Genomic DNA, 123,673 nt, shown 5'->3' on the forward strand with positions numbered 1-123,673 from the left:
AACCCCGAAAAGTCAAGATGATTTCCAGGAGCTTTGAGGTTTTTGACACACATTTTCATAAAGAGTATTGGGCAGAAACTCATTAGAAACAGCGCATAACCAGCTGATGGAGGGCCCGCTCCGAAGAAGGAGAGAATGGGAACACGAATTGAAGGGCCTTAATCGTCATGCATTCAAACGGTCTTGTTTAGATGTATTTCTTCGTTAACAAATATACAGAAAGAAATTGGGACAAAAATCAAGCCTGTCATTCAATGCAACTACATTGAAATCTATTCACCGGTTGCTGCCTTCTTTTAGTGAAACGGTAATAGCGCAATCAGTGGAACACAGGTAGTTTGTTTTCTTTTGCACTCTGTTTCGTTCCTGTTGCCCATACGTCTATAGCAGCTACCAAAAAAAAACAAAAAAAAAACACACCATCCTCTTTAATGATGGCCAACATCAAATAGGACAGCTGTTAGATGTTCACATTTGCGATAAAATAGGATGAAATAAATAATCATAATAAAAAAAAGAAAACAATATTAAAGAGAGAAAATTACCAACCAGGTTGAACAGATATCGAACAGATGATGTTCAATGGATATGGAGTGGGTCGGCTACCCGTCTGCTGTTCCGGGCGGACTCTTTTACGTGAATACAAACCTCAACTCTTCAACCCTTTTTTTTTTTTTTTTTTTTTTTTTTGTTCCAGTGATACACCCCCCTCTTTCTCATCCTACTCTTCTCCGCCCCATTCAAACAAAAAATATACTTCACCGCCAGTATCACACACACACACACAGAAGGTTTAGCTATTGAAATCGTGCCAGATTGCCAGTAGCACCTGACAAATATCAGGAACAGAAAAGGAAGAGAATGAGAGTCGTCCCCCCTCTTTCTCATCCCATTATGATTGCGACCTCTTAGGCTCTTACCGACCTTGCAATTTGCCACGCTTCCATTTTATTCCGGCCATTATGTGTAGATAAATATGAACGGGTAACACACTGAATAGGGAAAAAAAAAAAAAAAAAGACCCGACCAGTGCAATCAGCGGAGCTTCTTTTTCTTTCTTCCAAAATGACTCGCTAAATAGGAAGCAATTCGGGTGATAGCAGAACTTGAAGAAGAGCCACAGAACCCAGGAAAAAAAAAAAAAAAAGAAAAAAAAAAGCCTCTAAAACCCCCCGTCATTAAGATGATGATACAGATGGAGGTGGGACACAACTATTTAACCACCTTTACACGCGGACACCCAAAGCGGGAGATTATAAACGATAATGAACCGTGGCCACACATCGTGTATAGAAGAAGAAAAAAAAAGGGAGTTTGAAGGACTTTTAGGAAATTACATAACAGCTGTTAAGACCGTAAGATACTGACACGAAAAGCAAAAAGAAATGAAAATACAGTGTATAATCATTGCCACCCTTGACAAAACGGAACGAGCAAAACAGCCGAAAAAGGTTTCGCTCGACATAATAAAAGCGTAGAACGAAACGACATTTTACTGTTCCCCAGTCGACTTCTGCTTCGTTACAGGTGAATAAATGGCCGCTCTTACAGGTAGCCCCTATTAACTCACGCTGCGCTTAAGCGTCGGACCTTGATTGGTTCGACTTTTTGTGTGTGTGTGTGTGTGTGTGTGTGTGTGTAACGGAACTGGGTCGGAATCAAGCGACCCCCACAATTTCAAACAGCCCAAGTCTGACGCCAGCTAGCGACGATATGTATAAGAAGACAACAACAATAAAAAAATACAGACGTGTTTCTGAAGAGCCCACAGGATAAGTCCGGGGAAAATTCATTTTTCGACAACAACAACAACAACAACAACAAAAAAAAAATGATAGCCTCATTATCTAGCAGGCGGGCGGGCCAGCAGTCATTATAATCAAAAGAGCGCGCGAGAGAGAGAGAGAAGCTGTAAGTGCTGGAAACAACAGCAACACGAACTTTGAAGAGACAACGGCCACAAAAAGAAAAATATATATTTATATGTAGAATATGAAAAGGAAGCAAAGAAATGTTTGAAACTTAACCCCCCCCCCCCTTCAGAAAACAACACAAAAAACAAAAAAAAAGAGGCCATTATTGTTCATGAGCACAACAACAGCGCCGTCTAAACAACAGGTGCTGTGGCGCATCAGGCATCAGGCATCACAACAATTCCAAAGATGATGCGCCCGAAAAAAATGAAAAAAAAAAAAAAGATCTTACAAGGGGCTTGTGTTCCATTATTGGCGGCCAGGTCAGCCCGGCCACTATTCATTTCTTTTTTGTGTTTAATTTTTATTTTGCTTGTTGTAGCTGTTTGGTTAAACTATATATATATATATATATATATATTTTTGTAGGCTTTAATCACAATGGTTTTCTACCTTAATGCCTTTGAAGGGCACCGACACGAAACAACAACAAAAAACACACACCTACGAACAAAATCGTAATAAAAGACAAAAAAAAAAAAAAAAAGAAAACTGATGAAAAGGAAAAGAAAAACAATGATGGAAGGGCGAAAGACAAAGGAAACGCATAATAAATAAAGCGAGGCTGGATCGCGTATGCGAATCACACAGGTGCCTATGCGAAACGCATTACCATAATAACAAACGATCGGCGAAACCGCCTATTGCGGCTGTTCAGCGAGAAGCGCAAAACTTTGCCGTGTTGAATGGCGAAACAGAGTAAAAAAAAAATCTGTTAAATACCTGTAATTAGACTAACACGAAATGGCTCACAGCTATGAGCTTCCAATGGCATACACGAAAAAAACAAAAAAAACAATCAGTTAGACTTGTGGGAAGAAAACCAAAAAGACCTTTGGGCTGATCTTTAAAAAAAAAAAAAAAACGATCTCCGGAAACATCAGGCTGTAACAGCCGGTCTATGCTGGGCTCTATTTTGCTCATATCATCTGTACACCCAGGGCTGTATACGACGTACAAAATATTCAATTCGCTTTGTTTTGTTTTTTTTTGTTTTTTTTTTGTTTTTCTCTCGCTATCTGTTCCATGCGAAACAATCGTGACAGCAACAGTTGCGTGTCCTGCTCATTAAAATATTCTTCTTCTTTTTTCAGGCCGTCTATCGCAGTTTTACGTATGTTAAAATAAACGAGGGCCACCAAAAAATTCGGGTTTGGGAATATCAAAAAGATTATTGTAAAAAAAAAAAAAAAATAATGAATTCTCTCGATTGTGACTCACATTGAAAATGATATAGACTATGCAGGTTTGGCTATTGTGCTCATTACTTATAAAATACCGCGGGACACATTAATTATTGACCAGGAAGTCGAACGTAGAAGTAAGAACGCCACGCTCTATGCAAAGCCTTGTCGAAATATACTGCAGCTATTTTATTTTTTTTTTTTCTTTCTATTTCAATTGGGCGCACGAGAGGAAAATCAATTTACGCCAGATTGGCGTGGTACGACCAAGGGCTGTAATCAAAAGAAATTCATTCGGATAAAAAATTTAAAAAAAAAAAAGGGGAAGGGGGGGGGGGGTTGGGCTGAGATGGGCAATCGTCATCTTCCAAGACCAACAACAACAAAAAAGAAGAAAAGGGCCCGTGAAAATGAGTGAAACAACATGGAATCAAGATGATGGTAGCGGCGAGTCACGAAAAACGATTCCGAAATGGCGGTGTTGTTCTCGTTATTATCATGGTCGTGTTGGTAGTTGGCGAAGGCAGCAAAAAGAACGCAGGCAACCAATAAACCGCCGCCGCCATTCGAGAAAAAAAAAAACACAAAAAAAAACGAGAGACCCGGATGAAAAGGGATCCCGCGGCCATCCGTAGCACTTACCTCTACGCGTGTATTGTTCTTTTTTTTTTCTTTTCTTTTCTCCTTTGTTGTCCCTCCCATAACTCAACGGGCAAATAAGACGGGCGGCCACCTCGAAGAAAACAAAAAAAAAAAAAAAAAAGTGAATTGAATTGAACCCGCCGGTTCACCTGTTCGGCCCATGACAGCTGTGTGTTAATTGGGATCGTCGTTCCTCTCTTTCAACATTACCTTTCGTGTTCCCCCCCCCTCCACTCTCGCACTTCCACCGGTTCCATACAGCTCTCCGGTAATTGAAAAAGAAAAAGAGATAATAATAATAAATAAATGAAAAAGGAAGAAACACAAGCCACTCAAAATAAAAATAAATAGCAAATAAAAAAAAAAAAAAAAAAAAAAGGAAACCTTCAGAAAAAAAAATTGGAGAACCACCACGTAGGTAATGAATTTCGCCCTCGTTAAAAGACAGGGGGCTTTAACGAATTGCGGTTTGCTCTATTTACGACGTGGGCTGCGGAGACGTAAGGCTCTCGAACTCACTCTGGCATCCACACCCGTTCGAGAGACCATGTGAGCTTCCGTTTTCCTCGCCTCTGTGGGAAAATTCATTAACCAAAAGTTCGAGACTCACACATTGCGGCTGAAGCTCAAAATTTTAGAAACAAAAGAAAAAAAGAAAAAGGAAATTCGAACAACATTTCAAAACGAAATCAAAACACCTGGGAAAACTTCTGTTGCTTCCATGTACGCCTAGAGGATGGACGCCTTTTCTACGTCCCACGTTTGCCTAGTTATCAGAGTATTAACGTCATTGACTTTTGATTGTTGGCATCGTTCCTCCTCTACTTGCATTTGGAGCTTCGTTTCAGGGCTAAACAACAATATCTTAAACGAGACACGATCCGTCATCATCAGCCCGCCATTTAAAAAAAAAATAAATAAATAAATAAAAAATAAAAATGAAAAAAAAAAAAAAAAAAAAAAAAAATCGTTGTAAACAACGTACACTCGGTTTTTGTTAACCAACTACCCCCCTGAAGAATTTCAATTTGAAAAATGAACTTTGAGAATACGTTGTGCTCGTGCAGAAGAGAAATGGTGCCGTGCGTGTATGTGCCACCAGAACAGCACAGGTCGCAGGAAAAGACCGCAACCTGGGCAGAAATCTTCAGTTGTGATGGATGCTCGCTGTTCGGGATCAAAACGCAATTTTTTTTTTTTTTTTTAGTTTGGCGTGAGAGAGGGAAGAGAAAGGGTATCTTTTTCTCAACCTATCCAATCTCGCTCTTTCTTTCTTTTTTTTTTTTCATTTTTGGCATTTGAATTGCGCAAGGGATTTTCTTTTGGTAACGCAGAAGACGTTGATGGACAGCGAAATTCCGCCTGTCTTGCCATTCATTCAGGGTCGTCTTTTTTCTTTTCAGACATTAGCCACGGCTGCCAATGGCAAAAAGCGCAGAGAAATGGTGGGAACAAAAATTCAGAATGCAACGTAAAAAACGCAAAATAGAAAGGACAATGACAATTTCTCTAGCAGTTCTACCTCCATTTTGTTTTTTTGTTTTTTTGTTTTAAGTTCTATTCCGCTTGAGGAGAACTTTGCGTTTCAGGAATGTCACAACAGCTACCACACGATTTGTAAAAAGGCTATTCCATCAATGCCAATATATCGAGCGTGTCATTTTCCTTACCCAAAACTGTTTATTATCCCCGTACAATTGAGAGGTGTTAGACTGTTACAGGCCCAAAGAAGACGCAAGTCAAGTGTAACACAATTGCTGTCCAATTTTTTGTTTTTCCTCTTGCGGTCTCGTTTGATTCGATTGGGAGCCCTGCCCGTATAAAAAAACAAAAAAACAGGCTATATACGAAACAAACATAAGAAACATAAAAAAAAACGTAAAGACACAGTACGTGCACACGAGAGTTTTTTTTTGTGTGTGTGTGTGTGTGATTGAGAAAGCGCTCTGTAACAACGTATGATAATAATATTCAATCACTGAACGAAAAGGTGGCGGCTGTCCTTTGTCCAGACATGCACACATTATTTCCGAACATTTTATCTCGATATGGAGAGAGTGGATTTAATAGGAAAATCATGGGAATAAAGACAGACAAATCATTTCCGCCAAACAGGTTGACGAGATGCGATCAGAGTTCTCACCAGAACCAATCCAATTACCGGAGTTACGGAGCGCATATAAAAAAAAAAAAAAAAGGGAAGAACAAAAAAAAAAAAAAAAAAAAAACCAAGTAAAAACAAAAGAAAAACGAAACACGCTGATCCATTTCAAGTGAAAATACGACGAGTAAAATTTTATATATTTTTTTCCTTTACTTTGAACGCTTTAAAATGCTTTCAGCAAGTTTGCGTTTAACAGAGCATTGTGTGCAGACAGCCATCCACGGTGACCTGGAATGCTTATAGTTTTCCCGAGTTCTTTAACAAGAAAACTCGTTAAAAACAAAGCACTATCTTATCAGCTAAAAAAAAATCCTCCCCTCTACGGAAACATGGCGATAAAGCCAGAGCCCTTGTCTTCGGAGAGTTACACTCTCGCCCCGTGGAATCAACAGACGATACCGTTTGTTGGTTCGAAAAAAAAAAAAAGAAAAAAAGAGGGCCATCAAGGACAACTGAGACACTTCGTCACTTGAAGGCTACGATCAAGTTCGAAACCCCGGCCACAAAATTGAATTTTCTTCGCGTTTTAGTTTCTACCCGAGTTGTAAATTCTTTTCCTCCGGGTGACATCATCCAATCAAACGTTCAGTAGACAAATTCGAATTCGAAATTGAATTGACTTTGTTTTTTTTTGCATTTTGAAAATGAAGTTTAACGTCGGAACTGTTTAAATTCTAGTTCGTGTATTGTTTAGCGATGAAAAAAAAAAAATCAAATTAACTGAATGCAAATAAAATTATGCATTCGTAAGAAAAAGAATCAGCGTCTGCATGCCAGTCACGTTCATTGTCGTCCTCGAATCTCGCCATTTTTCGCATCTCCCACATATCCTGCATTTTTCGGGCAAGTATACGAACACGCCATAATAAATTGTCACGTATTGTTACAGTACGTGCACGTCTTATCCGCCTCTTCAAACAAAAACATGTTCCTTTTTTTTTATTTCGTACAGAGTTGGCCATGACTTGCGATTGAAATGTGAGAATTTGCGGCCTCATTTGAATTTCGAATCACGAAACGCAACCGTGTACCTTAACACAAGTGCCATTGCTTTTTGCGTAAACACGATAGCTCGCTTTTCAATTGACCTTTCTATAGTTAATATTAAAATTTTTTCGTTTAGATTTTTAATCAAGGACGCCCACCACAGGCAAAATTCCCGCGATTGATAATTTTGGGCATCGTTTGTTGAATACTTCGTTTTTCATTTGACTCTTGAACTGCACAGATGTGAAAGCAAAGAGCAGACGTATACATAAAAACACATACACACACACACACACAAACACAAGAAACGTCTGCATTTTTAATGCCGAACAATGACTTATACGGCCATCTTTTGGAACACTTTTTCTGTTGGAATAGTCGACGGTGGTCTCACCCGAAACAATAGACTGTGTTCCGTGACGGCTGCTGCTACATTTGTTGTTTGGCCCGAGTTCCATGTCGTCAAATAGGTCATTTTAAGAATTCCAATCAGACTATCGTAAATGGGAATTTATTGCGCCATTTAAAAGCTCTGTGTGTAAGAGATAATTTCTCGTGAATACAACACATCCATGACCAAATTTAGCCAAACTTTTATTTTGCATAAAAAAACAAAACAAAAAAAAAACAACACAGAAATTACCCCGAGAAGAAAGGAATGACTAACGAGCACTTTCTCTGGCCCGCTCTAGCGCTATTTATAAACAAAGCAAAACGAACAATAGAGCTGGTTAACTATATATATATTTTTTTTTTTTACTTTTCTTTTCTTCATCTTCCCCCTTTTTTCTTTCTTTTTCAAAAGTGAGCATTCCTGATGATCGCCTTCGTCGCCTGTATCCTTCCACCGCAGCGCGCAGAGGTACAGCACAGAGTTAACATAACCATCCTCTCTGCGCAGCAGGGACGCTACTTTTCTCCACCCACAAAGGTGAGCTCCAAGAAACGCGTTTCGCATTTGGACTGTCTCCCACACAAGATGTTACAAGCGGGAGATGGTGGGGGGGGGGGGGGGTTCCGCCGGTCGCTACAGGCCATTGGCCACCCCTCACTGGAATTACCTGACAGTCATCCGCGTGATGCGCACCGCTTGAAAGATTCTTCTTTTCTCTTTTCACCCTGTGCTCCTTGGTGGTCATCGTCATGGGTACAAGATGAGTGGGGGGGAGGGGGCATCAAAATATGTTCTTCTTTTTTTTTTTTTCGTGTTGGAAGAATGAGTCCTATCTGCGACCCCCGAGTGAAGTCGACCTCTCCGAACCCTCTGCACAGTATGTACATGCATACATCGATCTCATGTGCATAATATTTGAATGAAAGGCGATGATCTTTGGATTTTTTTTTTTTTTTTTGGTAATTCTTAACTTTGTTTAGGATTTTCTATTTTTCTTTTTTTTTTTTTGCTGACTTCGTCAAGGTGTTACAGGCACCTGAGACCCACGATGAATAATTTATCCGGCCACCCATTCCAGAGTTTCCAGGCTGCTCTTGGCTGTGGGCGACTGGGCGCTCGTCGTTGCTCTCGTCTTCCCCTCTTGTTTCGACTGTTTGGTATTTTATTTTATTTTTTCTTCTCCTTCTCTCTCTTTTTTGTTTTTTTGTAATAATAATGACCGCGTAGCGGCGCCCCGAGGTTCTTTTTTTTTCAGTTCTTTTTGTTTTGTCTTGAACTTGATGGGTGGAGGAGGGCACCCAAGCCTTGTTTCGCTTCTTTTCTGTTGTAAAAAAAAAAAAAAAAAAAATGGAAAAGAAGAGAAAAAAAAAACTCCACTCTGTTGGATATAAGGCTGAAGAACCCGGTGATTATCCAGCAACTGCCCATTTCGTTAGCGAGTTGAAAAAAGAAACGAAGAGAGGCCCTGGTCTGGCGTCATCTCATTACCTGGTCTGCGCACGTCCTCACGGACCAACCTTGGCCAAGGGTGGGCTACTTCGTTTCTTTTCTCTTCCTCACTATGGAGGAACCGGCTTTGGTATAATTCTACATCAACAACAAGTTTCACTCCAGAGACCAGCCATATACCTGTCGTTTTTTACTAAGAATCCATTTTGTCTTTTTCTTATTTTTTTTTCTTTTTGTAATCAACCAGACAAGCGCAACGTACACATACTCCACACACAAAGACAAGCACATGCGCTTAAGAAAACGATGTATATACAGTATATTTTGAGAACATATGCACGCACCTGCTATTCGGCTGTTTAGATTAGAGTTGCGTTTGAATTTGTACTAACAAAGGAAAAATCATGCGGAGCACTGAAAACAACATATCTTCGAGCGTTGTTCACACGCTTTACAGGCCTTCAGTTTTTCTATACGTGATGAATTATGAACGAACCACAATCGACATGAATGCGCGCTGCAGTTCCTTAGCTTCTCCGTCTATTTTTCTGACCAGTAGCTCACCTGTAATTTAAGGGATTCGTGTGAGATTGGGGCGGTGAGAACACGTCGGTTGGAAAATTCCGTAGGAAAAAAAAAAACAAAATATATTCTAATTATAAAAGATAAAAGAAAAAAAAGAAGAACCGCTCCTTGGCTTAACTCCGGTTGCAATCCTATACCCGCAAATATGGCCCTTTATTTATTTTTTTTTTTTTTTACGCGAACAGAAAACCATATTAGCTTGTTTTAGAATCTTTTTTTTGGCCACGGATCTGCTGTGATGTGAATGCAAAAAGGTAACAGACCAACGGTTCTGAATATGTATCATCCGAACTGCGCTGAATGCCAGCTACCTTGGCATTCACCAAGAAAAACGAGTCGACATCGTGTTGTTTCTTTCGTTCTTCTTTTCCTTTTTTTTTTTTTTTTTTTTTTTTACAGTGAACAGAAAGCTATTTCAAGACAGCAAGCTGAAGAATGAGGAGACGTGGACGGCTGTAGACTTCCATTACGGAGAATTTCCTTTTAGCGTCGAGCGATTGACGGATGATGGAAGTTAGGACCTTACGCGGTCGTTCAAGTTCCACTGGACCGAGCCAGGGTGCCTATCAACGTCAATATCTATTCCATGCCACGTTTCCCTAGTTCTATACCTCCAATGGAGAAACATTGATACAAGTAAAAATTAAAATACAGAAACACAGGGGAAAAAAAAGCAAACGAAAGAAACCCAATGGGAAGAACGTACAGAAACAGATTTATTTATTTTTATTTATATATTTAGGAAGAAAAAAAAAAAAAAGTCAAAATGCCTAAGCGTCGTAGAGTTGAATAAGAAAAAGAGAGAGAGAGAGAGAAGGTGGGAGGGCGAGGAGCATAGCTGAGCCACCCGCGGCGGCCCTCCCAACAAGCCGCCTCAAACAACCCTTACATGGCGTGTGTTTATGGCACCACCGAAGACGAAGGAAGAGGCAAAAAGAGAGAGAGTTTGAAAGTTTCCTCTTCTTATTCTCGTGTTGCTTTTTTTTTTTTGTTTTTGTTCCTTTTTATTTCTTTAAAAAATAATATCGCCGGGCGATTCAATTCTTTCTTGACTGTAGTTCACGTTTATCCGTAGCTAAAAAGAAAGCCAACTCTTCCGTGCCATTTCGAGAAGAGTGAATCAAAAAATTGTTGAAAATTAATTTAAAAAAAAAACAAAAAAAAGAAAAAATCCGATCGACGACATGCTATGGAGCACGATTGGCGTCTGGAACACACCGAGATATGATCAAAAAACCTAATGGAATTACAAAACGGGAAGAAAGAGGCAATCCTTTGCTAGCGTGACTTGTCGAAGAATGCAATCTCGTTTATACCTCGCCTATTCTCTCCCCAAAGGAAAAAACGCCATATAGCTAAAAATTGTTTTGTTTTGTTTTGTAACCCAAATAGAAAATCAATTACTTTTCGTGCTCATTTAGGGCCCACGGTATTTTTTTTTTTTTTTTTTTTTTTTTTTTTTTCGTTTTAACGAGGATGCTGAGCGTGTCTGTATATATAAGTAATGTGCGCACCCATGAGCCGAGCGTATGGGTAAAACTATGTGAAGTATATAACCCCGGCGGTGACCTCTGCCGATCCATACATAACAAACGCTGAAGGCCGAGCCCAATTTGAAATGTTAACGAAGGGCACCTCGGTGAAAAGAAGGACCTATCAAAAGGGCATTTAAATAACAGACTAAAGGGAGAGAGCAACACAACAAGGTAGTATCATGACTATCTGGAAGAAGAGCACTGCCTCCTCTTCGTCTTCCTCCTAGGAACGGTGATGATGATGGAGGATACACGAGTGGGAGGTTGATGGAATAGCAGCACTCCAGCAGCAAAACGAGAAGAAGAAGAAGAATAAAAAAAAAAAGGGCAGGTAAAGGAGAAACGAGGGAGAGATAGAGAGACGAAGAGAAGGGGGGTTCCGAAAAAATGAGTTTCCAATGGCAGTCCGGCTGCCATCATCAGGTAACGAAAAAGGGGAAAAGTGAAAAAAAAAAACAGAAAAGAAAAAAAAAAGGCCTCACAAACCTCTTCAAGGTCTGCGTGCAATGCACCTCGAGACATTCCCAAACGAGTGAGGAATCTTCTCCATGTTCCTCAACAATGCCCCCTTAAAAGATATTTAAATGTTTTATTTCTATTCTTTATTTTTTCATTTTCTTTCTCGTTTTTTTTTTGTTCTCTTCTCTCTCTCTCTCTCTTTTAGAGCAAAAGATGAGAAGGAAGAGACTTGGGTGCCCAGTCTTCAAGAAAGACAGACAAATTACCTCTCATCAACATGCAAAATATTCCACCTTTGCCGGGCTCCAGATGATCCGAGCACCATCATCATCATCATCACGTATCTACGTGTGTATACGTTTGCGTGTTGGCAGACGCACAAAAGAGCCACACACAGACACACTAACGCAAGACACACTCGCACACACAGACACACACACACACACACACACACACACATACAAAAAAAAAAGGAACAGAGGTATAATTACGGCTAATCGCTCTACCCCCTCTTATCTTTGATACGGACTCGGCCGGTAATGGTGAAAAGTCGTGAGTTCAAAAGTGACGAATCACCCTCGAAAAGCCAGAGCTTTATTACGAGAGATAATGGATGAGATTGCCTGCGATTTTTCATTTCTGTATACCTTCTTACTTTTCTTCTTCTTTTCTTCTTCCTCTTCCTTTTTTTGTTCTTTCGTTGACCAATTGATTCAATTAAAGCGCAGCAACAATACCATTCCATCTATAAACGGAGAAAGAGTTTTCCAAACAAAGAAAGGGACGGGGGAGGCATAACGAAGCAGAAGTGGAGCTTCGAGGTCGGCGTTCCTCTTTTTTTTTTTTTGAAAAAAGATAGGCATTTGTCATCATTATTTGGCTAGAAAAAAATTAATGTAACCAAGACAATGTTAAGCGAAGAGCGAAGCGAGACGAATAAACAGCTACAATCATGTAGATGGCTTCCAGCTGGCTGTGTTCGCGCTAATTCGATTATAAGGGGGGATACACAACCCACCTGACAGCTATTTGAAGAAGTGAAGTTCATCACCTAAAACTTTATTTCCTGGGACAAAACTGCAGTCCTGGAGAACGTTGCGAATGAAACAAATGCGGCAGTTGACCCGTCGAAAATAAAACAGTGCATTAAAATCGTTTTGTAGTTGTATTTTTTTTTTTTTTTTTTTTAAGTTAAAGTATAACCTCTAATTATCTTCTGTTGGCATTTACAAACCTTTGTAACAGAAAAACTCTTTTGCTTGGTAGATTTTTGTCGGCAGGTGAACAAGCTACAAAGATTGCTGCGCGGCAGGTGTGAAACTGATGCATTTACGTGGATCCACCCTCGTAAAAAGAAAAGGAAAAATGTTATTAATCAAGTGACGGCCATTTATAAGAGGGAGAGGCAAAAGGAGCAAAAGGTTCCCCCAAAAAATGCCCACTAATTTCGACACGAATTAATTGGAGGGCAGAGTGTTTTAGGTCGGTTGATAAATGGGACATGTTCCTTTAAGGTGCGTGTATGTTTTGTTTTTTTTTCAAAAACGGAATTTTGTTTTTTTGTTCTTGCCACAAAGCATCCAGTGAACGTCCTGAACAAAAGTTAGTTAAAAATTATTGAATAATTCTCCATTCTTAAGGTTTTTCACCTTACGATGGGGAAAGCATTAAATAAAATGCCGATTGAACATGAACTTTCGACTAGTTATGTGATATGTTTCGGAAGAGATGTGAAACATGCAAATGGCATTTCCGTTTGCAACCACCATTTTTTTTTTTTTACATTCCCAAGTCGGTGGCGAATAGGAGAAAAGGCAAAACGCGAGGGAAGGTCGTCTACTCTTATGCACAAAACACAAGAGGCATTCCTGCATTGTCAAGTAGGCAGACCTCTCTTCCTAAATAGAATCAAATTTTCAGTTGGTTAAAGCCTCGTAAAAAGATATTACAACAGTTTTCTTTCTTTCTTATGTATATTCCAATTCTTGGGGTGCCCCTCTTCTTCCAGCCCTGTCGACGTTTGACGATAAAAACTCGTCGCACATAATGCCCACTTTTGACTTCGCCTCCTTCAAGAGGATAGGGACGAGCAGGCAAACGGAGCCAAAAAATCTCTTCACATCAATGAGCGCGATCCTCGAGTTCATCGATGCTTATCTAAATCAACCTTTGGAATGATAATAAGCGCACTATTTTGCGTGTTGTTTTTATCTTGTTTGGCTGTAGGACGCTAACGCTTTCAATCGATTGAATGTGTGCCGTTGTGCGTTTAAAAAAAAAGAAAAACGAGAGAAAAGGGTAGCGACAGGAAGAAAAAAGAAAACGAGAGGGTACTAGGGTTCTAGCAACCGGAGACGCGCGGATAGCGTCCATTGTTCCGAGCCCGGCGACGAACGACATGATGGCGGCTCACAAAAGCTCCATTATAATAACAATAAAAAAACATGAAACAAAAGGAGTTTTGAAGAGCTGTAGGGGAGGGTTAGACTCTTCCATCCGATTATTATGTGAATGTACGCCACCCCTCCAGCCCCCTTCTGTTCCTGGACGGCTTTTGAAAAGACACTGGATAGGTCGGTTGTCGTCATCGTGAGCGCGTACAACAGCTTTTCTTTATTCCGATGAGAAGAAGGGAAAAAAAAAAAAGAAGAAGAATATTTATAAGAGAAGAGGGAGCTACTTATTTCACCGGCCGGATCGAATATCCCATCCCCCCTTCACCCTCGATTGCCGCATCTCCGATGGGAAGCTCCCCATCATTCTTGCGTACGCTTTGTATGGCTCACGTAAGAGAATTTTGACGAAGAAGTCCTACATAGATTTGAAAATTTCCCTTTGGAGTTTTGAATAGCACAACAATAGACCAAGATACGAATAAAATGGATTGATGTAGTTCTCTTTGAATTCCGAAAGCCCTTTGGTCCTCTTTGAGCCCATATTCACTTGATGCAGAAGATGAACAGGAAGGACCTCTTTTTACCAAAGTGAAAACCCAATTTGAAATAAGAAGAAAAAAAAATGGGCTCATAATAAATATAAGGAATGACGATTAAAGTACGTACAGGATATTTGGCTCGACCAATGTCGGGTACGAAATAGCCTGCGATTATCATTCCACACTCCTTCAATTATTCCTCAGAGGAAAGCAGTTTCAACTCATATTTTTCGAACTTGTCGAACGCTCGTCTCTGTCGAACTTGCAATTTATGTCAAAGCAAACATTAAAATTAATGAAACCTTAAATGTATCCACGAACAGCGTGTTTCCAAAGTCCTGTCCTATGCCTAAATAGGTTAGTTTACCTGACTAGTTCACCTGCCTACCAGTCTTATTCAACCTTACCCTTGGCACTCACCAACACACACACAAAAGGTAAATAACCGGAAGCTTGTTAATCCTTAAAGTTGTGGTCAATTATCTGCTTAACAAAAGATGCGCTGCACAAATAGCTGCACATCAGGATAAGCTAAAGAAGAATGAAGGTGATAGAAGGGCAGAATCCATTGACAAACTAACAGAGCAGATGTCCTACCATGAATCAATAGGCTATCTTCTTATTGTGCTCATTGCTGTTGTTGTTGTAGAAGACGAGCCAGTGTTGAATGCTGATCTATTGTTTCATTCAATGCTCGACAAAAGAAAGGGAAACGTACTCAATCCTCTCGTCCATCACAAACAACACCTTTAAAAATACATCCATATACAGAAGGAGAGAAAAAAAAGGATACAACAAGAAGAAACTAACAGAAAAAACACAAAACAAAACACAAACAACAAAAAAAATAACAAACAAGTTTATTCTTCGATTCTTATGATGGGAAGATGTACTTTTTTTTTCTCACACGACGACTAAGAATAGAGAAATTGCAAGCCTGAGTCCGAAAAGTATCCCTGCTGTTCGGATTTATCCAACCCGAGTTTGTGTTTGTCACATGGTTTGCGATAACGGCGCGCTGGCGTGGAGAAATAGAAATTAATTAGGCTGCGACTCCCTACCGGAGCTTTACATTAACATGTTACTATACGCGTACGAGTCCATCTTTTTTTTTTTGGCAACAATGACAACAACAACAACAGCAACAACAATAGGAACAGTAGTGAAACAGCAACAGCATTCACCCGTTATTCCCCGCACAAGTGGAAAGGCGTCGCCACGATGTCGAGTTGTAACAAAAACACTCTGATAGATATTATTTTTTTTTTTTCAGAAAAATACATGCAAGTGCAGAGTACGTTTTTTTTTACTGTATTGAAACAGTCGCGTTGTTACGCTCAGCTTTACAAACAACCTAACGGGTGTTGGGTGAATCGTCAAAAAAACGTGGAAAGAGGTAGACGAAGGCAGTGCGCGTTGCGCATTCCACGAGAGACAAACAATGGATCGCTTGATTAGGCCCTCAAGCGCAGAAAGAGACGCTAGAAAAAAAAATCGATTCGATTCGATGTGGTTTGGGAGACGCAAAAAAAAAAAAAATTAAGTGGAAAAAAAAGAACAATCAATGTTGTTGATGGAACTTTTTTTTTCATAACACATTTCCCCGCTTTCCGTTACATCTTCATCGCGCCCAAAAATGAACAGCCAAATAACACCTGTTGAATGCTGCAACAAACACGTCCGCGTTGTTGTGTGGGATATTTTTAAGATGACAATTCAAGATGCCGCGCCCCGTCGATTCAGTTAGGGAGTGGGCTGCCTCGCTGAATCGGCGCTAATTATTTGACTCTCGCTCCAAAAGATCGTGACTGGCAAACTCCGTACAGCGGTCATTTAGTGTGCTGCGTCGAAGATGTTTTCTTCCTGTAAAAATTACTTCACTCTGGGTTCAACGAAACACGAGAAAATTCTCAGAAATCACTCACGTACTATTTAACTTTGTCCGAACATCCATAGTGTACCAAGTACGTCTTTAGTGCGCCACCTTGTACAATTTCAGCTTTAACTGTCGCTTTTGGGGAAGATCCTCTTAACATGATTGACGACAATACAAAGGAAAATAAAATAAAATCACCACATCGTTATATGGTGAAGTCAAAAACTGAATTATTAGCAAATGCTGCACACGACAAATGCGGACCAAAGGTATTTCTAGAAGATCCAGTAGGTCGCTCGACAAAGCTGTTTGCAGTTCGGAAAATAGGTCATGACATTCTTCAAGTAGTTCTGTGAAAAACACCTCCGTGCAGAGCTTACACATCAGTGTCGTCAAAGAGTCAGATGATTTATCGCGCTGACTGCGCTATTTCACTCCCCCTTACAGTTCTTTACTTTTTTTTCCATTTTTTTTTTAAACCAGACATAGGTTAAGTGAAATAGTAACAGCGTAACGGCTCTCTTCCCCTATCTATCCCCTCTACCTAGAAATCTATTTCGCATCAGCAACAATCTATGTAATCATTGGAGTGCGAATGACGCCCACCGAATTGTTGCGACCGCATACCTGCTTCCCATTCACTCGTAACACATTCCAGCGGCCATCCGATACGAGTTGGCATAGGATTCCATTATCCGTATCGTCTCCATCGATAATTCAAAAAGAAATTATTATTGCAAAGCCTCTTACCTGAAAGGCCGTCTTTCATTTAGATCACACTGAAGTTCAGTTTGCCTTGTGAGCAGTCATGTCTATTGGTTGAGGGAAATTATGATTCCAAATCATCTTCCACGCCATCTAGTGCAGAACTCTCAAATGCATTTTTTGGTTCGTTGCGTTACTCGATATATATATATCCTTAGATTGGAGAAAACATGCTGAGGCATTCCGGAGTTTACATAACATTCTGTATTTAAAAATAATAAATTGATTATAATTGTGATCAGCCCGGTGTAGCAGTTGCAGCTTTCGTTCGTTTCGTGTACAGTACGCCAGCCATAAAGAAGTTTGGGCCGCCATGAAAACCATGCGACCGGACGCAGGAATCAATTTCGCGATTTTTGAAAAACACTGCCTAAACTACTTGTCCCCCGCAAGTAGTTAAGGCAGTCGTGGCGCAAACAGGTCGTTATTTCGTTAGCAAACTGGACGTATTAAAAAATAGGGTTCATTATTTATTTCACTGTTAATCTAAATTTCTCGCGGAAATTCCAAAAAAGCCCTTTTCTTTGCATTTTATTTTTTCGGCTAACCGATTTTTTATTTAACGTATCCCAAAGTCGGTAAAGTAAAATTATCACGCCCGCCCCCATCTATGGTTGTTCATCATATTTCACTAAAACTAACTGGATGGAAGTGAGGTTCAAAAATTGACGATCAATATATTATGAGTGATGTGGTTAAATTACAAAGGGGTGGTAACTCAGTGGTAGAGTGCTCGCTTTGCATGCGAGAAGTCCAGAGTTCAATCCTCTGCCACTCCATTTTGACATATATATTATAATACTTTTAACGTAAAATTAATTGCACCACAAACTTTACGGCCCTCTAACGTCAAATAAGTTTAATGTACCACAAACTGAGCTAAAACACAGTAAAGGACATCGACAGTAGAACACTTCCTTGTTTCTCAGTCATGGAACGGCCACTGCGAGAACGTACGTGATGTGAAGTGATGAACTCTTATGAATGCTTGCAACACTTCCCCCGTAAACGCAACAATTTCACTGCGATTTTCAAAGGTTTTTACCTAGAATTAACCTACCAGAGCTCATTCTTCTACGAAATTTCAAATTCGATTGAAGCAAAGTTTCTCGTTTGGCAATCGAACCAACCTGAGAGGTGTGTGCATAGATTTTGTTTTCTTCTGACGCCGGCGCTTTTTTTTTTCTATGAACACACTGTTATCGTATATGACCTTGCCACTCTTTTTGAAAGGGTTATGACGAAAATTGCAACTCTTTCATTTTCCTTACTGACTATCCCGCCCGCAAGTTCGCAAGGCACCGATAAAGAGCAACCGAGGCACCAAACGCGAATTGATTTGGAACGGTAAAACCCATTAGTTGAGAGCAGATTGTGTTGTAGCTTCAAAAGGACTCTTTGTCGGACGCTTTTTGCCGGAAGCTTCGCCTTCTGTCTCGTTTTATTCTAAATTTTTTTTATTATGCCGCAATTCAAGCGACTAGGATTCATCCTGCGTATCGTGGCTCATTGGACTTATTCTCGTTTCCACCTTCGCCATGGCATTATTAGTTTCAACCGATGCAAAAATAATTGACTATTTTCTTATATGCGTAGTGTGAGATTTTAAGACGATTCGGTTTTCGCATTCGTAATGCTAAAATGATTCTAACAATGTCAATGTGAAAACAATCTTCGACTGTAAGATAGTATTGCAATTTATGATCAAATTACCAAAACAATGGTTTATTAGTGCAGTTATCTTTTATTTAATTATTGAACATCGAAATTATTTATTTTATTCACTTTGTATTTTCTTTAATGACTCTTGCTGCCTTGCCCAGTCAAGTTACACTGTTTTAATCTCTATTAGCCTTCCCTTGTTTTCCTTACGAGATCCGGCAGTTGACAGATGAGATACAATTTGTAATCAAACCGATTCAGATAATCAAAATCGTAAACGTGCCAGCATCCTTGAACAGTTTGTCCTTCACGGAAGTCTTTGACGATCAAAAAAAGACGATCTCTGATACAACCTGTGTTCTTGGTGGCGTCTCTTTCCTGCCGGTCAGCCTCGCGAATCATTTCGTTATAGTATTCGATTGGCCCACAGAAATTTTCGTACTCACTCGTATTGTTGGCATTCCGGTCGATATACGTTCGAATCTGTAGGTCTTCAATGTCCAGTAGGGTTTTTGTATCATCGGCCCAGTGAACTTCGGTTGGATTCTCGGATGAAACATTAAAATAGCCACCGCTCCAGATAAGTGTTCGTCTTTGTGGGTCCCCATTGTCTTCTCCGAATATCTCAAAGGTATGACGCTCCACGATTTTGTTGATCTCAGTATCACGAGCTAACGTAACAGGGGACAGCATTTGAGCTCCAGGAGCGAAGTTTTGACAGGTCTCAACGGCAACTCGATAGGAACCTCGGCCGGAAAAAATAGCAAATTCGTTTGCCAATACTTCGTTATTTGCCTCCTGCCGAAAATCTCCCATGACCTTACGTTCAAACCTAAAAGGAAGGCTGGTTGTTGAAATTTGGCAAACAAAGTTGAATTCGAGATGTTCGGTTTCGTAAATCAGTGAGCTATATAGTTGCCAGCAGCCGTTTTTAGGTGACCGATAGTCTTTGACTACGTAAATCAGAGGATTAGTGATTGCGCCTTTCTCCTTTAGTTCAGCCATTGAAATTCGAAGAATTTTGCTTGCCTGACTGGGATTGCAGAAATTTTGGTGCCATTCGGATACACTGGTATCATCTATCCAGCGCATTCGATTTATTCCGTCAAGCTCCAAGTCTATGTATCCACCAGTCCATAATTGCTTTCTGAATCCAGTGAAGATATTATCGTCGTCAGCAAATAACTGGTCATACAGGCCCTCGATACGCTTGTCAAACAATTTTTCCTGTTTTTCAGACTGTATGGTCGTCAGATTGCCACCTCCACCAGGCAGAGATGCACACACCTGCTGAGCTTTCGAAAAGGACATTCGGTTGGCATAGAAATAATATCTATAGTTGGGTGAAATTTGCAGGTCTTCTGCTAAGAAAGTATGACCCACTGTACGGTTTGCAATGCAACGCAGAGGCACCGTGTTATGGCTCGATGTTGTTTCTAGTTCTTTTCCCACTGTAGAATCATTGAAGAAGAAAACTCCGATAACAATGAGTGCAATCAGGACCAGCACGCTGCAAAATACGCCGATAGTTATTCTCCGATTCCATTCAGGATGATTCCTCAGACGAGAGCGATGATGGACTCCATCCTGATACACATAGCTTTTACTTGGACGATGTGTAGGCTTACTGAGAATTATTTCTTCGACCATTCTGTTCAGGAGTGGTGTGCAGTGTTAGCAATGAATAGGAAATGCCTCATATATGTCGAAATGAATGTCCGAGTGCGTAATAATTTCAGAATTTTTCAGGCTTTTTTCATTTGAGAAAACCAACCAACTAAAAAGCTGATGTCTTCGTTAAAATCAATATTGACAACAGATTATAACCCTCGAAGTTCATTCACTATAAATGGCTTTCGAATATTCATAAGAAACATATGGTTTTGGTTGTTGACAACTGCTAGCGAAACATTTCATCATTGCTAGAAAAAAGCGGGGATTTTCCTGGTCCCACAAGAGTAAAAACCCGCAAAGGATACACACGTAAAATAACATACTGCATGAAATTTACAATTGCCTTAGAATGCAACTACTTCTGTGAAATTACTAGTTATTACTTCAACCGAAAATTTTGTTAAGCCATTAATTAACTGTAGCTCAATACGTCTTACGTATCCAATCAAGTCAAGTTGCTCAGCAGCGCCTCTAGCAAGAGCAATGGGAAACTCAGGCTATAGCGGGATTTTAAACAAGAAAATGTAAACGTACATGTTATTTGAAGTTTAACTGCGAGATCGTCTAACAAAAAAATTGATGAAATCAGACGGAGAAATTATAACATTTCATGTAGGTACTTAATAGTGAGCAGTTACCAATTAAATTTGGACGTGGATGCAGTCAGAAGAAAAACATCAAGACCACGTTATGTTAAATGACAATTTATTGTACGATCTCATTCGAGTTTGTTCCGCGCGGGACACGATCCATCTCATTTTGACTTCTTCCGGCCCTTCCTGAAATAAAGTGACTGGGTTTAGGCCAAAATCATCATGTTACAACATTTTTCAGAATAAAGATGTCTGTAGGGGGTAAAGGGAGAGCAGATGTTGGCGAAATGTTCTTCTGGGAGTACTGCACGAAACACGCCATTAGATAATAGCTAAAGAATTCACGAAAAGTTACAGGCTAGTCTAAATCAATTTACCGGTCGTGTTAATTGATTAGGGTAAAAAAAATTACGAGATAGAGAAGAGATGTCGTAGGGGATAGTAACACTGAGGCAAAGCATCGTCGTTGAGCAACACACAAGATAAATGTGACAAGCGCGTACACGTAATAGAAATGGTTTTTAAATCAAAATATGAACGTTGGTCATCACTTCTAAACCAGAAACACTGCAATTAAAATCGTACACTATTATTACGAAAGAAAAGCTACGTGACATCCACTTGAAATAGAAATGACGCGGTCGGGTTAGCTTTCGATATTGTCGCTAACAATTGCACCAGAAAATGATTCTGGTATACGTTTCATTTCCTTTCGTTTTCAACTGTCTCATCCAACACACGTACACACAAAAAAATAAACAAAAATGAAAGGAAAGAAAAAAGAAAAACGAGATTACGAAGTGGTGCAAGGTCAGAAGTCCAATAATAGCGACAATGTTTGGAAAATGACGAGACAAACAGAGGAAGAAATTGAAAAAAAAATGAGACTGGAGAGCACTGACGCGTTAAAGTTGGCAATGTACAAAGGGGCGAGGGATGTGTACACTGGCACATTTGAATGGAGAGGCAGTGGCTTATGAAATACATGGAAATGATAAGGGATAGATGACTACACTCTCTTATACTAATGCACTTTTCGGTAGTTTGGCCAATCCGATGTGCCTGCAGCAGACTTGTCTTTTTAGTTCATCAATATTTTGTAACTTTTTCTTACTAATTGGTAACTTAAAAATTGCAGATACCTCTTTCAAGGATGGAGCCTACAACACAGATGGCCATATGGTTCATAAATAATTGGCCAAGGCGTCGTACAGGAAGGCATACTGCATTGGGTACTCCACCATACGAGCCCTTTGCGAGCGCAGTTTTCTGACTGTACTGAAAACATCGACGTATTCTTCTGTTTTAGCTTGTTCGATCAGAATGCATAAGGCGGCCATAATTGAGCTACGAACGCTGCCAGTGCTGCAATGGATGCAGGCCGATCCGGGCTGGAGTTGTCGTGCACGGGCAGCAATGGCTTCGGACGCAACAGTTACAAAATGGCAGATCTGCTGGGGTGGCGGAACTGAGTCATCTTCCACACCGTTCGTACAGTGTCCCCAGCCGATGTACTGAATTTGCGTTGTCCGGATCTCTTCGCGAGTCTTGGTACTACGAATAACAAAGTCACGCTGGATATAGCCCGGCAATGTGACTGTTGAAACGTGTTTGACAACGATATGATCGTGAGTGGCTTCTTGATCATCATCAGGCCAATATTGTGGGCAGCAGGAAGTATCTGACGCATCCCCCATTTCTGACAGCATGACTATGACTACAATATTGTGCTCCAGCACCATTCTCCAGAAATCGCGCTGGGTCGATTCCATTGGATCTTGTGTCAGAATGAAACACTCAGAGTTGTCGTACCCTTCAACGAACGAGGCGTTAATATAAGTCGAGTAATCTCTTCCTGCTACTGGCGTTAAGATGACACGATTTCGATCAAAAGGAATGGCTGTTTCATAGCGATTCTTGATTCGGTTTTCTTCTGATGACGCTACACTCATCGGTTTTCGATCATCGAATGGCTGTTCAAGCCTATCAAACTCCTCTTCGAGTAGGGATTTAGTTCGGCCTTCCGTTTTCATTCGCAAGTTAATCAGCGTATTCTGGTATAAGATACAGAAATCGTTTATAAGCTACAACTTGATTAAATGGTGCGAAGACATACCTGAAAACTTGCTACGGCAATCTCCGTATTCCCAAATTGCACCCATTCCATGAGCGTCCGGTATACAAAAATGTATTGCCGAAGCGATTGGACCAAAAAATTACGCTGATGACGGAGATCGCACACCGTGTTCAATACAGAAATAGCGCCTTCTTCCTCGATCTGCTGAATCAAATGATCGATGGCCACTAAAGTACCCGTTCGACCTACGCCGGCGCTACAATGGATTAAGATGGGTCCACGGTCAGTGCTGTAATCTTCATTCAAGCGGCGGAGAAAGCGTAGAATTCCAGTGGCATGCTCTGGTGCCTGGAAATCCTTCCAGACTAGGTAATGGTATTGGAAAACAGGGCGAACTTCGCGTTCCATAATGCCCAATTCAGGATCAGTTGGAGTGCCAGCTTTGGGTCGTGAAACCTGATAGAAAAATTATCGATTAGAACAATCCGTACGCATATGGCAAGTTAGAAAATGACAAACCTGAAGCTCTCTCACAACGTATTCTGAATAGCGTTTTTCTTTGACATGGATCACACGGATATCGCCGAAAGTCTTGTCCCCTCTAGGACTTTTAAGTGTACCGATCACCGTTTGTTGTTGGATGTCGACCGTGCTGCCATTAGACGGCGAGTGCGTGGTGCCGCCATTCGATTGCGTTTCAGCCACTGGATCAACATAAAGCGGTTCGGGAGTAGAGGCATTTCTTGATGGGTCAGGATCTGGCCAATACTGAAAGCACTTTGTTTTATTGTACTCTTCTACGTTGGTAAGCATGACGATAATTTCTACACGTTGTTCCCATGCCATGCGCCAGAAGTCAAACACGGTTCCTTCCATTGGACCTTGTGCACAAACAAACTTCTTTCGCTCTTTGTAACCCATGACGAAGTTTGCGTTAATATATTCGGACTGCGAATCTCCGTTAATGGTGTTCAACTTTACTCGTGTCTGGTCATATGCTAGTATTTTAAAAATAGTTAAAAAGTTAGAGCTTTCCGTTCAGCAGAATTCATGTGATCGACAAATATATGCAGTGCTTACCTTTGATATCAGGATAGCGATTTTTGGGCATGTTCTCTCTAGTATCTGAAGCTCGAGTAGTCCGATCAACGAAACGCTCGGGTAAAAGTTCGTATTCGTGTTGAAACCCGTAATCAGCATTCTGGTGGCGCTCAATAAATGCTTGAAGTATTTCTTGTTTCGGTATAGGGGCGGCGGAAGTGCTCGGTGGTGATACGAGTAAATGGCGGCCATCCCGGAACCGACTCCATAAATGACGGCACGAGCTACTCAATGACATTTCTACTCCTTCGCTTTGAGCGACATGTTTGGAGTAACGACGCAAGAAGAAGAGACTGCTGACAATCAACAACAAGACAAATGCCAGCCCGCACAAAATTCCCAACGCAACCATAAGCACAACAGAGCGGTCGGCTGCTTGGTAAGACGGGATCGGTTTCGGCGTCATGGGTGCCGCATACTGGCTGTAGACGCTTTCAACCTGTCCACGAATATTCGGGGAAAATAGCTGCAAAAATTTCAAATAGCCTAACGTTAGCGCACGTTGATATTGTAATGGCAAAAAATTTGCGTACCCGAACAAACAAGGTATAGTTGCTCTCTGGAACCAAGACTCCATCGTCGGACAGCACCTCAAGGTTGATCATATTAGAAGGCGAATCTCGGGATGAGCTCCTTTCAACACGATCCAATTTGTCTTCGTCATCTAGTTCTTCTAATTGGATGTCTGCTTCAGAAATCTTCGGCCATTGAATGACAGAGCATGATTTGCACGGTGGATTCCTTTTATCGATGCGACTGCCATCACCCAAAGAAACATGGTCAGATGGAAGCCGATCGTAATCAAACAGTTCGGCTATATATGCTCCAGCTCCCTGCCTATGAACTTCTTCGTATGTCGATAGCGGCAGAAGATGCGGCTCTGGCAGCGAAGTAAGTAGCTTGCCCTCCAACATTTTAACTAGCACAACAGAGTAGCAGCAAATGGGGCCTTTTCTCTGTGATATCTTGGGAAGGCTAGTCCGTAAACCCCACCTCTCAGCCCTTTGGTACCGCGTCAACGAAAGCCCACCAAAGTTTTCTTTATCAGGTATGGAAGGTGGCATTTGGCACGTGGCGTGTGATGCCTCCCCATGTTGTACTCTTGTTTCAGCTTTTACTTGGACACTGAAGTTTGTATTAGGTGGAATGTCATCAAAGAGTGCAGTAAATTTCGTGCCATCCACGTTCTGAGTCATGGGACCAAAGTCGTCCCGTTGCTGTTGATTTAGCTCGTTCAAGTAGTGTGCAACTCCGCGTAAACTTACCTGAAAAAAAAATACGACTTCTCGTTAGCGTGAAAAAAAACTAGTTATATCCACTTTAGACGAACAGACCGAAAAACGGATAATTTGTCCATTTGGGTGCGCTGGAGCTTCCCAAGTGACGGTAACGAAGTATCGATTTCCATTTCGGTCACACAACATCTTCACGTTACGGGGTGGCGAAGGCTCCCCATCGATAGTATTGCCCTTGACGGGCACAGAGAAGTTTCCACAATGACCAGTGTACCGATGACATGCTTTGACCTTGAATAAGTACATGGTAGCCGGTTTCAGATTTGTGAAGAGATGGACTGGCGAACCATCTGCTGCTGGTATTCGAATGATTGTCTCTTTGCCTCCTTCAGTATCTTTGTAGGATGACACATAATGTCCGATGAGATGGCGAATTTCCTCTGGTGGTGCAGTCCAACCGAGAGTGAACGAATTCGATGTTGAGCCTTTAATGTCAACAACGGGGATGTACTCGGCTTCTGCGGATAGGGTCCTAACCGCCTCTTTATATTTATCAGGATGACTTCTACCCATCACGTTTTCTGCTTCGATTTGGATACGGTACGCTACGTCGGGCTCGAGATCACTGATTACCAGACTTGTTGCCGATACGTTTGGCGCAACACGACTATACTGCCAGTTGTTTTCGCCTTCCTTCATATATTTGATATGATAACTTCGTATCGGAAGATTTCCGTTGTTTAGAGTCCAATTAAGGTAGATGCTACCATTGCCTACTCCTAAAGCAAAATCGATTTCCACTTCAGGCTTAGTTTGGACGAAAAGAGGTACGGGCTTGCTTTCCATTCCGGCTTTGTTGGTAGCATGGCATACGTAAGTGCCATTATCAGAACGCCCGACATTGTCAAATTCTATCTTGGATGACACCGACGTTCCCTCTTGCAGGTGGGTTACAGTAAGTTTCTGCGAACTTGATTTAATTTCAACTCCATTGAAAGTCCACGATATGTTGGGTGCCGGATATCCATTAGCCGAGCAATATAAAGAAGCAAACGAGCTAACGTTCACCGTTGCATCTTTTGTCAGATTGATCTTCGGAATAACTGGAAAGAGTATTTGGGCACTTTTTTCAGATTTTTGCACACCATTCTGGTCTCTCTCAATTGAAACCCTGCATGTTAAGTTTCCAAAATTGGAGATGTCACAGGGCAACATCAAGTAATATATGGCAGATCCATTAAAGTCTTCAGTTGATTTCCAACGTTCTTCATTCACTTCTTTTCCATTGAGTAACCAAGTTGCTTTGATTCCACTTGTTTCATGGTGTTGGGCAAATTTAGCTTCACATGTCACAGTTAGTGGGCAATCACTGGAAAATTTGAGGTTTTCCACGATCAAGCAGTCTGCAGGAAAAAAAAATTTATCTATTATATCTAATGAAAAGAGGTTGGAAAGGAACTCACCTGCGGAACAAATAATTCCAGCAATGACTATGAAAACGACAGAACAGGAAAGCCATTTTGAGATTTCTGAATGTTTATTTAGTGTCAGAAAAGATGATTTCATTCTAGTCTTGATTTTTCCCATATTTTCAGCAGCTTCAATCAGCTAGGTAGCTGACCAAGTCACTCCTGCATAGCAACAACAAAATCAATGGTCAGAATCACATAAAAACTATCAAAAATTTACACTATGATTGATCAAGAAGAAACAATAGACATCAATTTTACTTTTTCACCGGCTTTCCAGTTCTAAGCCGACTATGTACAAGTTGAGTTCAGGTGGATTCAAGACTATAGAGGACAAGCTAAGCAGCTAATGTCATTAAAGAGCGGCGGAACAAATAAGAATGGGAGGCAAATCAGAGAACAACTTACGTGACAATATTTAGTACTTCAAATGCGGGCACAATCATCAAATGTCAAAACTGTTTCATTTGATGCTGACGATTATCACACAATTCTTGCTAGAGGGAGAAGCAAAAACGCAAAAAAACGAAATAAATTGAGGACGCCATGGCAAGAGTTAGCCACCTAGCGATCAAACACGAAAGGCTGTTTCTGCCAAATTCCAGCCGGCTTTTTTCAGCAACCGCCACTGTTGTGTGTTTATTAATACAATGTAATACATTCCTTATTTGCATTTACTGCGACGCAGTTGCTACATCTTGGGCGATATTATTCGGCATCCCACTCGTCCAGATGGATGTTTAAAGACCTTGGACCTTGAATGGCCATTGTGTTTATGTCTCTACCTTTTTTCCGCTATTAGGCCGTCCACACTGCCATATTGGCATGTTTGCGTCTTCATGCACGTAAAACAAATCGTCACAAAAATCACATAAATTTTTTCCCGACACACTGGGAAAATCTGCGTTTGAGTGTTATTAAACCAAACCGTAAGCTCCACACCGAATACAAAATGCAAGTTTGCAAGAAAAGTATAGATTCGTCGTTTCAGCATCACGGAAAGATGACAAGAATCTGTGATTCGAAATTTCTTCTACCTGAGAATGACAAAATTTTATCTGCGTTCTTAACAACATCTACAACCATTTCACGCATTTTACTGATGAGGTCATAATTCTGATAATATAGTCTGTAAACATTTTATGAAAAAAAAAAGAGGTAAATTCTCAAACAGTATAACAAATCCTCGGGTAGTTATGTAAAAGCTAATGATGGGAGCGCCTTCACAGTTTAATCACGAATTGCGTGGTTGCAGTCTAGTAGAGGATAATGACATAGAATTATTCCACGATCACCGGATCATTTTACAACGATTTCAAGAAGACATGTAGCTATAGAAAGTCTGGCGGGAAGACAATTTATGAAGATTGCTTAATGTTTCTGAAACCGCAGCTTGATGTTGGATCTCTTTAAGTTAACGCATGTTTTCTCAATTGAATAGCTCGTCTGAGAGACCGATGCGCTATACTGTCATTTGTATACATTCGCACTGTGATGAGTGTGATCCTTCAACATCCCCAGCAGCGGGCTGTAACTGTGTTCGGAACTAGAAAGGCACATGGCTGCCACCCTTCTTCCCGTCATTTTGCAGATTGAACAAACAAAATTCGAAGACGGAAACCACAGCCCGCATGGCCTCTGATGTTTATCAAGAAACGTGTAGCCTGCGTCCAATCTGTGAATGTTTACGCAATTTGTCTCGAAATGGTGTGTAAATAGAACGGATGTTGGTACAGAGTCATAATACCATGTGTCTGAAGGCTGGCTTGGTGTCAATTTCATAAAGTTACTTTGACTTTTGTTCGGTGAAAGCTTTTACCCCTGTTACCAAACAATTTATTATTTTATTACAAATAAATAATTTAATAAATAACTAAATAATTTAGGGTCTGTTGATTATACATCATAGATGGTCATCCTTTAACGAAGTTCTCTTATATTTCGAAACTACAAATTATTTTCTAGCTGTAAAAAGTACGTTAGATGCCCCATATTTAGTTAACTCAGCAGTAACGTGCCACTATGGTGCTACATTTTATGCAAATTAAAACTCCGGACGCATGGCAAAAGAGGACAATTGTGAGAACTTTCATGATAAAGTGGGTGAAAGTAGAAAAATAATAATAAAAAACTGTATCTTATTATTACGAAACAACACCACGACATCCGTCCAAGAATGTTGGAGCGCAAGTTTTAAAAGTACGCTCCTACTTTCCGCCTTGATGACGTTGCCAATCGTAAATAGAAAATGAATCACAGGAACATGAACAATTTTATTCGTGAGAGTAGCAAAACAGGTAGGCGCGGGATACAAGTTATTTGTTTCTGAAGCAGAAAATTGCGCCACGCCCCGGAAACAAGAAGGCGGTTAACCTTGTGATATTTGATTGTCCTTGGACTATCCCGAAGGGCTTATTCAACATGAGCTTATAAGGTACAGTATGAGTTACAACACCTGTTGCAGTCACATATCTTAGTTATCAGAATATGCGTCTCTTCCAGAGCTTGTCGACACATTGAAATAAACCATCATTGCCTTTGTAAAGTCTGATAAAAAAAGAATGTTATATTGCAATCCCAAAAACCATGTAGAATGTAGCCTTTGGTATTATCTTGAGTATGTTGAGGCAACACAGCAATATTTGGGAACCATTGCTGTGTTTTTCTTTATTAGTGTTTGCCCATCATATCGTACTGGATATTGCCTAACGGATCATCCCTGTCGGAAATGTTCAGCGCTGGATGAGTGAAGGGGATGAGGGATCGGGTCCGGTTAAAGGTAATTTGGAGACTAAACGGAGAAAACAGCGAAACGAGGAAAACGTAAAATCATTCTACATATCAACGAAAAATAAACCAGATTTACTTGGTACAATGCAAGAGTTCCATTTCATCTAGATGATCTTCTACTCGATCTTCAACGGGTAGCAACCTCCAATTGCTCGACAAAGAAGACGGTGTAAAATCAAAAATCTCCGACCACCGATTGGCGATTGTCGAATTCAGTCTGGCATTAGCAAAGTCATCTTTTGGGATAACAAGTTGAATGGATTTAGTTTATGAACAAAAACCCATAAAGTAATAGGTGAGAGGTTGGCAACTGATTGAATCTTGTGTAACCTGTCAGAAATAATTTTGAATCTAAGCCACAACCTGTGAGAATCTTAAGCCAAATTAAGAATTCTAGGCCAAAATTTATTGTGAATCTAAGCCAAAATTTGGAAACCCGTACACTTTGCTAGGGAATTGCCAACCCCTCGGTAATCAAGCTTTCGGATTACCACGCTGCCCTGGATAATCGAGCGAAATGCATTGAAACTTCATCGCGTAAGACACCTCGATGCTTGGTTGACTGCTACAAAAAATATAGCAGGTTATTTCATTACAATCTCTTGTTCGAAATTGTCCGCAAGACGTCACGACGAAACACTGACTGCAACTCCGTAAGAAAACGCTGTAATATAAACCAAAAAAATTGCATTATGTTGGTCCTCATATTTGATTCACTGAAAACAATTTATGATAGATGAATACCTGCCTCTGACTGGCCCCAGAATAATTTTGCAATCCATGCAATCATCGATAAAGATGCTATCGAACGTCCCTGTGACAAGAATTAAGCATCGCCTACATCCGTCGATCGTAAATTGCTGTCCTTGGATGACGATGGTTCGATAAATGAATTGACCGTTCATATTTTCTAATTGAAATTGGTCCGCATCAATTTCTATTTTTTTATCCCTGTGTTTTGAAACAAACATTCATGTAGTGGCCATGGAAATACAATAAAAATTCTAACATCAAATATGTTCAAACATAGTCTAGAAAACCAAACTAACCAAGAATAAACGGGCGGATGAATCGGAATCGCATTACTATGACGTATTGGGATCGTTACGTTATTGGCATAATCGTTACACTGACTGCTGATCCAGTTTTGAATTAAGTTGAACACGTTACCCATAATATAGCGTTGATTTGCAAACTACAAAACCAGAACGCCGTCCAAAACGAACGGATGTCATTGTGTTGAAGAAGCCGTTGTCGTTGCCTAGCTACCCGAATTCCCACCCCACCTATCGACCCATAACGCAGCTAGTGGTACACAATTTGAAGCAACCTTTATTTCGAATTTCACATAAACTAATTCACAAAACATAGCCTTATAATTGATTGGAAATGTGGGAACTGTAATCTAAGCACCAGAACGAAAGACTTTACCTAAATGAAAAAAAAAACCTTTTCTTTTGCTTTAATTTTTACAATGCGAATGCTCGAATCAAGAGAAGTGAGAACAAAGAATTAAAATAGAATGAAACACCAATGCGTTGGGCACCACTAGGAAGCGGCGTCGTAGCGCTTGTAGTCCTAGGCACTGTAGTAGGTGTCGTCGTGGTGGTGCGGGTGGTCTGCATGGATGTAGAAGATGTTGGCATAGTAGACGTTACTGTGCTGGTTCTTGTGGTGGTAACAGTTGATGGAACAGTAGTAGTTGTAATCGGTGGGGGCTCCGACCCAGTTAGATAAACCATGGGTGCAGCATAAGATTCAAATCCCTAAATCAGCAAATGATAGAAAATATGTCAGACTTGCATTGCTAAACATTTGCTGTAAAATGCTTGATATTTATATTCTGTGCATACCGTTGTACTTCTCGAACTGATTGTGAAATAAATCGTAGGAGGGGAAGGTCCAACTCGGGGCATTCTGACGGTCACCGTTTGTGCCTCGTATGGCGTTACAGGTGTTAACGTTCCGCCAATGATGTCACTAGCCATGATCACTACAGCTGACGTAGGGATAGTTCCTTTATCGTCGATGATGTCACTAGGATAACTGCTATAAGCCAGTCTGTACGACGCAACGGAGTCTGTCAAGTAATTACGCGTGTTAAAGTCGTTCGTTACAATGTAGAGATAAAACGAACTCGCATACCATTTTTGCCGTAGCTATTTTGAGGAGCGGTCCAGTGGAACGTAACCTGATCATTAACCGGGTTGCTGTAATCGATCCTAAAATCCATAATTCGAAGTGGTTTCTCCTACAAGTAGACGGTCATAAGAAGTTTCGCTTACAACGAAACTACAAAACAAAATTTTACCTCGTAAAAATTTGCTGCCTGTACTTGAAGTTTTGCAACATAGGGATACCAACGCTGGAAGGAGGTTGAAGAACCTCCTTCATTGAACGACGGATCTTCAGCTGTTTAGACGAAAATTATATTGGTAGAATGTTAATGTGAAAATCAAATTTGATATAAAATAGCTACTTTGATCGATGGGCATGGAGCGACTCGATGAATATTTAAATGGCGCAAGTGGATTGGTTCTACGATAACCATCCAATCGAACAGAAATGCGGTAGTCGCCGTTGGACGGAGTAGTTGGAGGTCTATAGAATCCTGAATAGATGCCGTCTTTCTCAAGCAAATCGGGATCTGATTTAAGAAAAACAAAACAATTCACGTAAATCGAGAAATCGTGTCTTCTACGAGATCACAACGACGTACAAAGACCGTCGTCACGTAACGAGATGTTATCTGTGTTTCCAGTTGGTCCGTGAATCATGGCAACGGCAGACCTTAGTGCGCGGGAAACCGTGAAGCCTTTACGAACTGAAGCGTAGACCAGAAAAGAAGTTTCTTCGTTAACAGCAGCCATGTTAAGAAGACCTTTAAAGTTGACGATACAAAAAATAATGAAAAAATTTGATTTTAAGTTGTTGAAACGACAAAGACAAAGTCATACCGCTATTTCCGTTGGTGTACACTTCAACCTCGACAACTCGATTTTTGGGTTGGCCTCCTCCGCCAATATAAACGGGAACAGTGTTACCTAGAACTTCAATAGCCTCCACATAGCCTGCCATGTCAGTACCTAACGTGTGGACCGAATATGTGGCAGTCACAGCATTTGATACCTACTCAGAACAGAAGAATCTTTAGCATTTTTTTTTTCATTTGGATTGTACTTTGAAAAAGTTTCATTACCGGTGTTAGACGAAATGTGTGAACTTTGTATTTTCTATCCCAACTCAAATATAGTTGCGAGTGTTCTGATGATGACAACGTATAGGTCATACCATTCGTGTTGTTAACATAGATTTCGTAGTCACCAGTTCGTGAAACGGGTACGAAAAAATGCAACTCTATCACGCTAGGCATGAAGTCCACAGTGTAAAATCCCCGGAAAGGTGTTGAAGCAAGAGTCGTGAACTGATCACGCACAAGCTGTAAAAATAAGAACAGATGCATATCAGTGAGGGTATATATCATAATAAGCTGTTGATTTTCATTTTACTTGAATTCTTCGGTTTTGATACCGTGATTCCTGGACGAGTTCAAGAGCCTTATTTATTACGCTTGAGAAAACGGTTTGATAGTTTGTGGAATCGGCAGGAAAATGGGTTCCACCGGACATTAACGTGCTCCTGCTGAGCACATTGTTGCTGCCGAATTCGAACGTTACAAGGCGTGCACTTCGCGAATTTAGTAAATGAGTAGCCTCGCATTCCACGTTCATTTGTTGTACTCCGGTGATGTCGTTCAGTTTAACCAACAGAGCGATTGACCCCGACAGATGAGTGAACTCGGTCAAAATGTCCCCAACGTCCAGAATGGCTTTCTCTAATAACAACCCTTGCCCAGCCGATCGAGTCAATCCGTTCAGCTTATTCACCAAAATTGGCTCGTTTGTAGACACCTACATGTTTTACAGTGCAATAAATAAAATATGTAACTCAATGTTAATTTTTCAGCCTTACCAATACGGGAGATTGTATTTCAGTTAGATATCCACCTAAACGACCATTCGAGGTAACGACAGACCCGCCCATAGTTGCGATGCCTACAAAAGATCTGGGACTGTTCGCGGCTAGTTGTGGAATCATCCTTTGGGCTATTTCTGTCTTAATGTAATTAAACACAGTCTAAAGTAAAACAGATTCACGTTAGGGTGGCCTATTCCACTTATTCTTCCGTTAATAAAATACATTATCGGGTAAAGTGTGATTAGACGCGTCCAGGACTATGTAAATTGCTTGCGATGCACGGACTAGATAATTGAACTGCGGTGTCGTGGTCGTGGTGTTAGCCAGAGGACTCAGGTTGTTGAAATCGGGATTCTTTTTAATGACCGTTTTGGTACTCCGATTGCGACACCAGTAGTTTTGCTTGTTCGGAGCTGCTCGGTCATGATTTTTTTCGTCGGAAAACTTGGAGACCTAAGGAATAAAAAAAATATTATGAGACGAATAAGAAAATGAAAAGATTTTCTTATACCGTAGGTAAAAATGGCATAAACATCAAGGACGATGACGGTCCTGTTGTTGCAGTCATATCGGGGATGAATCTGCAACTGAGATCACCTGTCTCGGTTGGGGTATTGGGATAAGTGCAACTTCCTCCCATCCTACACGCCAACGTGCAACCCGTCAATTATTCTATGTTCTTTGAGATTCAATTATTTTGATGACGGTGACTCACGAATTCTGGTAAGAGCCTTCTATCTTGCTGTCGTTGGACCCTGTCAGCTGCCATTCGCCTCGAGGATTTAAGAAAGTGTACGGGAATTTGGCACCTAGGTCGATATACGTCTCCGGAATACCATGCTCATCATGAACTCCGTATCGGTAATGGGCGAATTCGTGAAGTATTACCTTAGCTATTGTAAAATTCATAATAAAATCAAAAGAACACGAATGTTACACTGTTCGTAACAATCTAAATCGGCTAATACATGTCAACATACTGTATCTTACCGCCTAGAAAACGAGAATGTATGTTTAAACATAACAACCTTGAGTTGTTTTAATCCTAAAAGATTTACAGTCGTCTCCAAACGCCACCAATTATATAGCTTACCTTTATCGCCATACTTGGCGACAGTTGCACCATTGACGTCGAGGAAAAACTGGGGCGGTGCAATGATGTATTCACCTGGCTGGCCGCACATTTTAGAACTGTAGGACCGCGCTGATTCGATCAGAGATTCAGGATCATTTGAATTTTTGGTGGTCTCAATTCGCATATCAGCGTTCAAGTAATTGTGCCTTTAACGTTCCAATATTAAAATATAGTTCTAATCACTCCATTCAAATTAATAAAACATTTTTTTTTACTTGGATGTCGGCGTGACGCCACTAAGGATACTGATCCATGAACTTGGCACTAAAATGTTGACTTTTTGTAAGTAGAGTATGTTATCGGTTGCGTCAAAAAGCATTTTAGACGTAGATGTCAACGTCGCCTGTTTTGATCAGAAAAAAAATTAAACAGCTGTTTAGTATATACTCATCTAATTTAGAGTTCAAAACAGCAAAATCACTCTGAGCGCGTTAAGGAAGGGAAGCCGTTGATCGTCTGCGATATCCATTGCATCCTCGGAGATTGCAACAGTGAATTCGTAACCGTGTCCGTCCAAGCTGATGGCTGCGCTCGATCCCAACAAGATCCCCAAAACGAAAAATGCGAAAGCCAATCGAATGGCTGTTAACGACATGGTGTTCTGCGGTAAAAATTTACAGACAAAAAGTATCCGACACAATAAGGTCTATTTCGTACTGTCACCGAGAATAAACTAAAATGATTTCAGTTCACTTTGTGGCTTTTACATTTAAGGTTGGCTGTAAAAAAAAATGTCCTCGTTTGACCACCTCCTACGGCAGCAAGATAAGGTAGAAGAAAGCTTTTCTCTATCAAACTCCTGTGGATAGACGGCTAAGCTTTGTCTCAAAGTGTTTGACTTATATTGTTTAACCTCATGAAATAATCAAGAGGGCTAGTTTGAAATAGATATGCCAAAAGCGTTGAAAGAACATCCCTATTACCAAACTTAAAGGTCTTAAGCTTATTTGTGTTCTTTTTGACCCGTTTTAGTCGGATGACGCACTACAAGGCGTTTTGCAATAGCCTTTTTTTTCACTTTAAGGATATAAGCCTGTCATAAATCCCACAATCCAAAATCCGCATTCGCAGGGTAAATAAGATTTGTTTGGTACTTTATCATGAACTGACAAGACATGCAGACGCAGGCATAAACAGAATTTGCGTAGTCGTCTGATGCCGCCGATGTTTGCAATCACCGAGATATGTTCTGATCCAATTTAAAAAACTAACATGTGAGTGAACGAATCTTCATTTTCTATGTGGTAAAAGGATAGATTGTTACGATGGCGTTTCTGTGTTGAAACTTTGCCATGCTTGACTCACTCATATTATCTCGACAGCAGGATTAAGTGTTGACTTGTGAAAACGAAGGCTTATTCTTTTGCTTCATACGTCACTTCGTGTCGACCACCTGCTGATAAGTTGACTCATTTGTATTTTAGTTTTGTGGCATCCATTGTGAAAGAAGGATGACGCAAGCGCTGGAAGACTTAGGGTCCAATAAAAGAAAAAGAACCGTGAAACAGTGCAATATTACAGTGCATATGTGCAAGGCTGCCGTGAGTCTTACTTGCCACCAGCTGCACATTATCACACACACATACGTTGAGCAGCTCTCACCTGTTGTGTCCTTGGAAATTATGAAAAAAAGAAAAATACCCGAGTGTTGTTATCATTATGTGTAGAAGCCAGACGGTTTGTCATCACTCTGTCACAGAAAATTATATTCTTTTGTCGGCGTTATGTTCTTTACGGCTCCATGTTTTAATCTGCTGCAATGATATCGAAACGCTTCCTACGACATCTCAACTGGTTTCGTATGCCCGGCATTTTCTAACAACGTAAAGTATAATAAAAATGAAACTATTACCGCGTAAGATGGTGTATTGTTGAGTACGTTCATTTGACACTCATCGACTCGAGAGAGAAAATGAAAAAAAAAAAATACCATATCGGCCAAGCCCATCCGGCTTTCTTTCCTCCACTTTCCCGTCAGTACGACGTTACAAAAGATGATGAGAAAAATGAACCGTATTTTGCAAACGAGTTTTCAAAAACAATGAAAGGAGAGGGGAGTGGGAGAGACGGAGCAGGCATTCAGGGAAGAGGCATACATTCAACATTATTCAAAATGATGTTTCCAAAATGCACCCCATATCTGAAAAAAGAAGTTCGAAATTCTTTTTGTTTTTCTTCGAACAAGGATGAATTAACTTTAACAGCGCTTTTTTTCTTTTTTCTCTCCTCTTTCAATCAATTAAAAACAAATCGCCTAACTATCACAGCAATGAACCCTCCGATAGTTTGAGCTGGTGTTGTTTTTCTGGGATATAAGAACAGATTAGTTTCCCCTTACTATGAATTACAAAAAAAGGATTTGGCGTTTAGAAACAATTATCCATAATTTCAACTAAGCCTTCGGTACTAACACAATAGAAAGACAAAATTCTAGAAGAGATGATACAAGAAGACAAATGAACGCGTTTCCGCAGCATCGGATCGCGATGGCACTTCTTAATAATAAGTCGTTCAACAATTGGCAACGTAATGGTTTTTTTCTTTTTTTTTTGTTTCAGAATCATGGGGAAGATCCCTCAGGTATTTCCTCTTGATTGGAACATCCGCACTCTCTCTGGCGCACAATAACGCTAAACTTATAGAAATGCGTCAGACTCTCCTACCTAATACAGGTGAAAGATTGAACCGTCAAGTCAAGGCACGTCAATGTACAACGTAACACACTAAACAAGATACATTTTAAACAATCGTCCCCCACGCCAAAGCAAGAATTGAAAATTAAAAAAAGAAAAACTGATCATTTTAAAACAACAAAATGCAGGCAAACGAGGAGATAAAACTAACGTAAGTTATACGCTATTATCAACGAAAAAAAGCAACAACGGGGGGAAAAAAATGAAATCATCTAGCATTAGCTAGAATCCATTACGTGATCCAACGTAAACAGTTCCTGAAAAAAAATTAAAAAGAAAGTTTGGATTTGAAACTAAAAAATATGGCCATAATTACAAACGAATTGTTGTAATTTACCATAGTAAAAGAACATAAAAGATTAGGTTGAATCAAAGACAACGCAAAAGAAGGTATGGAAGACCGCAGGACTTTGTTGTTGATAAGGCTATGGCAATAAAAGAAAAAAAAACCCGGTTCAATCCCCCCCCCCCTTCCCTTTCTGAGCGAGCGAATCCAATTTAAAGTAAAACAACCAACTAAACAACCATTAAAAAATAGAGTAGGATACGACGATCTGATAAATCAAGATTCCGACGGGGAAGATGAAACGGACCGTGTCCTTGCGGAAGTTGGCTCTTCATTTTTATCGCCCATTTCAGCTTCTTCGTATCCTTCTTCTTCTTCCTTTTTTACAACAGGTTTCGATTTCTCGTCCGTATCCTCCTGATCAGCACGATTCGTATCGTCTTTCGGCTCCTCTTTAACCTTCTCTCGCTCTTTCCGATGGTTACTGAGGTGTATATGAGGTCCCGGAGTAAAAAGCGGTGAGCGCAACGGATTGGAGAAGGAGAGCGGCGCCGTGAAAGGGAAAGCCGGAACGGGAAAGGTAAAATGAGAAGGCGAAAGGGACGGGAGAGCGGACGAACTAGGAAAGGCACTGAGCAACGGGGCCGAAGATGGAGGCCCATCGCTTCCGCTCTCTCCACTCACGCTGCCGGACGAACCTTTGCTGTTGATGGGATAACGAGGGCTACTGGCTACCGCTAACGGGCTGAGCGAGCTCCAAAAATGTAGTTGAGCTGTATTGAGGGCGTGACTGTGCGGATGTGGTAGCGGAGTGGCTAATGGAATAAACGGAGAAGGGTAGTTTGGGAAGAGACTAGGCGACGGAAGAGGAGCGGGAAAATTGCTAAAGAACGGCGTCTGAAGCGAGGGTGAATGAGGAGGTTTGCTCATTGTGGCGTGATTGTGCGAAGAGACTGATGGGGATGAAGAAGGAGCAGGTGAATTTAAGGTAGACGGTGATAACGAAGAACACGGTGAGGAGCTCAGTGGACTGGAAACGGGCGGCATATTTCCACCTCGGTAGTGTGAAAGAGACGAATCAGGAAGAACTAATGGCCGCGGTTTAGGTCTAGCTTTTGGCCGAGATAATCGATTGCCAACGAAATCGTTGCTCGCCTCCTTGTACAAGAAATAAACAATAAAAACCATTTTAGCTAACGACATAACTAATCTAAACAGCAACCTTTACCGAATGGTTGTTGAGGCGACTCTGTGAAGCAGTAGCAGTAGTTTTCATGCTTAAATCAGTAGCTTCAGTTTGCTCGCTTTTGACCCGTTTCATCCGATCTAGCTCTAGATTTTCCGCATCATTGGCTGTACGCTTGGCCTTCTTCTCGTCGGCCGTGTCGGCACTTAAATTGAGCGGCACAGTCGTATCCCTGTCAGTTCTGTCGTTAGAGTTCTGTCCCCCGTCCGGGAACGCTGTTTGTTCAAAAATCAATAACAATATATAGTGGAACAAATAGAAATTGCCCGTTTAGCATACGAACCAGAACTGATGGCACTACTCTGACGAGCAGATGTTAAATCTTCACTAATTCTCTTGGCCGAATCTTTGACATCACATGGTTTGGTGTCTGACAATTTGGAACTTAGATTGAGTCCATAATCAGGTGGTAGTGTATAGGCAGGTAAGGATGGGTTAACGACGTGAACACTGTTGTTGTTATTGAACTGTAGAGGCGTTGTTGTGGATATGGGTCGGACCAACCCGGGAACCTCCCCGCTCGGAGCGTACGCTACCAGAATAATAATATGTACATTTTCGGTTCAAGAAATGTAGCAGTAATATGATCGCATTACCTAATCTAGCAATGGATTGCATTCCCATTCCATTGAGATAGTACCCCGGTAGGCCGATTGCCTGTGGGTTGGATGAGCACACTTTCTCGGCAAGTTGTTTGTTGTTTTCACGGATGGCAGCAGCGTTTTCTTCTTCTTCTTGCTTCTCAGATTTCATGATCATTCGATTCGCCAATGAGGGCGATGAATATGATAACTTATCCGCTTTCATCACTTCCGGATATGACACGAATCTAATTGTAAAAAAGAAAGAATTAAATTTACGCTAGTAGTCAAGTGGCATGTTTTACAATGAGGTTAGTGACACTTATTTCCTGTTGACACTTCAGAATGCACAGCTTCTCTAGATTCAATTCCAATCGTGTCACAACAAACCCACACCTAAAAATACCAAAATAATTTTCGAAAATTACCTGTAGACAAATTTCTGCCCCATGACTTTCCTGATGATGTTTTTGTCATAATAATATCGAAGGGCTCTGCTTAATTTGTCGTAATTCATGTTGGCTTTGTTTTTACGCTGTCCCCACAAACGCGCAACAGCTTCGGCGTCGAGAAGTTTGAATTCGCCTTCTTCCCCAGTCCATGATATGAGATGGGCATGCTGAGATCCACCCAGCAACAACTCGAGAAGAAACTGCCATAAAGTCACATTCGAGTCTGAGGCAATTGCACCACTTCCACTGCCAAGCGGATTCAGACCGCTACTTTGGCTCATTGCATTTGAAGCACCTGGAAAACCTGGAAACAATAGCACTCTATTAACACTGTTTGCAATAATATTCGTCAAGTACCACTTAGAGATCAATAATCCTCAAAACCAAACTTCACCTGATGCCTGATTGAAAGTATTGATACAACATTGCAGACAACACACACACATGTGCAACGAAAAGCTAAACGGGACTAAGCAGAAAGATGAGATGGACAAATTCTCAGATAGAGAGAGGAAGACAGAAGGAGAGAGAGGAAAGGACTGGCTGGATCCTGAATAAAGCTAAAACCTTTCAAGTGCCTGCAGCCATCAATAAGTTTCATTTAAAGACCCATTTGATCCCATGACTGCAGTAATTGGCTCAATAGGTCCCTTCCTGTTGAAAGGAATCACACAGGAAAGCCCAGCAGTTGAAAGATAAATAAAAAGATCCAGTCTTGGATAGAATATTTGGAATAAGAGAACTGATCTTCAACTATGTCTAGTTTCCTGTCCACATACCTAATAAGGCCTCACCAGCTGCAACATCTTCATCTTCAGCCTCTTCAACTCTCATCTCAGCACCTAGGATAATCGACACGGTGCCTAAATTCAGCCCGTTTGGGACAACAAGCAGTTTTTCTTATAATAGTAGGCGGTGGAAAACAGATTCAAGTGAGGCACAAACGAATAAAGAAGCACACAAGCTCATCACTCATGGCAACAATAATGCTGTGATGAGGATCGAAACACACACAAAGTAGACGAACTCCTTTTAAAAGGCTTTTAATGAATACAACGAAACATTCCAAATGATGAAGACTCACTGAAATCCCTTTCGGACGTAATATTTACAATTTTTTTATGAGCGGAAAAAGTAAAGAAAACGACATCGAGTTGAAGAACGACACCTGCTTTTCAGGCTGAAGGCTTTCAGTCCTCAACCAAAACGCTGAGCACAGCAGTGACACCTATGAGTCACAAATAGAACCAAAGAAGAAAAAAAACGCCAAGAAGGAAATGCAGAATCCAGCATTACATGGTACACTGACAATCGCTTTACAAACATTAGAGAAAAATAAAATAGAAAATAAAATAGAAAATAAAACAATGAAAAAATAATAACAAGTAAAAATATATATATATATGTACATAGAGGCTTGTAGTCGCTTTTAGTACATAGCTAGGGCTCAAAGTTTTTAATATATGCACAAATTCAAAACACTTACATTTTCCCGTTTTACACAGTTCGGTTCTTACCCGCGTATTTCCTGAAAGGTGAAAGCTTCCTAATCAACAGGTTTCAGTGTTAGCCGCTTTAAAGGCAGGCACACGTAAAGCAATGCACGTCCTTGCCTTTTGTAGAACACCGTTAGACACGCAGAGCTTCAGCAGCAAGTAGGGAAATAGAATAAATATGGATCACGGTTACTGCCATGACGAATAAGTCTGAACTTGCGCAGATGTTATCAAATGACCAGAACATATAGATATTATGTAAATAAAAGCTGTTTTTGAGAGAAAAGTGCCCTGTTGATGTCGAGTGACACGAAGCCTATGTCACATGTAGTATCATTTGTGTTCAACATCACGAAAATCAATATCAGTCAGGTTACAGCAAAGCCTGTGCGGCGCGTGCCTGTGATATCTCCCTAGAATCCCATCAAAGCATTATGCTAGTACTATCCCACGCATTATGCCATCACAAAACTTTACCAAACTCCGTTTATTGAACCAAGTGATTAAACATGAATTAGCAAATTGTAAGCTATAAGGCGATATTGATTGATGCCCTTATGGCAATGGCCGGTTGCACGTACTACTTACTACTGGACTGCAATTGATAGAAACGGGTAGAAACCACGGGATGAAGGATGAAAGCTCTTAATATTCGATAGTCACACATTTCGTCTTTAGATATTCGTTCAAGGCTTCCTCACCTGTGCCAGAAAGAGAGGGAAAACCAAAAGCGCATTATCAGCATATACTGACTTTAGTAATACTTGTTTGCATCGTAATACCCAAGTCTTTTCCAAATCCAGATTGTTTGAAACCGCCGAATGGGGCTGCCACGTCTGTTTTGTTGTAAGTATTGACGAACACGGTACCTGCCTGCAGCTTTTCCGTGACGTACAGGGCTTTACTTAGATCTCGAGTGATTACTCCGGAAGCTAAGCCATACTCGGAAGCATTGGCGCGACGCAAAACACCATCCACGTCGCTATGAAAAATCAAAAAAAAAATCAAGTACTATGCAACTAAAACTGCTATTCGGCAAAAAAAAAATGAGTACCCGCTCTCGAATGGAGAGATGATCATTACAGGTCCAAATGATTCCTCTTTGGCAACGTACATATGATCTTGCACGTCAGTGAAAACAGTTGGGAGAAAGAAAAAACCCGGTCGATCTGCGCGTTTGCCTCCAGTGACTAATGTCGCTCCTTCTTTCACACCGATATCGCAATACTCGATCAATTTGTCCAAATGCGCTTTGTGATTCTGCGGGCCATGTTGCGTTCCACGATCCAATGGATCACCGATAGACTGTCATGAAGCAAGGAGTCATATGAGATCGTACTTGTTTCGTTGAATTTGTTATATCAGTTGGCTACAGACCATTTTGCCTATCTCAATCAGAACTCGTTTAACAAACTCATCATGGATGGGCTTTTCGACAAACAAGCGGCCTGCTGCAATACAATTTTCACCTTTGTTGAAAAATACGCTGCTCATGCCCTAAAAAAAAACATTACGAATATTTTCAACATTTTCTTCTTTTGTTTCTGTGTAAGCCAACTTTACCAAACGAACAGCTCGATCGATGTCACAATCGGAGAAAATGATGAACGGGGATTTGCCACCCAATTCTAACGAAGTCTTTTTTAAATTGGAATCGGCACAGGCTCGCATCACAATTTTGCCCGTTTCCGTGCTTCCCGTGAAACCCAGTTTACGCACAACTGGATGTTCAGCAAGCGCTTGTCCGATAATACTTCCTGAAGACAAAAACGAATTCAATCTACGAGTTAATAATATTGCTAAATAGTGTGATTCACCTTTCCCTGTAACAATGTTGATAACACCGGGAGGGATTCCAGCTCTTACAGACAATTCGGCAAACTTTAAAGCTGTTAGAGGACAAACTTCGGCCGGCTTATGGACGACTGTATTTCCAGCTGCCAAGCATGCTGCCATTTTCCAAGATAACATCATTAGGGGGTAGCTAAAAGTAGTAGAGCTTATTATTACTGTTATCATAATGCGGTTCAGTTTTACTCACTTCCAAGGCGTGACCAAACCACAAACACTAAAAATGAAATAAGGAAAGAACTTTGTAAGTGACAATCGTCTTTAACTTGTACGATCAAAAGAAACAAACCCGACAGGCTCTCGTCTGGTGAACGTAAAATTCTTGTTAGGACGCGCGTTGTTTACTGGGATAGTAGAACCATGAATTTTATCGCACCAACCTAACATTTTTGAATTATTATATGCACATTTTTTTTTCTTCTTAATACAAATAAATGTATATTTAGTTAATTACCTGCGAAGTAGCGCCATGTATCGATGGACATACCGACATGGGTTTTTAAAGCTAACGTGTACACGGCTCCCGAATCAATTGATTCAATTGTGGCAAGTTCTTCTTTGTGCTCTTCCATCAGGTCGGCCAATCTAGAATCATTTTTCTTTCATCAGCTTTCTGTAAAGGTAATTCTCAATCAATATATTTACTTAAAAAGAAGACGCCCACGATCCCTGGCGTTCATTTTTCCCCATTCGCCCTCTTCGAATGCTAGACGAGCAGCTTCGACAGCTTGCTGGACATCTTCGATACCACCACTAGATACCTGAAAGGTGTCACAAACATCAGCTCATAGCTACGTTAATGAGCATAAGAATAGAGAAATTTCCTACTTGGCAAATGACGGACTCGTCCGTCGGATTAATGATCGCAGTTGTTTTTCCGCTAGCGGCATCCATGAATTTCCCGTTAATAAATTGCTGATGAGGAAATCGAATTTCCCTATTATTAACTGTCATGACAATCGCATCGTATTCGACTTTCCCCGAACCATCGGATCCATCTCCTCGGAGTTTGGAGATAACACACTGGATAAGCTCGTTAAATTTCGTGGCCATAAAAACATCTTCATTTTGCAAAGTGACACCAATTTTATCCTTCAGCTCTTCGACTAGACGTACGACATCCATGGAACCGGCTCCAGCACCGAAGAAGTCGGTATCATCGCTCACGTCAGCGCTTAAAATGCTTTTCCACACTTGGCGGATAATCTCCTGTTTGGCTTTTTCATCTTCTGTCAGCTCCACAGCCGCTGAAGAGGAACTTTCAGCTTGGCGGCCATAATTGGCGGCCTTCATCACTTTTCCTTCCGCACTTATACGTTGCACGTTTACCTAAATGTCGAATGAAAACAAGTTCTAGGTTACAATTCATTTTCAATATTCTTATCTGTATTTACCCATTTGCCGTCTTGGCCTGGTATAAGAAATCCATTCTCCCATTGTATGCCAGGTTTATCGTTTCCTTGAAAATAAACTGCTTTCCCAGTGGGTACTGAAGGTTCTTTAAACAGTTGGGATCCGTAAAGACGAATCTCGTGCCAGACCGTCGATTCTGTTGGTTCCTCCAAAGAGACGCAAGTCCAAGCACCTGGTGAACTGTCCAAACCACGGATAAAATTGTGCAACTGTTGACCACTTAGCCGCCATTGCACCTGCAAGCCAGAATGTAATCGTCAGAAAAGAATGTTAACTTTCTTCATTTTGATATACGCAGGTGAGCTGCTTACCTGTTGAAGATCTTTCTTGTTAAGCGCAGGGTCATACGTCGCCCCTTCGACAGGCTGCTGAAGTACTGGCGCCGTACCCAACGCGATCAATTCAACGGCATCAACCTGTTTGATTGATATACGTAAGTAAATTACTAGTTAATACCATAAAATTCGTTTTGCTTTTCCAATTGTTGCAAGAAATTCTCTGAGGTCAAATTTAGCCTTCTGGTTATCGATTTTGTATAGTAAGAAAGAAAACTCCACAATATCCGTTTGACATTTCAGGGGAAACGCATTCGTTAAGAACTCTATTAATTCTTTCTTAGTAGTCTTTGTAGTCTGTCATGCACAGAATGGAGAAGTTTCCTGGTCATTACGGAGAAGTTACTTTCCAATCGTGCACTGCAGAGTGTACTGTATGACCAACAACGAGGGGATGACTTTTTTTTTACGGAAAAATATAATGGAACTTATAATCCTTTGCCAAAAATAAAAAGATAAGTAAACAACCGAAAAAGAAAAAGAACTAAAGAACTAAAAAATAGATAAAATTAGAACAAACGTCTTTGAGGTCATTGTTCTGAGTTTAAGTTCAACAACCTATCACCAAGGAAGTTTCAATTTTACCGTAGCTTTGATTCCTTCCGGATACATGAATCTCTTGTATAACGAATCCAAGGTATCGTCCTCGAGGACATCGCATTCCCTTTGAAGCAAAACTGGTCCCGTATCAAGTCCCTTTAAAGGAACGAAATAAAAACAAAGCAATTATTGTTGTTTCTTCCGACCAACTGATTTAAAGGATTTTACATCATCAGCCCAGAAAATAGACAGCCCTGCTTTGGCATCTCCCTCAATCAGGGTCCTGTAAAAATAAACATTTTGTAAAAATATCAAACAGTAAAAGTTAAATAAATAATAAACAGATGAGTGAAGGGACATGGCTCACCAAGCAATTGCGTTAGCACCGCGATGACGCGGAAGGATGGAAGGGTGATAAACGATACTCTTGAGTTGCGGAAAGTCAATTACTTCCATCGGAATGAATTGTGAGCAAAATGGAAGAACATTCAGATTGGCCCCGACCGATTTGTATTGTTCCAGCACCTCTGGAATGATTTGGCCTTTTTGTCTCCAAGCCTTGAACTTGAAAGTAGGCACAGCATCTTGACTAGCAATCGTCGCTGCAAAAATCCAATATTTGTGAAAAATTAGTTAAAATTTCATACTGCTAGATAAACCATGCATAGGGTAGCAAAAGCATAATGCATTTTAGAACCCCAGAAAAAAGCTAAAAATATAAACCTCCCCGACGGGGAATTGAACCCCGGTCTCCCGCGTGACAGGCGGGGATACTGACCACTATACTATCGAGGACTTACAATATAGTTCTGAGACAATCAACAAGAAGTACTAAATAAAGAAACAGATACACAATTTTTGTTTGAATAACAACAGTTTGAATCATTATTCTTTTTTTTTTTCAAATAGAGAAAATCCTATTATGTGTTTTCATCACTGCATCTGTCCCTACTTTAAGATAACGTATCGAAACAGTTACGTATATTACCCAGAGGATCCTCTTTGCTTCCCTGATCAGGGATGGTGAAAACGCCGACTATGTGATGTCCATTACTTTTGATTGCTTTGTAAACTTCGACAGCGAAGAGACTCTGGCCGATGATGGCAACACGTAAGGTTTCTTTTCCCTAAGAGGTAAAAGAACAGGAAGGGAACAGCAAGCGTTAAAAAAAGAACAGTGCAAGTTCATACCGGTATATACTAGATATTCCTGGTTTGGAGTTTCATCCCTTCAGGCTTTACCCTCGTTTTCCCCCTCAAGAATATGGCTGAACCCTCTAGCCGAAGCTAAAAACTCTCAAACCGGACCAGTGCCGGACGACTTATTTTTTTTTTTTTGTAACCGATAAAACATTCCCGTAGATAATGGAAGGTAAAATATTATTAGTCTCTCATTCAAAAAAATATTTAAGTATATTGAATGTGTGCGAAGAATTCCGCATCCAATGAAAACGCGATAGAGATGATTCAACGCCCCATTGGAAATGATTCACCTAACTCCCCGATATAGATTAGCATTAACTATACAAGCAAGTGGTTAAATAGCTACGTGTTTGGCCGGCAGTAGATCCGTTCCTCTGCTACTGCGCAATTGGCTAGTTTTCAATTTCCCTAGTAACAGGAATACTTAGCACGAAAAGTTATGTACTTACAGGTTTGTTGTCGCTCATGGTAGAAACGTGACAGCTATTGGTTTCTTTAGTTGAGAAAACGTAGAGTAAAATGATTAGAATTTACGTGAGTTTTTCTCCAGGAGGCTTGGCAGAAACCGATGAACCGCTTCACGATATCTGTGCTATCTCTATAGGTCCCGGGTACACGGGTGCAGGCACATGTCAAGTCAGGAAAAAAAAAGAAAAGAAAAACGCTTTTACAATAACACGCTTTTCGCCATCTAACGGTAGCAGAAAAAGCTGTTACATTTTTTTCCCAATTTTAGTCAACGAAAAGTTGCATTAGTTTCACAAACGTACTGACATGAAAAATTTATCAGTTGTGATTTTACGGAAATGCACAGATGGTCGCGGCGTTATTTTTTAAATAAGAAGTTTTCCTCAACCAGGATGGGGGATGAATTTAACCACGTGCGCAGCATATTATTTGTTGTCAGAAAACGCGGAAAGTCAGCAACGTCAAACACGTTTTTTGACCATTGTTTAAAAACGAAAACAGGTTCTGACGAGCCTTTTTCCCCCCAAACTCCTCTAAGGACCTACATAACTTGAAAAAAATATATTATAATAGACTCCAGAAGCCCACATATGGAACCTGACGTCTAATGGCTTGGAGTAGGTTAGTTCGATGTCGGGGATTCCTCAAGCTGTAAAGTCCATAACCCTAAAATAGGTCAGACATTCAGTAAGCCTCAGCTTTTTAGGTAAAAAGAAACATATTTGGAATCAAAACTAAAACCGAAAGAAAAATCGCATATGTAAACAAAGAGCGAAAGCCTGAGGCACCTCTGCCTGAAGATTCACTATAAACTCTGCATGAGGTAGCTGTCTTCGTTACCTACATATAACTCCACCTGAAACGAGGAGAACTACCTGAATTAGCATTGCATGTAAGGGTCTCCCTAGTCCCCACAGGCAAGGGCATACGTAGGACTAAACCAAAACTTTGCGTTAAAAATTTTGTAGGTCAACTATCAAAGAAAATCGCGTTTCTCGGCTACTAATTTTGATTTATAAATTTCAGACAACGTATTTCATGTCTCCAATGTGAAATTTTTAACGTAATCAGTTTCTTGTAGAATGTGGAGCTAAGTGGCTTTGGGTTTTCGTAAAATCAGGCTGAACGTTGCCCGGAAGTTGCTTTCTGTTTATACCCATTGAAAATGCGTCCTCACGTTAAACCAATGACCGCTGTTTGAATATTCTGTTACACGAAATGTCTATGAAGCTCCATGGTTGTTTTTGTACAATAAATTTAATGCTTCGTGATAAACGGCCCAAGCTACAAAAATGATGTACTGAAACGCAATTTCACAGGCACATGGCGAAAAAAGGGAAAACGAAAAAGTAAAAATAGGCAATCACATTTTTTGCGTAACAAAAAGAATCAAGAAAGATCTCAAGGGCGTTACATCCTTTTCGGGAGGCGAATTGAAGAAAAAAAAATTATGATCGCTAAAGTTCGCACGTGAATTGTAGACAAGGCCACGCAGGTTACGCATAAATTCTCAGATAATCGTATACAAACATGTAATTTGCATTATTAGTTTAAATATGACGAAAAAGATTGTCTGTTTTGTAAAAATGGAATTAAACTGCTTGTGAACGAAATAGTCTCATATCAGATAAGACTGTAATTACCAGACTATATTACCCCCCATTCAGTTGCAAAAGATTAAGTATTCCACTTTCTTTTTTTCGCAAATACACAAAGAAAAACTTTCGTGTCCTGGAGAGAAAAAAAAAAGCTGTAATGCGACATAACTCTCAGATGTTTGACGTAACTGCAACGCTTTTCCTGCGCCATATGTGCGGAGCAACAACCCCAAAAAGGGGCGGTTAACCATTTGAAAATCTTCTCTTTATTTCTGCAACAAACTACTCCTTTCCATGTCTGCCAACACTTGCCCTTGCCCTTGGAAAATTACTTGAATAATATTGCCGTGCAAATGTAAGATGAAAAGCAATCGTTCAATCAAGCAAATGAAATACTATGCTTTCTGAATCTAGAAATTTTGCGATTACACTATCAGAGAGAGAAAATTTACTGAAAATGAACACGTCATAGTCTACCACGATTTCGGTACTGAAGCCACGAACAAATTTAGAACGATGCTGAAATCGTATAAGAACATAGCTGGCGCGACTGTTCACGTATCGATTTCTCTAAGCCCCAAGAAAGCATTTTGAAATTGTATCATCACGATTTATTTTTAATATCTCTTTTTTAACGTAACTGCGCTAGATTATTTCTCTTTCCCCACAAATAGGCTTTCGCACTGCATATTTAGTCAAGTGGATTCCCTTAAGGTAAATATTCACAATTGCTGCTGTTGACGTGTGACATTTCGATGCCCACATTCAGACACACTGACGAAGCTTTTTTCGCCATCCGGGTCTGATGTTACAGCATACCTGGCTTACGTGTGGATTGAAATGTATGGCTTCCCTGATCTGGCAGAGCATTGAATACATAATTGTGTGTTCGCATTAAAAATTATACTAACGTTAAATTCCATTTGGGCAATGAATATCAACTGCATATTTAAGAACGCCAAACATGTAGAATTTTTTGGCTCTTCATTGAATGTTTGCCATGCCAACACGTTTAAAAGTTCGTATAAAATAACTGAAATGACATTAGCTTCCACTGCAATTCAAAGATCTCCTTCGTTTCTCCTGCAAGTGCCATCGGCACGTCGCATAAAAGGGAATCGAATTCACGTCCATCAGTTTCTTGTCGCTAATGGTGGAAATTCTGGTTTGCTTCACAATTATATTGTCACGAACACGTTTCCTGGCAATCGGTTTACAATAGAAATTCGGCCATCCTACAATACCTCATGTTTGCGATTGCTTACTATGGAAATTATACAACTGTCCCTATGATATCCGCACAACGTTATAGGCTAATGATGGCCCTAAAAATTTATTTATTGATTGCATTCGCCGAGAAAGCAGCATCTCGATTCTTCATCATTAATGCCCTAATTTGACACAAGGAGAAAAGGACACGACAACGGTTGTTAAGTAAAAACCAGTGAATTTCTTTTTTCATTTCAAAGATAGTTGTCACAACATTAAAGGGCGTTGTTGTGCTAACAAGAAAGTGGCCCATCCATGGATCGAATCATTTCTTAGACCTTTCTTGAAATTCGGAGAAATCTTTTCCATTTGTCTTTCTGGACTGTTCTGCCCGCTCTAAGGGTTAGTAACCCTCTATCTGTGATATAGATTTTCATCAAAAATGAGAATGTCAACCGCAGGGTCTTACAGGAACACCGCAGGGTGTAGAAAAGGATGGCAGACTTTACAATGCTACAGTTTTCCCCCAAATTTTTCTCCTATCCCATGGGCATGCAACTTACCTGATCTTCAGATGGTATGACTCTGATCGTTCTACGGATATAATCCGTAATCAGCACTTGGTGACCTCTTGACATTGATTTTGTAACGTCCACGAGTTTTTAATTGGTTGGTATATTTCTAAGCCTTAATTTCACACATGGGAAAAGTGTATGACGTTCAGAAGCACAAATGGAATTATGAAGTATTCTTGATCATTACAAACTGTCTAAAAAATTTTGCAACACTTTTCGAAAGAAGAGCTTAATATACGACGAATCTCCAAAAATTGGGCATGTCACAATTGTGCATTTACGCATCTAATTTTGACATACCAACGAGGCCAACGACTTGGGAATGTGCAACGACGTCGTAAACGTTTCCACTATTAGCTTCTCGCCTCTGAAAACATGGAAAACTGGATGCATTTGTGGACATGAAAATATATTTTATCCTAATAACGATTCACGACCAATCCCTCATAATAGACAATCGGGTTTCTCGAGCTGTTTTTACCGACACCATAAAACCGTCTGCACGAGCAGCCGTGCGAAACTACTCGCCTACAGGCAACCATCTTTTTCGTTACTTTCTTCTTTATTTTTATTTTTTTGTCTGCTTATTTCGAAAGGATTTCCTAAACAAAAAAAAATTGCCTTGTCCATGTCAACGACCGATTTCCGTTCTTTCTTAAAACAGAAAACGTTTGACGAATGCTGCCAGCAGGTTTTCTGGCATTATCTATTAGCTGGTGTTAATTCTCGTTTGTAGTGCACGTCGCTTTTATCTGATGGCAGGTACCACATCGTATCGTGTTCATTTTGTTTTTTAGGTATACTGTCCATAGGACTGCAAGCCGTGCCCCTCCAATTGTGGGCGTGCTCTTTCTCTACTCTTTTTTTAGTCTTGTTGCTTGGTATACTTTTATATGCTATAATGCAGCCTGTTGTTGTGCTCTCCGGTTCAGTCAAAAATTGACAATGATGGCTTCTTAGCTTGAATTGACTCAATTTAAAGTTGGTTGTGTGTTAAACCTGTGGATGTACACTAAAATTACTCATCTAAATTCAAATGCAAATTTAAAAAAATTGCTGTGCTCCACATTCGTCGTTTGACAGTTGTAATCCCAACGCTTTGACGTTTTCACCACTTCGTTATACCGTCTGATATTACGACTGTGAAAACCAAACCAAAAGAAAATGAGTGCTTTGGAAGTGATTGGTTTCGTTTTTTGTCTTTATTTACTGTGGAGCATCGTCAGTGCCTTGTTTAACTTACTCTACACGTGCTACCTGGGGAACGCGCTTGGCCGTTCCATCAAAGTAAAGAAGCTAGGCTCATGGGCTGGTGAGTTCATTGCCCCCGACCCTCACATTTCCTCTTTACTCATAGTTGCACACCTGTCTGTGGGTCACAACGGTAGTTTTCTGTTTCCTGTCGAAGTATACACTAAAAACAGCAAAAAAGTATCTTGGCATTCTTCCGTTACGTCCAGTAAAAGTGCCGTATTGCACTGAAGTTTCCTTTTCGCTGCAATTACGAAATGCAGAAGATTCAGGTCGCTGTCTGCTCCAACAGTGTTTCTCCGCAACCTCCTTACCTACATTTTTTTTCTGACCTATATTACACTAATAGTTACAAGATAATATCTTTGCCGTGGAGGAAGAAGAAGCTATCTCTTCACAGAACTATTTGCTTTGCTATAAAATGGTTCTTTAAATTAAATTTTTTTTCTTTTTTTTTTTTCTTTACCTCTAGTTGTCACTGGAGCCACAGATGGAATTGGTAGAGCATACGCCGAGGAGGTAAAATAATCCGAATCATTGCAAGTTTCCAAAGTTAATCTTAAAAAATTTCGCATTTTTTTAGTTTGCTAGACAGGGTTTGAATATCGTGCTTATCAGTCGGTCCCTCTTTAAGCTTCAAAATGTTGCCCGTGAAATAGGTAAGTTCTGGATACCTTTCTCATCAGTTCTCCCTCTGTCTCTCCTCTCCACCCCTTTGTACTATCCCTTTAAACAATACGAGGGGAAGAAAACGCTAGCAGCGAACAGACGGGGAGTCTCAAGTAGAGTGGAAAAGCAGGTCGTTTCATCCCGGACTGAGAGGGCAATGACCCAGTCTATGGTTCTCCTCGGAAAAGAAGAATGAGGAAAAACTTTTGGCAGAAAAAAAAATGAAAAAATAAACTTTTATTTCTTATAAATTTTTAATTGCATTTTGTGAGACATGGTCAACAATCTAACACAAATTGTTTCATAGTTTGTTACTATCTGACTATACGTTGGCTTCGTTCGTTCGTTTTTCTTGGTAGGCGTCTCTTAACTGGTTTTTGTTTGTCTTTATACAGAAACCCAGTACGGAGTCAAGACTCGAGTTATTGACGTTGACTTTACCGGTGCCAGAGAAATCTATGACCGGATTGGCGCCCAGCTTCAAGACTTGGATATTGGCGTCTTGGTCAACAACGTGGGCATGTCTTACAATTACCCGGAATTTCTCTGCTATCTGCCCGATGCAGGAGCTTTCTGTACCCGACTGATGCACTGCAACATACTATCAGTCACGGGCATGACGCTTCTCTTGCTACCCAAAATGGCCGAAAAACGTAAAGGTCTCATCCTTAACGTCTCGTCCGCATCTGCCGTTCTGCCTTCACCACTCCTCTCCATGTACTCCAGCACCAAGGTAAAGGATGTTTAGAAAGTATTACAGTTGGCTCTGCGCCAGTACCACCATAGTTAACCTATTGACCTTTATCAGCAAACCGCATTTCCCTATTTCGTATCAGGGAAATGCTTTTTTGGTGAATAAGGATGTTGAATGAAATCAAGATAAGACTATTGTTGGGAACTGTCTATGGCTATTGAGAGCTATATTGCAAAGCCCTTATAAACTATTTGATAGCTGTTTGCCCCTAGCTTCGAGTTATTACGTTCGACTTGATTATGGAATGTTAAAACTACTTTTTAAAATATTAGAAATGTGAAACGTTGGTGACGTAGGAAACCATCCGTATCGGCTTCCAAATGACTGTTCCGTACGTGCGATTTGGACATTAACATATCCGTAGACCTTGAATTATCCCTAGAGTTTTTCACATTTTCTGCCATATTGCCTTTGAAAATGAATGTTCTTTTTTTATTCAATGAAAACGTCAAGGACCAAGTTTTCCTGGTGAAACCTTGAAATGTTAAGCTTGTTTCAATATATCTTCAGGCAGAAAAAAACTAGCTTTACAAGACTTTGCGAACAGCTGCGTGTAGAAACCACACGCCGTGTAATCTTGCATTTGTGTTGCCTGGGGGTGTTCTAGATGAGTGGTCAGTTTTATTTTATACTTGTATGTTTTTGAAACTTCTTATAATACAGGCTTTTGTTGAGAAATTCAGCCGAGATTTGTCTTTGGAGACCCAGCATTTTGGCGTGACGATTCAATGCGTGCTTCCCAGCTTCGTCGCCACCAATATGAGCAAATTCAAGCCCAGTCTGACCGTACCCAGTCCTACCCAGTTTGTCCGTGGTCACATGAACACACTCGGTCTGGAAGTATCTTCTCCCGGATACTGGGTTCATAAAATTCAGGTATTCTAGTTGTGTTTTCTGAAGAAACCTTGGAGTCAATTTATTGAATCATTTGTTATTTGATTTGTATGTACAGATCGGATTTTACGATGTAGCGCTAAGGTTTTTCCGACCGGTCGTTGAACGCGTTGCTTGGTATGGTCTCTTTTCCATCCGCACGCGGGCTGTCAGACGCCAACAGAGACTCAAGATGGCGGAAGTAAATTCCGATAAATTACGTAGCGGCACAAATGGTGTAGGAGTCCAGCCGGTGCATTAAAGGTTTTTTTTTTTTTTTCATTGGATGCTTCTTCATCAGAAAGAAACCTATCAAAAGGACAATACCCTTCACGCTTTCTGCCGCTCATTGTTGTGTTATATGGCTATTTTGGTACCAGGCACATATAAATTGTTTTCTCCCCCCTCATCTGCTGTTTATTAATACATCTAGATGTCAGTATATCATCTTTTAAATGTTTCAATCATCGTGTATTTCTTGGCATATGAAAATTAAGGCTGCCTAAACGCACAAACTATAGTTATGATAATCGAAAATGATAATAGGAAGTGAATTGACGTAGAAGCTCACGTTTCAGTTGTTTTTTTTTGTACCTCTTAACTTACTAAGAGCACGTAACACTTAAGACTGAGCAATTTGCACGTTTAGTGATCCATCTATTCTTAGGCATAGCTCTTTATAAGATAATTGAAATGAAGCTCGGTAGAGCGCTGTAAGAACGACAAAGTTTTCATGAAGATGAGACTACAACACGAGTCGTTCTGACCAAATTCGTATGAGGGATTTACCCAATGGTTGCCATGTCCCCTAATAAACAAAACTTTCGATTGGGAACAATAACACAGAAGGAAGAGCGAAACAGAATTTAAGCAATTGAAATTTAACACGCGACTATTTTCGAATCCTCTGAGGGAATGTTTCCCCAAGAATGAAAACAATTGATAAAAATCTGCGAAGACCAGGAATCCGAAATAATTAGAATAACCTTCGTTAATTCGCATAGAGGAATGGATTTAAAACGAAACAATGCGATTTAAAAACCCGGTCGAAAGTTGTTAGACGTCCTTATACTGAGACAAGGTAGACTGCAGATGATCAACAATCTAGAATGAATACGAAAAACAAACAAAAAACATTGATATAGTAGGAGTAGGGTGCCAATTCCAGCACAAGCTTGTAACCTTTTGGTAGTAGGCGATTTGTTCCTGAAGGAAGATTTTGGCTGCTGCATTATAATCGCGTACCCGTTCTTGATGAAAGTATGACATTTCTGCCAGAAGCGTGTAGGACACTACATCAGTTCGTTGTTGAGCACGAATGACAACATTGCTTTCAGTTTTGCCTTCCGCTGCAGAGCGCTCCAGTTCACGTCGTTTTTGCAGAGCTCCCTAAAACATACCACTTTATACTACATTAATAAAAATTAAGCTAACGCTTAAGATTACCTTATGAACAGTGATGATGTCCGGGAACGAGGCAAGTAGACCACGATAATCGTGAAGTAAATCACCCATTGGCTCAAAATCCAAACGTGGTTGGTCTTCGCAAAGAAGAGCAATTTGATCATATGTATCGGCAGTATGGGCCAACGCCCTGGTTAGTGGGGCCGTCTCTAGCAATTCCATTGCCGAACTTAGCGTTCTATACAAGAATGCGATTAATAAACAAAACAGCCAGCATGATTGCAGCTGATTGTTGGAAACGTACCTAAACGACTGCCCAATGCGTTGATAGTCACGTTTGTATGGGCCTTGTTGTCGTTTGACTTGTTCAGCAAAGTTACTTTGCATCGTGCGGACAGCAGTATCAAACGATTGTACGAAACGACCAAACGCTTCGGTTTGGGAATCTCTGATAATTTGCCAGAAGGTAAGAAAAACACGATGAGGCAAACAATCAATGAAATCAGGAAAGAGACTTACAGTTGTAGGGGGTCTAGAGCTTTTTCTGGAACTTGAACCACGCTAAAGATTGCCGCGCCAATTACTTCATCTTTTTCAGCTTTCCGCTTTCCAGTTTTCCATCGTTTGGCATCTGTGCATGTTAGAAAATGCAGCCAGACGTCCGAGCGTGACAGAACTGGGTGGTTACTTACACGACTAACGAATGACTGTAACTGAAGGCGCCTGCGTTCGATGAACTGCTCTTCATACCGACCTAATATGCAAAGCAAAGTTTTGTACATTTATTGAAACTATTAAAGCTATCGAATACAAACCTGAGATTTGCTTATCGGGTAGCGGAGGAATTGGAATGATGCAAAATTTTTCCACCAGTCGTTCGTGAAGCCAATCGAAATGTTTGTAGCGCCGCGAAACTTGGATGTTGTTTATTGATGGTGTCAGTTGATAAGCTATGAAACTTTTCAAACCTGTGCCAAAAGAAACTTCAGAAATTTTGCCCACCGACCATACAACTTTATTCCTACCTTTCAACTTGGACTCTTTCTTAGGCGAGGCTACGACGCACGAGTATGGTTGTGGATTCGGAGCCCAAGTGATACCATAATTAGTTTCGATAATTTGAATATAATCGCTATCAGTGGCTGCCACTTTGCTAGCCCCCAAAATGTAGGCTTCTCCGCCAGTTTTTACGAAATGGGAGAACCGGTTCAAGTTTTTACGAACAGTTCCTTTGCCGTCACCCAATTTCAATCCCGCCAAGTTGACGTCAAGTGCACTACCAACGTCGCTATTGCTTCGTCCACCTGATGCAGCGTTTGCAGGATGACTGGCTTGATTAACTTCGGAAACGTCATCGTCCCAGTCATCGTCCCAGTCATCATCATACTAAAATTGCAATACCCATTTAGATATCAGTAAATATTTAGAGTGCAGTATAAAACTTCCATTATCAGCTACCTGTGATTGTTGTTGTTGAATTACTGGAGCTGTACTTTCCTCCACATAAATCTGTGGCAATGGAGGAGGGGGCATGGCAGGTGGTACATCATAAGTTTGTACTATAGCCTATTGTTGATAAGAACAGGCAAATTATCATTAGCTTGACAACTCATTTGGTTTTCTAATTTGTTGAAATCACTCCATTAATTAGGCTACTTTCAAGGACCTTTACATATTTCAATAAATTAAAAGAGCTAATCTCTTATAAAAATTTTCTTTTCTACTTTGAGAAGTCAATTGTTACGAGTGTAAGTGTAATAAATACCTCAACATATGCAGCAGGGAATATTCCACTAAGTCCACGTTGGTTACTACCCTCCCACCATCCTTCTCCAACATCCTTACTTGTAACATTTAAAATCTCACCAGTGGTAATTGATAGTTCAGATGTGCCAGGCTGGCCATCAAAATCGTAAAGGACGCGCGCCTGTAAATAAAAACGTTTCATATTCTTCCAAATGATTCCATTAAAACTGGGTTTGGTTAACAAATAGGCAACGGCAATTAAACGGTAAGGCATAAGAGTGAATAAACTACATTGCTTAAGGGTTTAAATTCACAAATACCAATAGAAATTTACAACAAACATTACCTGACCGGCCATTTCAACGAAGAATACACCTGTCAGATCTGCTTATTAGGTTTCGCCCCCTTCAAAGCTGACAGGAATAAGTCGAATGAGTCAATTGGCTTGAAACTCAAACTGTATATGTGTTGTGTGGCAACTGGTTTTACCGTATGTCAATCAGGGGACGGGGGTTTATGTGGGACCGGATATAACGTGTACTTTGAGCGTGGAACTTAGAACGTAAGACGTGGAAATCATTGTGGAAATAGGAAGAGTCGTCGACCGTGGAAATGGCCATTAGGAAGGTTACATAAATTACAAATGCGGTGATAATATTTTGTGTTTATTCAATTTGATTGCTAGAAGAGATTCAGTTAATGACAAATTCGCGGATTCTTCTTTCGCTTCGCTTCTGGAAATAAAAACTTTCCAGAAAGGCTAAAAAACTATGCGTTTGGGATTTCAGTTATTTTTCACGCTATCCTCCAATAAATCGTGGAGATAATGTGTTTGGCTTGACTCTTCGCAGCAGTGATTTTCGCGCCACACCGTTCCACTTTCCAAGTATGCGAATACATGGTTCAAATAAATTTTGTATTTTTTGGTAGCCACTAACCTTCGTCGTCAAGTGGCATCACATATTACTACGTTCAACTAGTTTTTGTCTTACTTGAATTGATACCTGAAACCTAAAAATAAGCTAAGCACGTAACCAGCCTAACAAAGAACAAAATGGAAATTTTGCTTTAAGCCTTAGAGCAGTGTGTTGCTGAAACTTCGACACGTGCCATCAGAACCAGTAGTCAACGTACTATCGCACCAAAACATGTAAAATGCCTGCTTGGACTTGCGCGCTAGATAACGTAACACCCTGTAAGATGGTAATAAGTTGTCTAGCAGTAGAAGGCGCGTTTTCAAACATTGTACCATTCGAGCTGCTACCTTTCAAGTTGGCAGTGGCTAGACCCGATTTTCCCAGCAAAACTGGCCCAACTTATGCGGCTTTAGAATCGGATCGCGGTTCGATGAAGATGGACTATTATGCGGTGATCTACGGGCTACCCGGGTATTAGTAAACCGGGGCCAATCGCGCTCACACTCGTTTTGTCAGAAAACAAAAGAAGAACGTATTCGTCTGCAATGATTGAGTCAGAAAGATTGAAAACTTGAAACACGTGGTATGTTAACCGTGTGTAGAAATTTAGCCAGAATCTATTTCTATGATGTCCCAAACTAAAGGCAAAACACTTAGTGAGAGGTTAGCTGAACTTGCTAATCCAACACCTCAGTTCGCAGACCCAGAAGATGAATTCAATGAAGGTAATTAACACTGAACAATTTAATGGCAATTGATTTTATTTTACTTTACATTTTTATGTCATAGAAACAAAAGCAAGGTTAGATACCTTTGATGATCAGTATGAATTACAAACTACTACAAAGAAAACACTGAAGAACAAAACAAGCCTGCGCCATAAAAATGTTGGATTATTAGCAGTTACAGACAAAAGATATGCTGGAAAGCAAGTAAGCCGTAAAGAGCTTGAGTTTCAAGCAGAAGAAGATGAAAATGAAGGTTTTAGCTCTGAGCCATCCCTAGTATCTGGTGGTGAAAGTGAGGAAGATGATATCCTTGGATTTAAAGACAAATTCTTAAAAACAACAAACAACAAATCAAAAAAATTGAATCCTCATTCAGATGACGAAATGGATGATGAAAGTGCATTGGAATCCGACGTTGATGACAGAAATTCTCTGAGCTCTGAACATGTTGAAGGAGAAGAAGATGAAAATGAGGACGAAGAAGATGGAGAAGAAGAAGAAGATGGAGAAGAAGAAGAAGATGGAGAAGAAGAAGAAGATGAGGTTGGAAGTGTAGATGATAATGAGGAAGATGGAAGTGAAGTCAGTGTTCAGAAGATGTCGAAAAGTTCCCACGCAACCGACATAAACAAAGGGAAATGCGTTCAAAATCAGCTCTCCCTATGGGATCATCTACTTGAGTGTCGCATAAAAATGCATAAAGGGATAAATTTGTGCAATCAACTACCCCAGGGCCAAGTTTACAAACAGTTTACCAAAATAGCTGGAGAAAACCATTTTATGACAGCAGGTCAAGGGGCTCGGATAGCTATTAAAACATTGTTGGACAACTGCCTTGAATTGCAGGTAAACAAAAATAGCTACCAACTCTATCCAAGTTAGACTTACCCAATGGAATTATGGATCTTTTCTCGCTTATCTAGGATCTCTTACTAAAATCTAACCCTCAGACGAAATCGTTAACTCAAGGAAAATCTGGAGAAAGGGAAAGGTAACTTTTTGCATTTACAATTCTCCATTAAATTAAACTAAAAATCCGGGCATGTTACAATTTCTCAAACAGTGACGAGGAAATCGCAAGCGATACTGGTGAAGAAGCTACAGATGGTGATGAAGAAATTGAAGATGAAGGCCCTAAACGCAAAAGGCTAAAAATAGCTGGATATGAAGCTGAAATTGGAAAGCGGCATGATAACTTTCGTGGTTTTTGTCATCGTACACTGAATATGTGGAACGAAAAAACAAAAATGGCAACGGGACGAACGGGTGCCGGAAGCAAAGCTGGATTCGGAGCTTTTGATCAATCAATTTTAAAACAACTTGAAGGAATCCTTAGCGATAAACAGCGACTGATCAATCGTACGCGGATCAAAAGAGCCACTTACCGCGTACTTGGGTCTGTCCTTAAACCCTCTGTCCAGGAAATTGCCAACGATGGAAAAGAAGATGAATCTAAGGTAATCCAGTTGAAAGAAAAAATCTTTCCTTAAATAAGAAATAACTGAACATTTTTTATTAAGCATGAGGAACATCCAAGCAAGGATTATGAAGAATTTGATCCGGAAATTTATGACGATGACGATTTTTATCATCAGCTACTTCGCGAGTTGATTGAAAAGAAGACTGGTGAAGCAGGTTCCAATCAAATTGCTATTGGAAGGTTAGACTTCGTTCAAGCATGTTTCTTTATTTTGATTCTAAATATGCGATTTAAATACAGGCAATGGCTCGAAATTCAAAAATTACGGTCGAAAGCTAAACGAAAAGTAGATGCTAAAGCCAGCAAAGGACGAAGACTTCGATACCAAGTGCATCCTAAACTTGTTTCTTTTATGGCGCCTTACCCTGAAACATCATGGAATGACGTTGCCAAGAATGAACTATTTGCTTCACTATTTGGGTCACAACCATTGGCTAGCTAATAATGTGGACCGATTCCAACCCATTCATTCTAAGACACTATATAAATTCTGAATGTGCGGCGTCAATTTTACGTTCAAGCTTGTCCGTGTAAATTTTCGTATAGGAAATTCTTCCGATTTAACATGAAGCAATCGTTGCTGTGCCAGGTGGTTAGAGTTCATCATTCGTACTTGTTCGAAACGACGTTTCATACCGTTATGGCTTTACCAATGATAAATGATTTTGTTGTGGCAGTTGAATAACGAAAATTCGTCCATTTGTTGAAAACGGTTAGCGATCATGTTTGGATCATGTACGCAATCGCCACTTTAATATTGCGTTATTCATGCCATGGTTGGGTAATGCGGTTTGCAGATACACTGTTGACAGTGAATATCCATCATTTCATTATTAATCAAAAATTTTCAAACAGTTATCTGAAACATTGAGATCGCCTCTTCAATCTAAAAGTACAAAAGAAATAAGGAGCCATAGCGGTGACCTAAACTGAAATTTGTTCAACAGCATCTTGTCTTTTCTTGTTGTACAATTCATTTGATTTCCTCGATTCAATAGCAACCCAGGGCTGATCCCTATCGAGAACTTCCCGATCGCAGTGAGGGCCCCTAGTATTTTTTTTTTGTTTTTTTGTTTTTTTCGAATTTTAAAGTTCGCCACATCTGTTGCCGTTCGCGAATTAGATGTATATAATCTTATTTTGGTTGTAAACTAAGGTTGTCCGAACCATCATGAAGACTATATTCATAGTTGTGGACGTACTGGAAGAACAGGCAATAAAGGATTCGCTTACACTTTTATCACCCCGGGTCAGCAGAGTACAGCAGGCGATATTATTAAAGCCATGGAACAATCGAACACACTAGTTCCAGCTGAACTACAACATCTTTGGGATCGATACAAATCCAAACTTACTGCGGTAAATTAGACAAAAGTGAAACATTAGCCTTATTTTAATTATTCACGATTTCGTAGGAAGGAAAAACTGTCCCATCAGACGGGGGTGGATTTTCCGGAAAAGGATTCAAATTCGCTGAATCAGAAGCTATGATTGTATCAGAGAAGAAAAAGTTCCAGATAGCCGCTTTAGGTATTTTGTCGAAAATTTTTAGATTATTATTTCCGCTGATTAACAAAAAGTACTGTAACTATTTCTGCTTAGGCCTGCAAGATTCCGATGAAGAAGATATTGAAAATGACTTGGACGAGCAAATTGAAACTTTGATGGCTGCCAAACTATTAGTGCGGGAAGTTCAAGCATCCACAATTGTCACCGGAGGCGGCGGTTCAGTTGCATCAAGCATTCCAAGCAAAACAGCTATCGACAAACTAGAATTACCGAAGCGGTTAGCCTCAAGAATGAACCTGGCTAAACAACCCATTGGACCAGTTCTAACATTATTGAGGATTATTGATTCATTCCTCTTTGGATCATTAATCCAAATTCAAGTTCCTGACCATGCTCCTTTTTGGTGCGTAGACCGAGGCCGAAGTTAGTTCCTCATACAATATAATAAAACGTATTTCCTGATGGACGCAAAGTACGAGAAAAGAAATGTGAAACTGAAGTAAACTGGGCAAGTTCGGTTTGCTTACCCAATTCTTAGCAGAAGAAAGCCCCACCTGACCATTTACGCGAACCTTCGCACAGTCCTAATCATTTCTACTTTACTTATCATAGGTTGATAATTTCGAAGCAATCGGGACTACAACCAGTATTCACGTCAAATTTACTTGTTTAGCGGGGGGTGGCGACTCCCTAAACCGACTTTCTTCCTACTTCAGTTTCACATATCTTTTTTTTTTCAATTGCCATGCTTACCTTGTCCCTCGTTTGTGCGGACCTTTATGTACTATAGAGGTTGCTGTTTGCAGCATGTATTCCCAAATGCCCACCGTATGGCAGATGGTCCACAACTTACGTGGCACATTCACGACTTGAATTTTTCAGGACGTGACACCTCTATAGGGAGTGATCGACACCGCCTATTCCTACCACTCCAATGATAATAAGTCAGTAGCATCCCTTTAGTACACGAAATTAACTGCCCAAACCTCGCTGCTGCACGCTTTGCCATTTTTCCACCCATATTCGTTCATTAATTTAAACCTGTGGACTAAATTCACAAAATAAACAATGAACTATGTGCTCTAGGTGAAGCTTGAAATAATGGAACAATTGTTTTTTTTTCTTTGAAGTCAAATCATACAAATAAAACGATTTGTGGCACAACAGTACAGTTTGCTATAGGGACCGTTTAAAGACGTTCTACCTTATTTCAGTATTGACCTATGTTATTCTATATTCTATGGAAAGATTTTGAAACAAACAAATTCTTACTTTTTTTGAAAAAATTTAGTTTTATTTTTTAACTAGATGTCGTTGTAGTCCTTAGGGCCTTTAGTGGTCGTGTAAATAAAATTTAAGCCCGACTTTTTTTTTTTTCTTTTCAAGTTGAGCTTCTAACAGTCAAACTAGATGGTGTTGGTGTGCCTTTAGTGATTGTGTAAACAAAAATTTAAGCCCAACAAAATAAGCCCGACTTTTTTTTTTAGTTTTTGGTGCGCTAGAGTAAAATATCGAAGTTATTCGACCAACTTTTTCAGCGACCTTTCTCAACAGACATGTTCAGGCATTACAGGGCACATTATCGCAAGTAGCCTAAAATCCGTTTTCGTTAGCTACCCAGTTAGCGGTAAGAACAACGCCTGGTAACGCATGACTTCGAATAAAGGTAAACCGTAGAATCGAAACTTTGTCGTAAATCTTTTAATCGAACGCGAGTCTTTTTTTTCAATCATTATAAGCTATGCAATGCCTACACTTTCGTAAATTATTGTAGAAATTACAAGACAAATTTAAAACTTTTTTTAAATCATTTTATTTTAGATTTCAAGTACAAGCACATATGCAAGTTATAAGAGAAGCAAGCTAGTGTTTCTTTGTTGGCAAATTTTCTGGACTTGTTGGAAACCGCTTTATATTTGCATCCGCAATACCCACCACCTGCTTCCTAAGACTTAACTTCGGGTCATTAGTACTTCCATTATTTGAGGTATGGGTGCTGCTGGAGGCTACACCAACAACGTTTTTCCCAACAAGGTAAAGAGAATCACCAAAAACATCTGAAGCTGCGACGCCCTCCGCCACCCTGCCGATGTCGAGTTTAATGTCATTGGGGTCGTTAACGTTCTCGTTCTTGCTGTGGGAAGAAGCGATTCCTGTTATTTCTTGGTTAATATTCGCAAAGTTGTTGGGCTGGTTAGGGAAGTCGCTGAGATTTGCAGATGCAATCCTCACCACTTGCTTTTGAAGGTTCGATTGTTGGTTTTTGGTCTTTACCTCACCTGAATTTTGGTTGTTGGAAAAGGCTGTGCCAATAGTCGTTTTCTCGACATCTAACCCGGTAGTATTGCTGTTATGAGGATGGAAGTAAACGCCTGAACTAGCTATTCCCGTGATATCCTTGCCAATATCGAGTTTGAATAGTTTAGCTTCATCAGTAACCTGGTACTTGGTATTGGAAAGCCCAATTCCGTTCACCGTTTGTTGGATGTTTATATCGCTGATGTCGTCGCCACTAGACAAATCGATGTCGTTGATTTTAGAAGTAGTATTCATGGTGTTAGACTCATCAAGAACATCCGAAGCTGCAATCTCTTCCATTACCTTGTTCATGTCGAGTTTGAAGACGTGCTGCTTATGGATAGTTTGGTCTAGAGTGTTCACAAATCTTATTCCATTTACAGTCTTCAAGATGGATATTTCAGACAGTTCGTCTTCGCCAGACAAATCGATGGAATCTGGATATCCTCCTTGTCCACTGACTTGCCTTTTGATGTTGACTTTAAAAGTTGTGTTACGCGAACCGCTGATATCTGAAGAAGCAGCTCCAGTCACAATCTTATCAATTACAATCTTGAGTGTTTTAGACTGGAGAATCATGAATTGGTTGTTCTGCGTTGCTCACCTGTCTTTCGATTTCCAACGTTAGGCTTTTGGTTTGATTATATGATTCGCCCAGGTTTGCATCACCGATTCCAGACATCGCACTGATGAAGTCCAAAATAAACCTGTTGATTTCCTCGAGTAAATCGTCAACCTCAACTGCTCCAGTGCCGGTAGAATACTTCTCCATGTCCAAATTATAAGTGTCGGCCACATCAGGATTGCCGGCGGAAGAAGTTACAAGTGACGGAACGCCGCCATCGGCGTTGACGATATCGGGGTCTGGCAAAAGTACACTTTTACCATGCGGCTCTTGTCCGCTGATGGTGTCTTGTTTTGTTTTAGTTTTGGCCTCGTGAATTTCAGACGTGGTAAACGTAGTAATTGGATCTTCGAATACTATCCCAGTTGAGCTTTGTAGTTGGCCGATGATATCCGCAGTCGAAGGGCACTTAAGATCAGTCAGGGACGGGCATTGCGGCCTTGTGACTACCATTACGATGACACCCACAATGCATCCAAGAGCAAAGAGCGTCAATACGGCTACGTACAACCTTGCTTTACTGCATTTAACCATTTTCAATGTGGGCAAAGACGATAAATTTTCCTCCTGTAGCCATCGCTTTTATACAAATAACGTGAAACTTGTGGGTCATTACAATGAATATGTAGGTATGTTTTGAGACTTTCTTCCATAATTCGTAATTTCATATTTTACTTTTGATCAAAATTAGGTGTATGCCTTATTTACACATACATTTCAATATGTTTAGTTTTAATTGAAATAACGAAACTTAAATTATCTTTTCCAGAAAAGAGGATTTCGCTGCGCTTGCGATGGATATGTAGAAAAATGATTTCCGTGCTATTCCGCCAATCATTCGGCAGAACGTCCAAATGGAAACCGTGAAAAAAGCAATGGTACCAAAACATTTTTCAAAACTGATAACATATTTGTTTTCCTAAGAAATGCGATAAAAAATAGCGCCCTTCCTGAAAATGGTTAATGAATTCAAAGATTTCTGTTCGCGAAAAAACAAACTGAGCCGAAACATTGTTCCGCGCAACTCTTGTTAATAGCATATCATCGGCAATTCTTGTTTTTTTGTTTTCTAGGATTTACATTTCTTGAGCATTAAAATAGCTAACAGAACAACAACGTGGGCTTGACGAAACTAATTTGTTCGTCCGTTTTCTACGGTTGTCTCAGAAATAATGTGTGTAAGTATTGTTTGGAGGGATAAGAAGGATTGCACAGTCTATCGGCAATAAGATCCAGCTCAGATAGCACTTGGAACAATCTCACTTTGCTATTTAACTTTGAATTATAGTTGAGCACTGAAATTTTTAAGTACGGCATATTGCGCTGAGAGTCGATTTATATACTTTGCCAAATTCAGTTTTCGCTGAAAGTAAATCCTTTTTTTCCGGAAATATCAGTTAAGCTTCCTTTCCGGTCGTTGGCGGTTGATATCTTTTCTCAAAATCGTGTTTATAATTTTTAAATTGTCACAAATTTACAGATCGCGTTGTCGAATTCCCATCTTCCCAATTCCCGAACATATTTATATTGTGGTACAACTGTAAATTCTCGTCGCATTAGCCATAGCGCTTCTCTTTGGACAATAAAGAAAAACGACAATTAGAAGCCTGAACTTTGGAAAATTCTAGTTGTATAGTAATTGTCTGAAACTCTTGTACTCGGTATTGGCAAATCCTCCATTGACGTAACAACTATTTTTTCATCCTTTTCCATTCTCGTAACATTTTATATAAAATGACTGATATATCTGTAAGTGTAATAAACAAACGCGATGCCGACGAAGCATGGTAACCATAAATTTCTTTGATTACTCAGGTAGAAATCCAAAACAACAAAGACCACAAGGAGGATGTCGAAAACGATGAACATGAAGAACACGATCCGTATTTTGAACCAATTATCCATCTTCCAGAAGTTCATATTTATTCAATGGAAGAAGATGAGGAAGATCTTGTTAAACTGTAACAAATCATCACATTCAAGTCCAACTTTGTATATCTTTAATGGTGAAATTTTATTTCCAGGCGTGCTAAACTCTACAGATATGATAACACAGAGGAACCTCATCAGTGGAAAGAAAGAGGAACTGGAGAAATTAAAATCTTATGCCATCTGAAACAGAACACTGCAAGAGTTTTGATGAGGAGAGATCGAACATGGAAAATTTGTGCTAATCACTATAGTAATAGCTACTAGCATATGTACTCTGTTTGACAGAAACTTGTTTCTACTTAATAATTGTCACCATATTTCAGTAACTCCTGCAATGGAATTGAAACCTAACTGTGACAGTGACCGTGCATGGATCTGGAGTGTACCAGCAGATTTTGCTGATGAGGTTCCCAAACCTGAGCTTCTTGCTGTTCGTTTTTCAAATGCCGAAAGTACTATTAGTTGCTCTTTACGTTTACCAAAAAAATCTTTTAATAATGTGGTTAATCTAAATATTTTTAGATGCAAAACTATTTAAGGAGGCATTTGAGGAAGCTCAAAGAATCTTGGAGCAAAACCAAAATCTGACAGAAGAACAAGCAACAAGCGACGAGAGTGGCGATGAAGTTGGAGAAAGCGAAAAAGACGATGAGGAACAGGATAGTGAAAACTCAGGATCGAAAGTTGAACAGGAAGTTATTGAAAAATTGCGTGAATTGGAAGTAGATGGTGCAACTGGGAAAACGGGTTAGCTAAAAATGACAGTGGTCACACTTAAGACACTTCATCTTTATTGGACGTTTGCTCTCAAGTCATTCCTGAAAAGACATTTTAAGCTCATGGATCGTTGAGAAACTACTCAGAGAAATACACTTCATATGAAAGCCATATTTCATTATGTTTTTCAACCTCTGTAGTTTGTATCAATTGTACCAGTGAAATGTTTTCTTCATTTCAAGTAATTTTTCCTATTTTCGGCAAAACTATGGTTTGCCAGCACTAACCATAAATACATTTTACATGCTAGCCAGTTTGTTGTGTACGAACTGGGAAACGGACTGTAAATACAAGGCACGCGGAAAAGGATCCAAAGTTCGAGAGCGATATGAAATAAGTTGGCCATAGTAGCCTATTAGAATATCAAGTTATCGGCTTTGTCTTGTTAAAAATGTATCAGTGAGATCAGTTGATTGAATTCAGTTATAGGATTTGTTTTCCTCGAAAACTAAAATAAGGTTTGGTCGAGGGTTATATAATCAACAACATAGTAAACCGGCACGTAATCTCAGATATGCTAACAACAAAACCTCTTCCACTTAAGCTTATGGTAAAAAAGCTTTCAGCTTGATCCGTCTGTAGTGCAATATGCAGAACTTATACATTACGTGCATGGCAACTGTAAACTTTCACGCAGTCTGCTGTGTATCAAAAGACCTCGAGATATAAGAGACCCGGAAGAAATAACTTTCTTAAACGACGTTATTTTTCTGTAGTAAATAAATCCACACTCGTGGGTCATTTTTCGTTATTTATTAGCGATTGCTTGTGACTACGACAACATTGGTTTTAGGTGCGAGATTTCCTTTGGAGTGTATTAGTAACGGTAATAGAAAAAAAAATGCTGATACATAATAACGACTTTGAATTTAAATCTCTCAAAACCTACTAGCACTATGAAACAACGATGTCGTCTTCGTAATTATCGTTAAATAGTGTCTAAGTCGCAATATCCAAATTACTGGAAAGGCTCATGTAGTAGGATTTTCATTTCAATTGGTTTATTCGATACTTTTAGTATTCAATCGTATACGTTCATTTTATTCACGACAAAGGTTACGTTAGTTAAATTTTAAAAAATCATTTTATCATCATTATTCTTAAATAAATGTACATAATAACTATAAAGTTAGGCTGGTTGAAGGCAAAAAGGCCTCTTCCGCTCTCGTCGTTGCAGTTTCACGGTTTTCCTAAAATATAAAAAGGATACGAAAACCTAGTAAACACATTTGATTTTAAGTTGCATAAAGTCCTCCAATACTCGCTGGAAAAGGAATAGCTGTTCAGACTAATCCGAACTCTTAAACTGTTCGTAGGACTTGGGTTACGTTTTTTCGGAAACGAACAATGGCAATTAGAGGCTGTTATAAAGACAATAACAATAGATTTTTTTATGAATCGCTGCCTAGTGTGCAAATATCTTGTAGTCCCACAACAACTATATCGACTTTAGCAAAAAAATGAGCGTACCATTTACCTAGTTATAATTACAAATGTAAGCACTGTACACCGGAAAAATCTCTGTATTGCAAAGCGCTTCTTATACGAATGTTTGTCTTTTGGCAGCCTATTATAAGTCGAATCAGCGGCTTAATAAAGTGGAACTGTCAACACGCTGGGGTAGAAGGGGACAAAAATGTGTATTTGCTGCCACTGTCGAGTTAATTGTGATTTTTCCTTATATTACGCCTGGTAGGGCTCGAGGGGGTGTGTCGTCCAGGGCCATCAAGGGTGGAAATGTACTACTAGCCGCACAGGGGATGCGGGAGGGGGCGCAAAAGAATAATATTGTGTCTATAACACCCCCGTCCTCCAAGCCCGTAAAAAAATAATAAATAAATAAATAAAAATAACGCAGGGGAAAAGTGCTGCAAAAGTGGGGAGAAGGTTACAGAACCCCAAATCAGCATATGTTATAAAGGGGGCGCGTGCGGATGAATGTCTGATCCCCTTTGATCATAGGAGGGGAACCTATTCCAACGGTCTTGTACACCCAACGTCGGGAGCCTACGTCTTTTGTGCATGTAGCCTCCAGTAAGGGTGTTGCCGTGGGATTATGTCAATATAAAAGCTGTCACCTCTGATTCCCGACACACTTCATCACTGCAAGCATCTAATATAGGAAGCTGCACGCGCCCTGCTTCGGTACGTATGCTGCAACAACCTTTTTTTTTTTTGCCAGCTATCCCGCAGAGAGAGCACGGGAAACCATCCGGGAATCAAAGTTTCATTAAATCAGGAAAGTTGTGGCTGTCCGCGTTGCATCTCTCCGGGCGTCATTGGCCCTTGTCAACTGGGTTCACTATACAGCCTTCACTTTGACATTTTCAATACGTATATTGCTTGCTATAGATCTCTGCTGCGTATATATATACCAGGTTTGGCGGTGTTGCGTAATATGCTAATGAAATGAGACAAAGACTCTTGCCGTGCATATATTGGTTTCCGAATGGATTTTATTCATTTTTGCAATCAAATACGATGAAATATTGGACAGCTATTATATTTTTTTTTCTTTTGTTTGCATTGCACGATGCTATCGTATTAAATTCGAATCGTACGAAATCATAAACAGTCGGAGGAGTCGATATGATTAGACATGCGATTGTTATTGTTATTATTTTTATTTTTTTTTTTTTTTTTTCGGGTTTTAAATATTATCGTGTATCAGTCTAGATGAAGAAAAATGAAAACAAACGAAAAAAAAAACTATTACAAAACAAAATGGGGTGACAAGACTCGAGCCAAATATAGGCATAATGATTAGGACAAATGAAAATGTATGTATACAGTATAGACATTCAGTTGCACGGGATTGAAATTGCACGATGAAACCGTGCCACTCACGAATCGCAACAGATTGCATGACATATCCAAAAGAAAGAAAACAATATCAAACGCAGGTGACAGGGGGAGAAATTGCGTAGACCGACGGGCTACATATTTACATCCTTACATTTATTGAACGGCCAGGATACTTCAGTTCTGTATTCCACTGCAAATAAAGAATGAAATGGGCCTTAATTTTTTTTTCTGTTTCTTGACGTCTAATTTAAAAAATCTTTACTCGTCTTTTTCGAGTCATCACACAAACGCCTGCTGACTTTTTGAGAATAAGAATTATTAGACAGGTGAGCGATCAGCGCCTGCATATTGGCACGCAGCTAATGCGGCGTTAGAGCGAGGACTGCCCGGTTGCTGGCCATAGCCAGAAAGCAGGCCCGATGAGCTATTGCTACTGCTGCTGCTCGTGCTGCTACTGGAGCTGCTGCTGCTACTAGTTTTGGCGGCGCTGTTATTGTTGGACTTGTTGAAACGCAAAGCAGCTGAACTGACCGGTGTCGGGACAACGGTTGGCGTTGCTGATGGTGGCGGCGGTGGAGGAGGTCCGCACTGTTCGCGGTAAGATGCGTAATGATTTGGCGGACTGCTGTAGTGTTGCATGCAAGGTCCAGCTGCTTGACTGGCCATGCCGAGGGAATTTGACATGGTAGCCATCGTCGACATTCCGATTGCGCTACTGTTAACCATTTGACCGACAGGAGTGACGGGATTGAATCCGGCCGCACTCAGCGGTGACATATTCACTGAGTTGAGACCCCATGGAAAGCTTTTGGCCGTCCCGGCAAGGGGACTGGGAACTTTTCCAGCCCAACCGTTGTACGTCGGCGGGGCATATCCAGCAGCGTAGAGCGCCGCCTCGTCGGCTGCAGCCGCCGCGGCTCCAAACGGTTGCATCAGGCCGTTGAATTGCGGAGTAAACGAAGACTTGAAATCAGCGGCCGCAGCAGCCGCCGCGTTCATTGCGTTCCGTTCGCGCTTCCTCCATTTTGCGCGTCGATTTTTGAACCACACCTGTGGCGATAATAATAAATAAGAATTGAATTATCCATCAATTATTAGGTCAGGTCTTTTAAAATCCTCTAAATTAAGTTCGTTATATAAAACCTTGAACAGGTGGAATTTTCATAGCTAAATCAATTGGATCGAATCTTTATGGGGACGCATACTGGCACTTTACGCACAACCGTAATCTTTATAGAGATGTAACAATAGCGTGAGCAGTCCTTCTGTTGGTCCGTTTCACGCTGACCACAATCAGTAATCAGTATAAATAACAAGAGGAATTAACTTGTCTGTCTTGTTTTCCCTTTTCGTCTGTCAAACGAGTGTTCAGTAATGCTCGGTCTTTGATGATGCGCCGCCGCGCGCGGTATATAAATCATAATCGACTCGGAAAGCATACACACACACAACAGCGTTTCGTTTTTTTGTAAGTCAACTCCAGCATGTAGCACCTAGCCCCGTTGTGGCGCGTTTGACAAACAGATAAGATTAGGAACACACCACTATCAATGATACCATGGTCAACACGACCGTAAAAACATACACACGTACACATCGCTACACAGCGCAACTAGAAGAAGCTGGTGTAGTGTCGACGGCTGTGAAGGGGGAAGGGCAAGAGTCAATACACGTTACGAAGGGGAAGAAAAAGGGAAATTTTTTTTTTAAAATTGGATGAATGCGTTGGCTTACAAGACATTCTTTTGTTTTACGTTATCTCGTAAGCGGTCGATATTTTATGTACGTCACTTCTCAATGTTCATCGGCTATTTCTCTTTTTTTGTTTGGGGTGTATGTGTGTCGGTTTTAGGCTGTACAATAATTTATGAATGATGGCGCCTGTGTCTACAATTGCAACACCTTTGTTACGTTGGTTGAATAGGTGCATACTAATCTGTTTCAACAGAGGGAAATTACACTACCGTTAGTCGTGGCAATAGTTTGAATTTTTGTTATCAATTTTCGTCGCCTATAATCACACATTTACATTTTTTCATCACGGATTCAGACGAAGTTAATCGTTTGAAAAGGATGCCAATTGCGTGATGAAGTCAACAATAGCTGATAGTTCCTGTTTTATTTAGTTTTGTCATTACCTTATTTTCTTTCGATGATAAAATGTAACGTAAAAAATTTAAAGAAAACAGCGCGCAACGTCTCAAACTGAGAGGTTAATTCTTATCAGCATTGACGTGCTTTGACAGATAGATGGGAAGTGTAGAGTGATTAGGTCTTGCTCACCAAGTTAAGCCATGAAATGTATACGCATGTGTATGCCTTATTGACAGAACAGCCGTTTTGTTGGCGTCCGCCCTAAGTCAAGTTCGCAAATGAACAACCTCTGTTTGCATCAGTGTGTCGGAGAAAGGCAATCGCGTTTTTTATATCGTTTATCCAATAATAATATGGACTAAATGACAAAATATAAAACCATTTGTTTGTCACGACATCAGGATAAATATAATTTGAGTGCGACAGGTGCAGGCGCTAACGCCAAGACGCTTATTAGCTCTAAACAAGTATGTTGTACCAGAAGTGAGAATCTTGACGATTGGATTGCACAGCTTTCAAAATATGTCGTCTTATTTCTAGATAGTGTGTTTAAGCGATTAAGCAGGTTTAAAGGACAGTCCTCGCAATAAGGCTTAAATGGGCTTATGAACTCCCATTAGGATGGATACACCTTGACGGAAGAAAAATAATACGAACAATAATTATCCGGTTGTATCCAACTAACACTAGATTGCAAATGGAGTCTACGCGTTTAGGCCTATACACTATGATCGCATTACAAAAGTCTATTACGTTGAAGAGACACTGTAGCATATAATCGTTATACATCTTTGCTACAAATATCACAACATATAGGGAGGGACGAAATTGCGAGGACAAAGGAAAAGAAACGAAGCAGATTGATCTAGTTTCACGCCGCACAACCTCATCATCATAACCGTCTGTTGGGCCACCAGCCACACATAAATGACCTGATCTTGTTTTTCCAAGTCACTAACCATCTGTAAATGTAGTATTTATACACACACACACATATAACAGGGCAACACACGTATACAGCTTGAGGGGAATTTAAAGAGGGTTGTGCCATGAAGGGGATTGGGATATATACGTTGCTGTGATTGCAACCGACACAATATAGTCCGCAGCATTACACCTCGCTCCCCTCGCACTTCCCCTTCTTATGATGCTAGACCCTCTAGATCTTTATATGTATATACCGTAGCTCGTCCACATAGAGACGCACCAGACAAAGGCAGCGTCAAAGTGGAAGCTCATTGTGGTTCCTCAGACGACACCCTGGGGATCGTCGTATGTACAAAAATACGTGTATGCCTGTGTGTGTTTGTGTGTCAGAAGCTAAACTGAGCTACGTAAGGCGTTAGTCAGCACCCCGAGAGAGCAGACCGCAATTTGTGCAGCATTAGCTTTTTATTACGTACTGTCCCATTCAAACTCATATTTATAGTTTTTCATTTACGTTGGTATAATCGCAAGTTTGTGGCTACCCCTGCCATATTTCCACCTCACAATAACATCTTAAATAAAAAAGAAAAGATTTTTTGTTTTTGGTAACAAAACAAATGTTTATAAGAACATTGCCTCAAATACAGCTAACGAGAGTCTAGTGCGACTGTTATCAAGTTGTTAATGTGATAAAATGTCGTTCAGCGTCAGTTAGCAATGGGAAATGTTTTAAGCTAATCCAACAATTAAGAAATCAGTGTAGGCGGCAACCGAACCAAACTGGTATAGTCTACACCGAGAAGACAGCTTGAGCCCTGAACATAACTTGGTCAACATGAAACTACGTTTTCGATACAGTTTTGTTGTACACTGACGAAGACGGGAGGGGAGGGGGAACGTTTCCGATGTTCATGTAACCTAAATCTCCTTTTTTTGCTGTTGCTCTCCTCTTGTTCTCGTATTTTTTTTTTCCGTTCTTATCGTAGACAACTAGCTCAAAGGAAACAAACCGCCCTTGCTTTTTGACAACATTTGGGGTAAAAAAAAAAAAAAACTCAACCGAAGTGTCACCTGATTATCATTTTCCCGTTTTATTATTTAGCTTCTGTTTTACTTTCTTCTCATTTACTAGCTGACAGTTAGAATTTTTATGAATCAGGAAATTTAAAAAAATGGATGCTGCTTAATACCTCTACTTAATTATAATGAATATTTGATGCTTACCCTGACTCTTGGTTCGGTCAAATTTGTCCACATTGCAATCTCTTCGCGAGTACTCATATCCGGATATCGGTTGCGAGTGAAAGTGGCCTCGAGTTCCTGTAATTGTTGTGAGGTGAAGTGAGTCCTCTGACGACGCTGACGCTTCTTCCGGCCATCCTTGTCAGTTTCCTCGGCTCCCGAGGCCACTGCTGTTTGCTCGTTGGAATCAACCACCAAGTGCGAGGGTTGTTGTTGCTGTGGCGGCTGCTGGTGATGATGGTGCGGGTGTTGCAAAACCGATGAACTGCCATTCTTATCGGCCTCTGTTGAAACAATCCATCATGTTATGTCGTCGTTGAAACAATCCAACACGGAAGCATCGAGTCAAATATAACGAAGATTCGTAAATTTCCGCTACGCGTTGCGGATGAAAAAAGGATGTTGTTGCTGTTTATACATGTATAGGGTCGTGGGCCTATAAGATGATCTCTTAAGTAGTGTCAACAGGAAATTGACCCCAAAACTTGTCGTGTTCACTGTCATTTAGTCATCCGCCCTTATTCCTATTTTCACCTCCTGTCTTTTACTTTCCTGCAACTGTATATTGCTGTTTATAGTGGGGAAGTCTAGTTGACCACTGACCAGCTGTCGAGTCAGTTGGAGGAAACCAAAAACATAAAAGATCGCACCTAGTGATTATTCTATATGCAGGGGGGGGGGGGGGGGCAGCATTTGTACTTGAAGGGTATACAATGGTCTTTACTTGTGCTCGGTGTACGTGTGTACAAACATTGGATGAAAGGGTGAAGGGGATAGCCAATGCCAAGGGATATGTTGTTGGTGCGCGCGCATTAACGCGCGTGCCCAAAGTCCAATAAAGTGGAAAAATGGTCTTTCCTTGGTGGCTAAATCTCATCAAATGGCCCTTCCGCGATTCCTTCAACACAAATTTTATGGCTGCAAAAAAGCTGCCTTTATAACCGCCATATTCTCCTTTCATTAGTCAGGAGACAATCGATCTATCTACACTTGGTTAGAAAAATATATTTGCCATGGACTCATTTTTATGACGGATGCCCGTACAAAAATGTCTTTTAAAAAAATGCTAATTTTTACCCTTGCAATCAGCAATTGACACTAGTCGGCCGTAACACAAACGGTTTCTGGTTCCAGGAAGAACATTTATATTCCTGTAACGGAAGAGCTGCTCCTTACTGAGAATCGCTTGAGTACGGTTACGTACATTTATTTCCTTCCCCAAACCGAAACAACTGGGGAGGTATGTGTTATGACCTCTTCGTTTGGTGTTCTCCCTCATTGACGGCTACCCTATACACAGCGCTGGTGAGAAAACCATTAGCGGTTCCTATTACGTCTTGACGGCCTTGTCTTTGACTTGGCCACGCTGAGAATGAAGTGCTCTTGTTGAGTCGCATTTGTCAAATTGTCAACTGAACAGCTGAACGTCGCAACGACCGGCACGTCAATGCAAGCGCGGTTACAAGAGAAAGCGAGAAACAAAATACCTCGGGAACGATGCTACTGTAATCCTCACCAATATCGAGTAGAACACGCGCGAACACATGTCCCGCCGTACACTTACGAACTATATAGAAGTGCCATCATTTTGCCTTCTCTTTTTTTTTTTAAACATTTCTATTCAATTTCCCGACCGGGAGAAAGAGGAATTTTCTCGCCATTTGTTACACGGAGGCCTGGTTTTTAAATCAGCAAAATTGTGGCGTATAGTTGAGAATATGGTATTCGTCTAAAAGATTAATGATGAAACGTGCATTGTTAAAAAAAATTGCTTTTACAGTGGGCTACAGTGATGGCCAACGGAATTTACAGTTGCAAAAAGTTGGAAACAGCCGACGGTTTTCAAACTTTGGTTAATTATGGAACCAATTTGGATGCCATCCAGTAGACAGCGTCAATGACTTGTATGCCTAATGGAAGTTTTTCAACTTGGCAGTGCTACGATATACCGTTTTTTGCTTCGTACACCGTACAGTGTTCATTTATCTCAATAGCCTCATTTAACGATGTATCTCCGTCGGCAAAATACCACTAGGTCTATCTCTATAAAAATAAAAGCGCTGTGTAGGAGGCCTTGTTCAGTTTAAATCCCTCACTCAGCATCCTTGCAAACAAGACGAACTATACTTGGCCTCAAAAAGACTTTGGATTTATATTGGCTCTTCAGCCGCTATATTAATTATTTGATTTTAACCCTGTGCGCCTAATGATTTTGCGTTCCTTCAGTGGCGGACCACAGAAAAAGAGAAAAAAGAGATACACCAGGATGTATATCTGATAGTCAATATCCGCATATTGATGCATTATCAGGACGACAAATTGGAAACCCACTGTGACCCACAATACGATGTGCATTAGGTATATCGGATATACGCATGGGGGGAAGCTATAAACGTATCAGGCAATAAACATTTTGCGGTTCATTTCGTTAACTCGGCTACTGCTTTTTACGAGCTTTATGAAGGTCATTTGAGGTAAAACAAGTCAATTGGCACAAAAAATATATCTATAAGGAAGACTAGGTGTAAAGGTAGTAGAAATAAATCTCATCATAATTTGATTCAAATTTCAGGGGACAAAGGTCTTAATACCATTTCAAAAGCAATAAAACTAAATGAAAATGAGTGCAAAGTGTACCTCGTTTGATTTTGTCGATGGACGATCCTGATGCAGTGGTGGGCACAGGGCCTCCTAGAGCTCCACTGTGTATGGGTCTTCGGGAATGATTATTGCTGGCGTTAGCAGTGGCCGCTGCCGCCACGGCCACCGCCGTTGCCATTGATCCCATCAGATGCTGAGGGTGGTGCGGATGGTGGTGGTGTCCAGTGCCTGCCGGCAAGAACGGCGATGACGAAGTGGACGTCATAAACGAAGAAACATCGGCGCCGTTCATCGCAGCCGAGAGATGTCGGGCTGCGTGATGGTGATTAGAATTCAAAACATGATGCTGATTAAGATCCAGCGATGGTTCGCCACCCTGGTGGACACCAGCACCCGTTAGGTGGTGATGATGCAATTGATGGTGGTGATGCTGAATGCTCTGCAAGTGATGATGATGGCTCAGCTGGTGGTGGTGATGATGAGTCGGTGCATGTTGAGCGTAAGAGACGGGGATGGATCGGTGGTGATCCACCGATCCGCCACCGCCGACTCCGGCCACCAAATCTTGTAAGCAGAGCGACGGATCGGATGTCAAGTTACCGCCTCCACCGCCACCGTTCGAGGAATTATTGGCAAGTTCCATCACGACGCAGTCGCTTTCACAGGCAAAAGGGAAAAGGGAGAACAAAAAACACTTGTAGAAAGTAGAGAATTCTTTTCTAGTTTCCTTTTTTGATTTTGCAAAGGGAGGAAGAAGAAACGATTGTTTTGTTTTTCTGTCCTCTTTTGCTTCGGGTGTTATGGTCGTCGGGATTGGGAGAGTGGTGATGTAGAAGCACGCAGCAGCAATTCGATGCCGATCAACGAGGACTTTGGAAATAAGACCCCCGAAAAGCTTCGGTGGATCTTTGGGTCGGAATCTCGGGTTCAACTAACCCGCAAAGCCCCCCGGTTGGAATTAAGCGGGATTGTACGGAGACGGTCCGGCAACGAAAGAGTGGGGTAGTAACTGAAGCGGCAGTCAGCAGTAGCTATACGATATGGAAGAGTCACTAGTACCGCTAGAGCCTGTCGGATGAACGGACAAGAGGCAAGCAAATGGGAGGAGCTTGTTGCGTCGACGTCGAAATGACTCGCCAACTTGCTGGTTCAACGCCAATGCCAAAAGCCAGAAGAAACAAGAGCTAGGAGCAGCACGGCGACGGCAACAGTGATGCTCAATCGTCCGTGCAAGTTCAGTGCCACAGTCAAAGAAAGAAAGTTCCAAAACCTGCTGTTGCCAAATGAAATCAATTCGGCCTTTTCGTAAAGTGGATTCGAGATCGGCAAAAGGACAGTCTGGGAACTGTTTGTACGAGTTAAAGCCCAACAAGCCGCTGGAATACCTATATGGCCTGAGCTATAGGCGGTGGCCAATGTCAGTGAGAGATTTTGAGTCTATGGCCTATAGTAAGGAAAAGCCAGGCACGCCGAAATACACACACATACACACACACACGCACGCACAAGGAAAAAGAAACAGAACCAAACACATGCACACACCAGACCAGTGATGAGGCGAAGCTGTGCTCCGAATGCGGCGGATTAGAGCCGAGCTCACTCTCTAATCTGGCCGGGCTCTGGCTGCGATTTAGAAGCGAGACGCAGCTAATATATCATGCCACCTTGTAGGCTACCACCCTACCGACCTAGTATATACACACACATACACAGAGATATTTACTGTACACACCCAGCAGGAAGCATATCGGGTCGTGAGGTGTTGGACTGGTCTTGGCTGCCGGTGGGCAGACCATATCGACTCGGCGTAGAAATAAGCGCAAAAGGATCTAACCACTCCCGACTCTTAGCGCCGCCCATCACGTATTGCCTCTTGCAAGCCCCCCAATTCTTAGTCTGCTGTTTGGAACGGGGCTATGGCTGCCCTGGCTGACGGTCCCGCTTCAGTCATTCGTTCCGACCAATAGCAGCGAATGGAGAGGCCATTGAGTAGGCGGAGCTTGAAAACGGTTTCGTTCTTGATCCCCTAGAGCTTTTCTTATAGCCCTGTGGATTTGACTGCTCCTTCTGCCGCTGCGCGCTATTCTTTATATCATCAGAGTTACAACGGGGCTCTCTTTCTCTACTCCCTACTCTCTCTCTCTCTCTTTTCTCTGTTATTCATGGCCTTAGCACGCGACAGAGAACGGAAAGCGGGATCTAGTGGGATTTAGGACCAGACATTCGCCGACCATCTTTTCCTACTCTCCCCCTCATCGTCTTTCACATGCACATACACACACACACACACATATATATATATATATATAATGCTGTATGTACAGTACCAGTTCTGTGTTTGTGTCGAGGGGCGTTTTTTTGTTTTTCTTTTATTTTTCATTTTTTCATTTCACTGCCCTTATAGTACCTACACACACTCCACTATTTCCAAGTTAAAGTGTGCTGTAGATCTCTTCTTTTTTTGTTTTGTTTTTGTTTTTTCAGTTATCAAACAGTATAGGGATATGAACGTTGAGGCGTGTCGTACTTCTAAATTCGGCTAAAGAACACACTAACCTCTTGTTCTCAACTATACAATTGAGGACCAGACCAAAACCAGTAGTTCGCTTTCCCGTATACTTTACTCGTTAGCGAAAGCTAGGCCAAAATCAATACCAACATATATACTGTATATACAGTATATATAGATCCAAAAAATATGCTGCAGCAGAATGCAGCCAAATGTCACAATGGGCCATACCATGCACAGCCTTGTTTTTTTTTCATCGTTTTTATTACTAATTTGGTTGGGAGGGAGGTTATAGGAGCAGGGAGGTTTATGGGCAATTTGATGAAACCGAAAAGTATATACAGAGCATCTAGCCAACAAGGTTGCGGATTTATGGGTAGTTGTACGTTCCTTTTGCATCAGGACCAAATGGGCAGCCATTTTAAATAGTAAAATGAACATATCGAAGAATTTCTTCATCAAATTATTTGTGTTTCCTATAGACTTCTCATCATTATTAGAGGGAGGGGGAATTAAAAATAATTTTCTTATTTTTTATTTTTGGCTTCCTCACCGTTAATCCTTTGCTTGTAGTACAGGCTAAGCAATATTTTAAATATAGCTATGTAGCTTACAGGCGATAAGGATGTGCTTCTAAAGGATTTAACAGAGACACGTAAAACGCGCAATAAAAAAAGGAGGCATTAATTTGCTTGTAGAAAATGAAAAAAAAGTGAGAGGAAAACTGAAATCGTTAACACAAATAGAGCTTTTGCAGCCAAAAATCAGTCATTGTTTTTACCGTCGTAATATATTGTGAAGTTAAGACTTGAATATAGCCATCACTTCCAAATGAGAATAAGCTGTAACGGAGAAGCGGGGGCACTTAGCAAGAGCCCGATATAATGTAGTCAGTTAAAGGATTTACGCGGTTATGAAAAATGGGTAGACTATATAGAGCACGAAAACGGTTTACTATTATTTCGTCATCTGTTTTCTGCGTCATTTACTCGTCTTCATCATTTCGCTTACGGTGACTTAAAGCATTTTGCTGGATTACATAGCTGTTCATCAGACCAAAAATTAAACTAGGCCTATACGTTACACTGCCGTTTGCCAAATTTCTTTCGAGGACTTGGAGTGCTATAGCCTCTATCACGAAAAGACCATTGACTACGACTATATGTAGCAATCGCGCATTAATATTGGGCTTCCGTGATTAGACAAATAACGTAAGCTTTGTTTCATAACATCTTGCGTCCACGTTGCACGAAGTGGCTGCTAATCTATTCTACATCATCAAAGCGAATTAGTAGCAAAGTAGAAGCTTCTTTACATATGACTAGGTCTAGTTTAATAGCCCGAGAAATTAGTATTAAACCACTAGTGGACGTAAAAACCAAAAATTGTGAAACCTCCATGTGCTCTAGAGTGCACATTCAGTTTAACAATGAGTAAGGTGATTCCTGTGGTACAAACGTCACCTAGTATGGCTATTCACTATGGTCCATATCAGAAAATTATTTACTTTTAAAAAAGCTTCGCACTTTAGTGATAACGATGTCTTATAGGCTACTGAATTTTGATTGGAATTATACAGATTGTGTCGGGAATATTTTTCCCCTTCAAGTTTCGATTCTTCGGACGAGTAAAAGAATTAGATTCCGCTGGGCTGGATGACGGCGTTGCGTCAACAGTCTTGCGAGAATAAAAAACGTGCTGAAGCGCAATGAAAGGCCAATTTCGTTCATCGGTCGGTCGGAGGAAAACTGGCAGATACAGCAAGTGCATTCTGCAGCCTCCGTGATAAATGAAAGTCTTGATTGAATGACACTTTATATATCCGCAGTCTCCTGAGGATATATGAGGGCTGATAGTAAAGCTTTTTTTTTCTCGTCTTTTCTTTTGGATTGAGTAGCGGAAAAAATATAGGATGACACTGATAGAAGAAAAATCATTTTACGAGGCTCACTTGGAGGCGCAGGCTGGCCCGTTCCCAGCATCACTGTGCATACAACCCATCGCGGAAGGCCTTACAAAGCGAGGGGTGCGGGGTCCGCCTTTGACATGTCATTATGCAATGTTGTCTGTGTCTCAACTGTCAGCAACTGTCGGGGTTAATCAGCTGTGCAGGTGAAATATAACAGATTACATTTGAATGATTTAGCGTGCCTGGATATCTTTTTTTTTTCGTTTGCGGAGGTTGTTTGAGGCCGTCAGCTATATAGCCTATAGCTGCTGTGACTGCGCCTTATCAGTCAGTGAGAAAGAATGGCGGATGATGGGCGGAGGGTAAAATGGGGCGAGAGAGAGAGGCAAGGGCGGCGGGAGAGACGTGAAGTGTACTGCGCGCGTAGCCGAGCGGAAAATGGCCGACACTTGCTCCGTTCCCAAAGCGCTGTATACAGTAGCAGCAAGGGAGGAAAGAAAACAAGGGGGGAATTGAGAAAAGGGAGGAGGTATCGTAGTGCCATATCTTTTTTGAAATTATTATTATTTCGTCTTTTCGGATCATTTGTATTCGTTATTTTTTTTTTCTCTCAAAATTTTCGTCATTTATCAATGTCGACTAATTGAGTTCTATTCACAACGAATGTGATTGACGTTATAGATTTGAAGCTGTTTTACAACATTAAGCCTAATAATAAAAAATAAAAACGCGGAAAAAGACATCGCCGTATATGCAGGTATTATCTTACTAAATGTGGTCTATCCTTTTTTTTTAAATCCATTTTATATGAGATTAGAAGATAAGACACCTCTTTAGTAGCAAGCGAACCTTACAAATTTAGACATGGTTAAAATAAGGGGTTTGTAAAACGATAAGAGTTTCTTAGGGACTACGTGTGAAACATTGTTTAACTACCTAAGAAATTCTCGGATAAGTGGCAAAATTCTAGGGCAAGGCCGCTCTTTAAAAGTAACAAAGAAAAAGTAAGGAGGGAGCGGAGAGCGCAGGAGATATGTAAAGCAAAATCCTATCTAAACACCTTCGGTCACAAAATGCTGAGTACCGTGCTGAGTGCTATGGTGTGGGTGGCTGGTTTGTATTGTAAATGCCTGTCTCTGGGCTATCGAGCACGCGCCACTGTGAAAACAAATCTCGTTACTTTAGATTTGTAATCCTTTGGTTTTCAATCCAATTTTCAAGAACACTGAAATCTATAACAAAAGACCCATTATTTCCACGGCATTCGTCAATGTATAACAAGTTTTTTTTTTTTAGTACAAGCATCGTGCAAAACTATAAAAACACTTCAGAAAGTTCCATCAGAGCACAACCGTTTTAACTCGCCTTCCCACGACAGCAGTGCTGCTGCATTTATCGATCAATATGGCGCTATAAGGGGGATGGCGTGCGAGTATAATTTACAATCGAGGTAAAACGGTACGACAGGATCATCTAAAATCGGAGAAAACCGCGGGAAGTGTTGTTCGCATTTTATTTGAACAACCAGCAGTATTTGGTTTCTGTGTGCAATCCACAGGCTGTAATACGGTAGATAAACAGAGCCATAAAATTGTGTGCAGAGTTCGGGTCGGCGGCGGCAAGATCTTCTGTACCCATTTTACAAGCGTTTCATTATCCGTTGGTTAATCTCTGTAAGTAACAATCATAGTTACGAACCAAATGGCATACAAGATGCACAACAAATGATATTTCAATGCAGTCTACTTCAACTGAGTTGTATTTCAACACTCGTACAATCCGTCGAGGCTTTAATGCTCACCAATCTGTGGCAGCATATGATAACAAAGACGTGCTAGATATAATCGTCAACAGCTTGAAGCAGTCCTCTAACATTGTTCTTATTTTTGTGCATAGAGTTTTTTTTTGAAATGTTTGAACGAAAGTTTCAAGAACAACCACTGTGGGCGTTTTTTTATAACTGTTTCCTCGTTCTGGATAATAATTTACAGAGTAGATATGCAAGAATTACCACAGATTCCTTAGCGGATCGTGTCTGAGCCTGTTTTAAGTGCATTGTCACGTAAGCTCCTTTCACGACATGTCATTTCATCGTAAGACTAGAACTATAGACCACATCGTAGGTTTCATCCTCAAGTTCTTCTCGGATCATCAGATCTCGTCCGCTTTGCTGCAAATCCCGTAATTTGTAGCGAACGTGTCGAAAGGATTTTGAGGTCCATTTGAAATAATCTGCTTAAGCTAAAGGCTCAATATTGTCATGAAATATTGTTTTTACGCATCACCGTCAATGCAATATTGATGGCGTTCATCAAACAACAATTTCTTCAACGCGTCAGTTGCATAAGAAAACCATGCGCTTGTTTGCTACTTTTAGTACTGCATAGATTTTAGGCTAAACCCCAGAAAATCCACCAAACAACTGTCGATCAACGCAAGTGTATTTGTTACACTAAGGAAGACTTGAAGGGCTTCTTTGTTTTTTTTGTGCAATAGTATAGCACAACATCTAGAGAAAGCAAAGACGCTTGTCGGAACAGAAAAGTTAAGAGACGAACAAAACGTTATCAATCGTTAGACCGTTGCAGAAATCTTATTCTCATGCAGATCATCTTTCACTATAGGCCTAGTATGTAGAACCCCTCGTTCATAAGACTATCGACGTTTGGTTTAAGTTTCAGTATAGCCCTCGCGTGATATGTGTATATATACTCTGTATTCTGCTATATGTTTCAACCTAAGCCACCCCACCCTTTGCAGCCATCGCTCTTAATCCTGGGCAGGATCAACTTGGCTTTGCGCCGGGTCTGTGTTTTTCCTCGTTAAAATCTGCTTCAGCAGCCGCAGAATGGACCACCTGGACACTTTGGAAAGCACATCAATCTCCCAGTTCCGAATTGTCTTCCGCCGTTGTCTCTCCTCTTTTTTCTTCTTTTTCGTTGTTCGCGTGCACATATTATGTGCTGCCCGTTCAATGAATACAAGATAGAATGGCACTTCTAAACTCATAATGTTATAAGCATCAAGCTAAAGGGAAAAGATCAACGGTTCATATTTTGAAAATGCGACGCGCATGGGTTTATGCGAACCATTGTCGATGTTGTACAACAGACGTTCGATTTAATTTATGATTTTCTAGATTATATGGCGTATTTGTAGGCGGATCTGACTGCAACACGATGTCCGACAAGAATCATAATGTATTGGATCTCGAGAATAGATGCAACAATGCAGCAAAAAGCGGATGACACTGCCACATCCTTTTGTGTAGTCACACCCTCTGACACGCCTACTTCAACACAATTCCCAACAAAAGAAAAGAAAACGCTGCTGGGGATGCTATGAAGTGCCCTTTATACAAACATTTTTTGAATAAAAACAAAGTCCTGTTTTGGTGTTGTAAGTGAACAGTAGCAACAAATCAGGAAGAGCTATTTTTAGAGAAAATGTAAAAAGATGATCCGGATCCTTTTTTTTTTTTTTTTGCTTTGCCGAAATGATATAACACACCAGGCAGAAGTTATGGGGAACGAGTATTTTTTTTCTTTCTCTTTTGTATGGCTGAAATGGACCAGATGTGGAGTTAGAAAGATCGATTAGCATTTCAAATTGCATGGAACCGTTTAGGATCGTTTTAAAGGGGAGGGGATTCCATCAATTACTTAACTCGGTTATTTTGAAGTCAACTTGACAGACTGCTCACGCTTTAAAAAAACAAACCACACGTCAGGGAATACCCAACAACATGTACCGAAACCGCCATCCTCAACGTCCGATTATTAAACGATTTTTTCTTCCAGCTATGCAACCCATATGGTGTTTTTTTTTCCTAACACGATTCAAATGGAAATTGCTGGAAATTTGAGGATAATTTAAATTTCCCTATCTAGACTGTTAATTTGGAATTAAAGATACAATTTGTCATGTGCGTTAAAATACGACACAATATGAATATTTATGGTATTGGACTTTGAGTCTCAGGAGGCAAAATCGGTAATGGAAACTCCACTATCGCTACGGAACACTTTCAAAGCAATTAGGCCTACCTATAAGTCATTCCTCTTGATCTCCTCTTTCTCCACTTGAACTAGTTTCTTATTACATTATAAATAAGACCGAAAAACAGTGTGGCATCAGGCATTTAATTTTTCAGAGCTATCTGAACTATTAAACTTGAAGGAAGTTTTCACAATTTGCATGTATAATTGATATCCATAAAATCCTAAATACATAAATTTTTTTCTGTTAACACGTTCTACATTAGTAAAAATACAAATTACGTTCTGGTAAAAAACTGTTTGACAGTTACTGATAATATGATTGTTTTGTAAGCGTTATGTAGTTAGCATAATGGGTTTGTAATACATGAGACAGAACCTTAAGAGTCTTTTTTCATACAAAAGATATAGAAGCTGTAACAATTTCATATGATGGAAGTTAACAGTATCATTATTGGTGTAATTTCTGACGGTATCGGTGCGATAGGAGCAGATGCTGAACTATGTTGCAAGTGTGTCCAATGGAATCACTAATCAATGAATAAGGAAAAACAACTTAAACGCCATCTATCAGACGCTGGCAAAACAAGAAAATAAGTTTCGCAACACCACACTACGTTGCGCTATGTCATAATAACAACAAATTCAGAAATGGCAGATTTGGACGAGGGATCTGAAACAGTTTCAGCGTTATTTGACAAAGGGTTAAAAATATATTATGGATTATGTGATACCATGGATCCGTCGAACAGCCTTGAATACCAGGTTTGTAAATGACATTTTATTTTGATATTTTTTCATTTCTTAAATGCCATGATTTAAATCTGTGGCAGGCAAAGGTTAAAATGTGCATTCACATATTGGAGGATGCAACACGACTTGTTAGCGCCCTAGGACTCTTCAGTAGCAATGAAAATGTCGACGAAGTTGCAACGAATGATATAAAGTTTTTCCTGTTGCCGGTGCTTTTGGGAGACCTGAGCCTCAAACTCAACTCTGATGATCGTTTGAATATTCTTAATGTTGCTGAAGTTTATTTTCAAGACTTTCTACAGAGGTGCAAGGAATATTCTGTTGGTGGGGTAGATATCCCAGACAGAGATCAGCTTGTAAAATTTGAAGAGCCACCAAGGCATCCTGGCCCAATGGGGTTTGAAGAAATGGCTCGACAAAGAGAAGAGAAGATCAGGAAATTCAGGGAAGCAAAAGACTTGGAATCAAAACTAGTGGAATTGAAAAGAGCTCTTGAAAATCCTAGTTCTGATGAATCCACAACACGGGATTACTACATTCTCCTGATGAAAAAATTCATTTTCTCAACAATTGAAGAACTGAAATCTATATCTCAGGAAAAGCCTATTGTTGAGCACTTGAATAAAATCAGAAAAGAAGGTCCTGATGCCAAGAAACTACCTCCATATGTTAGTAAGCCCCTAAAACCCATCATCATTACGAGGGATGCCATGCAAAAGGCAGTTTATGGATTAGGGTATCCTAGCATTCCTGCAATGACAGTGGAAGAGCTTGTTGATCAGCGAATGAAGGAAGGATGGTATGTAGATAATAACGATTTAAACTATTTGGAGCATCTATGTAAAACGTATTTAAATGAAACTAGGTATGGAAAGTTAGCTGGATCATCTGGTAATGCGCGCTCCCTGCTAGATGAAGCGAAAAACACAGAAATGGCTGCTTTACAGGCAGAGAAAGAAGAATTAGAGAAAGAGAGGAAGACAGAGCAGGATGAAGAAGAACAGCTTACTCATGCTCGCCAATTTGACGACTGGAAAGATGACCATCGGAGAGGCTACGGAAATCGGCACAATATGGGTTGAATCTCATTTCCGCGGAACAAAGAAATACAATTTTGCTTGTGTTCAGCATTTATATTGTTGGAGTAAGATATAATATGACACGCTCTATAACTGAAATACTCCATATTTTATAAGGGAAAATTATGGAAAATGAAACGTAAAAACGAAACGTAAGCCGTGTTTACAGCGAAAGATACAATTTAAGTTGAAGCATGTTCCGATGGCATTGTTGGGAATCTACTAACGTCGTTATTATTCTCTTCCTTACTTGATGAAAGGTGGTCAGCATTTTCAGATGACTTTTCTGTGTCTTAGGTATTTAAAAGAGGAGAAAAAAAGGATTCTTAAGTACTGCAAGAACAGAAAAAGTATTATTTCAAAACTTACTTTCCTTCTGTAATTTAGTATATTGGGAATAGGATGACTTTAATGAATACGGTGACATTGTCTCATTTTGCCCAAATCTCGCTGGCGACTGACTTACGCGGCCACTGCGAGTTTTAATTTGTTTAACAGTTGGAGAAAATAATTTGGGACTATCGCGAAATCGGCTGGATATTGGCATTTTCCACCTGCGAAAACAATAAAGATCTCGTCAGCTTTTAAAAACTTGTGATAGCAACAACGTTATTCTTTACCGCTCCACTGACGAACATGGTTGATCTAGCACAGATTCTATTTTGAAGAAGTACAAGATAAACCAACTTTTGTGAATTAAAAATACTCAAAAGGAATTACCGGTCGAGCGACTACGTTGCCGAGGACTATCCGTTTCATGTGGAGATGAAAAAAATCCACCGTCAATTTCCGACTTATGCTTCTTCCTGTTCATTCGAAGCACTTTGACGGCTTTCGGAGTTTCTATTTTGTCGTTATTTGTGGTAGAATTTTCTGGAAGTAGAACTGAAGAGTTTGGAAAGCCGGATTCATCTACCTTGCAATCTATTTCAATAAATGTAAAAGTTACCACGTCCACATACTTGCCTCATGAAAAAAAACGGGGCCATACCAGCAGTGTGGCTGCGCAACCGAGATATGTTTGGTTGATGTGGCGATGAAAAAAATCCGACATGCGTAGCTGATTTATGCTTTTTTCTCTCTCGTAGTAAATATTTGTGACATACGGTCTCCGATTCGTCGTTATTCGGAGTACAGCCTTCTACTTTGGTTGATAAAAGGACTTGCTGGCAGCTGTAAGGTTGTTGCATAGTGTCGCCTTCCCCCTTACTTTGTTTTAAATGTGAAAAATCATTTGCTTCAACGTTCAGACGAGAAAGAACAACCACCGGCGATGGCTGATGATCCAGGAAAGCGACTGGATTGTCTACAATAGATGTTCTGCAAAACAAACGTTAAGTTTTTAAAGCTACGTAAAAACCAAATAAAGCGCCTTACATTGATTCTACTTGTTTTTTTCTTAGCAACGCTATATGGGATCGAATTCCAGAAGACTTCATTTCATGTTCACTAGCATCTTTTTTCTTTTGAGTTCTACTTTTAGGGTTTCTTTTTTTCCGTCCAAGAGATTCAATGTTTTCCTGGCACTTCCAACCGGCTTTACGTCGATAATCTAGTTGCGTAAATTTATTTTCTACATCCGTAACCTGAAATGCACAACGTGTAAGTACGTCTTCCGCAGACGTGGAATATTATTATTTTAAAGCGATACCTGAAGGGAAATCATCTCCCAAAAACCTTCCAAGTCAGTTCGTGTGATTGTCTTTTCGGCAGTGTTCTTCTCAAATTGAAGTATCAAAGTGGAATACTGATGAAATCTTTCACGCTGCAGCTGCTGTGTCTGTCCTATGACCGTGAGAATGGATCCAACGTCATCTTGTGGTATATCATCTTCTTCTTTAAGTGCGCCACTCCACAAATTACACAATCCATCCAGGTGTGCTTTCTTTTGATCCATTTGGGCTCTTAACTGCAAAGCTATTTCTACCTTCTCGGGTGCTTTGCAGACTTCAGGCAGTGTTACAGACCCTATTTTGTTTGTCGGGTCGTTCTTGTTGTCGTGATCATTCATAACTGGATGAACTTCCGCTGTAACAGTGAATTGCTCTTGTTGTTCTTCCACTGTGATATTGCAGTTAACAGCATTTTTTTTAATAGGATATTTTACTGCAACTTGATCTTTATTACTATGACGGATGCTCTGATAGTCACATGGTTTTGATTCTGGATCGACATCCTCTTCTTCGCTCTCCAGGTAGGTGACGTCTTCACGGAAAAACGCGGCTTGCGGAGCTGACGACTCTTGAGATGACAACAAACTATTAAACGGCTTCTGCACAGAAGTTCTTCGATCGACTGTGATCCAAGGATTTGGTTTGGAAACAGAAGGGAAATTCTGTTTAAAAGGATTGGCAGAATTTGCATTTTGCTGATCAGTTTCCTGTGCCAATATTACAGAGGATTGTTCAGGTATTTTTATTCCTAATAAACAACAAAAAAGTAATTAATTAATTAAATTAAAAGAAAACAGTAAATAAAAAAATTCATTCCACCAGAAGAAATTTACTTGAACCATGGAGTAAATGTGTCAATAAGCCACATGATCTACTCTACCTGCTGGAGGAACAAATCTTTTACACTGAGGGCATGCATCTTTTTCTGAAGGTGTCTTGGTAACAGCTGCTGCTGAATTGATTTTGCTTGAAACTTGTTTTGATGTTGACCATGTTGATGGCTTAATAGGTTGCTTTGTTGATATGATTTTCTTGGGTGGATTCTTCACTTGTGGAACTGCTTGGAGGAGATGACTGTCATTGTGTCGAATTCTTCCAGGAACTATGAAAGGTGGTTTCTTCAACGACCTCTTGGGTAAACTATTTGACTCTTGTGTTTGAACGCATGGCTTCTGAATTTCCTTTGGGGCTGCCTTTGAATGTGAAACAGATTTTGAATGAAAATACAGTTTTAATTTATTTGCCAAAGAAAAACATGACGCGAAATTCTTTTCTTGACGTTCCTTCCACCTTGCGAGGCCGACAGCCTTGCGTTCTTCACCACGTTTTGGAGTACATCGAAAGAAGTGATCAATACGAGCTTTTCTAGTTTCTGCCATGTCTTTAGACGTATCAGGTATAAAGGAAACCTTTGCTTTGCACCAGAAAGTGTGCAACAAGAATGTCTACAAGACAAAGGTTAGAAAAGAATCTGCGTCACTAGTTAAATATCAGATAACTGTGTGGAACACTGAAAACGCGAAACTATATTTTGAACTGCAACCAGTCAGGGTGCATTCAATTTCATCAAATGTGCCACCGGTGTTGCCGACTTTTCATGTTCGCTCATCAAACTTGTCTTGTTCTTGTTGTCTATTACTTATTCAGGTTTTGCGAAAGAAATTAAATATTCCCAAATTTTTTGCGTTTTACTATACATTTTGCGTTCGCATGACAACACCTCCAAAACATGCATTAATATTTTTTCTCAATGCCCTACAACGTATTACGATTTAAATCAAGATTTTCACGTAAATGCTAGTGTACACTACTATTCTAGAATGACACTTATACACCATCCACCACACAAATAAAACGATAGGCGACATAAGCCGACAAAGCATCTATGGCGTGACAACTGGACATTGAAATGCTCTTAATGACCTAGACGTTAGATCTTAACGCATTGAAAAGCGTAAGTATTATAGCATTGCCTAAAGGTAAGTATTATTAGGCTATTTAGCCAACATATTCAATTGCACCTATTGTGCAACGAAGAAGGAGAGCGAAAAATGTGGAAAGAGGAAAGGGAGGGAGCTGTGTCCAGTTGGAGATTCGGCATTTTTTTTTCTTTTCCCATAAACAAGGGTGAGATTAGAAGAAAGAAATGACGCGCGCTCGATTGCCTCCCTACCTCTTCTCTGTCATAATGGATAATGTTGTATGGGTAAAATATTGGGTATGGGGATGTTGGGTCACAGGTAGTCGTCACCTGGCGGCGGTATTAGTCATTTTGAGGTAAACTTTGGTTTGCTTCGTTGAAATCTCCCATCGTGTCACTTTCTTTAGGGCGCCCCGTTGGGAGAGTCACCTAGCACATTCACGCACCACCGTCCGAAGGGTTGGCCAATTCAGTGACATATCTTCACGCTCACTCAACACTTCGTCATTCCTCTTCGAGCCGAGACGTATCGTGGGGGTTGAAACTTTCAGTAGAATCAATTTTGGTTTTCTTTTTTTTGTTAGCCCAATTCTATCTTGGCCTTAGCAACACAAACTCTCTTACCATCTTTCGATCGCCAGTAATAAAGAATTCTTTAGTTTTGCCAGAGGCTTTTTCAATCGTTTTTAAAACTGATCTATGCTAGGCCATCTTTTTTCAAAAGTAACTTGGAACCATTCGTTTCATCGCATCTCTCATCTCGCCCTTTAAATCGTGCTAAATTGCTGCAGAAAAACAAATCGAAAGAAATCTTTTAAAATCTACCTCCTCTATTCAAACAGTTTTTATGTCGACAGTGTGAAATCTCAAAAGTGAAACAAGGTAAGAACGAATCAGTTACAATGTTTTGGTTTTTTCTACGCCTAGCATAGGCTGATGGGCAAAAGTAGACCGCCATCTTTATTGCTCATACACTGATTGCCCTTTCGTTGAGACCTTGAACTAATCAGTGTAATTACATCACAATTCAAAGTCAATGACTTCAGTTTGATTGCTTGTCTTAGAACCTTGGAGTGTGATTAGTGTATTTGCCAGCACTCATCTCCACTCGGTTTGTTTACAGGATAGAGACAATGGAACATGTCATGGATTTAGCATCGGAAATCTCGGAAAGTTCTTCATTGGTGTCGGAGGATTTGCGAACTTTAGACGGTAGCGTCGATGGTGAACCCCGCGCTGATGGACTTTACGAAGAACGCTTTCGTGTCGATCGTCGCAAATTGGAATCGATGCTTTTAGGTGAGGTTGTCCATCAATGCAGATGGCGTTAATGTTTGTCATTTACTGGAAAACATCAGCCAACGTTTTTGCTTGGCTTTTGCCCAGTTTTGCTAAAGGGAACAAGTAACAACATCTCAAGGGATGCCTCTCCTTGGTACTCTTTTTATCCTTTTTTTTTGTTCATCCATAAAGTCTGTTAGCCCGTAGGGCTGATTTGCCTCGTCATGGGGTTACCATCCGCAAAGGACTTCGTCTGTTTTCTTTAAGTTTCTAATAGCAGAATGATTGCCCCGGTCATTCGCCGGTTGACTTCAACAACTTGACCCTTAGCAATCTGGGAATCAGCGTTTTTTTGCTTTCATTGCTGGAAAAACGTGACTGATGTTAGGTTATACTTGACGACTAGTTGTATTGATTTTGATCTGCTGCGATAAACAAGTGACATTAATTTTTCTCCTATTGTTTACAGTCCCTGCTGAGGGTGGAAGTGAAGCAGCTGCTGAACGATTTTTTCACAGGGTACGACTTGGTGGGTATGAAGTATCGTTTCTCTCGGTGTGCATTTTTCTAAAATAACGTTGGGGTCTGGTTTGGATTACAGACAATTGTCGAATTCTTCAACTGACAGAAAATGGACACTTGTCTCATGTCCTTAAATCTCCCGAGTATTGAAGATATGGAAAGGGTAGCTGAGGGGAGAGAACCTGGTTTTAGCCAGTTTTTTATTGGCTGTAGTTATTAAGGGGATGGAGTTGTCTTTCTCGATTTTTCGCTTTTTTTCGTTGAAAGGGATAATTTTCTACTCACTTGATTCGGATTGATCGTCAGCGACAGTCCGTGTTAATAGCTATAGTTTTTTGTTTCAACCCGTATGACACAATTTTTGTTTTTTAACTTCTTGTTTTTGACGTGGGTAGGTTATGCAGGAAACAAGCACTGTAATTATGTGGCCAGAGAAATTGAAAGTTGGTTCCAAATCTAAAAGAGGTCAGTGCAAGTTTTTCTCCTTATTAATTCCATATTGGTATTTTGTTTTAGCTAATAGTCACGATTAAATTCGTAATGGAAAAGTGAATGGACTAGATGTTGGGGAAACGTTAACTATCGATAGTATAATTATTATTGCATAACTCGAATGCCATTTGATGGATCGCGATTTACGCGTCCTCTCCGTTATTTCAGTATTGATTTTTTAACATATTTTAAAAATTTTATTTAATATAAATATGACATTTAACGACTTATTTTTATGTTCAGTTACATAATTTTGGTTTCTTTATTTCTTGTATTTAAATAATGTTGAATAAAACTCTTTGGTTATCCAGATCCGCATGTGCGTGTGGCGGGAGAGCCTGAATCAGTTCGCGCTGCTAAAGAACGCATTATGGCCGTACTTGATACAAGGGTACATTAGGTTCTATTATCCCATAAAGAATTTTACCATTATAAATTATGTTTCTTTGGTTTTCAGCAAAGCAACAGAGTGACTCTTAAAATGGAAGTGAGCTATACTGACCATTCTCATATTATTGGACGTGGAGGTAACACCATTAGCCGCGTCATGGAGGAGACACGTTGTCATGTCCATTTCCCTGATTCGAATCGCACCAATCAAACGGAAAAGAGCAACTTGGTTACTGTCGCTGGAGAGCTGGCTGGCGTTGAGAAAGCTAGGGCTCGAGTCCGGGTAACAATCGCATTATTTAACGTCGTTATGAGCGAAAATTCAATAGAAATTTGTTCACGTTATAGGATTTGATGCCGCTGGTGGTGATGTTTGAATTGCCCATCACAGGTTGCTTTCAGGCTTTTCCTGATGTAGAATCGCCGTTTATCCAAAACTTACAGTCACGTTACTGTGTACAAGTTTCCTTTCGTGCCCGTTCTCGTGGACCTCGTCCGGGTGTAGTCGTTATCAAAGGAAGTGAGTCGGACGTTGCTCCACTCAAGGAAGCTGTTAAAATTCTCGTGGACTATTTTTGTGGAACTTTAGCCGTAAGTTATGATGACATCTACGTGCTCTCATAATTCATATTGTGATTTATTTTTATCACAGAATCAAGTTCAAGTTTGCATGACGCTAGAGATCTCGCCCCAACATCATGCTGTTGTTCAAGGAGGCAACAAAATGAATTTGCAGCACATTCGCACCGTAACGGGAACAACTATTATGTTCCCTGATCTCACCGATCCTCATATTCCTCCTCTTCGCAAAAATACCATCTCAATCCGGGGGTCACTGGACAGTGTTCTTCAAGCCCGTTTAATGCTGATGGTAAAATTGTTGCTAAAATTAATGTTTGTTGGACGATGACTGAAGATTTGTTTGTTAAAAGGGATCTCTTCCTCTCATGTTAACATTTGATCTTCGTGAAGAAGCGGAGCCCGATCCGTTGACCGTATCGAAACTGGTCGAAAAGTACGATGTCATAATCTCGATCAAGCCAAAACCAAAACTTTCAGTTAAATCGGTTAACATTCGTGGCTATGAGCGGAATGCTGGTATTTTCGTTCTATTTAGTTCAATTTGTCCGTAAATTTTAAGGCGTTCCTTTGTCTCTAGGTAATATTTACGAAGCTCGTCGCATGATTTTGGGATGTTCTGATGGCGATGAAAAAGTGGTAGCTTCGATTCCATCAGCTTACATCGTTACTTCAACCGATCCTTCATTCAGCTTCCGTACGTGCTGAAAGTATGATGCATTTTTCCTTTGTTATTTAACGAAAAATCCGTTGTATTCTAGGCCATACGGTGATTTCATTGTCTACCCCAACAATTTACTCCGTTTACCATCAAGGCGGATTTGGTGGTTATTCATCGCCAACATCTCCGACGTCCGCATGTTCATCGACGTCGCCATTCGGTTATCCCCATAATTTGCAACCAATGGCTTTGACTAATAACTGCTTCCCTCAAGCATTCCCTACACGACCGCCGCAAGCGTATGGAATTGTTCCCGGAATTCATCCGACTGCTCAATTTCAGCATCGTAATACGCTTTCGGCGAAAAATCTTCAAGCCTTCAATGCCTATCAGACACATTTGTACCCTGACATGTACACGGACTTTCGCCAAGGTAATATTTTACTCAGTCGTAACTCCGCACACCTTTTTTTTTATTTTATTTTTTTTTTTGTTTGACTTAATTGTTCATGTTTAATAAGCAGGCCCCGGATCGAAATCAAGTAGTGGCGTATCTAGCCCTACTTTTCCTTCTGGTTCTATTAGTCCCTGTGATTTCCCTTTCGGCCATCAAAATACTATGCTGCATGATTTTACTGGCAAGTTACTTAATTCATTCACTTGCATGATGTTTCATCTATTGTAAACTCTCAAATTCGATCGTAAAGCAGAACTTCAAAATCGCATGGCATCACAGATGAACGATGGGCTAGCCAACTGGGAACGCGACCGTCGCGTGACCTCTTGTCCTGATTATGAAGAAAAGCAACTTCTAGCCTTAAATGGTAAGTTCTTTGTCACGCTCAAGACGTTTTAGACCAAAATGTTGATAAGTTTGCCATTAACTTTTTTCTCTTTCATAAAGCCATGAGACAAACTCCTAATCCATCTCAAGCTCGAGTGCCAACTCCGACCTGGGCTGGTTATGGCTTCAGCAAATCTTCACGCCAGACGTCGACATCCGACAAGGGATTATTTTGCGATACGCCGGATTCAACAACTTCTGTTAAAGTATTGTTGTTTATTTTATATTATATTATTAGATGTTAATAACGTTATATGACAGAACGAGACTCATCAGCGCCGTAGTCCGTGGGATGACCCAATCTCTTCGGTGAAAAACGCGCCGGATTTTGGTTTCAGCAGCAATTTGATCGACTCAGTCTCGTCGCTGCCTAAGCCAAGTGTTGTTGCTGCCAAGGACCTTTCGACTCTACTACATTCCATGGGACTCACTAAATATATCGGTAAGCATGCACGTCTTGCATATTTGAGGGTTGGAGTGAATTGATAACGTGTTGGACAGAACTTTTTGTGGAACATGAAATCGACTTGGAATTGTTTAAAACCCTGACGGAGAATGAACTTCGTGACCTTGGTATCCATGCTTTTGGCGTGCGCAGACGTATGCTGCTCACTATTGCTGGTAAGAAAACGTTTCATATATTTTTTTTTTTTGTTTGATTAGAACGGTAATGAATGTTCATTTAAACATAGAGCTGAATAAGAAGACCGTATTTTCTGGAAGTGCTGCTCCGGGAGCCGAGCGTCGCGCTGCCGTTGTATCCAAGGACGTTTGAATTTATTGCAAGTTGAAATTTTTCAAATTGTTTGGATTAAAGCCTTATTTTTCAATAGCAGCGGAATCTCTTCCTTCTTCTGTCCCTCCGAATATTTATTGCTAATAACGGTTTCTCTTTTTTTTTCGATCGATATAAGCACAACGCGTCTCGCCCTCCATCTTTTTGATATTTGATAATTCCATTTTGTTTGCCATTTTCTCTTTAAATCTTTCCCACTACTTTACACACTTGTCTTGGTGTGGCTTATATATATTGAAACTCTTTGATAATGTTCTCACACTCTTAGATTACAAAAAAATCACCAACGAAAAGAAGAAAAAACAATCATAAGTGCACGCGTTTGGCTCTACTATGACGACTTTTCCACTCCACTCTAAACTTGAATACCTTGATCTTTGTGAACTCTCACCTCCAGCATTTTTCGCGCTCATATTATACTCCTCAAGTCGTTTTCTATTCAACTTAACCCTCTAAATCACCTAAAAATACTTCGAAAAGACCAAAAGAATCCTTGACTTCTTTTTTCTGCTCTCCTTTTTTACGCATTGGGTTGTGCTAAAAAGCTCAATTTCGCACAACTGTTTCACTATATTGTGCGTTATCGAAAGTCGATGGATGATGTATTTTGTCACCTGCCACCCATTTTTTTTCTCGTACTATTAATGCCACCACATTTTTGCATGTTGTCTTGTTGATTAGCGCCGTGACCGAAAGCGCGTTGTGGCCTTCCCTTTGTCTCACATGTTGATTTATTTCTACTTTGTACACTTGGTCGCTCTTTTCTCTCATAATTTTTTTTGCCAGGTAAAAAATACAAGCAGTTAAAGCATAAACAATAGACTAATGTCAACTCTTATTTCGACGATTTCGGGATAAGGCCTGTTCATTTTGCACTCACAAGCATTTGTATTACGTTTTCGCAAACATTTCCGCGCAGTTAATTCGTTTACATCACCACCCACTCGTACGTTTGGACAGTGCTTGACATCGCTTGATAACATGGCCTCGTGTTATATCTAGGATCGGATGTCAGTTGGGAACTTATAGTGAATGTTATAAGTGGTTGTTAGTATTTCCCGGTTTTGAAATGCCTGTTAACGGTACAGGTTTCTTCCAATCTTTGCAACATAAGACAACACGTCTCTAAAATATGATATGAATTTTGTAATTCATGTTTATTATGAATTCGTCTGTAAAAGTCATACAAAAGTAGGTCATCGAAATTTGGTGAAATAGAAAAAAGGAATATGAAATTGGCGTTATACAAATTGACTGGTGCTATAGTTGATCAAAACTGAGTCATGTTGGCTGAAATAATTTTATATTCGATTTTAAAGGGTAGCGAAGGCATTGGGTCATTTACGCAACAAGTATTGTGAGTAAATTCACAGAGAAGTAACAGATTCTTCAACAGTTTCCTTAGTCATTCGTCGTCATTTTTTCGGATTAGGAACGTTTCCTTCGCTAGTGAAATATGTAATTTGCGAGGAGTAAAGAATTTTACGAACAATAAACATGAATCCCCGGCATTTCACAGAACTGCCATGGATTTGTGTAGCCTACGCTAGGAAGAGCTACTTTTTATTCCATGTACACCTTTAAGGTGAACCCGTAAAGCGGATCGGAACCTGAATGACTTTGTACATTGAGTGCATGGAAAAGGCTTATCTCCAGTATGAATGCGCTGATGGGCGTCGAGATCATGCTTACGGTTGAAAGTTTTACGGCACACGTTACAGGCATGAGGTCGATCTCCGGTGTGTGTCTTCTTGTGGCCAATTAGATTGCTCTGATTTCGAAAAGCTTTGCCGCAAACCTGGATGAAAAAGCAGATTTGAACATAATTTTGTTTAAGATTAAAACTCTTAGTAGCTTACGTCACATGCAAAAGGACGTTCATCCGTGTGAGTCCTGAGATGTTGTTCAAGTAGACTTCGTATGAGGAATGCCTTCCCACATCTTTCACATTGGTGAGGCTTGTCATCGGCATGCAATCTCAGGTGAGCCGTAAGAGTTGCTGGTAATAAAAACAAAGCAAGGTTCGAAAATTTTTGTGAAACATGGAGGCTTACATAGTGTAGTCGTGTCCTCAACTATAGAAAAATGTCTTGTACTCACCCTTGACTGGGTACGACTTTGAACACAGTGGACATTTAAAAGGTCGCTCTCCTGTATGTTTCAGCATGTGGTCATTAAGTTTTGACTGACTTGAAAACACAGATGGACAGAGTTCACATGACACTAATGTTTTCTTTTTGAAAAGAGAATCATCCTCCAGCAAAAGTTCAACTTCAGTGATTAGGTCCCCCTCTGATGAGTCATTAACTTTTCCTGGCAGAATTTCACCTGTTTTGAGATTCTGCCTTTGTTTCTTTATTGAAGGTGGATGACATGTTACAGAATCATGATCAGAGGAGCAATACATATTTTTATCGATAGGCATTTCTTCTAGTAGTAAGTCTGTTGCCGAAGTTTCTGACAGATCTAATTCTATAGCATCCTTCAATCTTTGTTGCTCATCATCTTTCTGTATAAGTGTTAAATTCAAAAGTGCACAATGGTTCATTTCATTGTCATAGGATTACAAATACCTGAACTTCCTCATCTGTTTTGGAGATCTCTTCGAGGATAATGGCTGTGTTTTCATCTGTACTGATTTGAAATTCATACACCAGTTGTTGAAACACTTCAAATTCCTTTTCACTCAGAGATATTTTCCCAGTATATAAGAATCTGATAAGGTTCTGTATATCTTTCCCACTAAAAAAATTTTAACTGTGAACACGGATCTTTACGTCTTCATGACACACATTTTTTACCTGAAATCTGGTAAAATTATTGAAGCACCATGATAAGGGTCCCAGGATTCCATCAGAACCAGTTTCAAATAAGGTGAAACTATGGCTAGCAAAGACGAATGCGTCTTAACAATCATTTTGTCCTTACACATGAGTTCAACATCACAGTAATTCAGGATGGAACTGTCGTAAACATCTTGTAATTCATTTACAAGAAATTCCCCTGGATCTTCGTATCGAAGAAGCACTTCTTCTAGATGAGAATCCATATGAAGTAGTTTGAAAACAATTTCAAGACGTGAACTATTCAGTAACTCCCTACGCAAACGGGAAAATTCAACATTGAAAGTTTCGTCTGTATTATTAGAATGTAAACACCCCGATATACTGAGGACTAGACACACAGGCCCATCAGCTACTGGCACCACAGCTACAGAATTTTGCTTCTACGGATCGACAATAGAGCTCCGCCCCGAGTAGATCGGGGAGCTTTGTCATCCATTCGGTGCGAGACTTTTTTTTTGTGTGGGGATTTTGGTGCCCAGTACATCACGGTTACAATTCATTAAACATTTTCAGGAAGGGTGCTATTTTTTCTCATATTTCTTAGGAAAACAACTATGTTATTAGTTTTGGCTAATGTTTTGGTGCCTTTGTTTTGTTTTTTTCATTTCCATTTGGACGTGATACCTGATGATATGCGAAATAGTGCGGAATCATTTTTCTGCATTTCCATCGCAAGCGCAGCGAAATCCTCTTTTCTGGAAAAGATAATTTAAGTTTCGTTATTTAAATTAAAACTAAACATGTTGAAATGTATGTGTAAATAAGGAATATACTTAATTTTGATGAAAAGTAAAATATGAAATGACGAATTATGGAATAAAGTCTCAAAATCATACGAACGCATTCGTTGGTATGGCACAGAGTTCACGTTATGGTACAAAGCTGATGGCTACAGGAGGAAAATTTATCGTCTTTGCCCACATTGAAAATGGTTAAATGCAGTATAGCAAAATTCTACGTAGCCGTATCGACGCTCTTTGCTCTTGGATGTATTGTGGGTGTCGTTGTAATGGCAGTCACAAGGCCGCAATGCCCGTCCCTGACCGATCTTAAGTGTCCTACGACTGCGGATATCACCGGCCAACTACCAAGCTCAACTGGGATAGTATTTGAAGATCCAATTACTACTTTTACCACGTCTGAAATTCACCAGGCCAAAACTGAAACAAAACAAGACACCATCACCGGACAAGAGCCGCATGGTAAAAGTGTACTTTTGCCAGATCCCGATATCGTCAACGCTGATGGCGGCGTTCCGTCACTTGTAACTTCTGCCGCCGGCAATCCTGATGTGGCCAACACTTATAATTTGGACATGGAAAAGTATTCTACCGGCACTGGAGCAGTTGAGGTTGACGATTTACTCGAGGAAATCAACAGGTTTATTTTGGACTTCATCAGTGCGATGTCTGGAATCGGTGATGCAAACCTGGACGAATCATATAATCAAACCAAAAGCCTAACGTTGGAAACCAAAAGACAGGTGAGCAACGCAGAACAACCAATTCATGATTCTCCTCAGTCTAAAACATTCAAGATTGTAATCGATAAGATTGTGACTGGAGCTGCTTATTCAGATATCAGCGGTTCGCGTAACACAACTTTTAAAGTCAACATCAAAAGGCAAGTCAGTGGACAAAGAGGATATCCAGATTCCACCGATTTGTCTGGCGGAGACGAACTGTCTGAGATATCCATCTTGAAGACTGCAAATGGAATAAGATTTGTGAACACTCCAGACCAAACTATCGATAACGAGGATGTCGTCGAACTGGACATCAACAAGGTAATGGACGAGATTGCATCTTCCGATGTTCTCGACGAACCAGACGACGTAAATTTGACGTACGCTGTCCATGTTGAGAGTCAGCTCGACGGGATTGGAAATTTTAATTCTACTGATTCATCTAGTTACGATCAAATCTCTGCCATAGACATAGAAAAGTCAGCAAACGGAATCGGCTTTGCGAACACTAACAACCAAGCTGGCGATGAGGGGGATGTCTTCTCACTCCACATCAACAATGTAATGGCAGAGCTTGCAGCTTTAGATGTTCTCAATGAATCTGATTCTGTGAATGCAATTTCTAAAATCAACCCCATGGATTTGTCTAATGGCGACGATATCACCGATACTAAAACCGAAAATACGGCGAATGGAATTGGATTTACCAAGAACTACGATCAAAGTATAAACGAGGCACAAGTTTTTGAACTCGACATCAGCAAGGAGGTGAAAGCATCTGCATTTTCGGATCTTGCAGATGACCCTGTCAACGTAAAAGAAGCTGTAAAAGTTTACATCGAAAGTCATCTCCATGGACTTGGACTTTCCGATTCGATAAATTCAAATACTGGAAACCAAATTTCTGATGTAGCCAAGGAAAATACGCAGTTAAAACTTCAGAAGCAAACGGAGGGAATTGCATCTGCAAATCTCAGCGACGTCCCTAACCAGCCCAACAACTTTGGTACCATTACCCAAGAAAAAACAGGAATCGGCTTTTCCCACACCAGTAACGAGAACATTAACGACGTCAGCGACGTTAAACTTGACATTGGCAAGGTGATGGAGGGCGTCGCAGCTTCAGATATTTTGGACGACTCTCGTTACCCTGTGAGGAAAGAAGTTGTTGGTGTAGCCTCTACCAGCAGCCGTGCCTCAAATGAGGGAAGGACTAAAGAGCCGAAGTTAAACATTCAGAAGCATGCGGTGGCTATTGCGGCTGCAAATATCAAAACGGTTTTGAACAAGTCCAACAACTTTACCAGCGATGGAAAAGAAGTAACCGGAATCGGCTTTTCTAAACGCCCAAATAAACACTAACTTGCTTCTCTTGATCTAAAATGCGTGCTTGTGCTTGAAATCTAAAATAAAATGATTTTAAAAAAAAATTGAAAATTTGTTTTGTAATTTCTTAAAATAATTTACCGCACTGTAGGCATTGCATAGCTTATTATGATTGAAAACAAACAAACAAAAAAGATTTGCGTTCGATTAAAAGATTTACTTCAAGGTTTCGATTCTACGGTTTACCTTTATTCGGCGTCATGCGTTAACAGGCGTTGTCCTTCCCGCCAACTGGGTCGCTAAACAAAAACGGATTCCAGGCTACCGGCGATAATGTGCCCACGCCCCCTGTAATGCCTGAACATGTCATCTGTTGAGAAAGTCTCTGAAAAAGTTGGTCGAAATCCGATTGGCCTTTGGCACAACGGAATAGAGTTTTGATGGAATCGCTATCGGGAAATTTAAAACATCCGACGGATACTAAGGTAGCACAAATGGCACCATGTTAAAATCTTGTATTTACTCTCAGCATTTGTTAGATGACTGGTAAGACGGTACATAGTGTAAAAGCCAAAGAGGCATCAGACTTTGTATCGACCAGTTTTAGAGCCTTGATAGGAAGCAGAACTGGCCAGCCGAAGCATTTCTTCTTTGAGGATACGGACAATTTCTTTTCGAGCTTTGGAAACTGCCATTTCACTAGTGCTCTCGATTGCCAAATAAAGTTTTCTTTCGTCTTCGGCGACCTTTTTCCCAGGTGCGCAATACGTTCCTCGAACAAAGACGCCGGCTTCTGAAAATTCGCTAACCTGTGCCAAAGCTTCCTAAAGAAACAACGGTGTTGACATAAAACCAAGGCACGCTTAATAAAACGTTTTGAAATACTAACCCTTGAAGTGATTTTCCAGCGAACAGGTTGTGGGAAGTCATTGATTTCCAATTCTTCTTCAAACTTCTGGATGACATCAGAGGCTGTTGGAGCATTTTCTCCGCCTTCTTCTAATGATCCTTCAATTAGTTCTTCATTTTCAACAGGAGCATAGTTGAGCCGTGTATTAAGTTTGGCTGCCAATTGCTCTGCAACATTTCTGGCCTACGAGACGAGTAACGAAAAAGTAAAAAAGAAACGGTAAAAAACAATAATAAATAAGTAAAGTAATAACACTGTGCCATTAACTTCAACAATGAGCTGTTTACCGAAATTGCCCCTATTGAAGTTTCGGGCATTGCTGGAACTGGTCCGGTGGGTTGTTTGGCCAGGTTAATTCTTGAGGCTAACCGCTTTGCTAATTCTAGTTTGTCGATAGCTGTTTTGCTCGGAATGCTTGATGCAACTGAACCGCCGCCTCCGGAGACAATGGTGGATGCTTGAACTTCCCGCACTATTCGTTTGGCAGCCATCAGAGTTTCAATTTGTTCATCTAAGTCATTTTCAATGTCTTCTTCATCCGAATCTTGGAGGCCTAAGCAGCAATGGTTACAGTATTTTTTTTTGTTAATCGGCGGAAACAAAAATCTAAAAATTTTCGACAAATACCTAAAGCGGCTTTCTGGAACTTTTTCTTCTCTGATACAGCCATAGCTTCTGATTCATCGAATTTGAATCCTTTTCCGGAAAATCCACCCCCGCCTGATCGGACAGTTTTTCCTTCCTACGAAATCATGAATAATTAAAATACGGCTAACGCTTCACTTCTGTCTAATTTACCGCGGCAAGTTTAGTTTTATATTGGTCCCAAAGAGTTTGCAGCTCAGTTGGAACTGGTGTTTCTGATAGTTCCATTGCTTTAATAATATCGCCTGAAGCTCTTTGCTGATCTGGTGTAATGAAGGTGTAAGCAAATCCCTTATTACCGGCTCGTCCAGTTCTTCCACACCTATGAATGTAATCTTCATAATGGTTGGGACAATCGTAGTTCACAACCAAAATAAGATGCTTCACATCTAAACCACGAGCAGCCACAGATGTGGCGATCTTTAAAATTCGAAAAAAAAAAACAAAAAAACAAACAAACAATATATTATAATATTAAATTTTTTAAAAATAATTTAACAACAAATTTATTAGTTCGCAACGGATGTATAGCTTTCGAACAAGTTTTACCATCAGCTTGATTTTTCCATTTTTGAAGTCGACCACAGCCGAATCACGATCATATTGATCAATGCCACCATGAAGCGAAATGCAGTCGTATCCGGCTTTCATGAGATCTTTGAGTAGGTCGTCCGCACTTTCTTGTTTTTCAACGAATACAAGAACACTACCTTGTTCTTGATACACGCCTAATAGCTCCAAAAGCTATACAATCAAGGAAAGGTTAACTACTGTGGTTAATATTAAAAGGGCAAAAAAGATTGTATACTTTCAAAAACTTTTGTTCGTCCTCCATAACAAGAACGTGCTGTTCGACATCGGCACACACTACGCTGCGGCCACCAACCGTGATCTCGATGGGTTTATGAAGGATTCTACGAGCCAACGCCTCCATTTGTCGCGGAAATGTGGCACTGAACATGACAGTTTGACGATCAGGTCGGGTATTGTCAATGATCCGCATTACCTAAAATTTAAATTTTACCCGTATTTAATATTCCTTTGATTGGAGGATAAGATTTGCATTCCTAATTACTTGTGGCTCAAAACCCATGTCAAACATTCGATCAGCTTCATCTAACACGATGTAGGTCACGCGTCTTAGATTGGTAACACGTCCTATTGAAAACAATACAAATTAAAGCACTTCTTTTATTATACTACAATTTTACCATTATTGGCAGCCAACATGTCAATCATCCTTCCCGGAGTGCACACGATAATCTCTGCACCGCGTTTAAGTTCCGCAATTTGCTCCGATATACCTGTCCCTCCGTAAACTGTTACAACACGCAAATTCAACGCCTTCGTGAATCTTTTGCATTCTTTGCCGATTTGTAAGCACAATTCTCGGGTTGGGGACATAATGATGGCTAAAGCAAAGTCAAGTATTAATAGTGGTCATACTTCCATGGAAAAAAAAAAAATATCAGTGAACTCACCGATCGGTCCATCAGTCTCTTCCAGAGGTGGCTGATCTAAAATATGCCTAAACATGGGCAGCAAAAAAGCTAACGTTTTACCACTACCAGTCTTGGCAATACCAATTATGTCCCGTCCTGTTACCAAACAAAAGATAATAAAATATTTTCTAGGATGAGTGGTAGAAAACGTAAAGTACCGGACATAATTGCAGGGATCGTCTGTGTTTGAATGGGAGTTGGTTTTTCGTAAGCCAATTTCTTTAGAATTTCCATTTCTTTTTTACTAACTCCACATTGCGCCCATGTCTTTATAGGTTTTGGACATCCCTTTCCTTTGACCTTAATACCTTCCAATTCCTGTTAATAGAAACATTTTGTTTACAGTGTTTGGTTTTGCAGCTATATCAGCTAAACAAACCAGACGGTATTCATCAACTTCTTCCTGCGTCATTCGCGCTATATCGGGTACTTCAACATAAAAGTTTTTCCGAAAGGGAAAATAACTGATTTTGTTATGATCTATCTTAAAAACTTTTTCCTTTTGCTTAATGTTGCTGTTTGCTAGTCCCGACATAGCTGACGCAAGGTCTTCTGATTCCTCTTCGGACGAATACTCGAGAGCATCTTGATTTTGTTCAACGAGCTCTCCTTTCTTTTTGGCTACTTTTTTCGCTACTCCTGTCATTACCATCACGCCAAACCCCTTGGATTTTTGAACGTCGAGATTCTGCACCTTACGAACTTCGGTTTGTATATCCTTTATGAATCAACACAAAATTTAGTACAACTCCTAATATAACTTTTGAAATTGTGCAAAGCACCCTTCTCAAATACCTGCATAAAAGCATCTAATGGGTCAACTTCTTCTACTGTTTCTTGAACTTCCATTTCTTCTGAGATGCTTTCGGGTGGTGCCTCTTCCTCTTCCTCATCATCTTCAAGCGACCATTTTTTTCCAGCCCTCTGATTCGCTTTATATAAAATCATAATAATGTAACACAAATTTGTGTTACTTTTCAATGAAAAACACTGTTACCTAGGTCAGATTTTACTTGTGCAATTTCTTGCATTTTTCGTTCTAGTCGCCATTTTTCAATCCTTTCTCGTCTTTTTTGCATTTCCAAGTCCAACGTCTTCTGCTCCTCCTCCTACAAGCAATTTGTATTAAAATTTTTAAAAAACATACACTTTAAAATCTCAATATCACCTTGGCCATCATAGCAGCCATGGCTGCCTCTTCTTTAAGCTCTGACTCTGATTTCACAACTGGCTTGATTTCTTCTACTAATGGTGGCTTCCTTTCTGGTGATTTTGAAGTTCGTCTTTCTGATGTTGAACTAGATTTTTTAGATTTTTCATAGTCTCTTTCTTTTGATCGGCTTCTTCTTCTACAAATGAACAATATTAAGATTGTAAGCCATTACTTAGGTGTAAATCAGTGTAATCAGGAAAGTACTTGTCCCGTTCCCGTTCCCTTTCACGGTCTCTGTCTCTATCTCGATCTCTGTCTCTTTGTCTATTTTCGCCATCCCGATCTCGTTCGCGAAGTTTTTTTGAACGGGGACTGGCTGATCGGCTCCTTGAGCGTTTGTTGTGCCTGTTGGTAGTGAGAAACCGAAATAAAAACAAATTTAGCTTTCATCTAGTTACGAAGTCTCTTTGTCGATACATATAAAAACAGGTCTTTAAAAATTACTTGTGTCCATCTCGTGCCATTGCTTCGTAGTACGCGATTAGTTCAAACTTGTTCTTTTAAATTCTACGTTCAATAATACATCAACCAAAAACAACGCACGAGTGCGTCAACCTTAACATAAAAAAGACGTTGCCATTTGTCATCTTGCATCGAGCTTTCTTCTGCATTGAGTAGGTAAGGTTTTATAGAACTCGCCGCTAGAGGTCATGGGACAAAGCTTCCTAATACCAAGGTATAGGTATATAATGCTAAGGTATATAATACAAGGTATACCATTAAAAATCGTTAATACAAAGCTGAAACCTGAACCGTGGACAACAGAAGTTTCTGTTGGTCTCCCTGTTTAATTGCAGATTTTTTAAACAGTACTAAAAGTCTCTGTGAATCGTTGTGCATGCTCTCTGTTTCACTAAATTCAATTCTTATTTTAAGAAGCAGCTTGAATGGAAAAAAAACTCAACGGATCACGGTGCTCGTTAGGTTCCCGAATTCCTTGCCTTAGCCAGCCCAAGGAGTCCATTTACTGAGGGTGATCAACGTTGCGAGAAGACGTTTGTGACAATAAAGTAATTTATCAATTTTCTCTATCTCTTACTCCCGGTCACACTTTGCTGGGCTTAAAAATTTTTATTGCAAATGTATACATATAATTACGAATGCACAAAAGTTTTTCAGGGAGGATCACACTTCCTTCTTCGTAGGTGGTATACAGTACCCGCTATTATTGTCCGAACACCCCCGTTTCAAAGCTTTTTAACATGGGTTCTTATGGCGACCCGTGCCCCGATTCTCGAAAACCCGGGTATCCACGGATTGCCGCCAAAAGCAGCCGCCTATGGGCGATCCGGGTAACCTATTTGCCAAGATATTGAAAGATTGACAAGGCTGGGGCGGTTTTGATGGGCAAATCGTTTTTGGTATGTGCCTGTGAGTAATAAACGTGTCTTACAAAAGGGCCTCTTGAGTGTCTACCACGATCTCCCCAATCTTGACAATATTATGTTACGGCCTCGCACCGAAAGGTTTCATAACTCATTGGGCGCAATAATGTGTGTATTTTAGATAGCACATGTGATTTTAAGAGCAATGACTGAGACAAAATATCGGCTGAAAATAGTTGCAACCCAAACGATGAATTTTATTATATAAGCTTGTGTTTCAGTACATAGATTAGCACATTTTCTATATGCATAGAGTTCGCAGCATATACGTCACCACCCATATACGTGAGCTATAAAAAAAAAACTATTCGCGGTGGTCACACTAGAAGAATGATATCTCAACCAAATTGTCTATTTGTCTTGTTTTTATTTCTCTTGCTTGTTTGTTTTGTTGCTTTTTCAGTTTTGTATTAAATTTTTTGTGGTTGCCTATTTTCAATTCTTCTTATGTAAATCACATTTCTCAACAAATTAAGGTTGATTGGTTATTTTTGTTCAAAATGGGCAAATTGGTATTGAATCCGATTGAACTCAATCAAGAAGACGAATACTTATTAGAGACGAATAACCATGCTGAAGTTCGCGTTGATGTGTAAAAAAAAAAAAAAGTAATAAAGGCAAAAGATTGAAGGATTCAGATCCGATGTGAATGCATCCGAGTGAAAAGGGCACGGTATGTAATGATAAAAGTCGGATCGATGACAGGAACATTCGAAGTTGATTAGTTCAGTAATAATGAGGTGATGCGGATAGACGCAGAAGAAAGAAATATAAAGTGTCCCACGTTGTCGGTTCGGCACTTGCGGATGCGGAAGTCAAACCGGTCTAAACTGCAATGCTGTAACGATTTTCAGAGGTCGGATTTACCTTCTGCAATGATAACAAAAATATAAAGACATTTAAAATTCAACCAAAAGTTAGCAACGATGGTATCTGGTATTTGCGAGGGTAGGTAAATGTCATGGCGGCAGTACAGTATTAACGCACAGTGGCACATGAAAAGCAATCGAAATTCATCGTCCTCATCAAGGAGCAAGGAATAGAAATGAACAGCTGACGATAGGTTCTAAGAACGAGGCTGTCCTACGAGCTGTATTACAATCCTACAGCTGGCTGCAATTAGTACCCATGTACTACGTAAATAAAACATAATAAAGAGGACACGTATGACGTGCTTCTAATGTGTTTCTCCGACGCGTCGCAATTGTTGTCGCAGAGTACACAAGTGTGAAGACGAACGAAGACATGCTCGGCGTCATGACATTCTCTTTGGTTCCAAAATTCACCATCAGCAGGCCAGCATCACGACCCATACAAACGAGTCCAAACCGTTCCAAACACGACATCTACCAATTTCCCGAACGTTTAGCGATAAGGATTTTTTAAAAAATCAAAAACTAAACCGAAGTCATTTCACGAGGTAATCAAATTCATTCGCTTGACTTCCAGAGTTAAGAGCTGTACCTTTGATACACTGGCTGATTTTCCATTTTCTTAACAAAAAAACTATCTGGCCCACCAGAATTGAGCTCGTCTGGAACCATGTAGCATTTTCTTTGAATCAATGAAGAGCATTTTGATGATGTGAGAAGAATCCGTCCAATTCAGACGTTGCCGACGAAGGCGTTTCAGGTGTTACTGAAGCATATAGTCGTGAGTAACGAAAGAAACCAGAATGGCCGATTAATCCTGAGGTCAATTGGCTGTTATGGTTCGGTGAAAATGGGGGCGGTGAAGAGATGACAGCCTGCGTTATGTCCTCCGTGCTTGAATCGAATTCGTGCTGGAGTGAACGGAAAACACGTGAGGGAATCCGATCTTTCGCTCGCAATGAGCGGATGCGTAACCGAACGCCCGGCAGATTGGGAGGCAAAAAATTGGCTTCCGTTTCCGAAGCCGAAGGTGTTGAATTCGGGACCGACAAGGCACCGGTCTCTGCATCTCTCACGCCATCAGTTCCAAGATCGCCACTCAAAAGTCGCAAGAGTCGACTGTGATGGTGAGTGGTTTCTGATTCAGTGTCAGCATCAACTTCCTGATCGCTGTTACGTTTCACTTCAGCGCCACTATTTGTCAGTCCCGAGTGATCGCTCGTGTTCATTTCTGATTGCTGGTCCGTTGCAGTCGTAGCCAGTACCATTATCTGGGCCTGCAAGTCTTCTTCTTCATAGTTGTCGATGAGGATGGAAGGCGTAGGATTTGGGCTAGGGGCTTTGAGTTCGTCTGCATTCTTTTCGTTTGGTGATTCATATCCATTCACTTTGTGTGGCTCATTTCTTGTCTCGTTAGGAGATGAAATTGTAGGGTCTACAGAGATGATTGCGTCATCTAATTTGCCATTCTTTTGTTGGAATGGGCCACTATCGACCGAATCGCTCCTGCCGACTAGTTCTGGACTACGTGACGTCATGAAGACGCGTTCCATGTCAGCTGATTGGGACGAATGACGAATCGATACCCCAACCCAACCAAAAGATACAGAAATAAGTTGAAATTGGGTTACATATTGGCTCAAAAAATGAACTGCTAACAGCAACAGTTTTCAGGTAAACCAAAAAAAAAAAGGGGCTTTGTCGATACTATCGCCATGAGGGAGGTACTTCTAAATATTATAGAAGTTTTGTCTCACCATTGGGATCCAGTGCAGTCATGGCTTGCAGCATTCGAAACGACCTCGATGGGATGTTGCCTCCCATATACTTTTTGGGTTCGGGTTCACTCTGTTCACTAGGTGGCCCACGATTTATGTTTGTTGTCGCGCCTTTTTCATCGTTTTTAGAGCATTTATCAAATGTTAATATCCTCTACAATGTCGTTTTCGAATAGGTTATACCTGCTACGTTGGATGGCATCGGATTGTTAGCTTGAGCACGGTTCATTTGCTGCTGCTGTTGATACGCTGTGGAAAGGTAAACATTGAACCATTAGTCTCATCACCCACAGCCTAAAAACGGATTGTCAGTAACACACATCTCTCATCCAAATAAAAACCGTTAAGAAATTCGTTTTCATTTGTGCTAGACTGAAAATCAAACTGGATTAAATTATTTAGTTATATCATTTACATCCCCAAATCTTAGTTTGAACCTCTTGCAACTTCCATCGAAGGTTTACAGGAATTAGTAATGCTTTTGTTTTCTTTTAGATGTTTGTAACATGGAGTTATGATCGTGGTTCGGTTAAGATTTACATAAATATGCAGCGCTTTTTTTTGTTTCGGTTAGTAACGTAAGGGTTTACCATCCTCAGCGGCGGACGAATCGGTGGCGGTGAAATTCTGCAAAATGCGGAAAGCTCGCGAGGGGATGTGCGAGCCTCTGTAGCGGGGATCGACCTCTTGGTGTAGCGACTGCTCCTCGTTCACTGTCGTGTGTTGTATGTACGTGTGCGTGTACGTGTAGGCGTGCGCGAGGTACGATAAACGTGACGGTTGCCGTGTCATGTGGACGAAGACGCATGGGAGCAGAGCAAGGGAGAGAAAGAGAGAAGAGTTTGGACCACATTCCACATTAAACGTTGATGATGACATTGATCGAAGGAAACGTTCTATTCCAAATCGGTTTGGCCATTTTTTTCGTGTTTTTTTTTTCTTTTTTTTAACGTTTGGTTTAGAAGCCATGCGCAATTAAGTTTATGGTATTATGACTTTACCAACTAAAATACTAGAACTAAGACTTTAGCTCGTACCAAGTTCTACTTTCAAAGTAGAATATTGGATCCTTGTTGCAATGCAAGTTAGCGGACATTACCGAAGGATAGGATTTTTTTGAGTGACGTTTTTTTTTTTTTTTTTTTGCTTGTTATTTTATTTATAGAAGTAGCATCTAAGGTTAGATAAAAAAAATATTACCTTGTGAACGGAACATGTCCATGAGCTCACGATCGTCTTGAGTCAAATTCAAGCGGCGTTCACCGACGGGTGGCGGGCCGGAATGTTGGGATAAGCGACCACCGCTTGTGCCACCGCTGTTGTTGCTGCCAATAGAGGAACGAGATAGACGTCCAGAACTCTCAGTCGGTTCGGCTTCAGCATCAGCTGAATCATCGGCTGGATCGTGGATCATCTGTAGGATCCGGAAAGAGCGTGATTGGGTCGGCTGTCCTCGAGGTTGTTCGACACTGGCAGCACGACTGTACGATCCAGCTGCCATTGGATTCGAGGGCGATTCGTGATGTTGTTCATGCTGTTGGCGCCCGTTGTTTGTTGGGGACATCATCAATCTGTAGTGTAAAATATTATCATTTAAGGTTTACATTATCTTTTTTTTTTTAGTTCTTAAAAATAGTATTGATGTTTCTCGTACTCTTCCATCATGGAAGCAATTTGGTTAGCATTAGCGGCAGCTTGCGTCCTCCAGGGAGCTTGCTGTTGTTGTTGTTGTTGATAACTTTGTTGAGCATCTGGTTGCCTATGAACGGTAACTGGAGTCACGCTAACTCCCGATCCACCGCTTTCCAAGTGAATGGGTATAACTTTGCCCTGTGCGTTATGCCAAGGTGGATGGACGGTTTCCTCTTTAACAGACGAAACACTTCTTTGCGGCGTCGGAGGGGCCCTTGTGGTTCCTTCTACTGCGATTGGAACGACGCGGACGTTGCCCGAAGCGGATGCCGCAGTTTGAAACGGTTTTTGTACGTTCTCTTCTCGCTCGACAGGGATAACCCGTTCGTGTTGCTGCTGTTGATTGTGGACGAAGATTGGAGTCGGAGAACTAGAAGGCCGGTTCTGCGAATTCATCCACGGCATCGGTGCCTTGGCCAACTGAGCCGATGCAAGTGGGGACAAAGGTCCGTTTGGCCCATTGCTATTCGCGTTGTTACTAGTGTTAGGGCTCCCATTAGCAGCATTATTGTTCACTGGTGGGATGTAAATCGATCCCAGCTGAGTGTTTCGACGTTCCGGGGTCGATACCGTGGCCGGAGCAGATGGCGTTACTGGCGCTGGAGCAACAACCGGCTGTTGTGGAGCATAAGTAGCCGGAATTGAACTCTGAGCCTGATTGTTATTGCTCCTGGCCGACAAAGAGTTCATAATCTCTTCGAACATCTGCTCCGGCGATTGCGTTTGGGGTTGCGATTGCAAAAACTGCGGCACCGCTGGCTTCAGATTGATGCGCATTGGCTGTGGCGGCGAAGATTCTACGCTCTGCTGTTGGACGTAATTCTGATGCGTCGGCGGCGGAGGGGGAGGAAGCGGACAGGTGGCCGCCACGACTGCGGGCGTTGGAGGAGTTGCTGGTAAGTGCAAAGCGGGCGAATGGAGGACGGGCATCTGCTGTGGCGTCGGAGGGAAGACGGGCACGGCCATTTGAGGCTGCATGGCCATCAGAGCTTGAGGACTTAAGTGAGACGGCGTCGGCGACGATCCAGGCGGATTGGCCGGTGTCTGGTGCGGATGACTGGCAACGCCTTCGTCCGCCGCGTTCTTGGAGATGCGTCGCTGCATCCGAGGCGACCGGATCTCGGCCAAAAAGTCAATACCGCCCGGAGTGTAAGTGAACGGTTTCTTGTCCTTGGTCATCATGGCGTTTTGAATGGCAGACGGCGGGATGTAACTAAATGGCACGCCACCACCGGGCAAGTGTTTACCTCCGCCGGCGCTCCCCGCCGAATTCGGCCCACCTCCCATCTGATATTCGATGTTCAGAAATCAATAATGTTACCATAAAAGAGGAGCAGAACATTTAACACTGAAACAAAATCAAATATTATTATACCTCCGTATTGATTCTGATTGCCGGCATATTACCAGCTCCATGGCTGCTGGGCATAGGTGGAGGAGGAGGAGGCGGTGGTGGCGGAGGTGGTCCTGCCATCATGCCCTGAAACGCGACTCCACCTTCGAGTCCTGTGTATCAATACAAAACAATGCGGTTGATGTTACGCTTATGAACCCTTTTACAACACACTATAAAAATTTGGGAATTATATGCGATAAGCCTATTATGTACCTGGGACGGCCGGGGCGTCCATGTTACTGGTCTCTAAAGGCCTACCAACTGGCGGCGCGTGAACGCTGCTTCTGACACCTGATAGAAACGGGCCAATATTTCCGGTGCTGCTCCTGCGGCTAACGCCGCTCTTGATTTCTTCCGACTGGCGTCTGAAATGTAGAATATATAAACATACATGTATTTTATGCGTAAATTAAACAGCTAGAAAAGCGTTGCATAAGATGGGATAACCCAAAAAACGTGTAGATCTAAGGATTCTGTGAACATTACTGTACATAAATAAAAACAGCAAAAAGAACTTGAAATCGTGAGCGTTGAACCAAAGAAGGTGTGCGTGAGCGGCTATTGTTGTACGGCAGAGCTAAGTCATCCAATGGATAGAGATTGCTACGAACGCCAAGGGTAATGCCTGGAACGTGACTTGCCTGCTCAATCGAATAGCGCCAGTCGCTTTTATGTGTTTATTTTTTTTTCCCTTTTTTATCCATTCTTTTTTTTTCCTCTTAAAGATCTGTTTGGGGCCTGCCTAACGCGCGACGATGGATGCAAAACTTAGCTCCCCGGCGCATATATTCAGGTGACTGTGTTGGTATGCGGTTCTGTTCGGTTTTGTTTGCCATTGGCATTCAGCGTGCTGGTCAACGAGCGATAAACACAAAATGAAATGGTTTCCGCTTCACTCTCGCTTCTGATTGCGTGACGTGGCGTTGAGTACAGACTTCGGGGTCTTTCCCCTCCGTCTGGACGATCGATTTGATTAACGATTTACTACGATAAGGGCTGTGGCGATACATAATCTAGCGTCTGGATCTTTTTTTTCTCATAAATTCATTGTGATATCCACGATCAACCTCCTTTTTTTTGGAACACAGGTCGTCATGCAGTCGAAGATTTCCTATTACCAACGCAACTACTCGATTGCCTTTTTTTTCGGGTTCGGCCTTGGCTGAAGTTGGTGTAGCGAACAAAAAAGAAATACAGACTGTAAGTCTTCTCGAAAACCGGGGAGAAGACAAAAAAACACACACACACACACCAGATGATAATAAACTATGCGGATGGGGGTGGGTAGTGAAACAGTGTAGGAAGACGGGAAAGCGAGAGCCGAAGAAAGACTTGGCTTAGCGGGAGCAGGAAGACTCGAGTGAAAAGAAAGGATGGCCTTGGAAAAGAAAGCCAAATAAGGTGAGTCCAAGGTAAAGGAAAAACGTCGGGAAAAGACGGCCAAATGATGGTAAATAATGTATCATTCGGCGCCAACCTTCACGTTGGCAGTGGACGTGCAGTGCAGGTGGAGGCGGAGGAGGCGTGAAAGAGAAATAAGAAAGTGGGAATGATTCTTCTAGTTGCTGTGTGTAGATTACAGACTTTAGTACACAAGAAATATCAATTTAATTCAATGCTTCTGGATTTTTTTTTCATTGTGGTTTAGGAGCCAGCTGATTCAATAGGCGAATACATCGCATTCGAAGAATCGTTGCATTGCAACAATCAACTCACGATGAGATGACGACAGCAGCCTGTTTCAATTCATTTCAATGTCTCTCCTTTCCTGTTTTCTATTTGCTATTATTTTCACGCGCTCTTTCGATCTTTCCCCATCTAGCAGCTGGCAATAAACATAGAACAACCGTCAATCAACATGCCAATAGACAAGCTGGTTTTGCGTAAGCGAACAATGCTCAGACATGGGATGATGGGCGTTAGCGTCCTCAACTGATCGAATCTTTTGAACAAGAAAAATAAGAAGTCAACGAATGAAACCTATATGTAAAACGATCAGGGCGGGTCTGTTTTGGTCGAACACACGTCATGAATGGGGCTAAATCGGACTCGTCAATCCTCCCTTCCCACATATAACAACAAGAAAATCGAACACAATGCAGCTAACCAAATAAAGACGGTGAAAAACAGAAATAAGTGCAAAAAAAAAAAACATCCAGTTTTGGTTGAGCACGGATAGAATTTCAAAGCCGGTCCGACGTCAAAGGAACGAAAGTGTTTGGAATGTTCAACAACAAGAAAAAGAAAAAAAATGGGCGAAGCAACAGTAATAGAGTCATTCGAGAAAGGAGTGGAATGACATCATTTACGTTGATTATAACAAGAAATAAGATCACACGACTGAGGGGGACATCCCAGTTGGGTGGTATGAGTCGCCCAACCGCGTGAAACCCCATTTTGTCACATCTAAATGAAAAGATGATGAAGTATGTCCGGGGAAAAATAAACCACACACGAGCTGTTGATAGTCTGCCACCGACGATGAGACATCGCGAGGGAAATAACTTCATTCAACCGCCTCTATAAGCAAAGCCTTGCGCAATACCAAGTGACGCATGAATCCCGAAAGCTTACAGACGTCGATGACGACTTGGCGTTGAAAGCTAATGCCACACATGAGAACGATTAAAAACCTCAATGGGACTACTGGTTTGCTTAGTGAGCCTCATTTGCGTTCCACGGGTTAAGATGCACGCGTGCAGATTAGATCGCGATGGGGGTAAACAGTAGCGAATGATCTGGCTATATGGAAAGCTTTTTTTTTTTTTTCTGTAGGGGGACTTACATCATGCTCTCGATTTGTTTGGCGATGCCCTGATCTTGGCGGACCATCTCTGGCGGCATAGCGGCGACGATATCGTTGGCTTTGTCGTTGTAGGTGCCAAGTAGGCCGCGGTACAAGTTGTAGACGACGCGACGGACGGCCGGATCGCTGGTATCCGCGACGGATGATGACGACGAAGAAGCGCTAAGTCGCCTGTGCTGGCCGTGCTCACTGTTGGCCGAGATCGGGTCCACTAGCGTTCCCGAATAGATTCCGTGATCGGTGCACACGCTGGAGACTACGGGGGGATGTCGGGGTTCACCACTGACGGACGACATGATAAACCGCTTGATCGGATTAAAAGCTGTTGGATTCGTTCGTTTCGTTCACGCCGTTCTAATGTGATCGAGGGCCCTTTTGACTGCGCGCTCCAACTGACTTTTCACTACTGGAACAGAACTTTCGCCCTCAGTTTCGTCCAGTTTTCAGTCGAAGCCGCAGAAACTTCAGGGAGGAGGAGCACTGGATCTCGCCCGTCTCTCTCTCTCTTCTTGTTCCTTCACGCACACACATACACTCGTGTGTTCCTCGCTTAGTGGGTGGTTGTTATCCCTTTTCTTTCCACGCACCCTTCTTTTTTCCTGTTGGCTTAGCATCACGTGACCTGAAAGATGACGTCAGTTTGGAGCGCTCCGGGCACCGATCTTGGTGATTTTCAATTCTTTTCCGCATAAGGAAATCTCTAATTTTCTTTTCTCTTCGTTTTTCGTTATTTTTGTTATTTTTTTTTCTTCTTCTTCTTTTCGACTGAGAAGAAAACGAAAGAAGAAGAAGAGAAAAAGGAGAGAACAAGAAGAAGAGAGGAATGGACGTGAAAAAATTCTTCTTTTTCATTTCTTAATACTCCTCTCCCTCCCCTCTCTCTCCCTCGCTTATGTTCGCTAGTGTGTCACGAGCTAAACGCCGACCTCGATTTCCAAACGTTACGAAATGGGCTGCTTCTTTTTATATTTCAGCAACCAATCCCCCTTAACGATGGTCACATAAGACTATGTTGTTGGGGAACTGATCCTATAAGACCGACAACGAGAGTTGCACGCGCTACCCCCGCAGTGCGCCATCCATACTGAATCACAACGTTTGATCGTGTTACGACTTACGAATCGTCATCACGTACAGCAGATGGCAAAAAAAAAATCGTGCAATAAACAAATCAATCAATAGCAAAGATTTTTTAAAATTTTTTTATGTTTCCTTTTTTTTTTTTTTTCAGCGTTGCAAGGTATGAAATGAAATCGGAATGTATTCGTGGTTGATGATGCCAGCGCCGCCGGAGCATTTGGTGGTAAAAATGCGTCGGGTCGTACAATAGGAACACAACAGTTCCACCTTTTTTTTTTTTTTTTTAAATTTGTTATTTTTAACATGTAAAAAATTCCATAACTGTCTTTTATAAAACATTTTTTTGGTTTGTTTGAACTTGTTTGAAAACTATGCACGAATGACGTGGTAGTGACGATAGAAAACGGGCAGAGAGAAAAATTACCCACACGTAAAGCAGCAAATAGGATTTCTGCATTTCCGCCCGCCACAAAACATCATCTGACGGACGGCTCAAGATGGATGATGAATCGACGACGACTTACAGCCATCCATCATGAAAGCCGACCTCGTCTTTGTTTCTTTGTTGTTGTTTTTTTTTTCTTTTGTTTCAAGAATCGTTCGGGGTCCTTTCTCTTTTGTGATAGCGACCCGCGCCCCAACCAACAATGTGTGTAGGCTTCTTGGATAAACACAAATACGAAAAGATGATTCAGTTCGCTCGATGCATTAGACGGGACGATGCGGAAAGGCGGTTGGGCCAACGAAACCAGATGGCCCTTGAGAAAACGTACCGTGCTCATATGTAAATGAACGAAGCATCCTAACGACATACTCTCAGTTACTGATTTCCTTTTTGATTCTTTTTGAGGTCTATCTGCTATCTCTTTTTTTTTTCTTCTTTGTCGTTGTTTTGGTGCTTGATCTTCGCCTGCTCTCTCTCTCTCTCTTCCATCCCGTAAGGGAAGGATGAATCATCTTAACAAACGAATGCGACCAGAGCCCAATGACCTCCCGCTGTCGGTCGCGATGAGTCAGCAGCGGCGGGGATCGGCGAACTGCCGTCCAGCCGAAAGATTCCATCCCAGGTGTTTACCACTCGCTAACTTACCTCCAAACGGCGAACACTTAATGTTTGTGATTTTAGCCTATTAGTTGCTAAGGTCCTTTTTTTTTTATTAGCGACAAACTTTCTTCGACACGATGGCTGTTTGCTTTCTTTTGCCCCCTCGTCCCTCCGACCTTCTTCACTTTGTTCGGTCGCCGTCCTTTTGCGCATCGATGCTAACGATCAAACCGAAGACGTTCAACACTCATTCTTTAGCCTTACGAATAGTGAAAAAAATCCAAACAGGGAGTCAAGACGCTTGCGAGCTTTGCTCCACAAACACGAATTTTCTAAGAACAGCTGCTAACTTTTAATGGCGATGTTCGAGACGTGTTATTGTAACCGGCTTTAATGGCTGCGTGTTGTTACAAATTTCATAGGCCGTCGTCGTTTAGCCTTTCTTCTTGGGTGTAAAGCTACGTGCCCTTGAAAGTTATCCTGGATCGTCCAGGAATCCTGTGACCTAGATGACGATCCGACCTCAATAAAGACAAAACAACGCGTCTGGGGTTTGTGTTGAAGCAGTTCAGCAGTCGCCGCCAGTGTTTGAATGAGCTGACATGTGATAACGTCCAGGAATTTCCGGCCGGATGTTACGGAAATTAGCCACGCAATTCCGCAAGGACCCAACAAATTTACATTGAGCAGTGTAAAATGTGAAGCATAAAAAAAAACAATTAAATAAAAAGAAAAAATTAAAAAGAAAAAGGGCAGGCTGCATAAAAAAGAAGTAGCCGTGGCCGAGTGATTGCGGTAGCGGCTTCTATAGCGATGGCGGCTATTTATAATACAACGGCTTCCAAAAGTTTTTGAACGAACGGGAGCAAGCCAAAAAGCAAAGAAAGTTTTCTCTTTGGGACATCGGGACTGTGAAGGAGGTCGACACCAGCCCCAGCCCCAGTCGATGGAGCTGGAGCTGGCGCCAACATAGCCATTTCTATTATTAAAACAGCAGCAACCGAAAGAAAAGAAAAGAAAAAAAAAAAGCAACAGACAAGACATGATGAGACGATGGAAAAAAAAAAGAAAAAGAAAATAAGGGAGGGGAAGTAAAGTATTAAAGAAGAAGAAGAAGAACCACACATCACGGCAAGCGTATAAAAAACACACACACACGCAACAGACACACACACACAGACCAAAAACAACACTTAAGATTTCAGCATGGCAACATAGATGGAGTTTGAAAGTGGGGAAGGATTTTTTAAAAAATATTGCGTACATTTAGCTCTTTTTTTTTCACTGTCTTTCAATTCAATAGAGAAGGGGGCAAAAAAAAATAGGAAAGAACTTTGAGAGGCAGCTGTGACGCCACACCCGAACGAGATCGCATGATGTCTTATTTCCATATTCATATTCTACTCTGTCTCGCTGTCTCGCTGTCTCTTTATCTCTTTATCTTTTTTTTTTTTTTTTTTTTTTTTTTTTTCGTTTCGCCTGTATGCGAGGACAACAACCCGTTAAGGCAATGTCCGACACATTTGAAACAGTTTTCGCGGAGACTAAAGGGGACAGACGGGCGAGGCTTGCGAACGGCCCAGATCGGGAGATGGCCCGACACGCTCACTCGTCAAACGATCGGATGGCAAACTATTCCGTCGCAACAAAAAAGGGTGGGGATTCCAGTTCGATCAACGTCAATTATCTCAACTGCCAGAATAGCGCGCAAAACTTTCGGTGGTGTTGCTGGTAGCCAATCAGATTATGACCAGGCAAAATAGGTCAGCGGACCTGGCACATTGCAGGTTATTCTATCTACCTTTCTTTTCTCTCTCTCTCTCCCTCTCTCTCTCTCTTTTTCATGTTTCTAGGTGATAACTGATCCAACCAATCCGTCCATTCGACATTGTTTGATTTGTGATTAATGGTTATCTATTTAAATCGATTTAGGCTTACCGTTCTTTTTTTTTTTTTTTAGTTAGGACTTGTTGTCAGGTACGAAGTGCGAAAGAGCGCGCGATTCACTTAATGATGAACCGTTGACAACTGAAGCGATGCGGAGGATGACGAACAATTCAGTTGAAAACAGCAACGAAAAGAAAAAAAAAAAAATTCAGTAAAGAGGAGGCAAAGCGCACTGCTAGACTTGAACTGGATCAAAACTTGACTGACCGACCCGGTCTTGGATGGCGCTGTTGCTGTTAGCAAGCTTTCTCCTCCTCACTCCTGCGAAGCTGATATAGCGGCGGCAGCAACAGCTTCCTCCTGCCCGTTTTCTCAATACGGCAAACACCTATGAAAAGATTCTATATTTAGAGAACACTGTGTGAAGAGGGAGAGAGGGAAAGAGACAGAGAGAGAGAGAGAGAAGGAGATCGGGAGTGAGCGGGAGGGTGGTAAACTGAATCTCGCTTGACGCCGCGGGACTAAATCAGTTCGCAGGCTCCTTTCTTTCAAGCCCCTCTTTTTCGTTCTGGGTGCACGTCCGCTGCTAAACTGCAACTCAGATATTGTCGACCGCCTCGTTTGATCTTTCCTCTCGCCAATCGGCTGAAGTAAGTCTCAATTTTGTCCAAATCCAAACGATCCATTCTCTGTGAAAATGAAGAATCGTGCGCAATGTCCGTGAAGGTCACAACGTGGTCTCCCCCCAATTTGCGTGTAATAAAATAGCGTGCGGATTCATGCGATCCACGGATCCAAAAAAAAAAAAAAAAAAAATACCATTTTCATTAGTTAACCACAATTAGTTGTCACATCAACGAGAATAAGCCACGCGTTCCGATTGGAATTCACATCCAGGAAGTGCGTGCCGTTAGGGTTGTACATGTGTGCGTGCAGTACGTAACCCGGTTTTTACTGAGCATTTCTTTTAGTGTTGCCTTGGCAGTGTCAACGGGCTGAACCCACGCCCGTGCACTCAGCCATAAAATCCCTCTGCCAACGCGCGTGGCGATAATCATCTATTGGATGGCAAAGCAGGAACTGAGACACCCAAACAAGTATATAATTGGTCATTTGGTTTGCCATTCCGTTGGCATCATTGTCTGTGGCTTTCAACTTTTCCGTATTTGAAATATTAATCTTGACGACCGCAGACAAGATAAGCATTTGCATCTGCGTCCCTCTTCCGAGCGTTGCGAAACTTGCCGTTAAGGCGTCCTCAGCGAGAGCCACATACGTAACCATCGAGGAATCCGAGTCGACATATAAGACGCTAAGATTTATGGATGTGCATTATGCTCTTTTGGGGAGAAAAAAACAAACGCTGCCAGCTTCGTTTTGACACTTATGAAGCTGTCCTTAACGTTTATGTTCAGCTACGGATGCTGGTTGAGCGTCATAAAGTCATGATGTTGGGAGCCCCAACGTTCCTTTGAAGCCAGAACCCAAAGCGATCGAGGCTGTTCACTTGTTACTCATTTTCCGACGAATCGCCATTTGAGAAAGCTTTGGGAAAGCTATGGTTTGAATTTATCCTCGCCCGGTTGTAGGGCATAGTTTGATGAACCGAGGTTGGGATTCCAAGAAGAAGGCTTTTACCTCAAGCAGTCTAGTGACACGCGCAACAACAAAGGACGTTGCGTGTTCTTTACTGTAAGAACTCCAAATCCAGTTGAATATCGCACGGTGAACTAATACAAAAAATTTCAGTTTCTTTGATTCCTTGCTCTTCCGTGTCCTTAACAGAGAGCATGTGTTCGCCAAACGGCCATCACCCTAGTTTCCACTCGTCAATTTAGAGTCAACGCTCGATGGGTATGTTGAACGCATAGCCATCACGTCAGGTTACAATTGTAAATATGTTTATCCAGTTAGCCGTCAACATTTTTGCATAATAAAGGTTGTTCGTCAGCGCCCCGGAATCGCTAGTAACAATGCGTTTGGACTTCTTATAGTCTACAGTTTGCCCTGCTTCAGATACCCCACCATTTAAAAATGTCTGAAATTTTATAACTGAACGTAGAGTACCACTGTTGTGGAAGTAACTGTATTTTTCTTTTTTTCATTCATAAACAAAGCTTTGATTTCTTTTCTGTTCACAACTTTAAAGTAGTAGTGTTAAAGCTACAACATAATCATAGCTTCTGATCATACATCAATGCTTTGCCACTAGGCAAGAAAACAAGTTCACCCAAACGCAATTACGATGTACAATTGATTGATGACATAAAAAAAATTGAATAGAACTGTCATGGCTTTGGCTTGCGCACTATGGTCATTAATGTCACTTGACGTGTTCCTCTATAATAAACGGGATATCAGTACTACCGTATATATGTGGATAGTTACAAGCTACTGTGGGACTGAATTTTGAGTGAACCAATGCCAAAAATAGGAAAATAAATTTAACAGAGGACAGCTAATATTTGTGGACAGAGTAATCTAGAAGAGCCTACTTTAAAAATTTGATTAAAATAAAAACATTATCAGATGGATAATTGTGATCCTGTTGGTCTACATGTTCGCCCTCATTATTTCTTACCCATAGAAACCGAGAGGCAACTACGTGATTGTTGACACTATACCGGCCTGTTTATACCATAGCTGATATATTTACCTATACCTTTGGCCCTTCACCTGAACCATGGCCGCCTAGATAATTATAAGCCTGATTGGCTTCTAAAATTGTTTACTTTTAGCCGGATCCTAATAAATAAATGCCCGTGTCAAAATGTTTTAGCCTTCTACGGCGATACGCAGGAGTTCATATTTAACGAAAAGTCGATCATGAGAATAAATTTTTTAAAATAAATTTTTGAGCACTGAGTATTTACATAATTACTTTACTGGTCGGAAGTTGCTGTGTGAAAGGAGGATTGCAAGAATACAAACGAGGACAAAGATAAGAAAGCTATGCTGTTCAAAAGCGTTATTTGAAATCTATGGTTTTTGGTTGTTTCCGTCATTTTAACACAACTTTGAAATCTAGTGTTAAGAAGTAATTTGCAACTTCCCTACATTACAGAAAAAATTGTTGGACTAAACGTAGTGGGCCATCTATGACTGATTTAAAACCAATGCATGCTGCCGAAGCATAGTTTTGCTTTATAAAATGTTTTCTTTCTGTACGTCAGATGGC

The 123,673-nt window shown here is 40.8% G+C and overlaps 17 protein-coding genes, 1 long non-coding RNA gene and 2 other non-coding genes across 27 annotated transcripts; 8 read left to right on the plus strand and 12 right to left on the minus strand.

The window, feature by feature from the left end:
* Positions 1 to 17,655: 17,655 nt before the first annotated feature.
* Trnaa-ugc (transfer RNA alanine (anticodon UGC)) lies at positions 17,656 to 17,727 on the plus strand. The gene has a single exon. It is a non-coding gene; the product is annotated as a tRNA-Ala (tRNA).
* Positions 17,728 to 21,345: 3,618 nt separating this feature from the next.
* LOC130686562 (tyrosine-protein phosphatase 69D-like) lies at positions 21,346 to 27,332 on the minus strand. Of its 2 annotated transcripts, XM_057509679.2 has the most exons (9): positions 27,147 to 27,332; positions 26,754 to 26,902; positions 25,390 to 26,693; positions 24,589 to 25,320; positions 24,035 to 24,521; positions 23,474 to 23,952; positions 22,994 to 23,410; positions 22,020 to 22,931; positions 21,346 to 21,939 (listed from the first exon to the last, which is right to left on the minus strand). In XM_057509679.2, exons 2-8 carry the CDS (start codon positions 26,875 to 26,877, stop codon positions 22,062 to 22,064), a joined length of 4,413 nt encoding a protein of 1,470 aa, XP_057365662.1. In that variant the 5' UTR covers positions 26,878 to 26,902; positions 27,147 to 27,332; the 3' UTR covers positions 21,346 to 21,939; positions 22,020 to 22,061. The 2 variants fall into 2 exon arrangements, with proteins under 2 accessions (XP_057365662.1, XP_057365661.1); XM_057509678.2 differs by having other exon boundaries at positions 21,346 to 22,931.
* Positions 27,333 to 29,094: 1,762 nt separating this feature from the next.
* Positions 29,095 to 30,749, minus strand: LOC130686575 (protein XRP2-like). The gene is made up of 5 exons (XM_057509696.2): positions 30,599 to 30,749; positions 30,294 to 30,500; positions 30,041 to 30,213; positions 29,626 to 29,785; positions 29,095 to 29,550 (listed from the first exon to the last, which is right to left on the minus strand). Exons 1-5 carry the CDS (start codon positions 30,721 to 30,723, stop codon positions 29,430 to 29,432), a joined length of 786 nt encoding a protein of 261 aa, XP_057365679.1. The 5' UTR covers positions 30,724 to 30,749; the 3' UTR covers positions 29,095 to 29,429.
* Positions 30,750 to 30,863: 114 nt separating this feature from the next.
* LOC130686992 (calcium-activated chloride channel regulator 3A-1-like) lies at positions 30,864 to 35,263 on the minus strand. Its single transcript, XM_057510150.2, has 16 exons — positions 35,084 to 35,263; positions 34,878 to 35,005; positions 34,621 to 34,808; positions 34,243 to 34,420; positions 34,039 to 34,168; positions 33,750 to 33,980; positions 33,522 to 33,686; positions 33,059 to 33,460; positions 32,749 to 32,988; positions 32,507 to 32,678; positions 32,269 to 32,430; positions 32,029 to 32,196; positions 31,861 to 31,961; positions 31,695 to 31,800; positions 31,403 to 31,629; positions 30,864 to 31,315 (listed from the first exon to the last, which is right to left on the minus strand). Exons 1-16 carry the CDS (start codon positions 35,255 to 35,257, stop codon positions 31,019 to 31,021), a joined length of 3,069 nt encoding a protein of 1,022 aa, XP_057366133.2. The 5' UTR covers positions 35,258 to 35,263; the 3' UTR covers positions 30,864 to 31,018.
* Positions 35,264 to 37,832: 2,569 nt separating this feature from the next.
* On the minus strand, positions 37,833 to 41,139 carry LOC130686585 (ETS domain-containing protein Elk-3-like). 4 transcript variants are annotated; one of them, XM_059494265.1, is made up of 6 exons: positions 40,315 to 40,398; positions 39,897 to 40,224; positions 39,484 to 39,716; positions 39,171 to 39,419; positions 38,870 to 39,102; positions 37,833 to 38,799 (listed from the first exon to the last, which is right to left on the minus strand). In XM_059494265.1, the coding sequence occupies exons 1-6, from the start codon at positions 40,364 to 40,366 to the stop codon at positions 37,918 to 37,920; spliced, it is 1,977 nt and encodes a 658-aa protein (XP_059350248.1). In that variant the 5' UTR covers positions 40,367 to 40,398; the 3' UTR covers positions 37,833 to 37,917. The 4 variants fall into 4 exon arrangements, with proteins under 4 accessions (XP_059350248.1, XP_059350249.1, XP_059350247.1 ...); XM_059494266.1 differs by lacking the exon at positions 40,315 to 40,398 and adding an exon at positions 41,005 to 41,139 and having other exon boundaries at positions 37,834 to 38,799; XM_059494264.1 differs by lacking the exon at positions 40,315 to 40,398 and adding an exon at positions 40,700 to 41,117 and having other exon boundaries at positions 37,834 to 38,799.
* Positions 41,140 to 41,888: 749 nt separating this feature from the next.
* On the minus strand, positions 41,889 to 47,377 carry LOC130686564 (cytosolic 10-formyltetrahydrofolate dehydrogenase-like). Its single transcript, XM_057509681.2, has 18 exons — positions 47,208 to 47,377; positions 46,544 to 46,682; positions 45,923 to 46,157; positions 45,784 to 45,838; positions 45,601 to 45,711; positions 44,992 to 45,096; positions 44,662 to 44,916; positions 44,096 to 44,596; positions 43,913 to 44,028; positions 43,722 to 43,852; positions 43,557 to 43,647; positions 43,458 to 43,484; positions 43,234 to 43,400; positions 42,980 to 43,173; positions 42,794 to 42,913; positions 42,471 to 42,721; positions 42,199 to 42,398; positions 41,889 to 42,117 (listed from the first exon to the last, which is right to left on the minus strand). The coding sequence occupies exons 1-18, from the start codon at positions 47,223 to 47,225 to the stop codon at positions 42,062 to 42,064; spliced, it is 2,772 nt and encodes a 923-aa protein (XP_057365664.1). The 5' UTR covers positions 47,226 to 47,377; the 3' UTR covers positions 41,889 to 42,061.
* Positions 46,279 to 46,350, minus strand: Trnad-guc (transfer RNA aspartic acid (anticodon GUC)). The gene has a single exon. It is a non-coding gene; the product is annotated as a tRNA-Asp (tRNA).
* A 4,142-nt stretch (positions 47,378 to 51,519) lies between the features above and the next one.
* On the plus strand, positions 51,520 to 54,597 carry LOC130686550 (very-long-chain 3-oxoacyl-CoA reductase-B-like). The gene is made up of 6 exons (XM_057509667.2): positions 51,520 to 51,920; positions 52,332 to 52,378; positions 52,443 to 52,518; positions 52,924 to 53,261; positions 53,946 to 54,158; positions 54,235 to 54,597. Exons 1-6 carry the CDS (start codon positions 51,773 to 51,775, stop codon positions 54,415 to 54,417), a joined length of 1,005 nt encoding a protein of 334 aa, XP_057365650.1. The 5' UTR covers positions 51,520 to 51,772; the 3' UTR covers positions 54,418 to 54,597.
* Positions 54,598 to 54,781: 184 nt separating this feature from the next.
* LOC130686545 (sorting nexin lst-4-like) lies at positions 54,782 to 57,803 on the minus strand. The gene is made up of 10 exons (XM_057509661.2): positions 57,652 to 57,803; positions 57,325 to 57,486; positions 57,018 to 57,125; positions 56,585 to 56,945; positions 56,375 to 56,527; positions 56,079 to 56,313; positions 55,864 to 56,007; positions 55,602 to 55,797; positions 55,338 to 55,544; positions 54,782 to 55,259 (listed from the first exon to the last, which is right to left on the minus strand). Exons 1-10 carry the CDS (start codon positions 57,661 to 57,663, stop codon positions 55,212 to 55,214), a joined length of 1,626 nt encoding a protein of 541 aa, XP_057365644.1. The 5' UTR covers positions 57,664 to 57,803; the 3' UTR covers positions 54,782 to 55,211.
* Positions 57,804 to 58,770: 967 nt separating this feature from the next.
* On the plus strand, positions 58,771 to 61,015 carry LOC130686542 (protein AATF-like). Its single transcript, XM_057509659.2, has 6 exons — positions 58,771 to 58,947; positions 59,012 to 59,796; positions 59,874 to 59,941; positions 60,014 to 60,407; positions 60,471 to 60,610; positions 60,671 to 61,015. The coding sequence occupies exons 1-6, from the start codon at positions 58,848 to 58,850 to the stop codon at positions 60,870 to 60,872; spliced, it is 1,689 nt and encodes a 562-aa protein (XP_057365642.1). The 5' UTR covers positions 58,771 to 58,847; the 3' UTR covers positions 60,873 to 61,015.
* A 477-nt stretch (positions 61,016 to 61,492) lies between these two features.
* On the plus strand, positions 61,493 to 62,382 carry LOC130686553 (probable ATP-dependent RNA helicase DDX46). Its single transcript, XM_057509670.2, has 3 exons — positions 61,493 to 61,789; positions 61,846 to 61,960; positions 62,033 to 62,382. The coding sequence occupies exons 1-3, from the start codon at positions 61,715 to 61,717 to the stop codon at positions 62,365 to 62,367; spliced, it is 525 nt and encodes a 174-aa protein (XP_057365653.1). The 5' UTR covers positions 61,493 to 61,714; the 3' UTR covers positions 62,368 to 62,382.
* Positions 62,383 to 66,451: 4,069 nt separating this feature from the next.
* On the plus strand, positions 66,452 to 67,682 carry LOC130686559 (ran-specific GTPase-activating protein-like). The gene is made up of 5 exons (XM_057509676.2): positions 66,452 to 66,611; positions 66,678 to 66,823; positions 66,887 to 67,044; positions 67,118 to 67,246; positions 67,317 to 67,682. The coding sequence occupies exons 1-5, from the start codon at positions 66,597 to 66,599 to the stop codon at positions 67,544 to 67,546; spliced, it is 678 nt and encodes a 225-aa protein (XP_057365659.1). The 5' UTR covers positions 66,452 to 66,596; the 3' UTR covers positions 67,547 to 67,682.
* Positions 67,683 to 70,009: 2,327 nt separating this feature from the next.
* Positions 70,010 to 78,975, minus strand: LOC130686543 (pituitary homeobox 2-like). Its single transcript, XM_057509660.2, has 3 exons — positions 77,277 to 78,975; positions 74,622 to 74,923; positions 70,010 to 71,426 (listed from the first exon to the last, which is right to left on the minus strand). Exons 1-3 carry the CDS (start codon positions 77,881 to 77,883, stop codon positions 70,695 to 70,697), a joined length of 1,641 nt encoding a protein of 546 aa, XP_057365643.1. The 5' UTR covers positions 77,884 to 78,975; the 3' UTR covers positions 70,010 to 70,694.
* Positions 78,976 to 86,294: 7,319 nt separating this feature from the next.
* On the plus strand, positions 86,295 to 87,587 carry LOC130686548 (immunoglobulin-binding protein 1-like). The gene is made up of 3 exons (XM_057509665.1): positions 86,295 to 86,421; positions 86,490 to 87,208; positions 87,275 to 87,587. Exons 1-3 carry the CDS (start codon positions 86,308 to 86,310, stop codon positions 87,489 to 87,491), a joined length of 1,050 nt encoding a protein of 349 aa, XP_057365648.1. The 5' UTR covers positions 86,295 to 86,307; the 3' UTR covers positions 87,492 to 87,587.
* On the minus strand, positions 87,568 to 90,701 carry LOC130686541 (disks large-associated protein 5-like). Its single transcript, XM_059497624.1, has 8 exons — positions 90,042 to 90,701; positions 89,140 to 89,909; positions 88,866 to 89,074; positions 88,480 to 88,808; positions 88,209 to 88,412; positions 88,109 to 88,145; positions 87,858 to 88,042; positions 87,568 to 87,780 (listed from the first exon to the last, which is right to left on the minus strand). Exons 1-8 carry the CDS (start codon positions 90,538 to 90,540, stop codon positions 87,671 to 87,673), a joined length of 2,343 nt encoding a protein of 780 aa, XP_059353607.1. The 5' UTR covers positions 90,541 to 90,701; the 3' UTR covers positions 87,568 to 87,670.
* Positions 90,702 to 91,526: 825 nt separating this feature from the next.
* Positions 91,527 to 96,914, plus strand: LOC130686540 (protein bicaudal C homolog 1-like). Of its 2 annotated transcripts, XM_057509656.2 has the most exons (18): positions 91,527 to 91,722; positions 91,789 to 91,964; positions 92,206 to 92,381; positions 92,833 to 92,882; positions 93,281 to 93,350; positions 93,689 to 93,768; positions 93,835 to 94,050; positions 94,116 to 94,358; positions 94,420 to 94,638; positions 94,700 to 94,865; positions 94,927 to 95,043; positions 95,108 to 95,440; positions 95,532 to 95,645; positions 95,715 to 95,831; positions 95,912 to 96,057; positions 96,113 to 96,293; positions 96,353 to 96,472; positions 96,544 to 96,914. In XM_057509656.2, the coding sequence occupies exons 3-18, from the start codon at positions 92,216 to 92,218 to the stop codon at positions 96,624 to 96,626; spliced, it is 2,421 nt and encodes an 806-aa protein (XP_057365639.1). In that variant the 5' UTR covers positions 91,527 to 91,722; positions 91,789 to 91,964; positions 92,206 to 92,215; the 3' UTR covers positions 96,627 to 96,914. The 2 variants fall into 2 exon arrangements, with proteins under 2 accessions (XP_057365639.1, XP_057365640.1); XM_057509657.2 differs by having other exon boundaries at positions 91,527 to 91,964; positions 95,718 to 95,831.
* Positions 96,915 to 97,785: 871 nt separating this feature from the next.
* LOC130686547 (zinc finger protein 761-like) lies at positions 97,786 to 110,203 on the minus strand. Of its 2 annotated transcripts, XM_057509663.1 has the most exons (6): positions 110,200 to 110,203; positions 99,449 to 99,745; positions 99,221 to 99,389; positions 98,748 to 99,156; positions 98,507 to 98,646; positions 97,786 to 98,445 (listed from the first exon to the last, which is right to left on the minus strand). In XM_057509663.1, the coding sequence occupies exons 2-6, from the start codon at positions 99,694 to 99,696 to the stop codon at positions 98,194 to 98,196; spliced, it is 1,218 nt and encodes a 405-aa protein (XP_057365646.1). In that variant the 5' UTR covers positions 99,697 to 99,745; positions 110,200 to 110,203; the 3' UTR covers positions 97,786 to 98,193. The 2 variants fall into 2 exon arrangements, with proteins under 2 accessions (XP_057365646.1, XP_059350083.1); XM_059494100.1 differs by lacking the exon at positions 110,200 to 110,203 and having other exon boundaries at positions 99,449 to 99,808.
* On the minus strand, positions 102,785 to 107,127 carry LOC130686539 (probable ATP-dependent RNA helicase DDX46). 2 transcript variants are annotated; one of them, XM_059494096.1, is made up of 17 exons: positions 106,999 to 107,127; positions 106,759 to 106,899; positions 106,510 to 106,684; positions 106,339 to 106,450; positions 106,137 to 106,273; positions 105,721 to 106,059; positions 105,500 to 105,659; positions 105,321 to 105,437; positions 105,051 to 105,251; positions 104,915 to 104,997; positions 104,648 to 104,845; positions 104,389 to 104,583; positions 103,993 to 104,259; positions 103,822 to 103,936; positions 103,482 to 103,747; positions 103,174 to 103,377; positions 102,785 to 103,108 (listed from the first exon to the last, which is right to left on the minus strand). In XM_059494096.1, the coding sequence occupies exons 1-17, from the start codon at positions 107,016 to 107,018 to the stop codon at positions 102,866 to 102,868; spliced, it is 2,973 nt and encodes a 990-aa protein (XP_059350079.1). In that variant the 5' UTR covers positions 107,019 to 107,127; the 3' UTR covers positions 102,785 to 102,865. The 2 variants fall into 2 exon arrangements, with proteins under 2 accessions (XP_059350079.1, XP_057365637.1); XM_057509654.2 differs by having other exon boundaries at positions 106,510 to 106,690.
* Positions 107,282 to 108,183, plus strand: LOC130686560 (uncharacterized). The gene is made up of 3 exons (XR_008999923.1): positions 107,282 to 107,363; positions 107,431 to 107,564; positions 107,666 to 108,183. It is a non-coding gene; the product is annotated as an uncharacterized LOC130686560 (long non-coding RNA).
* On the minus strand, positions 108,335 to 116,995 carry LOC130686557 (ras-associated and pleckstrin homology domains-containing protein 1-like). The gene is made up of 11 exons (XM_057509673.2): positions 116,463 to 116,995; positions 113,891 to 114,042; positions 113,657 to 113,787; positions 112,244 to 113,568; positions 111,790 to 112,160; positions 111,180 to 111,302; positions 110,773 to 110,838; positions 110,569 to 110,700; positions 110,301 to 110,369; positions 109,404 to 110,246; positions 108,335 to 108,809 (listed from the first exon to the last, which is right to left on the minus strand). The coding sequence occupies exons 1-10, from the start codon at positions 116,777 to 116,779 to the stop codon at positions 109,501 to 109,503; spliced, it is 3,432 nt and encodes a 1,143-aa protein (XP_057365656.1). The 5' UTR covers positions 116,780 to 116,995; the 3' UTR covers positions 108,335 to 108,809; positions 109,404 to 109,500.
* Between the last annotated feature and the right edge of the window lie 6,678 nt (positions 116,996 to 123,673).

Source organism: Daphnia carinata, chromosome 2 (genome assembly GCF_022539665.2).
Source record: "Daphnia carinata strain CSIRO-1 chromosome 2, CSIRO_AGI_Dcar_HiC_V3, whole genome shotgun sequence".
Classification (NCBI taxonomy): domain Eukaryota; kingdom Metazoa; phylum Arthropoda; class Branchiopoda; order Diplostraca; family Daphniidae; genus Daphnia; species Daphnia carinata.

Excerpts from the sequence above, each read along its gene's own strand:
- LOC130686562 (XM_057509679.2), bottom strand. The coding sequence starts at position 26,877 with ATGGGAAAAATCAAGACTAGAATGAAATCATCTTTTCTGACACTAAAT. Across the intron at positions 26,694-26,753 it reads TGGAATTATTTGTTCCGCAG|ACTGCTTGATCGTGGAAAAC; the intron begins GTGAGTTCCTTT and ends TTTTTCCTGCAG. Across the intron at positions 24,522-24,588 it reads ACTATACCTTGTTTGTTCGG|CTATTTTCCCCGAATATTCG; the intron begins GTACGCAAATTT and ends AAATTTTTGCAG.
- LOC130686575 (XM_057509696.2), bottom strand. The coding sequence starts at position 30,723 with ATGGGTAACGTGTTCAACTTAATTCAAAACTGGATCAGCAGTCAGTGT. Across the intron at positions 30,501-30,598 it reads CATCCGCCCGTTTATTCTTG|GGATAAAAAAATAGAAATTG; the intron begins GTTAGTTTGGTT and ends TTCAAAACACAG. Across the intron at positions 29,786-30,040 it reads CGATTATCCAGGGCAGCGTG|ATGACTTTGCTAATGCCAGA; the intron begins GTAATCCGAAAG and ends TTATCCCAAAAG.
- LOC130686992 (XM_057510150.2), bottom strand. The coding sequence starts at position 35,257 with ATGTCGTTAACAGCCATTCGATTGGCTTTCGCATTTTTCGTTTTGGGG. Across the intron at positions 34,809-34,877 it reads GGCGTCACGCCGACATCCAA|GCACAATTACTTGAACGCTG; the intron begins GTAAAAAAAAAT and ends GGAACGTTAAAG. Across the intron at positions 31,801-31,860 it reads AGGCAGCAAATTTTTACGAG|GAGAAACCACTTCGAATTAT; the intron begins GTAAAATTTTGT and ends GTCTACTTGTAG.
- LOC130686585 (XM_059494264.1), bottom strand. The coding sequence starts at position 40,754 with ATGAGAGTTGAAGAGGCTGAAGATGAAGATGTTGCAGCTGGTGAGGCC. Across the intron at positions 39,420-39,483 it reads GCAATCCATTGCTAGATTAG|CGTACGCTCCGAGCGGGGAG; the intron begins GTAATGCGATCA and ends TTATTCTGGTAG. Across the intron at positions 38,800-38,869 it reads GTCGCCTCAACAACCATTCG|GAGGCGAGCAACGATTTCGT; the intron begins GTAAAGGTTGCT and ends TTCTTGTACAAG.
- LOC130686564 (XM_057509681.2), bottom strand. Across the intron at positions 44,029-44,095 it reads ACGAGTCCGTCATTTGCCAA|GTATCTAGTGGTGGTATCGA; the intron begins GTAGGAAATTTC and ends GACACCTTTCAG. Across the intron at positions 43,648-43,721 it reads TACATGGCGCTACTTCGCAG|GTTGGTGCGATAAAATTCAT; the intron begins GTAATTAACTAA and ends CAAAAATGTTAG.
- LOC130686550 (XM_057509667.2), top strand. The coding sequence starts at position 51,773 with ATGAGTGCTTTGGAAGTGATTGGTTTCGTTTTTTGTCTTTATTTACTG. Across the intron at positions 51,921-52,331 it reads GAAGCTAGGCTCATGGGCTG|TTGTCACTGGAGCCACAGAT; the intron begins GTGAGTTCATTG and ends CTTTACCTCTAG. Across the intron at positions 53,262-53,945 it reads CCATGTACTCCAGCACCAAG|GCTTTTGTTGAGAAATTCAG; the intron begins GTAAAGGATGTT and ends CTTATAATACAG.
- LOC130686545 (XM_057509661.2), bottom strand. Across the intron at positions 56,314-56,374 it reads ACCCGATAAGCAAATCTCAG|GTCGGTATGAAGAGCAGTTC; the intron begins GTTTGTATTCGA and ends TTTGCATATTAG. Across the intron at positions 56,008-56,078 it reads GCTCTAGACCCCCTACAACT|AGATTCCCAAACCGAAGCGT; the intron begins GTAAGTCTCTTT and ends GCAAATTATCAG.
- LOC130686542 (XM_057509659.2), top strand. The coding sequence starts at position 58,848 with ATGATGTCCCAAACTAAAGGCAAAACACTTAGTGAGAGGTTAGCTGAA. Across the intron at positions 59,797-59,873 it reads ACAACTGCCTTGAATTGCAG|GATCTCTTACTAAAATCTAA; the intron begins GTAAACAAAAAT and ends TCGCTTATCTAG. Across the intron at positions 60,611-60,670 it reads AATCAAATTGCTATTGGAAG|GCAATGGCTCGAAATTCAAA; the intron begins GTTAGACTTCGT and ends ATTTAAATACAG.
- LOC130686553 (XM_057509670.2), top strand. The coding sequence starts at position 61,715 with ATGGAACAATCGAACACACTAGTTCCAGCTGAACTACAACATCTTTGG. Across the intron at positions 61,790-61,845 it reads ACAAATCCAAACTTACTGCG|GAAGGAAAAACTGTCCCATC; the intron begins GTAAATTAGACA and ends ACGATTTCGTAG. Across the intron at positions 61,961-62,032 it reads GTTCCAGATAGCCGCTTTAG|GCCTGCAAGATTCCGATGAA; the intron begins GTATTTTGTCGA and ends ATTTCTGCTTAG.
- LOC130686559 (XM_057509676.2), top strand. Across the intron at positions 67,045-67,117 it reads AATTTGTGCTAATCACTATA|TAACTCCTGCAATGGAATTG; the intron begins GTAATAGCTACT and ends ACCATATTTCAG. Across the intron at positions 67,247-67,316 it reads TCGTTTTTCAAATGCCGAAA|ATGCAAAACTATTTAAGGAG; the intron begins GTACTATTAGTT and ends AAATATTTTTAG.
- LOC130686543 (XM_057509660.2), bottom strand. The coding sequence starts at position 77,883 with ATGGAACTTGCCAATAATTCCTCGAACGGTGGCGGTGGAGGCGGTAAC. Across the intron at positions 74,924-77,276 it reads CATCGACAAAATCAAACGAG|AGGCCGATAAGAATGGCAGT; the intron begins GTACACTTTGCA and ends TTGTTTCAACAG. Across the intron at positions 71,427-74,621 it reads TGACCGAACCAAGAGTCAGG|GTGTGGTTCAAAAATCGACG; the intron begins GTAAGCATCAAA and ends TTATCGCCACAG.
- LOC130686548 (XM_057509665.1), top strand. The coding sequence starts at position 86,308 with ATGGCAGATTTGGACGAGGGATCTGAAACAGTTTCAGCGTTATTTGAC. Across the intron at positions 86,422-86,489 it reads CGAACAGCCTTGAATACCAG|GCAAAGGTTAAAATGTGCAT; the intron begins GTTTGTAAATGA and ends AATCTGTGGCAG. Across the intron at positions 87,209-87,274 it reads CAGCGAATGAAGGAAGGATG|GTATGGAAAGTTAGCTGGAT; the intron begins GTATGTAGATAA and ends AAATGAAACTAG.
- LOC130686541 (XM_059497624.1), bottom strand. The coding sequence starts at position 90,540 with ATGGCAGAAACTAGAAAAGCTCGTATTGATCACTTCTTTCGATGTACT. Across the intron at positions 88,809-88,865 it reads AAAAAACAAGTAGAATCAAT|AACATCTATTGTAGACAATC; the intron begins GTAAGGCGCTTT and ends TTTGTTTTGCAG. Across the intron at positions 88,146-88,208 it reads GCAACGTAGTCGCTCGACCG|AATCTGTGCTAGATCAACCA; the intron begins GTAATTCCTTTT and ends TCTTCAAAATAG.
- LOC130686540 (XM_057509656.2), top strand. The coding sequence starts at position 92,216 with ATGGAACATGTCATGGATTTAGCATCGGAAATCTCGGAAAGTTCTTCA. Across the intron at positions 94,359-94,419 it reads ATTTTTGTGGAACTTTAGCC|AATCAAGTTCAAGTTTGCAT; the intron begins GTAAGTTATGAT and ends TTTTTATCACAG. Across the intron at positions 94,866-94,926 it reads TGGCTATGAGCGGAATGCTG|GTAATATTTACGAAGCTCGT; the intron begins GTATTTTCGTTC and ends CTTTGTCTCTAG.
- LOC130686547 (XM_057509663.1), bottom strand. The coding sequence starts at position 99,696 with ATGGATTCTCATCTAGAAGAAGTGCTTCTTCGATACGAAGATCCAGGG. Across the intron at positions 99,157-99,220 it reads AAACAGATGAGGAAGTTCAG|AAAGATGATGAGCAACAAAG; the intron begins GTATTTGTAATC and ends ACACTTATACAG. Across the intron at positions 98,446-98,506 it reads AACGTCCTTTTGCATGTGAC|GTTTGCGGCAAAGCTTTTCG; the intron begins GTAAGCTACTAA and ends TTTTTCATCCAG.
- LOC130686539 (XM_057509654.2), bottom strand. The coding sequence starts at position 107,018 with ATGGCACGAGATGGACACAA. Across the intron at positions 105,660-105,720 it reads AAGTTGATGAATACCGTCTG|GAATTGGAAGGTATTAAGGT; the intron begins GTTTGTTTAGCT and ends TTCTATTAACAG. Across the intron at positions 103,937-103,992 it reads ATAAAACTAAACTTGCCGCG|GAAGGAAAAACTGTCCGATC; the intron begins GTAAATTAGACA and ends ATGATTTCGTAG.
- LOC130686557 (XM_057509673.2), bottom strand. The coding sequence starts at position 116,779 with ATGTCGTCCGTCAGTGGTGAACCCCGACATCCCCCCGTAGTCTCCAGC. Across the intron at positions 112,161-112,243 it reads ATTGCTTCCATGATGGAAGA|ATTGATGATGTCCCCAACAA; the intron begins GTACGAGAAACA and ends TTTACACTACAG. Across the intron at positions 111,303-111,789 it reads GGACATGTTCCGTTCACAAG|TGAACGAGGAGCAGTCGCTA; the intron begins GTAATATTTTTT and ends AACACACGACAG.